Raw genomic sequence first — 144,179 nt, 5'->3', positions numbered from 1 at the left:
GGGCAATATGGTAGAGTTGTACAAAGTGGACTGAATAAATAGGCCACAGGCACATCAGTGGCAGATATCGAATATAGGAGCAAAGAGGGTCCTTCTGCAGTTGTACAGAGCCCTAGTGAGACCACACCTGGAGTATTGTGTGCAGTTTTGGTCCCCTAATTTGAGGAAGGATATTTTTGCTATTGAGGGAGTGCAGCGTAGGTTTACAAGGTTAATTCCCGGGATGGCGGGACTGTCATATGCTGAGAGAATGGAGCGGCTGGGCTTGTACACTCTGGAGTTTAGAAGGATGAGAGGGTATCTCATTGAAACGTATAAGATTGTTAAGGCTTTGGACACACTAGAGGTAGGAAACATGTTCCCGATGTTGGGGGAGTCCAGAACCAGGGGCCACAGTTTAAGAATAAGGAGTAAGCCATTTAGAATGGAGACGAGGAAACACTTTTTCTCACAGAGAGTGGTGAGTCTGTAGAATTCTCTGCCTCAGAGGGTGGTGGAGGCAGGTTCTCTGGATGCTTTCAAGAGAGAGCTAGATAGGGCTCTTAAAAATAGCGGAGTCAGGGGATATGGGGAGAAGGCAGGAACGGGGTACTGATTGGGGATGATCAGCCATGATCACATTGAATGGCGGTGCTGGCTCGAAGGGCCGAATGGCCTACTCCTGCACCTATTGTCCACTGTCTATTGTCTATATTTAATCAGCTAGTTCATAACATTCAACAGACATTTATCGACATTACAAAGAACGATTGCATGAAAAAGATGAACACAACACAAAGTGCTGGAGGACCTTCGTAGGACAGCCAGTATCTCTGAAGGGAAATGGACAGACGATATTTCAAGTCTGAAATCATCTGTAAGACCGAGGGATTTAAAATCTGGTTGTCTTGTGGCAAACCAGAAGAGGGTGCTGGTGTACAGGCAATGGAATCCCTGGCACTACTGGATGAATGAAAATGAACTCCAGGGAATGTTTCCAAATCACAAAGCATTGAGTAGAGAGAGAGCCATTGACTAAAGTGACTGAAATTGACAATCACTCTCCCACAGACCTCAATACAGTGCAAGGAAGTATGGGCTGAGAGCTTGAGGAACCTTAAGCGGCTACAAAAAAGACACAAAGTGCTAGAGCAACTCAACGGGTCAGGGAGCATCTCTGGAGAACATGGATAGTTGACGTTTCTAGTCAGGACCCTTCCTCAGACTCGCAACCCAAAGGTCACCTGTCATGTTCTCTGGGGATGCTGCCTGACCACTGAGTTACTCCAACACTTTATGTATTATTTTTGTAGATTGGCATCTGCAGTTCCTTGTATCCACTTATTTGAATGAATGAATGAATGAATGAATGAATGAATGAATGAATGAATGAATGAATGAATGAATGAATGAATAAGTTTTTAAGAAGGAACCGCAGATGCTGGAAAATCGAATGTACACAAAAATGCTGGAGAAACTCAGCGGGTGCAGCAGCATTTATGGAGCGAAGGAAATAGGCAACGTTTTGGGCCGAAACCCTTCTTCAGACTGATGGGGATAAGTTTATTGGCCAAGTATGTACACATACAAGTAATTTGCCTTGGTGCTCCGCTCGCAAGTAACACACGACATACAATAAACAATTAAGAATAAAACATTATAGTTTAAACTTGTGAATGAAATAAAATACCAGAGCAAAAGGAGGCTTCAGACTTTTGGTTATTGAGTAGAGCTACTGTTCGTGGGGGAAAAGCTGTTTCTATGTCTGGCTGTGACGGCTTTGACAGTCCGGAGTCGCCTTCCAGAGGGAAGTGCTTCAAAGAGTTCGTGGCCAGGGTGAGAGGGGTCAGAGATGATCTTACCCGCTCACTTCCTGGCCCTTGCAGTGTACAGTTCATCAATGGGAGGAAGGTTGCAGCCAACAACCTTCTCAACTGAATTTTACTCAGCTGCCACAGGAAGTACATCCTCTGTTGGGCCTTTTTGACTGTGGAATCGATGATGCCCCCCCACCCCCCCCTATTTAAGGTCTTTGGAATTGATGGTTCCAAGGAACTTAAAAAACTCCACAGATGTGACTGTGGTGTTGTTGATGGTGAGTGGGGGGAGCTCTCCTAAACTCTACTATCAATTCCATTGTCTTAAGAGCATTGAGCTCCAGGTTGTTACGAAGGCACCAGGACATCAGCTGTGTCACTTCCTGTCTGTAGGCAGATTCCTCCCCATCCTGGATCAGTCCAATCAGGGTTGTGTCATCCACTTGAGAAGCTGTGGAGGTGCAGTTGTTGGTGTAGAGAGAATAAAAGAGAGGGGAGAGTACGCAGCCTTGCGGTGCTCCGATGCTGAGGGTATGTTGGTCCGAGACGTGCTTTACCAGCCTCACATGCTGCTTCCTGTCCGTCATTAAGATGGTGATCCACTGACAGAGGGGTTCAGGCACAGTCAACTGGGAGAGTTTTTAAAGTGGAGTAGCTCTGGCACAATGGTGTTGAATGCAGAGCTAAAATCCACAAACAAAATCCTCGCATAGGTCCCCTGGTGGTCTAGGTGCTGGAGGATGAAGTGCAGGCTTAGGTTGACTGCATCATCCACTGACCCATTGATCCAGAATGCAAACTGCAGAGTGTCCAGCAGGGGGTTTGTGATATTTTTTAGCTGGGCCAGCACGTCTTTCAAGGGTCTTCATGACTACAGAGGTCAGTGTGACAGGCCTGTAGTCATTAAGACCAATAATCCCTGTCTTTTTGGGTCCAGGGACAATAGTGGAGACTTTGAAGCAGGTAGGGACAGTTTGCAGGAACTGGTTGAAAATGTCTGTGTAGACGGGTGCCATTTGTTCGGCACAGAGCTTGAGGGTAGAGGAGGAAACATTGTCCGGACCTGAAGATTTTTGGCTTTTCTGTCATCTGAATAGCCTCTCCACCTCCTCAATTTCTATTGTTGGTATGCAAGAAGTGGCCAGACTGATGTTGGGCAGCAAGGAGGGGGTGGGTAGTGGACGAGGGCCCTGTCTTTGCAGACTGGAGTCAGGCTGTAAGTAGGTGTGAAGTGGTGATTGGAGAGGAGTGGGTGGGGAAGGGTCCAGTCTTTGCAGACTGCAGTGTTCAAAAGGGAACTGCAGATGCTGGAATATCGAAGGTACACAAAATTGCTGGGGAAACTCAGCGGGTGCAGCAGCATCTATGGAGCGAAGGAAATAGGCGACGTTTCGGGCCGAAACCCTTCTTCAGACTGATGGGGGGTGGGGAAAGAAAGAAGGAAAAAGGGAGGAGGAGGAGCCCGAGGGCGGGCGGATGGGAGGGTGGGAGGAGACAGCTAGAGGGTGAAGGAAGGGGAGGGGACAGCACAGGCTAGCCAAATTGGGGGAATTCAATGTTGATGCCATAAGGGCGCAAGGACCCCAGACGGAATATGAGGTGCTGTTCCTCCAATTTCCGCTGTTGCTCACTCTGGCAATGGAGGAGACCCAGGACAGAGAGGTCGGATTGGGAATGGGAGGGGGAGTTGAAGTGCTGAGCCACCGGGAGGTCAGGTAGGTTAAGGCGGACTGAGCGGAGGTGTTCGGCGAAACGGTCGCCCAACCTACGCTTGGTCTCACCGATGTAAATTAGCTGACATCTAGAGCAGCGGATGCAGTAGATGAGGTTGGAGGAGATACAGGTGAACCTTTGTCGCACCTGGAACGACTGCTTGGGACCTTGAATGGAGTCGAGGGGGGAGGTGAAGGGACAGGTGTTGCATTTCTTGCGGTTGCAACGGAAAGTGCCCAGGGAGGGGGTGGTGCGGGAGGGAAGGGAAGAATTGTCGAGGGAGTTGCGGAGGGAGCGGTCTTTGCGGAAGGCAGACATGGGGGGAGATGGGAAGATGTGGCGAGTGGTGGGGTCACGTTGGAGGTGGCGGAAATGGCGGAGGATTATGTGTTGTATTTGCCGGCTGGTGGGGTGAAAGGTGAGGACCAGAGGGACTCTGCCCTTGTTGCGTGTGCGGGGATGGGGAGAGAGAGCAGTGTTGCGGGGTATGGATGAGACCCTGGTGTGAGCCTCATCTATGGTGGCGGGGATTCCCCTCCGCCACCATAGATGAGGCTCACACCAGGGTCTCATCCATACCCCGCAACACTGCCCCTACCCCTCTGTCCCTCTTCCACCACTCGTTTTCAATGTCCTCGCTTGACCACATTTTCATTGTTCTGACCACAGACTTGGCAGATATTAGTTTTTGCCTGTAGGTTGTAATAAGGTGAACTAAACAATGATCAGAGAGACCCAGAGCCGCCCGGGGGACAGAGTGATGTGCGTTCTTGTTTGAAGTGTAACAGTGATCGAGTGTTCTCTCCCATCTGGTGGGGCAGGTAACATGAAGTCTGTACTTTGGAAGCTCTCGGCTGAGGTTAGCCTTGTTAAAGTCCCCCAAAACAATGGCCATGGAGTCCGGGAAGTCACGCGCTACGCTCATTACCTGGTCAGCGAGTTTCGTTTGTGCCTCGCGTACGTGGGCTTGGGAGGGGGATGTAAACTCCAGCATAAAAGAGGTAAATTCACTCGGGGAATAAAAGGGTTTGCAATTTATAAAGAAAGATTCTAGATTGGGGGAACAGAAGTTAGACAGTACCGTGATGTCGCTGCACCAGTCCAGTCGCTGCCTCTGCTTCGCCGTCCGCTCCATGTAGTTGAAAGCCATCCAGTTGTAGCGCATTGTCCAGGGTCGACTCACACAGCCAGGTCTCGGTGAAGCACAGGGCAGCGACTCGAGACAAGTCCTTTTTTGTCTGGCGCAGGAGTTGCAGTTTGCCCAGTCCATCATCGGCTCTGACCTTCCTTCCATCGAGGGGATTTATCGCAGTCGCTGCCTCAAAAAGGCTGGCAGTATCATCAAAGACCCACACCATCCTGGCCACATACTCATCTCCCTGCTACCTTCAGGTAGAAGGTACAGGAGCCTGAAGACTGCAACAACCAGGTTCAGGAATAGCTACTTCCCCACAGCCATCAGCCTATTAAACCTGGCTCGGACAAAACTCTGATTATTAATAACCCATTATCTGTTATTTACACTTTATCAGTTTATTTATTCATGTGTGTATATATTTATATTATGGTACCTGTATATGGACACACTGATCTGTTTTGTAGTAAATGCCTACTATGTTCTGTGTGCTGAAGCAAAGCCCGAATTTCATTGTCCTATACAGGGACACATGACAATAAACTAATTTGAACTTGAACTTGTCCACTTTGTTGTTGAGAGAACGTAGATTTCCAAGGAATATACTCGGGAGAGGTGGGCGTAATCCTCGTCGCCGGAGTCGGGTGAGCGCTCCAGAGCGCTTCCCACGGGTCCTCCTCCATCTCAAGAACTCGAACACAGCCACAGCCCCGCCAACGATTATGTCCAAATAATCCAGCGAGTGAGAGAAATCCGGAATGATGTTTGGAGGTACCGTATGTCTGATGTCAATGAGTACCACTCTCATGAAAGTGATCTTTATGGGATTTTCACAGACGACACAAACGAACAAACACATACAAAACAGCAAGGAGCAGTACAACGTGGCAGCCATCGTCAGCGCCAGCAGGAAGTAGGCAGTTTCTGCTATATAAGTATCGTGCCTCAAACTACTGGAAACTAAACAAAAAAAACATGCAGACGAGGCAAGTAATTAGTTAGGTTAATAAAGTGTTGACCTTTTTATAAGTGGTTTGGAAAATGAAAAATAAAAGTAGAGTAGTTATATTGTAATGTTATGGGTGATATCACAGGGAGAACCGTGTATATTTTTGGCATCTGGATTATAGAAAGGGTAGACTTGCATTGCAGAGAAGTTTGTCTCGGTTGAAAATAGAAGATGCTGGAAACATTCAGAAGCTCAGGCAGAGTCTGATCCATGGTGGGTATATATAGACTTGGAAGGCATAAGAGCCTGAAAACTGTAATGTCCAGGTTCAGAAGCAGCTTCTTCTCAACAACCACCAGGTTATTGAGCTCTACATAGAAACATAGAAACATAGAAAATAGGTGCAGGAGTAGGCCATTCGGCCCTTCGAGCCTGCACCGCCATTCAATATGATCAATGCTGATCATCCAACTCAGTATCCTGTACCTGCCTTCTCTCCATACCCCCTGATCCCTTTAGCCACAAGGGCCACATCTAACTCCCTCTTAAATATAGCAAACAAACTCTACAAACTCTAACAAACACCAATCTGTCTTAACTTGGGACTTGGTGCTTTGTTTTTTGTCTTTGCACTATGTTGTTTTTTAATATATATACTAGACCAAGTGCAGACCCGTTGGGTCTGCTCCCCCAACGCAGCCATTCCCTACCCGTAGCCCCCACGGGAGACGTGGCCCTCCAACTCAAGCGGCTCAGAAATCAGCAGTGCGGCTGTTTTTAAATAGCGTCTTTGAGGCGAGATGCGGGCGCCAGCAGCCATTATGGTCGCTGGCCAGCTGGAGGCAACAAAATGAGTGAGTGGGGGGGGGGGGGGGGGAGAAGGATTTGATTAAAAATGTGTACATAAACACGACGAAAGTTAATGAGGAGTGGATACTAGGAATGAAAAGTGAAATCTCTACCGAAATGGAAAAAATCAGGGCGTTTGTGGGTCGGGTGTTGTCGTGGCAACGAATCAAAGGCTGGCAGCCACAAGTCAGAAACACACACAGACACACACAGAGTTTTAATATTATACTAGACCAAGTGCAGACCCGTTGGGTCTGTTTCCCCAACGGCGTTTGCGGGGTGGGGGGGGGGCGGTGAGAAGAGTGGAGGGAGGGGAGAGGAGGAGGAGGAGGAGGAAACGGGATAGATTTGGGAGGGAAAGGAGAGCGGGGTAGGGGGTGAGAGATGGGGAGAGAGATGTGGGGGAGGGGGGATAGGGAAGATGGGGAGAAGGGAGGGAGGGGGAGAGGGGTGGAGGAGAGAGGGGAAAGAGTGGGGAGGGAGAGTGGAGGGGAAGGGGGAGAGAAGTGGAAGAGTGGGGAGGGAGGAGGAGAGGGGTAGGGGGAAGGGGGTGGGGGGGAGAGGGAAGGGTAGAGAGGGAAGGGGGGTGGGGGAGAGAGGGATGGGAGAGGGAGAGGGGTGAGGAGAGGGAGAGGGGGAGGGGGAGGAGAGAAGGGGAGAGAAGTGGAAGAGTGGGGAGGGAGGGAGGGGTAGAGGGGTAGCGGGAGTGGAGGAAGAGAGATGGGGGAGTGGTGGAAGAGGGACAGAGGGGTAGGGGAAGGGTTGGGGGAGAGGGGGGAAGGGAGGGGAAGAGAGAGGGGTGGAGGTGAGAGAGGCGTGGGGTAAGGGGATAGAAGTGGAAGAGTGGGGAGGAAGGGGTAGGGGAAGTGGTGAAAGAGGGACAGAGGGGTAGGGGGAAGGGGGTGGTGGTAGAGAGGGAAGGGGGTGGGGGAGAGAGGGATGGGTGGGAGAGGGAGAGGGGTGATGAGAGGGAAACATAGAAGCATAGAAATTAAGTGCAGGAGTAGGCCATTCGGCCCTTCGACCCTGTACCACCATTCAATATGATCATGGCTGATCATCCAACTCAGTATCCTGTACCTGCCTTCTCTCCATACCCCCTGATCCCTTTAGCCACAGGGGCTACATCTAACTCCCTCTTAAATATAGTCAATGAACTGGCCTCAACTACTTTCTGTGGCAGAGAGTTCCAGAGACTCACCACTATCTGTGTGAAAAATGTTTTCCTCATCTCAGTACTAAAGGAATTCCCCTTTATCCTTAAACTGTGACCTGCTTGTCCTGGACTTCCCCAACATCGGGAACAATCTTCCTGCATCAGACAAATGCAATTCAGGACTTTTCACTTCACAAGCAAAGTCAGAATGACGGTTAGTGAAGAATTTGAATAATCGCTGAGCGTTCAGATGCTGCTCGCGCCTCCTGCACCAAAGGGGGGGGGGGGGGGGGGGGGGCGTGTGTCGTCACACACAAAGATCTTGTAGCAGAGAGCTCCGCTATAAGATCTTTGGTCACATACTAAGCACGCGCCTCCACATACTAAGCAAGCGCCTCCACAAACAGATGAGCGTCTTCTTGAATGGAGAGCGCGTGGCCGCCTCCACAAACAGTCACACACACTGAGGACCCGCCCCCACAAAAAATATTTTGCGAGGAAGGGGAGGAGGAGGGTGGAGAGGGAGAGGGGAGGGGGGGGAAGAAGAGGATGGGGGAGAGAGGTGAAGGGTGGGGGAGGGGTTGGAGCGGGCGTGCATGAGTCGAGAGAAGAGAAAAGGGCAGAGAGAGAGAGAGGCTGGTACAACAACAAAAAAGCTGGATAAACTCAGCGGGTGCAGCAGCATCTATGGACCGAAGGAAAAGGGCAACGTTTTTGGCCGAAACACTTCTTCCGGGTTTCGGCCAAAAACGTTGACCATTCAATTCGCTCCATAAATGCTGCCGCACCCGCTGAGTTTCTCCAGCTTTTTTTATGTCTGCCTTCGATTTTCCAGCATCTGTAGTTCCTTCTTAAAGACAGAGACTGTGCACGGTAAGGGAATGAAGAGGGAGAGGGGGAAGAGTGTGGAGGGAGGGGGAGAGTGGGATTGGAGGGGGAGAGGGGTGGGGGGAGAGAGAAGTGGAAGAGAGGGGAGGGAGGGAGGGAGGGGGAGAGAGGTAGCAGGAGTGGTTGAAGAGGGACAGGGGGAGTGGTGGAAGAGGGACAGAGGGGTAGGGGAAGGGGTTGGGGAGAGAGGGAAGGGGGTGGGGTAGAGAGGGAAGGGGTGGGGGAGAGAGGGATGGAAGAGGGGTGAGGAGAGGGAGAGGGGGAGGAGAGAAGGGGGAGAGAAGTGGCAGAGTGGGGAGGGAGGGAGGGGTAGCGGGAGTGGTGGAAGAGGGACGGGGGAGTGGTGGCAGAGGGACAGAGGGGATGGGGAAGGGGTGGGACAGGGAGGGGAAGAGAGAGGGGTGAGGGAGGGAGAGGGGTGGGGTAAGGGGAGAGAAGTGGAAGAGTGGAGAGGGAGGGGTAGAGGGACTGGTGGAACAGGGACAGAGGGGTAGGGGAAGGGGGCGGGGGGAGAGAGGGAAGGGGGTGGGGTAGAGAGGGAAGGGGGTGGGGAGAGAGTGATGGGTGGGAGAGGGAGAGGGTTGAGGAGAGGGAAACATAGAAATTAAGTGCAGGAGTAGGCCATTCGGCCCTTCTAGCCTGCACCACCATTCAATATGATCATGGCTGATCATCCAACTCAGTATCCTGTACCTGCCTTCTCTCCATACACAAGGGCCACATCTAACTCCCTCTTAAATATAGCCAATGAACTGACCTCAACTACCTTCTGTGGCAGAGAATTCCAGAGATTCACCACTCTCTGTGTGAAAAATGTTTTTCTCATCTCTGTCCTAAAGGATTTCCCCCTTATCCTTAAAGTGTGACCCCTTGTTCTGGTCTTCCCCAACATCCGGAACAATCTTCCTGCATCTAGCCTGTCCAACCCCTTAAGAATGTTATACGTTTCTATAAGATACCCCCTCAATCTTCTAAAATCTAGCGAGTACAAGGCGTGTCTATCCAGTTTTTCTTCATTTGAAAATCCTGACATTCCAGGAATAAGTCTGGTGAACCTTCTCTGTACTCCCTCTATGGCAACAATGTATTTGAGCATTGGGCATTGTGACGTCACACGATGGAACGTTCACCGTGGGCTGGGGCTCCTGCAAAGGCATATGTAAATGAATGCATTCCGATTGGACATATGTGAGCATTGGGCATTGTGACATCACATAATGGAACGTACATCAGGGGCTGGGGCTGGTGCTGATTCTATGGGTGAGAAGCCAGTTTATTTTTGTAATATTTTTTGGGGGGGGGGGGAAGGATTTGATTAAAAACGTGTACTTAAACACGACGAAATGTAATGAGGAGCGGATACTTAGAAAGAAAAGTGAAATCTCTACCGAAATGGAAAAGATGTCGGCGATTCTGTGTCTGGTTTCGGAGTTGCAGGGAATCAAAGGAAGAACGGCGGTCGGAAGCCGTACATGTACATGGATCCATTCCGATTGGACATCTGCGAGCATCGGGCATTGCGATTGGACATCTGCGAGCAATGGGCATTGTGACATCACACGATGGGAACGAATCGAAAGGCAGACAGGCAGCCGGACGGACGGCAGGCGACAGGCACACAGTTTTAAATATAACTAGACCAAGTGCAGACCCGTTGGGTCTGTTTCCCCAACGGCGTTTTGCGGGGGGGGGGAGGGGGGGCTGCGGCATCAAACTCATATTAACCAACCCCCAAACACACAGGTGGGGGGAGGGGGGGGGGATGTGAAGAGGGGAGGGAGGGGAGAGGAGGGGGAGGAAATGGGACAGATTTGGGAGGGAAAGGAGAGCAGGGTAGGGGGTGAGAGAGGGGGATGGGAAGAGAGATGTGGGGGAGGGGGAGGATGGGGAGGTAGGGGAGGAGGGAGGGAGGGGGAGAGGGGTGGTGAGAGAGGGGAAAGAGTGGGGAGGGAGAGTGGAGGGGGAAGGGGGAGAGGTGGAAGAGTGGGGAGGGAGGTGGGGAGGGGTAGGGGGAGTGATGGAAGAGGGACAGAGGGGTAGGAGGAAGGGGGTGGCGTAGAGAGGGCAGGGGGGTGGGGGAGAGAGGGATGGGTGGGAGAGGGGTGCGTAGAGGGAAACATAGAACCATTGAAATTAAGTGCAGGAGTAGGCCATTCGGCCCTTCGAGCCTGCACCACCATTCAATATGATCGTGGCTGATCATCCAACTCAGTATCCTGTACCTGCCTTCTCTCCATACCCCCTGATCCCTTTAGCCACAAGGACCACATCTAACTCCCTCTTAAATACAGCCAATGAACAGGCCTCAACTACCTTCTGTGCCAGTGAATTCCAGAGATTCGCCACTCTCTGTGTGAAAAATGTTTTTCTCATCTCGGACCTAAAAGATTTACCTCTTATCCTTAAACTGTGACCCCTTGTTGTGGACTTCCCCAACATCTGGAACAATCTTCCTGCATCTAGCCTGTCCAACCCCTTAAGAATTTTGTAAGTTTCTATAAGATACCCCCTCAATCTTTTAAATTCTAGCATGTACAAGCCGAGTCTATCCAGTCTTTCGTCATATGAAAGTCCTGACATCCCTGGAATCAGTCTGGTGAACCTTCTCTGTACTCCCTCTATGGCAACAATGTATTTGAACATTGGGCATTGTGACATCACACAATGGAACGTTCACCAAGTGCTTGTGCTCCTGCAAAGGCATATGTAAATGGATCCATTCCGATTGGACATCTGTGAGCATCGGGCATTGTGACATCACACGATGGAACGTTCACCAGGGGCTGGGGCTGGTGCTGCTTCTGTGGGTGAGAAGTCAGTTTATTTTTGAAATATTGGGGGGGGGGGGTTGAAGGATTTGATTAAAAATGTGTACTTAAACACGACGACCAATGGCAAACCCGTTGGGTCTGATCCCCCAACGCAGCCGTACCCTACCCGTAGCCCCCACTGGGGGGGGGGGGGGCGGCATCACACACACTAACCACCCCCACACACAGAGTTGGAAAAGTGTATAAAGACCGTTCCCTACCTGTAGCCCCCAGGGGAGACGTGGTCGTCGAAGTCGGGTTCCGGCCGTCTTAAAATAGCGTATCTTGAAGTCGTCGAAGTCGGGTCCGTCTCGGCAACGCGGGGGGGGGGGGGGGTGGCGGGGCGGTATCACACACAGAGCCTTAAAAGTGTAATGCCCCAATGCAGCCGTTGCCTACCCGCAGCCCCCACGGGAGACGTGGTCCTCGAAGTAGAGCCGTTCCCGAAAGGCCGTTTTTAAATGAGTGAGGGGGGGGGGGGGGTGGAGGAGAAGGATTTAATGTAAAAAATGGACATAAACATAACGAAATGTAATGAGGAGTGGACAGCTGGAAGGGAAAGTGAAATGTCTACCGAAATGGCTGCTTGTATGGGTGAGAAGCCAGTTTTTATTTGAAAAACTGTGGGGGGGGGGGGGGGGGGGGAGGAGGCATTACACTTTTGCGTTGGGGCATTACACTTTTAAGTGGTGAAAGTTCTGACATAACAGGAATCAGCCTGGTGAACCTTCTCTGTACTCCCTCTCTATGGCAACGATGTCTTTGAGCATTGGGCATTGTGACATCACACGATGGAACGTTCACCATTGGCTTGGGCTCCTGCATAGGCATATGTAAATGGATCCATTCCGATTGGACATATGTGAAGATTGGGCATTGTGACATCACACGATGGAACGTTCAGCAGGGGCTGGGGCTGGTGAAGGTTCTGTGGGTGTGAAGCCAGTTTAGTTTTGAAATATTGGGGGGGGGGGGGGAAAGGATTTGATTAAAAACGTGTACTTAAACACGACGGAATGTAATGAGGAGCGGATACTTAGAAAGAAAAGTGAAATCTCTACCGAAATGGAAAAGATGTCGGCGATTCTGCGTCCAGTTTCGGAGTTGCAGGGAATCAATGGAAGAAATGTGACAGCCGGACGGAGTTCCGTTTCGGAATTTTGGGCGAGAGTTTTATATATTAATAGATAGATAGATAGATAGATATAGACCTTCTTTTTGTTGTTTATCATGGTGTCTACTGGGTATCACATGTACCTATCTGTTGTGCTGCTGAAAGTAAGAAGTTCATTGTTCCGTTTTGGGACATATTATATTAGAACACTCTTGGCATTCTTGACACAAGGAACTGCAGATGCTGGTTTACTAAAACAGGCACAAAGTACTGGAGTAATAGCGGGTCAGGGAGTATCTCTGAAGAACATGGATTTGTGATGAGACACAAATGTTGGAGTAACTCAGCGGGACTGGCAGCATCTCTGGAGAGAAGGAATGGGTGACGTTTCGAGTCGAGACCCTTCTTCAATGTCGACCCAAAACGTCACCCATTCCTTCTCTCAGGAGATGCTGCCTGTTTCCCTGGTTACTCCACCATTTTGTGCCATTCTTCAGTTTAAACTAGCATCTGCAGTTCTTTTCTACACATGGATAGGTGATGTTTTGGGTCAGGGCCCTTCTTCAGACCCTTCTTGGTGAGAATGTGTTGGTGTTGAAGACTACTTTGAGGATATTTTGATAAGATCCAAACTACAGACATTTGAGGAAGTAGCTGTTTTGCACAAATGTCATATCTCAGCTCAGCCATCAGAGGGAGCAACGTACTCAAAGGATATGCAATGATTATTCTGGCGACAACCGGCTCAGCAACTTTCAGAAGGAAAATTCTCGGAGTGGTTGCTTTATTAATCACGAAAATACCAAAGAAGTGATGGGGAGAAAGAGGCCATTGAGAGAGATGGGTCATTGGAACATGTGATCCAATGACCCATCACATTGAGCACATTGGTCATGTGATCCAACCACCATGAAAGTGTCCAAAGTGGTGTCACACTCTACCCGAGCTGCAACCTCTCTCCATTAATGCAACCCTGTGGTGCATGACACATCTTTCCATATCAAGTGAGAATATCTGAGAGTGAATAAAAGCTGCACCATGTGATAACCAGACAAAGTGGAAATGGTAGCTACTGGTACTGGTATCTATATTACTAAACTCTGATCTTGACCACTTCCTGGCGTTCTGTATATTGACTTTAGAACAAACGCTGCCACTTACGGCTGTGATTTTTGGCCATCTTACTCAGAGTCCCCCTCTGCTGCGCAGGACAAGAGGATTTTTCCCATCAATGAAAAATAAAAGAGTTATTATTGTTTAAAAAATGTTGAGATTCTCTCTCCTAAAGGCCACGCCCCTTCCGGAGGGACTATAAAATCCGGAAGTGTTAAGTGCCTCAGTCAGTCTCTGCAAGATGGGGGAGCGAGAGGGTCACGTCTCTCAGTCTGAGCTGTGACTAACACTGAACACGTCTACTAAACTGTGAGTGGTTTTATGGACCTGTCAGTGCCCTTAATGTGGTTTGAAAATATTGTTTGGAAATGCTAAAGCTGTGTTGTCTTTGGTTTGGAAATGCTAAAGCTGTGTTGTCTTTGGTTTGGAAATGCTAAAGCTGTGTTGCCTTGGTTTGGAAATGTTAAAGCTGTGTTGCCTTTGGTTTGGAAATCCTAAAGCTGTGTTGCCTAATTAAAGTTGCCTTGCCTAATTAAAGTTGCCTTGCCTTCTATATAATTAAAAGTCTAATCTTGACCACTTTCTGTTTGCACTTTATATTGATTTTAGAAAACATGCTACCACATACGTCTATGATTTTTGGCCATCTTACTCAGAGTCCCCCTCCGCTCACCAGGTGCCGAGGATTTTTCCCATCGATGAAAAATAAAAGACTTATTAGTGTTTAAAAAATGTTGAGATTCTCTCTCTTGTCAATCACACCATGAAGGCCACGCCCCTTCTGGTGGGAGGGGGGGGGGGGGGTGGGGACTATAAAACCCAGAAGTGTGGGCGTGGCAGTCTCTGCAAGATGGAGGAGGGAGTTGACTCACGGCTATTCCTTGAAATTCCATTTCAAGCAGGGTGCAAGTCCACCAAATTCAAGTGCATTTTCTTACCACTTCAAGCAGGGTGCAAGGCCACCAAATTCAAGTGCAGTTTGATACCATTTCAAGCAGGGTGCAAGGCCACTAAAGATAGCGAGTCGTGACCTCTCCCTCCTCCATCTTGCAGAGACTGAGCCACGCCCACACTTCTGGGCTTTATAGGTCCCCCCCTCCCACCAGAAGGGGCGTGTCCTTCATGGTGTGATTGACAGGAGAGGGAATCTCAACATATTTTATGCAGCTCTCCATGTTTTTGTCCCAAGTTGAGTAAGTAAAAAAAACATTTGTGAATTTTATTTAGTTGTACCCACCTTTTCATTTTCATTCCCTCTGTGTAGGGTTCAGTAGGGTTTAATTACCAGCCCGATGACCCAGTTGCCTTGCTAAACAATCCGAAGACTTGCATTCAAGCTCACTGTGGGTTTTATAAAATTTTAATCCAGTCAATAATCTAGATTTGTTTTAAAAGAGCAGATATAGCTGCAGGTCTGAAGAAGGGTTTCGGCCCGAAACGTCGCCTATTTCCTTCGCTCCGTAGATGCTGCTGCACCCGCTGAGTTTCCCCAGCAATTTTGTGTACCTTAGCTGCAGGAATAATGTTCACAAAACCACTCATTGTAAAATCATATGAGGTTCACAAAAAAGAAAGCCCCATGACTGGTCTACACAGTAGTGCCTCGCACTTCTTTCCAGATTCAAGTGGGAATCTCCGGCAATGAACAAAGGCAGCATCAAAGATCCTCTATCGGAGCGCTCCGCTAGAGGATCTTTGGGCAGCACCTCATGATAACACTGTCACCAGACCAAGTGGAGATGTCTGGTCTATTTTATGTCTCCAAACCCCCTGATGTGGTTGACTCTGAAAGGCCATCAAAAATTGACCTGGTGTCCTTGAGACTCTTGAAAGGCGCCCATAAATAAAATTTATTATTATTATTATTATACGTTTACTGCAACTCTCATGGAAGTGAAATTTAAAACCACATAATTCATGCATTTTCTCACATGCAAATCTTTTTTGTTGATCAGCCATCTACATTCCATAAAATCTGAAACATTTGAACTGTGGTCTGTTCTGCATGCCACTAATAATCCCAATTTCTGATGTGTGTGTCATTCAGATGTCCAAATTACAATTATCTCCTTAACAAATTTAGCTCCATTACAAAACTATCAAAGGTTTTGCCCTAATCCTGGTGGCTAGCAAGGAACCAATGGCCAAATAGGCCAATCATTTCATTTCCAGGTGGGATGCAATGTTTTACTAAGGCATCAAATGTTTTCTCCTGGTTCTTACTTGAGGGATTTATGTTATGGTACAATTTTCCTCCCTAGGGCAGCACAGTGGCACAACGGTAGAGTTGCTGCCCTACAGCGCAAGAGACCCAGGTTTGATCCTGACTACGGGTGCCATCTGTACAGAGTTTGTATGTCTCCCGATGACTGCGTGGGTTTTCTTGGTTTCCTCCCACACTCCAAGGATGTACAGGTTTGCAGGTTAATTGGCTTCGGTAAAATAAATTGTGTTGTCCCTACTGTGGAGGTTAGTAGGATAGTGCTAATGTATGAGGTGATCGCTGGTCAGCGCGGACTTGGTGGACTGAAGGGCCTGTTTCCGCGCTGTATTTCTAAAGTCTAAAGTGACCAATGTGTATACAAAATATACTTCCTTTCCTCCTTTCCATTTTATTGGCCTTTGCCATTGAGTATCATCTCTTCATTCTACTCTCTACATTCTCAGGACAGGTTACCTATCCGGAAATCCAGCAGCTCAGCAATTTGTGACATGGTCCACCTTTCCCACCATGGTTGTTTGATCATGCAGTTGAATGGTCTCAGTATGTGACTGCACGGTTGCTGCCTAGTGTTAAGTATTCTAATTCAAGCTCAGCCTCGAAATTTCATTTCGATAATATATCTCTGTAATCTACTCATCTACTCTAAATTTAAATTTTTTTTTTAATTCAACTTCCTCATGAAACAGACCCAGCCGCATCTTGGAGATGTTTTTCCTTTCCAGCAGTCACCTTCTTGAATATTCTACCACCATATACTGTTATAATACGGGGATTTATTTGGTCACATGAAATATTAAAGGGGTTGAGACATTAAAGGATCAATTATTATTCTCGTATCATATTACAAACAACATATATGTTACAGTTTCCTTTATTGTGGTATGACTCTATGGGTGTGGGTGTGTGTGAGAGACAGAAAGAATGAAAGAGGTGTGTTGTGGGTGGATGTGGTTGCTCTATACTTCCCAACCCCAGCCCCTGCCATGTGTTTTGTTAACCTCTTACAATTTCCAAATTCCTTTTTGGGTTTTTTTAACCTCAAGATGCCAATGGTCATCCCTTCCATGTTCTCCAGTATTATACAGTCTTGCATCACAGCGAATCTGCACTGTAAATGCAGCAGGCATTTGACACAGTGGAACGATCATTCACATCCGCTTCAGTGTGGCTAATGCTTGTTCCAGTTCCTATACCTTCAGAGGATGCAGTGAGTAAAAACGAGCAGTACACTCATATCCAGTGCTGTGCGAGTCATAGCAAATTCTGAGACACAAATGTCAAAATCAAATTATACAATCTCCATAACCCATCAGTCGGTCTCATTTCCTGCAAGCAAACTATCGCCAAACTTTTTGTCTTCCGTATCCTCTATCCATTTCCCTTGGTGCTCTTATTTTTCTTCTGCAGGTGTGGGGTGTGGAAAGACATGAAGTAGGTATATCCCTTTTCTTTTCTGTTCTGTTTTCTCTCTTTTTTTTTCTCGCCTTTTTTTAATCTTTACATATTTCTTTTTTTTGCTCTTTCTTTCTGTGCTTCTCTTTTTTTCTTCATCTCTATGGGCTCTTTCTCTCTATCTATCCACAAATTACCAATTGTTAACTTTTGGGGCCTACACATCACAACTTTCCCTAATCTCTTCTTCTTTCTTCTTTTCTTGTGTCTATTAGTTTTATATTGTTAAATTTAAAACAAGAAGTTGTACACAAAATGTATTATGTTATATTCCATGGTTTATACGACTGTACATTGCTTCCAATAAAAATTTTAATTTTTTTTTTTAAATCTTCTGCACTAACACCAGCACAATTCATCCTAATGTGTCCTACTGCGATTCATACCTAAAGCTGGGAAACTCCTCTCCACACTTTGAATGTTTTCCTCCTCCATCCTCCTTCTTATGGGTAATCAATTCCAAGCTTGGCATCATTTTGTCTGAAGAAGGATTCCGACCCAAAACGTCATCTGTCCATATCCTCCACGATGTAGTGCTGAGTTCTTCCAGTGGTTTATATTTTTGCTCAAGATTCCAACATCTGTGTCATTATTTAGTCTTTGTTTGGTTCCATCTCTTCTCCTCCTCTTGCCCATCCCATGGATTTCAAGCCATTAGGGTTATCTTATACCCCTGCCCTCCCCTATCACCAAAATCTTCATCTCTCTTATACTCAAAAGTGCATGTCAGGTAAATGTACTTTCAAATTTTAAGACCTTTAGGTATACAATTCAGGGTTGTCTAATGGTTTAGCTCAGACTTTGTGAATGGTGTAAAGTGTTTTATTTCCCAAGCATCAATTCCAACAATTTGCAGTTATTTAGCAGCTTCAATGCAATAAAAACAATTCAAGCAGCATTACCAGTAAACCTTGAAACCTTTACTCTTCCCTCCTTGATTGTTGCATGCAACCCCCAAAAATCGCCAGAGCCAGTCGCTGATGAGGTCAAATTAATTGCAGTAGGTGTGGATCTGCACAATTTTCTTTTCCTATTTTGCTACCAAAGTAAAGAATCAAACATTTCTCCAAATTATGCCCCATCTACCATCTTGATTCTAGATTCCTTATCAGGCCCTGCATTTATTGCCCATACCTAATTGCCCATGAGTAGGAAATGGACGGCTCTATCTGTGCCCCTTTGGAATGTTTTTGCATCCTCACAGCGCATATTTCCAACTATCGTATCATCAGGAGAAGATTGCAGCCTGTCCCATCATCTATAATGTGAATTGTAATGAAGCAGAAAGCCGGCACTGGCCCTGTGCCATTCTGATGGTAAGTTTGTCAACCAGACAATGAGCTGTTTATTTCCACTCACTGCCTTTTATCCTTTAACCAATCCTCTATCCATGCATATTCACCACTTCCCTCTCCATGAGCTCTTTGAATAATAAACCTATTGTGTAGCACATTATCTTTGCATTTTGACTATTCAGGTGTGCTGTTTTCAAGGTTACCGCTTATCTACTAGTTATTTCATCAACTTTAATTAAAATTCATTAAATTTCATTAAAATTCAAGGAGGACTCTCTGTAACTTCTACAGGTGCACAGTAGAGAGCATGCTGACCGGTTGCATCATGGCTTGGTTCGGCAACTTGGGCGCCCTGGAGAGGAAAAGACTACAAAAAGTAGTAAACACTGCCCAGTCCATCATCGGCTCTGACCTTCCTTCCATCGAGGGGATTTATTGCAGTCGCTGCCTCAAAAAGGCTGGCAGTATCATCAAAGACCCACATCGTCCTGGCCACACACTCATCTCCCTGCTACCTTCAGGTAGAAGGTACAGGAGCCTGAAGACTGCAACGACCAGGTTCAGGAATAGCTACTTCCCCACAGCCATCAGGCTATTAAACCTGGCTCAAACAAAACTCTGATCATTAATAACCCACTATCTGTTATTTGCACTTTATCAGTTTATTTAATCATGTGTGTATATATTTATATAATGGTATATGGACACACTGATGTGTTTTGTAGTAAATGCCTACTATGTTCTGTGTGCTGAAGCAAAGCAAGAATTTCATAGTCCTATCAGGGACACATGACAATAAACTCACTTGAACTTGAAAATTCGTAAACATACCAACTCCACCTTCTCATTAAATTTTCTAATTGCCCTGTTACAAATTCCTTTATTAAGGATTCTAATATTTTCACAATATCTGACATCCCTGTAATGAATTACTCTCCTGCTGTATCTCCATTCTTGGATAACATTACTATATTTTCCATCTTCCAATCCACTGGATAGTTCCGAACTATAAAGAACTAGTTCAGGTTGATAATATTAAGTTCAATTTCTCTGGAGCCAACTCTTTTAAAGAAACAGACTAGACACTGAGGTACAGAGGGTTTATCAGTTTTTAGTCTCATTATTTTTTTCTGATCCTTTTTATTTGGTATTATCGACAACGTTGAATATTTTACTTATTGGATACTAATTAGCCGCACTCCACAATTCCTGGTCTATTATTTATGTCATATGCAAAATATTTGGTGATGAATTTCCTCATCCCTTATTAAATCTCCCCTGTCAGTGTCCCCTGACTATCCCTCTAGCTCCTCAAACTCCATTAAGTTTGCTTTCATAGAGGCATAGAGTGATACAGCGTGGAAACTGGGTCTTCGGACCAACTTCACCACACCGGCCAACATGTCATGAACATGTCACTCTCCAAATCCACAGCCTCTTTGCAAATTATGAGATACTTCTGTCAAAGAGTCATCGAACTGATACATAACCTTGTTTCTCTTCCCAAAGATGCAGCCTGACTTGCTAAGTATTTCCAGCATTTTCTGTTTTTATTTTAGATTTCCTGCACACAGTTTTGTTTTGTTTTATTTTCACGGAAGTTAACTACTTACTTGAGGTCTCAATGAAATGTTCTAATTGTTGAGACTTTGGAATTTTTTTAAATATTTGTGTCGATAATCATATCTTTATATAAAATTTTCAAGGTACCTCGGCAAACTCTGCTCCCTTATCTATTTAACTGTTTAACTGCATTTATAACTATAAGAATGTAAGCAATAATTCTAAGAGTATAAGGTGGTCAAAACTCACTTGGGCCTGTTCCACAATGAATTATCTTGTCTGATCCTGTCCTTTGACTATTTTCCTGTTTGGTCCACAAATCCTCTGCTTCCAAATATCTTTGATCATACTCGGTGAATGAGGATGCAGAGCATCTGAGATAAAGAATGTTCAAACATTTATCATCCTCTTCATTAAGAAATGTCTCATCTCATTTCCAATTTGCCAATTATTTATCTAAAAAATATATCTCATGGTTCCAGACAAGAGAAAACAACTCTCAGCATCAACCATATCAGTCTCTCTCAGATTTTGTCCTTACTCAATATCAAATAACGCAAAATATCCAGTTTCCTTTATTGTCATGTGTACAGAGGTACAGTGAAATACTTTTGTGGCATGCTATCCAGTCAATGGAAAGATAATCCAGGTCCCAGCCTTAATTAGCACAAACCTGAAAAGACAATTGAATCAAATCCTCGTGCTATGTGTCTATATATCTATTTAATTACCGCCCCCCCCCCCCCCCCCTCCTCCCCTCCCCCCTCTCCCACACACATATCAGAGTGTAGATAACCCTGCACAGAGTGATGGACAGCTTTAAAGGACCTCTTACTGGGAATTTACTCATTCTCCAATGGGCAGCTCTTCAAATGCCAAAGGTTTTCCCATGGCCGATGCTTTTCATTATTACTTCAGGTGTTCCAGTCCCTGGACACTGTGTTCACTTCACTGTCAAATTAACGAGCCTTTGTTCTTGATGCAAAACTTCTAGTCATTCTTCATCTAATTGGATCTATTCAGAGCATTATTCCCCAACTACCAGAGCTGAACCAGTCAAGGGGTCATGATTTCATTTTCAGTGGCTTCTCATCAGAAACACTTTAAAGAACAAACTGTTTGTGTCCTTGTGTTTCTTTGATGGTGTGAGATGTTTATGTAATGAGTGGAAAATCTGTGGAACAGAGACTTGGCTCAGTGATCAGTGCGAGTTTGTGGACTGGGTTCAATGCCTGTGGAGGTTAGAGGAGAGTTTTAAATACCTTTATTAACTTAGATGTTTTTATTTCTTTTCCCCATCACTGAAGTGAACAAATAAGGTGGGTGGATGAAGGACCATGCTATGATGCTCTGACTATCACTAGTAGCTGTTCGTACTTCACCCTTTTTAAAATTTTGTCGAAAAGTTTAGTTTTTTAGTTTTGCCTTTTAGTCTTTTTATGTGGGGGATGGGGGGGGGGGGGGGGAGGGGGAAGCCATTTTTTTCCAGTCCCTACTCGGTCGAGGATGCGTCCTTCCTCTGACTTTGCCCCTTTCTCGTGGCCTACTATCTGGTTTGGCGCGGCCTTTTCTGTCAGAGATCGGCCAGGGCTTCAAACTTCAGCGGCGGCGCAGCACTGAGGTACCATCACGGAGTGAGTGATGCCTTACCCGTGTCGCCGTGTTGGAGCTCCGGAGTGCTGGGACTGCCGACTTCAACATCGTGGAGCTGTGGTCTGCGGAGCTTTCAGCCGCTGTGGCGTTGACTTTATCACCGTGGAGCCTGGGATCTTTTCCCGAGGTTGCCAATGTTGGAGCTCCGCCCAGCGCGGCCTGTGGACTTCAGGAGCCGCGGTCTCCGGTAGGAAGCAGCCGTTTCGGAACTCCAAGCTGCTGAGAGTGTTCTACCGATGCCAGAGTTCCATCATTCAGGAGAGAGCTTGAAATATCGGGCTGCTGTGGCAGCGACTGCAGAGGCCTCAATAGGCCCCGACCACAGGTGAACAATGAGGAAGAGGACTGAACTTTGTTGCCTTCCCTCACAGTGGGAAACATTGATCCCGCTGTGGGGGGATGTGTTTTTTATGTTTAATGTTAAATTCTATAGTGTTGTGTTTATCTTATTTGTGTGCTGTATGGTAACTCAAATTTCACTGCACCAATTGGTGTATGTAATAATAAATGTCCTTTGTCCTTTGATTTCTGTATCAGAAGGACGAGGATTACAGATCCAGCTAGCCTTGTGGGAGGGCTAGAGAGGTCTGATCTCTCTCGCAAAGGATTAGGTACATGTGCTGAGTTCTCCTTAGCCCCCATATCCAGCCATCACATCATCTGGCCTAGCATAGGACTGTGTCAGCCTGTTTACCTGTACACATCCAGAGAGTCGGTGATTCATTCCAAGCATAGACACAATGACACAACGGTAGAGTTGATGTCTTACAGAGCCAGAGAACCGGGTTTGATCCTGACCACGGGTATTGTCTGTACGGAGTTTGTACTTTTTCCCTGTGACAATGTGGGTTCTCTCTGGGTGCTCCGATTTCCTCCCAAACTCCAAAGACGTACAGGTTTGTGGATTAATTGGCTTCTGTAAATTGTCCCTAGTGTGCAGGACAGATCTAGTGTGCACGGGGTGATTGCTGGTCGGCATGGACTCAGTGAGCTGAAGGGCCTGTTTCCATGTCGTATCTCTAAAGTCTTAAGTAAAATAACAAACTGTTAACAATTGCACAATAGAAGAACCATGAGCAAAAAAACAAAGTGCTGAAGGAATTCGTGGGTCAGACAGTAAAAGAAGTGTCCTTTTTCAACCCAATGTCCAATGTTTCAATCCAAAACATTGCCTATCCATATCCTCCAGAGATGTTGCCTGCCCCGCTGAGTTACTCCAGGACTTTGTATTTTTTGCTCAATATTCCAGCATCTGCAATTCCTTGTGTGACGTAAAAGAACAATAATAATAATAATAATAATGGATGGGATTTATATAGCGCCTTTCTAATACTCAAGGCGCTTTACATCGCATTATTAATTCACTCCTCAGTCACACTCGGTGGTGGTAAGCTACTTCTGTAGCCACAGCTGCCCTGGGGCAGACTGACGGAAGCGTGGCTGCCATTCTGCGCCTACGGCCCCTCCGACCACCACCAATCACTCACACACATTCACACACATTCACACACAGGCAAAGGTGGGTGAAGTGTCTTGCCCAAGGACACAACGACAGTATGCACTCCAAGCGGGATTCGAACCGGCCACCTTCCGGTCGCCAGCCGAACACTTAGCCCATTGTGCCATCTGTCGTTCCATGTCAAGTTCCAATTCAACCCACAAATGATGATGGAACTTTGGAATTCTCTCCCTGAAAAACTTCCCAAGGATGAAGAATAATTGAAAATGTAAAAACTAAGACATATAGATTTTGGGGAATAAGGGGATTTAGGTTTATGAAACAAAAATAGATATAGGAAAATGAAGGCATACATTTAATAGTTCCTTTTCACCATGACCCAGGGGGCTTAACACTCAAAGAAAATCCTTTAAAATCTTCTTGGAAAAAAAAAACAGCTGGAGGAACTCAGCACATCATGCAGTATCTGCGGTTGGATATGGACAGACGATGTTTCGGGTCAAGATCCTTCTTCAAGAATGTTATCTCTGCTACAACGTAGGAACAAATATATGCAGCACACACAGAGAACAGCCAAGCTCACAAGCTCTCTTCACCATGTCAGGTATCGTTAGGCAAGGAGGGAGATTGAGTTGCAAAGTCAATTGCCAAGGCAGCCCGAGTTTCACTCAAAGTTTTCATCTCGGATCCACATCTTTGGTTCTCCAAGGATTTGATATCAATCAGGGCGTCTGTGTGATGACCGCATGAATGCCTGTTATGGTTTATCCCAACATTTGAAGCAGTTGATGACCCTACACTGGAAAATGATCAGAATTACGAAATTTAAAAAAACAGAAAATGCCAGAAATTGTGACTAACATTGTGGCTGATACACTGTTTCTCTCTTTCTACACTGATGCTGCCTGACCTATTGAGCATTTCCCGTTTTTATTTCAGATTTCCAATAGTTTTGACATTGGATCAGAATTATGAGCTTTGACCTGCCTGATGATTTTCCATCTCTCCCATAGGCTGTTAAAGCTGATGGTGGTCACTGCTTCCTCCTCAGCTGACGGAAGCCAAACCAACCAGGAACCGAACCTGGCAGCCTGTGGTCCAGGCTCACATTGTGCTGTGCACTCTTCCTTAAAACCAAACACAGAATAGAGACACTAGAGACGGCAGCTATTGGATTAGCTATTACAAGATTAGTGTATGGGAATGCCACAACCCGCAGTTTCTCCTACAGGCTACACATCATCGAGAATTGATTTCCTCATCATCGCTGGGTCTAAATCTTGGAACCTCTCCACATGGAAGCATCTTCACCAGAAGGATTGCATTGGTTCAAGATGAAGGCTCACGACCACCTTCTGCAAGGCCGTTAGGGGTGACCAGTGAATGCTGGCTATGACGCGATGCTTAGATGCTGTAAAAATACACATCAGAATCAAGGAATAGAGAATTAAAGTAAAGTAAAAGCAGAGGAGTGGAGGAAATTTGAATCCGATCAGAACAATGAATGGCCCATTGTTCTTTACAAATTGTTGAAGTAGACATTCCTTCCACAGACGCTGTCTGACCCACAAAATTTCTCCAGTACAGTATGTTCAAGATTCCAGCATCTGCAGTACCTTATGTCGGGGTGGAAGATTGCAACCTTCACGTGGTCCGCCCTGTTTCGACTAATGCAATCAACTTGATGTGCACAAACGGAAGATCAAATAGAACAAGGCCAGGATTCCCCTCTTCCATACCAGGGCATCGGAAATGTCCTCGTTCTTCAGGGAACGGGGATTCCCCTCCGCCACCATAGATGAGGCTCACACCAGGGTCTCATCCATACCCCGTAACACTGCTCTCTCTCCCCATCCCCGCACTCGCAACAAGGGCAGAGTCCCTCTGGTCCTCACCTTTCACCCCACCAGCCGGCAAATACAACACATAATCCTCCGCCATTTCCGCCACCTCCAACGTGACCCCACCACTCGCCACATCTTCCCATCTCCCCCCATGTCTGCCTTCCGCAAAGACCGCTCCCTCCGCAACTCCCTCGTCAATTCTTCCCTTCCCTCCGGCACCACCCCCTCCCCGGGCACTTTCCGTTGCAACCGCAAGAAATGCAACACCTGTCCCTTCACCTCCCCCCTCGACTCCATTCAAGGACCCAAGCAGTCGTTCCAGGTGCGACAAAGGTTCACCTGTATCTCCTCCAACCTCATCTACTGCATCCGCTGCTCTAGATGTCAGCTGATTTACATCGGGGAGACCAAGCGTAGGTTGGGCGATCGTTTCGCCGAACACCTCCGCTCAGTCCGCAATAACCTACCTGAACTCCCGGTGGCTCAGCACTTCAACTCCCCCTCCCATTCCCAATCCGACCTCTCTGTCCTGGGTCTCCTCCATTGCCAGAGTGAGCAACAGCGGAAATTGGAGGAACAGCACCTCATATTCCGTCTGGGGACCTTGCGTCCGTCAGGCATTAACATTGAATTCTCCCAATTTTGCTAGCCCTTGCTGTCTCCTCCCCTTCCTTAACCCTCTAGCTGTCTCCTCCCACCCTCCCATCCGCCCGCCCTCGGGCTCCTCCTCCTCCTCCCCTTTTCCTTCTTTCTCCCCCCCCCCACCCCCCATCAATCTGAAGAAGGGTTTCGGCCCGAAACGTCGCCTATTTCCTTCGCTCCATAGATGCTGCTGCACCCGCTGAGTTTCCCCAGCAATTTTGTGTACCATCAAATAGAACAAGTTGTCCAACAACTTTAGGCTGTGCACACCACACGAAAGAAGAAGTACCTTATGTCTACAAAGGTTTTTAACCCATTTGTTGATTGTGAGGCTTTGCTGGTCAAAACATTGTAGAAACATGTAACTGCAGGTGCTGTTTTACATAAAAACACACCAAGTGCTGGAGTAACTTAGTGTGCAATTCACAAACGACGCCGGCAACTCAGCGGTATGGGTGTCTGGAAATCTGCCCAAAAATGTGGTCCCTCGCCATTCACGAACTGCGTTTTAAAAAATCAAAACATTGCCTGTCTTGCCTCCCAACTTCAGTCTGAATAAAGGCCCTGGCCAGAAACATCACTTATCCATGTCCTCCAGAGATGCTGCCTGACCTATTGAGTTATTCCAGCTAATCTATGTTTTGTTTTGTTTAGTGTACTTTAGTTTGGTTTATTGTCACGTGTCGTGAGGTACAGTGAAAAGCATTTTGGTGTGTGCTATCCAGTCAGCGGAACGACTATACGTGAATACAGTCATAAACCAGCGTCTGCAGTTCCCTGTGTCTCACAACAAAGGAAGCGACTGTTTGAAGTCTGCTTTGAAACACTCGGGACTTTGTGAGGGAATATGGAAATACAAGTTCAGCCTCTGTGTCTGCCTGAGGCTTCAACCAGAATTGATTAATTCAAAAGCTATTTACAGGGGCAAGAAAAATAGAGCAACTGGGTTATGAAACCTGCTATTTGCTGGGTTAAATATAAAAACTGTGATTAATTAAAATGCGCGTGAGGGTCCTGGATCTTGCACTATAATCATCATCACAACATTAGAGACTCCTTTCATCATGGCGATTTAAATCACCAAATTAGGAATCAACTAGTTTGTTCCACTGGAGGTGCAGCTGGTGAGCTTGCCGTCAATAGGAGGGCTGATGGTGCACTGGCCAATCCCAGCAGACATTACATCACCACCTATCTATGTTAACCATTCTCTGCCAGACCACTTGGCCCCACCTTGCCACATACAGAGACCACAGCAGACATCTTTGCAGTAAACTGCAATTAAATAAAAGCGCCACATCAACTATACAAATAGTGATTATAGACACAAAAAGCCAGAGTAACTCAGCGGGACAGGCAGCATCTCTGGAGAGGATGGTGACGTTTCGGGTCAAGACCCTTCTTCAGACTCCTGATGTGGGAGGAGTCGATGGAGAAGTGGTTGAAGCGGAGGAGAGTGTTGGTAGAGGGAAATTCGCTGGGTCTGCAGTCGAGGAAAAACTGGAAGGCTTTAATGCATTCCTGGTGGGGGATGGGGATGTAGAGTGACTGAACGTCCATTTTGTCTCGACCCGAAATGTCACCCATTCCTTCTCTCCAGAGATGCTGCCTGTCCCGCTGAGTTACTCCAGCATTTTGTGTCTTATCTTTGGTGTAAGCCAGCATCTCCAGTTTCTTCCAACACAACTATACAAACACTATTCATCTTGCACACATTTTTTATTCTCTTTCCTCGCTCTGTATGACAATGTTTTGCAGCCATGTGTGCTGCAGAGCAAATATACCTGCAAATCAGTAAAATCCAAATAGGAGAAAAATGCCAGTTTTTCCTTGGGACAAGACTGTGATGTTGGGCAGAAAAGCCACCTCTTTCTTCTCTATTCTTCTGTGATACAAAGACTCACATTCTAAGGCGGGGGTACTGTCCAGTTGGGTATGGCTGCCCTGCCCGCAGCTGTCCGTCCTTTCACTCCTTTTTTTAATTTTTAGTATGCAAAAAGTTTCGTTTGGAGGTCTAATCTTTTTTATGTGGAGGGTGGGAGGTGGGGTAAGAGGGAAACTGCATTTCTCAGTCCCTACCTGGTCGGAGAGGCGGCTTTTCTCCGAGCCGCATCTTCGCCCCGTCCTCGCGGCCTACCATCGGGACTGGAGCGGCGTTTCCTGTCGGGACCGGCCAGAACATCGGCTTCGGCGGCGGCACAGCGCTGCAGCGCCATCGCGGAGCGGGCGATGCCTTGCCCGGGTCGCCGTGCTGGAGCTCCGGAATGCTGAGTCCACCGATTGAAACATCGCGGAGCTGTGGGGTCTGTGGAGCAGCCAGCCGCGGGCGGCGGCGCTAAGTTTAAACACCGCGGAGCCTGGGATCTCTCGCCGAGATCGCCAGTGTTGGAGCTCAGACCAGCACGGCCTGTTGGCTTCGGGAGCCGCGGTCTCCGGTAAGGAAGCGGCCGTTCCAGGTATTCCAAGCCGCTGAGAGGGTTCTCCCAACGCCAGAGCACTATCATCTGGCGAGAGGGCCTGAAACATCGAGCCGCCATAGCGGCGACTGCGGAGGCCTCAATGGGCCCGACTATGGGTGAACAAGAGGAAGAGGACTGGACTTTGTGCCTTCTCACACTGGGAACCATTGTGGGGGGGATGTTTTTATGTTTAATGTTAAATTCTTCTTTAATGTTGTGTTGTATTCTTATTAGTGTGCTGCAATGGCAACTCGAATTTCACTACACCAATTGGTGTATGTGACAATAAATGAACCTTTGAACCTTCGACTAGAAAGAAATGAGATAATGTTAACCTGCCTGCCATGCAGATTCTGAAGAAGAGTCTCGACCCGAAACGTCATCTATTCCTTCTCTCCAGAAATGCTGCCTGTCCCGCTGAGTTACTCCAGCTTTTTGTGTCTACCTTCGTGCCATACAGAATACTTGGTATTCCTTCGTTAAATTTCAGAACTTTGTTATAGCTGAAATTAGCTTTTTATTCCCAGATGATCATAATCAGGTTCATCTCACACAATTTTAGTTATCAAAATTATGTTTTTTTCTCAATTAATCTGCAGATGCTGGAAATCTGAAACAAAGAGCTACACAAGAGACTGCAGATGCTGGAATCTTGAGCACAAAACACTCTGCTGGAAGAGTCCTGACCCAAAATGTTACCTATCCAGTGGTGGACTGGCCAGGGTGTCAGCTTGCCCGATGGCAAGTGGGCCCCTGATGAAGTGGGCCCCCTATATCAAGTGGGCCCCTGATGAAGTGGGCCCCCTTTGTCTCCTGGCAACCAATATTTTTAGACCCAGTCCGCCACTGCCTATCCATGTTCTCCAGTGATGCTACCTCAACCGCTGAGTTACTCCAACACTTTGTGTCTTTTAAAAAAAAAAAAACAGCATCTGCAGTCTGCAGTCTGCCAGAGGAACTCACATCAGGTAGCATCTGTGGAAGGGAATGAACAATTGACGATTTGGGGCGACTCAGCCTGAAACTGCGATTGTCCATTTCCTTTCACAGTAGCAGGTCAGCAGGGCAAGTGGGCAGAGCTCCGGATATCCAAGGTCCTCTCCATGTGAGGTATGAGCTGATGGTGGGACAGGAAAAAAGCAGGATTGCTTGTCAGAACCCGGTAAACACTCAGCCTTTTCCGCTACACTGCAATGCCAGTCTGACAGTCACGCAGTTCACACGGATAGTACATCCCACAATCATCTTATGTGCAATGCAGCATCACCAAAGCAAGCAACTAAAGACATGTGGAATCAGGGGGGTGAGGGATGGTTGGGGGGGGGGGGGGGGGGAGGAATCCTTTCTCTGTCACCATATTGTGAATTTAATGGACAAACACTCCCCGCATTTCTCTAGGTTAAATTAAGGAATTTTCAATTTAATAAATGGGTTAATCATTTAAAAAAACAAAATGGCCAACGGTACAGAAAATAGGGACGATACATTTCTGCCAGTTTAAGATAATAATGTTGCTATCACATAGTATATTCTGCTTTATTTGTGCTAAAATGGAATCTGGATACTATTTATAGCATTTTGCAAAATAAGGGGGCTGAAATATCTGGTGCAGGCAGGGTTTTATCCTGGTTTAATTCTCCCAGGGGCTGGGCTGATTGCTCAGTGAACAAGCCGCCAGTCCTTGGCGGATGAAACCGGATTGATCCAGTCTCAGCCAGCTGGCTCTACACAAATTCCTCACGGGCTGCATGCAAAATCCGGACCGGAGTACAGCAACTTCCTCATTGCACCATAAACACGCATCTGCCTGCAAAAGCGACCCATCCCCCACCCTTCCCTACCCATCCCCCACCGCTGCACCAAGCTCAGCGACTGACTTGCGTAAACATAGAGTTCTTGTGCAACTGTTGTGCAGTTCACCATTTTAATATGTGCCACATGGAATTTCACACTGTTTTAACAAGCTACAGCCAACAGCCAAAGACATAGAGATAACCAAACGCCTGTGTATACTTATAGTCTTTAACAAGAACAAATACACAAATGAACAATGAGAAGAATTGTCACAGTGACTGTTTTATTTTTGGTTTTGCTTGTGTTGGCATCTGTAGAGTTTTATCTGCAGGACTGAATTGTGTTTATACACTTTTATAAACAGGTTTAACCAGTGTAGTTAGTTCCAATATCCCTGACAAATCACTAACACTCCACCCTTTCTTTCACACCCCTACTTTATTCACAAAATGTTATGTATACAGTCAATAACTGTAATTGCAGAGGGTGTTATACGGAGAATAGGCTGCATTAATCTGGGATATGAGTAACTCTGCCAAAGAGATATTTCTGCTTTCTCTGATACAAAGGGTACCTTTGTACTGCAACAAAGAAAGATTCTGTTGAGGTGGTGGGGATATTGAGCTGGGCTCAGGAATTAACAGCTCAGCAAAGCTCTGAGATAAGGCAGCAGAGGATCCAGAAAGAGCTCGCTCTGATCTGAGAACAAAAGAGCAGCCACAGTTGCTGTCTCATCTCCATTTTATTCCTAATAATTCCGGAACCACCGAAAGCCATGATGCATACACGAAGAACTCCTGTCACCAACTATTTATTGCCGACACCTCAGCTGCCATCTTAACCAGTGAGTTATTACCGTGTGCTGCGGATTTCGGAGATGTGACTGGAATTTGTGGCAAAGGTCAGATAATCTGTTCAATGGCTGCAGTTTCTGGTTCCTGCGAGTCTGTCAGATTGGCCTGCATATTATCCCACTGTCAGCCCAGAGCAATAAAGGCAAGCTGGAAGCACTTCTGTCCTGACTTTAAATTGCTGATTATCCTGCAGGATTGCAGCAATGCTATTAGCGTATGATACACAGAACATTTTACCCTATCACATACATGCAATGGTGTTACTGTATAATGAATCAAGCCATGCGATACATTATTTCACAGCAATATCATTACTGAATGACAGATTTTTAACTATTTTACATATAGCAGTAGTAATACATATAATACAAGACGCCATGTAATTACCACTAAATATACAAATACTATTGTATAACAGTATTTATGCCATATATGTGGAATTATTACCACTTAAATTTTCATAGCAGTCTTACTTTGTACACATTGCAATTTAACATTTTCTAGAATATAGACCAGAGTAAATACTACTAAAAGACACAATATTATATTGCTGCATAACATACTGAATGGTATAATCGCTATATTGTGATACACAGCAATACTATTCGTTAATATCTTACTTCTTTAATCACACAGCATTTTATAATATGGTAATATATAAAATAAACTATATTATAATACAATATCCTTTCCATGGAAAATATTGTTCTAAAACATCAAGCATTATCTTTGTTAAAATATTTATAGAAGAATATCAATAGACAATAGAGAGTATGTGCAGGGTAGGCCAATCGGCCCTTCAAGCCAGCACCGCCATTCAATGTGGCTGATCATCCCCAATCTGTACCCCGTTCCTGCCTTCTCCCCATATCCCCTGACTCCGCTATCTTTAAGAGCCCTTCTGCATAACTTAACTTATGTATAGAGAGCAGTGCCAGTTATCTCATCTCATTAGTTTTGGTGAGTTGATGCTTTATAATCTCCCTGACAAGTCCTGCCTTACTTCTAACAAAAGTTGTCCCTTATGTTATTTTCATACTGGCCCCTTTTCTCCAGTGTAAAACTTGTTTTATTACTAACTTTCCACAGCTGTGATCAAAGATCAGAAAGGCAACAGTAACAGACATTTGTGACAGCCTTCGAAAAAGAACAGAGGCAGGTCTCATGTCCACTTTCAAACTTGCTCGCCATAACTCCCACTGTTTAAAAATCTATTCAATGTTCACTTTGAATACATTAAATGACTCCTCCAGGATAGATTCACATTCATCTGAGAGAAGAACTTCATCTTCATCTTCTCCTTCAATGGGCAATACCTTTTTCTGAAAAAGTCTCAAAGTGGTGGAGTAATTCAACGGGTCTTCTTCTTCTTTTCGAGTCCACACACATGATTTGTTGTTCAGCCAGAGCTGAACACACTTATCAGCATCTGCATACAATGGTGTCTGTCTTGTCGCTTCTTGTGCGTGGTGGTAGAAAGATTGGTGGAAACAGGGCCGCGACGTGAACGCTCTTGTAGTTTAGCATTTAGTATCATTTTTCGTAATCCAGCATCTATAGTTGCTTGCTTCTACCTTTTTCTGAAGTTGTGCTCGGTCTGTGGTGTAGAACCCCACGCAAGGTCAAAGTCCTGTCAGTTGCTACCCTGTTATTCAGTGTGCTGCACTGGGCTCCATCATTCAAGTAAGAAATTAAATTGATTGTTACTGCCTGATCTTCAAAATCATCAGAAAGCAAAATAAAAGAGATTTTGAAAGAGAGACAATAGACAATATGTGCAGGATTAGGCCATTCGGCCCTTCGAGTCAGCACCGCCATTCAATGTGATCATGGCTGATCATCCCCAATCAGTACCCCGTTCCTGCCTTCTCCCCATATCCCCTGACTGCTATCTTTAAGCGCCCTATCTGGCTCTCTCTTCAAAGCATCCAGAGAACCTGCCTCCACCGCCCTCTGAGGCAGAGAATTCCACAGACTCACAACTCTCTGCGAGAAAAAGTGTTTCCTCGTCTCCGTTCTAAATGGCTTACCCTTTATTCTTAAACTGTGGCCCCTGGTTCTGGACTCCCCCAACATCGGGAACATGTTTCCTGCCTCTAGCGTGTCCAAACCCTTAACAACCGTATATGTTTCAATAAGAACCCCTCTCATCCTTCTAAACTCCAGAGTGTACAAGCCCAGCTGCTCCATTCTCTCAGCATATGACAGTCCCGCCATTCCAGGAATTAACCTTGTAAACCTACATTGCACTCCCTCAATAGCAAGAATGTCCTTCCTCAAATTAGGCGACCAAAACTGCACACAATATTCCAGGTGTGGTCTCACTAGGGCTCTGTACAACTGCAGAAGGACCTCTTTGCTCCTATATTCGACTCCTCTTGTTATGAAGGCCAGCATGCCATTCGCTTTCTTCACTGCCTGCTGTACCTACATGCATACTTTCATAGACTGATGAACAAGGGCCCCCAGATCCCGTTGTACTTCCCCTTTTCCCAACTTGACGCCATTTAGATAATAATCTGCCTTCCTGTTTTTGGTACCAAAGTGGGTAACCTCACATTTATCCGCATTAAACTTCATCTGCCATGCATCTGCCCACTCCCCCAACCTGTCCAAGTCACCCTGCAATCTCATAGCATCCTCCTCACAGTTCACACTGCCACCCAGCTTTGTGTCATCTGCAAATTTGCTAATGATACTTTGAATCCCTTCATCCAAATCATTGATGTATATTGTAAATAGCTGCGGACCAAGCACCGAGCCTTGCGGTACCCCACTAGTCACTGCCTACCATTCTGAAAGGGACCCGTTAATCCCTACTCTTTGTTTCCTGTTTGCCAACCAATTTTCTATTCATGTCAGCACTCTACCCCCAATACCATGTGCCTTATTTCTGCCCACTAATCTCCTATGTGGGACCTTATCAAATGCTTTCTGAAAGTCCAGGTACACTACATCCACTGGCTCTCCCTTGTCCATTTTCCTAGTTACATCTTCAAAAAATTCCAGAAGATTAGGCAAGCATGATTTCCCCTTCGTAAATCCATGCTGACTCGGACCGATCCTGTTACTGCTATCCAAATGTGCGACTATTTCATCTTTTAGAGAGAGAAATAAAAACCAAAAAAATCACTGAAGTTCCTCAATAGGTCGGACATTGTAGTATAAAGAGAGAAACATATCACTGACCTAAAATGGGGAGCAGTTTGAAAATTGGTCACACGACCTAACTCTGTCGTTTTCTTATCTTCTTAGACTATCATCTTCGATTATATAAAGTCCATTACTGTTGCCTTTCTGATCTGTGATCACAACTGGGGAATGTAACCTAAAATATTATTCTGTTTCTGTCACCACAGATGCTGGCTAAGCTGCTGAGTAGTTCCATCATTTTCTGATTTTATCACCTGATTTATATTCTCTTTTAGTTTGCTTATTCATGGATCATGAACATCTCTCGGTAGATCTTTTGTTTTGATCTGTCCCCAATACTGCCTTACTAAGCAGTTTGCTTGTCTATTTTAGAGTAATCTATTTTGGTGCAGGCCTGGAGTAGCAAACAGGCCTGATGGGGTAAGGTTGGCAGATTTTCATCGCTCCAGGACATCGGTGAACCAGTTGGGGTATTAACAACAATCAAGCTGATCCATGGTCTCCATTGCTGAGACTCATTTTTAATTACAGATTTAAATTTAAGTTCCACGCCTGCTGAGTCCTTGAGCACTGTTTCAAGGCTGATGAACAGCCTTTGCTTAAAAAGCCTATACTCAAAAAGAACTGTTGGGGAGAGACTAAGATGGAGCCACGTGGAACCTAGGATCATGCCAGCAAGAGTTCATGAAACAGTGACCTGGTAGAGTTTTATATAGAGATGGGGGAAGTCAAAAAAGTCAGTGGGTGGGGGAAACCAGCAGAGGGATGTGATTTTCAGAGGGTGTGGATCCCCCTGAAATAATGTAGATGATTAATTAAATGAATGGAAACTTTTTTGCGTTTGGTTCCCAGACACTACGTCACACTTGAATCGGGGACTGTCCCTTTATGTTGTGTCTATGCCGATGAAGCAGTTCTATAAAAGCATGGTTATTCAGGGAGTGCCCAACCACAGCCAGTTGGGAACTCGAAAGAAAAGCACCAGGCACTGCGAAAGTTGACAAATATGGAAATCCCCCCCCCCACGGAATCTGGTAAATGAAAAAAACTGCAGATGCAGGAAATCTAAATTAGAAACAGAAGATGCTCAGCGGGTCAGGCTGCATCTGTGGGAGAAATAGCTAACATTTCAGATTGAGGACCAAATAATTTATTTTCAAAGTTGGTAAATGGTTGACTGTTTATTCAGTGAGATAATGTCACGTGGACTGTGTCCACTGTGTTGGTTGCTGAAACAAAAAGGTTGTAAAAATACAAACAAAAACTAGTAATTCAAATAGCAATGGAACAGACCTTTATGGTCATTAAAATTCACTGCTTCGCTTATTAATTTTTTTCATTTTGCACTAAAAGATTTTGAGAATTTTTCTGTACAAATGATAAAATCAATGGACATTCTTTGGCATGCCTATAGAATTTCCAAAGTGCACAAAAAAAATTGAGGTGGTGAATATATTGGACATCGAGACACAAATTATGTCTAATTATTTTAGCTCTTTCTTCCGGAGCTCACATTTCCCTTAAACCTACTCTTGTTTCTAAATGTAAAACTATTGCTGGTATTGGTATTTTATTTGCATGTATTTTCCCTTTGTGTGCCTTAATTTTAGTATTTTTGTTGACTTGTCTCTTCCCCAGTTTGTGGAATTATTTTTAGAAAGCATATTTTAGTGTAATGTGAATTTTATCTAATTGAATTTTATCAGATATATATTTGAAAATCTGCCCTTTTATAAAATGTATCCTTTTGGTTGCTTGATATTATTAATAAAAACATGATTTTCATTGCCTGCTAGAGTACAACGATGTTAAATAACAATTTTGCACAACATTTTTTTCAAGTTTTATTTGCAGTCTACAATTTATTTTTGTAAATTAGTTTACTTTAACAAAGCTCCCGAAAATGCCGAAATAAAATTCTAACGTCCATGCTTAAAGTTGTTTTGAAATGTGGATAAAATTGCATGTTAAGTCAGCGAGGCGGGCGAAAGGCAACTTTGCGCAGGAACTGTTCTTTGCCACGTGTCTCCCATTCGTTCTACCGCAAGTTCTGCAGCCACTCGACGTTCATGTTGTGCTCAGCAGCGACACTGGTGGCCGCCCACAGAAATGCGTGGGACTGTTGGAAAAATGCAAGCATTCGATGCTGTCGGCAACAGCCGATGCAAATATTTAGCCCAGTGAGTTTTGAATTTAGCATCTCAATGCAGTGTTTTGGGGGAGCAATCAAGTAATTTGAATTTGCAAAATTTCTTAATCAAATGCATAATTTTCACTATGCAAAATAAAATTAATGCAACGTGAACTTTATTATTAGAGTAATGAAAGGCGTGGAAAACCACGCATCCGCTTCGCTGCAAAACAGCCAACGCCGACAATTACACCGAGCAGGTTGCTGCAAAGATCTTTGGTTGCTGTGCAAATAATGCGTAGGAAGGAACTGCAGATCAGGAGAGAGGGCGGGGGCGAAGGAGGAGAGGAGGGAATAAGGGGTGGAGAGAGGAGGGAATATGGGTAGAGGAGGGGATGAGGAAATATGGGGAGAGGAGGGAATAAGGGGAGAGGAACGAATGAGGGAATATGGGGAGAGGAGGGAATAAGGGGAGAGGAAGGAATAAGGGGAGAGGAAGGAATGAGGGAATAAGGGGAGAGGAGGGAATAAGGGGAGAGGAAGGAATAAGGGGAGAGGAAGGAATGAGGGAATATGGGGAGAGGAGGGAATATGGGGAGAGGAGGGAATATGGGGAGAAGAGGGAATGAGGGAATATGGAGAGGAGGGGGTGAGGAGAGAAGTGAAGGGAACGAGGGGGTGGGGAACGAGGGATAGGAGAGAATTAAAAAAGCCCTGTCCCGTTGATAATAAAGACATAACCATCGTTGTTTTAGTTAATACATTTGTGGGGAATCTGGACGAAATGTTAATGTGTAGGAAGGAACTTCAGATGCTGGTTTACGCCGAAGATAGACACATATCTCAGGCAGTCCCTTCTTCTCCCCAGAGATGTTGCCCGTCCCGCTGCGTTCCTCCGGCATTTTTTTTTTGTTTGTTTTTTTTTTTTGCGCGTCCAACTTCGTGAGAAATATATGTTTAAATATAGTCTTATGGTGAGGGGGGGGGGGGGGGGTATCGGTCTAATTTGCATACTTCCCCCCCCCACCACCACCACCACCACACACACACACACGCTGCCATCTTTGTTGTGAGGGGGGCGGACGGCGGAGGCTGCAATAGAGCAAAAGGCGGGTAGTTCTTGAGGGAGGAGGGTTTATATATATATATATTAAAAAAACACAGAAATCGATGAGCCGACGCTTTAACTCGACGCGAAGGTAAGCGAGTCTTACATTTGTCGTGCGAAGGAAAGTTTCCAAGTCGTTGACGGGGTTTTTTTTTTCTCGTTGTCGTTGTTTTTCTCTTCGATTGTGTGAGGTGAGGGGAGTTTGTGTGTTTTTTTTTGTTTTGTTTTTCTCTCCCTCCTCCCCCTCCTCCTCCTCCTCCCTCCGGCTGTTTTTTTTTGGCGCCGAGCGATTGCTGCCCCTGCAGGGCGGCCCCGCGCGCGCTGTCGCTGCAGCTGCAGCCGCTGCACTGGAGCCGCTGCACGGGGGCGCCAGTGCGACTGCGCGCGGCGCGGCCGGCCCCACAAACCGCCGCTCACGCACACACACACACACTCACATTCACACAATCTCTATGACTGCCGTCCTGGTGAGTTTTCATTGTCCTATAACTCGTTTTATTTTTCTCCTACCTAGCCCACAGCTAGCAATGATCATCATTACTTTTTTTTCCTCTTGGGGCTTATCTTTCATTCATTTTTTTTCCTATATCACTCATTCCGAAGTCTGAAGAAGGGTCTCGAACCCGAAACGTCGCCCATTTCTTCTCTCCAGGGATGCTGCCTGTCCCGCTGAGTTACTCCAGCATTTTGTGTCTATCTTGCATATTTTGACTCCGGTGGTTGCAGGATTTTTTTACCCCCCTCCTTCCCCAATTGCAGCGAGTGGCAATTTCGCTGGATGCTTCACGTCAAGGTAGGTCTTAAAGTCAATGTTTTTAGTTTTAAGGATCCAAAAGACACAGCATTGACTGTTTCCTCCTTTTAATTGTGCAGATACATTTTCCCTGATGAAGTTTGCACAATTCTGATTTTTTTTAACGTGTGCAAACTTCTCATCGGGCGGGGGGTGAAGATGACAACAAATGAACTCGTGCAGCGCTGCACTTGACTTGCCGTGCTGCTGCATTGTTGTAGCTGCAATCGTTTAGAATCCAGAGAATTCCTGATTGCCTCCTCCCTCGTATACCTGTGAACAACACGCATTCACAATGAGTCCATGCTGAGGTCACATCGACATAATGGATGAGTGCTGTTTTTTGGTTAATAAGCACAATTTTTTGATGTTAAAATGCAAGCTCATTGTCAATGCCCATGCAACACATGTCCTGGAGGAATACTTACCTGATTTTTGGTTATCCTTCACTCAGTAGTTCATCTGCGAATCATATGATTCTATGTAACAGAGTAACAAAAAATAATATGTTTTTGGTTTTAAGTTGTTTGATCAGTTTCAGTAGGTTTTAGATCTAGCAAATCTTAATCACTTTTTTTTATATTGCATTAATCCAAACATCTTGGGTGACAAATGAACACATTTGCCTTATTCCACCAGATCTAATGTATTTATCGAAGCTTTTCATTTTCTTAAAGGTGTATCACTGACATTTCTTTGGGGAGGGGGAAGCGATGGCTCTGTCTACTGTTAACCTGTAATTAGCAGCTTTGGGAAATTAACTATCTATCATAGTACTATGCCACTTTTTTGTTTTTATGCCATGTAATACAATACTTTTCAAATATTGCTAAAAATGCTATAAATCGGAAACAAAATCAAAATGGGTGCTGGGAATATGGGAATTTTTTTCAATGATCTGTCTAATGGGAATTCAACCCTCAGATGCAATCTTCTATTTTTTACAGATACGAGCGGAATCAGTGCTATATTTGTCACATATTCAAAATCATTGCTTGATGGGGTAGGTGTATACACATTTTGTTTTGATCTATTTAAGACTAGCATTGGACCACAAAGAAAAGTTATGAAAATGAATTCACTAAATCTAAATAAAATGTGGGTTTGGCATCACAGATTTTGACTAGAAAAAAGACCTAAAGGCTGCTGAATTGCAGTAACATTTTCTCGTGAATGTTGTTCAAGGTGGAAATTAGCTCCCTTTTCTGTAGTTTTCTCTTAAGGTGTTTGTAATACATTTATATTCTTCACGCTAGTGAAGAAGGTAAGCAAAGGAGTCTCAAAAGATGGACAATTAATATTGCCTTGTTGCTGATACCAATATCTCAAGAACAATGTTAGCAAATAATTTGTATAAGTGTCTTTTTACAATACTGGAGAGATTTTGAGGAGCAAGATTATTATTCAGTTTTTTACACCAATACACTGTTCTTAAAAAAAATCTACTCATCACGTAAAACTTTATAAATACATATAAGTTAGATAACCTCAAGACCGAAAGTCAAAAACTGTTTTCATGCCAGACAAATCTTCGTTTTACTACCAATTTGGACAACAAAAATGTGTCATTAAAAACTCTGCCACATTTAGTCATGAATATTTAATTTATAAATAAACTTCATATAGCCCCTCATACATATATGTTTTGATAATGATCTAGGGAAATATCTTCATCGATACCAGGAGAAAAATACAGTAACATAAAGATAATACAGTAAAGAACCCGTAACGGTCGTTGTGCTTGGTGTCCATTGTCACCGTTATCAGAGTCGGTACCTCCGTAAGTTAAATCACGGAGGCTCCAAACCTCTTAATGCTTTTCAAAATCACATGAGGTATCTGACGGTAGTAGCGATTTTTGGGTGAGCTAATTATTTTTTCTTATTTTCCAATTTAATATATCAAAAACATCGTGGTGTCAAAAATGCAACGGCCGTTTACGATATTTTCTGACTTTAAAATGAATTAAAAAAATTGGGGGCATAAATTGGTCATCAAAACTAAGAAACTGAGCCAATCTTCAATTTGGCAACACACTGTCTCTTGTTTACCTTTTGTACGGACCAAGTCGCCAACTTCATTCCTTCGTGTCAACTTCGGGAAGCTCCGCAACGACTGTTACGGAGACATTTTACTTACTAAAAAATCAGTCCAAATCAAACGTTCTGACGAATCATCGGCTATCGATATAGCTCAAATCCATAAGGTAATGTACTGTTTAGATCACATTGGTGAAAATGTTTGGTTTTCGCTACTAATGTAAGGTTTGTTTTCTGGGACACCAAACCTTTTAATGTCCACCGCAACGTACGTTTGTGTGTATGATGTGTAACGCGCGTTGCAGTGTCCACTCGGATGGATGCAGTATTCTACATTAGGTGTCGGCAACCTTGTTCTGCATAGTGGCCAGGATGCATGTCTGTGAGCGGATGGTGGGCCACACCTATCACGTGTACACATGGATCCTGCCCCGGATGGTAGGCATCAAATCGCGTGTTCACATAGATGCCGCCCCTTCGAGGACGCCACCCGGAGCACTGGCCCCTCGTTTCGGGCGCTTACGAACATGGCGTACCTACGGACCATTGCCTTGGCTCTGTCCTGAAGGCGGTGGCTCAAATATCACACTCGCTCATCCCCGGCTTATTGACAACCCCGATCCCGACAGCGAGGCCCAGACACAGAAGGTGCGCAGCCGTGTCGGCGGCTTTGCGCAGGATGCGGTACAGCCGGAGCTCGGCGGCTCCGCCATTGCGGCTGCCAGCGCAGGATTCCTTGCGTCACCGCGTCTGGCCAGCGTGGCCTCGGGCAAAGGAGAAGGAGCCTGGTCTCACGCAGGCCGATGGGCAGCAGGATTGAATACGTCTTTTTCACAGTGTTTCACTTGACCCTCAGTCCGAAAATCATCTTCCATGTACCGGAGATGACGGATAACTGCGGGCCGGATGATTACGGGGAAAAAAATACGCCTGCGGGCCGGATGATTTTGGGTTACGGGCCACATTCGGCCCAAGGGCCGTAGGTTGCCGACCCCTGTACTACGTGGTCAGGTGAATAAAGTGGAAACGGTAGTTGCATTTTTATTGTTCCATGTATTCATAAACATAGAAAGGAATAAGAAATACGTGCACTTAATGTGCCAACCAGGTCACTGGTGGACACCATGCGACAACCATTAAGCAAAATGTAATTGTGTATCCTGATGCCATTTTTGGAAACTCGCCATCAGTATGCTATATTTTCTTATATTTTTTGTTGATACTATGTTGGTCATGAACTCAATAAAGTGCTTGTCAACCTTTTTGAAGGAATTTGAAATTTGACCCCCTTTGTCACATTTTTGTGTGCAGTATTGTAAAAAAAAAGAGGTTTACTGGATCGCATAGTAAATTCTAATAAATCTAAAACTGCTTAATATGTCTAGAGATACTTTGTATTGGAAGAAATAAGGGCCAATTTGCTCTAATCTGTTAATGTGAATCATCTTGCACCTGTTTACATTATCAGTAGAACCTTCTTTGCGATTATCAAAAAGGTGTAGTTGTTGATTAATGCGTCTCAGTGTTGTCTGCTGGGACTGTACTGATGGTTTATTGAGTCTGCTGGATTAATTGGCTGGATTTCCAGAAGAGCAATCAAGGTCTTCCATCGTCTGAGAACGAAGAATGGTTGTTCGCTGTCTCGATGAGAGACTTCGAAGAAAACTCCAGGTTTTTTACTGAGAAGAACCCCATATGAACAGGAAATCTACAGGCATAATAATGAGCCTGCTTATTTTAGTTGTAACGTTGGGGCAAAAACACAGAAAAATAATGTTGTCCAAACCCAGGACCTGAATGATATTAAGCTCCTGGAAATCATTAAATAAGAGATAAAATTGAATTCTCTGTCCTTTTTTTTTTGTAAGTTTTGTTTTTTATGGACTGGACATTGGTGATGTTTCAAGTACATAAGCTCATTGTAATTCCTCCTAAATTTGTCTGGGTGAAAAGGCTGCTGTGCCAGTTGAAGAATACATTTAAAAATAGTGCTTGCCCAGAAGTTCTGGAATTGTTTTACTCTACATTTTTCTTTTGTAATGTTTCCTAAAATCTTAACTCCTTGCCAAGCTTTTTTGTTGTCCATTTAAAACCGCCAAGGTTCAGTGTAAATTTTTCATTCTCTTCAATGCAGCATCTGGCACAACCTACCATGTCAGCGTAAAAAGAAATACAAGAAGGAATAGACCATGTGGTAGTTTAAACTTTATATTATTCTATATCCTGGCTGATTCTTTATCTGAAGTATCCTTCATGCCTCTTTGTTTCCTTTGGAATCCAAAAACCCATTGAAATCCATATCAATATAGTTGATCCAGAATCAACTCGGTGGGAAATTCCAAAGATTTTTGTGCCTCTGAAGAAATGTTTCATTTCAGTCCTGTAATTAAGCTTACTATTTTGAGGCAAGGCAAATGGCCACCATGCTCTCCCTCTTTTTTTTAGAAAATAGACTTTTAGAAGATTACCTTTCATTCTTTGAAGTTCCTTTTGAGTGTGTGCCCATCATCCTCAAAGGATAACTGGCTCACCAAGAATAAACCTAATCATCCTTTTGTTGCAACATTCTTTGAAATGGAAGCTAAAATGATGCATAGTTCTCAAGCATGGTCTGACAGGTGATATCCTATACAGGTGAAACAATACATCTGTATTTGTGTCCATATTACTTTTGAGATGTACAAAGACAGCAGGCTACCTTTGAACATATAGATTCCCACAACTTTATTCTTCTGCAACAGATTTTTTTGAATCTCCTATTTTGCATCTTTAGACTCCACCTTTTTCATTTACCTATTCTGCCTATATCCCTTTTGCAGACTTTGCACTTCCTCACAACATCTTTTCTGATATTTAATTTGAGCAAATATGGCGACATGGGATACTTGTGATGTTATTTGATATCAGATTTGGACTGTTCTCCAGTGTGAGAATTTTCAACTTTTTGTGCTTTAAGAATACTTCTCGGATATGTCTTTTAATGGAATCCCTTTTTTTCATTTTTTAACGCAGACTTCCGAATTTCACTTGATGGAAATGTCTTCTCATTTCACGCAGCTTATCCAAACCTTTCAGGCCTCACTCTTACGCCTGCTTTTTCATCATAGTTTGATGATATTTGTTCTTATTTTGGATGAAGGATTGCGAGTAAACTCTACTCTTGGTAACGCAATGGGGATATTTTTCAGACAGAGATAGGTATATTCTTGATTAGTACAGGTGTCAGATGTTGTGGGGAGAAGACAGGAGAATGGGGTTAGGAGGGAGAGATCGATCAGCCATGATTGAATGGCAGAGGACTTGATGGGCCGAATGGCCTAATTCTACTACTATTCCATATGACCTTATATGAGCACATGACTGCCCAGGGTGCAGATGGCCTTTAAGGCTACTGTTCCTAGGCATTCTTGCAATGTCTTGCAAGGTGGACGCCAGTATTCCTCAAAGAATGAGCGCTGCTGCCTTGGGTAGGTATCGAACATTCTACATACCTTTGCTGGGAATTCCATTAACTTGGTGTAAACAGTGGTGGTGTATGTATTTCATGCTGATAGGATCTGATGAATTAAAGCATTAATTGTCCCTTTGGTATGCTTCTTTCATGTGGCGTGCACAGCCTAAAGGTGTTGGACAACTTGTTCTATTTGATCTTCCGTTTGTGCACGTCGAGTTGATTGCATTAGTCGAAACAGGGCGGACCACGTGAAGGTTGCAATCTTCAACCCCTTTGGTATGCTTGAAGTACATTTCTCTTTTATCCGGATTACTGGAGAATCAGCGCCTTACTGATATTATTTTCTCTATAAAGAGCATTACAATGCTTGAAGCTGCTTGCAAATATTGTTCAACAATGTTAACATCCAAGCAGATACTGCATTTAAGCCAATATTCTATTTGGATATGCATACTGTTACCATTGCTGGAGAAACCACCATTATAATGTTGCTTGTAATGATTAAAATCTTATTCCAGTTAATCCAAATGCACATGACCATAATTTCTTAAATTGTATTGGATGTTTTTGTTAATCATATAAGAATTTCAGAGTTCATCTCTTTTTAATAGAGATTCTCGTAACAATTAATTGTTACAGAATTTTGGAGAGTGAAAAACGCTTTTCCAGCCTCCTTCAAGATGGTCTTTAGACCTAATTCCTGGACAACTTGCTAACATTGTCCATCTTCACCTTTTTAAAGTTTGCTTTTTTCCTCTCTGTCCTCATAGATTCACTTGCTGAGAATCTTTATAATGCATCATATGCGATAGTGCAGTGTTTGACTGAAGGTGGTGTAAAATCACCCTGTTGCTCTGAAGAATATCTGTGAAGAATTTCAAAATAAAGTTTATCTTTTAGTTGAAACATTCAATAGTTTTAGGGTTTCTTAGATGCCTTGGGCTTCCTGAAGCTAATATGAATTGCACTTGGCATTTACAACGGATTCCTTTGCGGCTAACATGTTTGATCAATATTCTAACCTTAAATGGAATCTGGCACAGTAAAACCAATGCAAATATTGTCATAATTTTTAGAAGCTGCCTGTAAGCAGTTTACAAGAGTTTCATAAAATATTCTTTCTTTTTGAGCTGTATTTGTCAAATTGTTAGAATTCATTTTTCGACTCTTTTGCATTCAGCAATTATGAAGTTGAGTTTGAGGTTCAAAAAAACAGTTGTATCACATGTATGGAGAAACAAGCAACTCCAGATGCTGGTTTACAAAACAACACACCGTGCTGGAGTAATCCAGCAGAACAAGCAACATCTCTGCCAAGCTTGTTGAGTTACTCCAGCACTTTGTGTCTTTTTTTTGTGTCCCATGTATATATGGTGTGATCTTGGTTGATTGAATATTTTAACTTCCGGTGTTAACTGGCTATCAGAAAATATATGTAGATTCTAAAATTAAGGGAAAATGTATAAATAACACATGGATTAAAATGATTACAATCATTAATGTTTTGAAAGTGAATAATTTAATGGAATGTGGTTTGCAATTCTTGGCACCAGATAGATTTGCTTTCACTAACTTCTAATTGAGGCCAATTCTGTGCAAAGCATGGTCTCCAGAGTCATTATCATGAGACCATACATCATGTTTTCAGCATCAGTGGGTAATGTATCGACCCTCAATAAATATACTAATCTTACTGTATCTCTGGTAGTCATCGCATTTTCTTGATGTGGTGTTTAGATTTAACTTTATTATTGTCATGTGTACCAAGGTACATTGAAAAGCTTTCTTTTGCATGATATCTAATCAAATCAGATAATACTATAGATAAATACAATCAAGCAAAACTTAGGAATAATAGATAAAGCAAAGGGAAAGATACAGTGTGCTGAATACAGTTCCTGGAAATTGTGCTAGGTTTACAGGTAGAATAGACATAGGAGTGAGTGAATCGGGTGATAGTAGATGCCCTGGGACAAACATGCGAAGAGTCACCACACTCCGCCATCTTAATGCTTTTGAGAGGTGATCATATATCATTTGAACAAGTATACTATTTCTCCGTAGTGCATTCTTCCATGTACAACTCTGATTTCTTTCTAGTGTTGAGAAAATTTCAGTACTTGTAAGTTTGCATGAACAAATTCTTGCACCTTGTATGCGAAAAATTGGGCAATATGGTTTGAACAATCTGTTGCAGCCGCGTGTGTCGGATGAAGGGAGACATCTATTATTATATAAAACTCTGGCTGCCGCCTGCCGTCCGGCTGCCTTTCTGCCTTTCGATTCGTTCCATCGTGTGATGTCACAATGCCCAATACTCGCAGATGTCCAATCGGGATGGCCGATGCTCGCAGATGTCCAATCGGAATGGATCCATTTACATGTACGGCTGCCGGCTGCATTTCTTCCTTTGATTCCTTGCCACGCCGAATCCAGACGCACAATCGCCGAGATCTTTTCCATTTCGGTAGAGATTTCACTTTTCTTTCTAAGTATCCGCTCCTCATTACATTTCGCCGTGTTTAAGTACACCTTTTTAATCAAATCCTTCTCCCCCCCCCCCACCCCCCAATATTTCAAAAATAAACTGGCTTCTCACCCATAGAAGCAGCCATTTCGGTAGACATTTCACTTTTCATTCCAACTATCCACTCATTAGATTTCGTTATGTTTATGTCCACATTTTTCATTAAATCCTTCTCCCCCCCCCCCCCCCACTCACTCATTTTGTCGCCTCCTGCTGGCCAGCAACCATAACGGCTGCTGGCGCCCGCATCTCGCCTCAAAGACGCTATTTAAAACCAGCCGAACTGCTCATTCCTGAGCCGCTTGAGTTGGAGGACCACGTCTCCCGTGGGGGCTACGGGTAGGGAACGGCTGCGTTGGGGGAGTCTGCCCTTGGTCTAGTTTTCTTTAAAACAGTCCCAGATGGTCCATCTGAATTGGGCTTCTTTAGGTTGCTGGTCAGTCAGCCTGATGCCCATGATGATCCCAGAGCAAGTGTTACCCAGTTTGGACCTATAATACCACCACAGGTGGTTGCAAATGTGGTGTCGATTGACTTTGTTGTCATATGGAATCTTCCAAGTGACCTCAGGCATGTCACTGGTCATAGGGTCTATTATGGTGTCTTCTGTCAACTGTTTCCCCTCTGATCAGTAGGCTCTATAAATGTTTGGTAGCAGTATTCCAGGGAAGCTAATTATGTTGTTAACTTTGGTTGATTTAAGGCAGATACAGTGCCCTCCCTAATGTTTGAGACAAAGACCCATCATTTATTTATTTGCCTCTGTACTCCACAATTTGAGATTTGCAATAGAAAAAAAAATCACATGTGGTTAAAGTGCACATTGTCAGATTTTAATAAAGGGCATTTTTATACATTTTGGTTTCACCATGTAGAAATTACACCAGTGTTTATACATAGCCCATCCCCCACCGCCCCCCCCCCCCCCCCCCCATTTCAGGGCACTATAATGTTTGGGACACAGCAATGTCGTGTAAATGAAAGTAGTCATGTTTAGTATTTTGTTGCATATCCTTTGCATGCAATGACTGCTTCAAGTCTGCGATTCTGCAATAAAGGTTTCCACCGGTGATGGAAAGACTAGGTGCTGAGAGCTCCCTTATATTTGCATAAAGGACATTTTGCGGTTGGACAATCATACCGCTGGGGTGTAAACTACCCAAGCGAAAAATGAGGTGCAAATTGGAGGAGCAGCACCTCGTATTTCACTTGGGCAGTTTACACCCGAGTGGTATGAACATTGACTTCTCCAATTTCAGGTAGTCCTTGCTTTCTCCCTCCTTCCCCTCCCCTTCCCAGCTCTCCCACAGCCTACTGTCTCCGCATCTTCCTTTCTTTCTTCCCCCCCCCCCCCCCCCATTAGTCTGAAGAAGGGTCTCGACCTGAAACATCGCCTATTCCTTTGCTTCATAGATGCTGCCTCACCCGCTGAGTTTGACCACATGTGATTTTTTTTTTCCTATTACAAATCTTAAATTGTGGATTACAGCAGCAAATAAACAAATGACGGGCCTTTGTCCCAAACATTATGGAGGGCACTGTAGCTGCAGTACAGACAAGGCAGCCATTTTGTGCACTCTGCAGGGACTCGACTTCCTCCATTATACAACGAGCTTAGCTGCTGGAATCACGTGATGCATATACTAGAATCTTGGATGCTTCCTTTCTCTACTTGTTTCCTTAATCTAGTCTGTTTCTCACACATGAAGAAATGTGTGCAAGAAAACCCCTCTAGTTCTATAATTAGAGCATCTATCTTTCAGGAAAGCTATTAAATACATAACGCATAAATTGTGGGATATATAGTGATAGTAAAGGACAGTGTCGCTTGTAGTATTTGTGATTTATTTTGACCATTTAACATCTGCATGTTTTTCATGGTTAGGTTGAATAAAGGTAGATTTTACTTTCCACCTACTTAAAATTCCTGATCATATGGATAAATTTTGCTTGTGGGGTAGGTAGGCAGCCATACTTTGCGTAGGATTTTAGACCTGAAATTTGGAATGCTTTTCTTTGGTTTACACTCTTAGGATGCAACAAATTTAAAAACATGTCTAAAATAAATTTTCATTTTGTGTGTTTCTGTGCATCTATCAGTTTCACCACACCCGTAGAAAAGCTCGCTATTCAGCTTGACGTTTATTTCAGATTTTTATCTATTGACTATCTGCAGAAATTCTGCAGCATGACTGGTAATTAAAATATCATAAATATTTAAGCATAGTTTTCTCATATCGGCGACAAGTCCGTGAGTGTTTTCACCAATGTCTTTCAATTGACCTTGCAACTTTCCAAAAGTGTACCCTGTATGTTTTTCTCCTTTTGTGTAGTATTACCTATACTTGTTTGTCTCCAATTTTGCAAAGAAATTTTAGATTTCCTATATTGTCTGATACAATAATAAATCTGCCGCTGTCAATTTTTTTTGATTTTTTTTGAGGTGTAATGAGACATGATTGAACTAACATTAAAAAAAAAAAAAAATGCACAAATATATTTTATCAACATTTTAAAGAATGACGCATATAGAGAGCACATGTGCATGTGCAGAGGATAATGCATACCGACTACAGTCTGCTCTTTATTTCACAATTGTGGAGATGTTATAACTGTCGGGTGCTGTGAGCGTGAGTCATCTAGATCTTTCTCGCCAGTGAAATCCAGTGAAATGAAAAGCAGATTGTGCTGCTGGCTGTGTGCTTAATATAGTAAGGAGGAAATGGAATACAGGAAGGAGGGAATATAATAGTTTGAACTAATTTTAATATTTTAATAATGATCATTGTACTCATAATGAAACTGGGGAGATAAAATTTGAGGTGGTAGGATATAATTTGTTATAATAATTGAATCTCTAAATACCTTATGACGGTATAACGTTTTTTCCCAGTATGTCAGAGGGTTTTTTTGGAATATTTTATTTTTAAATAACTAGAAAATGCCAAGATTAGAGATTTGATATCATTGGGAACCAGGAAAGAAAAAAACACATTTATTTTTATATTAAATGTTAATGTAATTCATAAATGTTGAAGAAAGAGTGATTTGGAAAAGATAGGAGTTATCTATGTATTGTGTTGTATGATATATTCAAATAATGGGTTCAAGGGCACAGGGAAATCTTGCATTCTGGCAATATCCTCCTGTATGTTCTTGAAGTGGGGCTTCTTTTGTTTTTTCCCCCCTCCCTCTGGTGCCTGGTGGTTCTAATAGCCGTCTGGCTCGCTCTGGTGTTTTGTAATCTCTGGCCTGGATTTCTAGGAAGCAGCAAGTAAACTTGCACTGTAGAATCCTGCTTGCTAATTGCCTAGTGTGACTGACAGGCAGTTGACGTCAGTGAGGGGCCGCCTCCAGACACATCTGCTATGCTGTAGTTGCACACCCAACAATCAGAGCTTGCTGTCTGCTGGTAAGTCCTGTTGTTGTTATGTGGTTGTGTACTTGCAGCTATCTGACTGTAGCAGGCAAAGAATATTGTGCAACATACACACACGCCCCAACATTCACACCCACACCAAAACTAAAATGAATGAATCATTGAAGGGAGATGATGCAGGGTAGGAAACCATTTTGTAACAAGTCTCTGTAGAGAAGTAGCTGTTTATATATAAAAGTGAGGAGGAGGATGATGCTACAGTATCCTCAGCTGTCTGTGTCTCGGCAAACTCAAAATGGCTGACATTTGTTATGCCTGTTTCCCCCTCATGCAAAAATGCCTTTAACAAGTTCCTGTGGTTTATTTAAGGAAGTGCAAATATCACATATCAACTTTTATAATCAGGTAAGCAATATTAGATATCTATTGCTTTTATCTCTTACCAACAAAAGCCAGTTTTTCTCTCGTTTCGTTCAATGTTCGTTTTTATTTTTAGTTTTTAATGCTCAATTCAGATGTAAAATCTTAAATTAATTGTGTAGTTTTGTCCTGCTGCACGTATATCATTAAATATTCTGCAATGTTTCGTGCCAAACTGTTATGAATTTTGTCCACTGGAACCCTTCAGAAGGACCAAAATGGCTGCTAATTGGAGGTTCAGAGCCTACTTAACCAAAATTCTAGGATTTTCAATTATGAAAATGGCTGCTAAAGTCAATGTGACATTCATAGGACTTAACCCATTCCCAAGTGGTACAAATATGCACCTTTTTATTACTTCTCCCTGGTAAGTAATAATGCTGGCCATTTTCAGATTTGATTTTGGAAGGATGTAAGGGGATTGGTAAATATTGTTTTACACACAATCAATTCCCTGACAAAGAGCCAAGCTGGATTATTTTTGCGGTGGTTGGTGGGAGAATGGGTTGTTCAGTAGTTAATTTGTGGTTTATTTTGAAAAGGAATTTTCTGAAAATGTTGAAATCTGGGCGACCCCAGAACAAATAATACTATAAATTTAATGGCAGGATGCTTTGTCTTTGGAATAGATAAACCATACTTTACTCAAAATATTAGTTTTACAGCTGTCATAGAATTTTGGAGGAGGGGGGTGGGGATTGTGGGAATATGATGGGCAAGTGCTAATTTATTGCGTTAAGTCTTCTTAGATTATGCTAGTTACATTTTAACCTGTTACTATATCTTGCTGCCAATAAAATCTTGTATTCAAATATTAGACCAGAGGTCTAATGTTTGACTACGGTAGTATTTTAGTCAGTAATTCTCTTAAACTTCCTTTGCCAGTTGACCAAACACTCACTTTTCCTCTTGCATAATGTTACTGCTGGTGCCAGATCCTCAACAGTCTTCAGTGCTTCAGTCTTACTCAAGCCTCCAGGATCTTCTAATTTGAGTCTTCCCATGTGGTAATTTTTCATCATGCTTTGCACACACCTGTCATTTGGCTCCATGATACAAAGGGAAAATCGCCTGTTAAATTCGAAATGTTGCTTTTGAATGTTTATTGTCGATTCAATCTTTTGGCTTGTGTCCTTTCATTTGCCTCTGATTTGAATATTTTGGGAGAATTCTTTGTCATACCTTCTGCTTTATCCAATGTTTTGTAGTCCAGCCAAGCCCAATTTTAAAAATAATTTGTATAGATGCTACAGAGTTTTCTTCCTAACTCAAAGGGAAAAAATAAGCCATTTATAATATAACTGCATTTAAGAATCTTCTAGAATGATTTGTCATTCCAATTAGTACATCTTTTGTTATTTAGAAACCTGGAAATTTCGGCATGATAAGTGTATTTATTTACTGGTAACTTAACTATTCATCTTTCACTGATTATAACCTCTACAGTACCATTTCATATTCACAGCCATGTTGACACATTCTTGATCATACTTCAATGACCAATGCAGAAAGCATCTGTAATGTTTGGATTATATTTATCCAAAAACACTAAACAAGAGCTACATTTTTTTTGTCGTTATTCATAAATGTGTTTTTGATACCTATTTGGCATTTTGATAGCTATCCAAATAAATACATAAGGCCAACATGAAATATCAATGAGCCAGTTCTGTCTATGTTTTAAATCTTTGATGCTTTCATTGTTATTAATGCTGTTATGGCATTTCATTTCATTTTACCCAGGTTATTAAATGTGTAATACTTCTGTGAATGATTTAGGTTCCCGTAGTTTTAAAATTAATTGCATTTGTGAAGAAAATAAAAATACATTGCTTTTGTACTATCAGGTAAAATTGTAATTAAAGATTCTTGTTAACATTATTACTGATGTAGGATACTTTTTTTTGTTAGATGATTTAGGCTTTCATTTTAATAGGATGTTTCAATTTAAAATAAATTCCATAATAACAATTACATTTAATTTTGCAAACCGCAGTTCAAATCTAAAGCTGTAGCATCACTGGATGATGTTGTTAAAGGACTATGCAATTTAATCTTTGTACCAATGTCATTGAAAGCTAACCCCAGTATCCACTTGAGAGACATTATATATTATGATTGTAGCACTTCCAGGTGTTAACAATCAATGTTTTAGCATCTCAATCACATTTAAATAAATCTACAAAATTGGTTAATTGGTGATATTTTCTAGGAATCATTATTGACCAAACAAGTGAGATAGAAGTACTTCATTAGTTGTCATTGGCAATCTGATATCCTTGGATGATTCTATTCAAATGCAAACTTATTTGTTTAAAAATAGATGTTTTAGGAATGCTGCAAAAGTTATTACTCTATTTGAATTTTCCCATAACTTACTTAAATAGCATACCTTGCTATTGAACATTGTAACACAAAATGAACTTTATATTCTGATTTGCCTTTTGCTAAAGTGTTTATCTGAAATATTAACATGCCTCGCTTGTACTCAACTGCACACGTTATGAATTAAAGAATTTTAAGCACTGATATTAACAACCTGGTATAACATCTAGTTTGAATTATGACTTAAAGTTTCAAGTGTTGATTTTTGCCTACAGGAGTAAAACGTCCTGCATCATAAATCTCAATTGACTTTCCCAAGCCAAATCACCCAATGATTAGTTAATTCAGCTCTGGAAGGTTTATAGATGAACAATCAGGTTTTGAATCAGCCATATGCACATTAGCAGCAGGTTTTGTAAATAATCTAATGAGCATAGTTCATGTTCATTTATCTTCTAGAAATTATAATTTCTACATTTTCGGCACGAGATGCATATAGAATACAGCAAAGGGAAATGTTTTGTTTCTTGCCTTCTGTGTGCCCAGGAGCAAAAGAGAGGTTAAGTGAGTGTCCAGATTACCATCTCATGAGCCAGTTTATGCGCAATAAAACTGGAATTTCTTGATGTGGGTAATGAGGTTTCTGTAGTGATTAGCGCAGAGGAAGAAGGGAAAATAAAATGTTTGGAAATAGATTCTAATAAACTGATAAGTCCAACTCTGCTGATATATCGTATCATGTAATGCTCCCACGGCATTATTACAATAAATATAAAAATACACTGTTCAACATTTGAATTATTTGTGTGTGTGTGTGTGCGCGCGCACACATACATAGAACTTCCAATTAATTGATAATTTTGTTACTGTGTTAAAGCTTTGACTACTAGAAATTCCGCAGCTTACATTTTTTTGCTCGAATTCTCCAAACTTTCTACAAATTTAAGATGGTCGCTCAGTGAGAATTCTAAAAGAATGCATGTCGTAACAAGCATGTTTAGTGTGTGGTTTTGCTACATTAAGAGCTGAGGAAAAGAATAAATCATATTCTTATGACATCAGTGTGCTTGCTTTTTGTGTCTTGCATATCTTATTTTATATGATGCTTTCATCCTAAATGGTATGCTCAAATTACAAGTTAAACATTTCCAATTTAATCAGCATTGTGCAGTAATGCTTGCAGGTAAGGAAGAATAAAGTCATTAAATATTCATAATTCTTGTATTTAACTTGTTTTCGTGAAATTAATAACTGTTGGTGAAATTAATCTATCTGTTCTACAATGTGGGGGGGGGGGGGAAATACTTTATTGCAATTTTAGATTAAGGTGTTGCCTTTATTTTTCTCGTGTAAAAAATAATGAAATGTGTTCAAAACATTAAACAACTTTAAAATCTTAAACTTGCATCAGGAGATTGATTCATAATTTTAAGCAATGCGATTATGATGCTCTGTTTTTGAATTATGAAGCAAGATATTTTAGAGAAAATTGTCAGGACCATTTGGGGTAGTGGAATTGAATTTCATTTTCTTTCTTGGAGAGATTGAACCCAAACAGTATTTCTTTTCTTAAAACAAATTTATGTTCATTTGTCTGGTTATCCTTGTATTGTAAATAGAACCAGGTGCCCAATAATGTTCTACAGGTGCACAACCTTTTATCCGAAAGCCTTGGGACCAGACACTTCTCGGATTTCGGGATTTTTCGGTTTTCCGAACGGAAGGTTTTTAGCGTAAATTTTAACATGTGGCTCAGTGGTAGAGTCTCGATCCCGGCAGTTACCCGGTCAGGGCCGGCCTTTAGCCGATAGGACCTATTTCTCCCAATTGGGCCCCGCGGGGGCCCCGCGCTAGAATAATCAAATCAATTGGAGCAAAGATCTTAAAGCGCGCAAGATGGTCCACTCCTGCGAAATACAATGAACTGACGCGTAGTCCGCACCGGAGCGTAACCTCCGTCATTTCAGTAACCCCGACCCGACTTCAGTTATGCCTCTCGCAGCGTTGCGGGGGAACAGTTTAGGTGTTGTTAAATGTTTTTTATCGCTTTTTAAACGGCACATGCCTTGTACTTTTTAAACGGCACATACTGCAGATGCTGATTAAACCGAAGACAGACACAAAAGGCTGGAGTAAATCAGCGGATCAGGCTGCATCTCTGGTGAGGAATACGTGATAATAGGAGGAAATAGGTGATATTTCGGGTCGACTTTCAACAGCTGCCATGAGGGGAGAAGCGCCGGCACCAATAGCGAGCGAAAGCGTGGACAGACGGACGAAAGCAACGTTCATAGAGCGGCATTGGTAGACATTTCGGGTCGAGACCCTTCTTCAGACTGATGGTAAAGGGAAACGGGAGATATCGGCATATCTTCCATTCACTTGTCCTTAGTACCGTCCATAGCTCTTGCTCCTCTTTCCCCTGAGTCAGTCAGAAGAGGGGTCTCGACCCGAAATGTCACCTACAAAGATCTTTGGTCACCTATTCCGACCTATAATCGTTGCTTTTGTCCGTTCTGTCCGCGCGTTAGCTCGCTCTTGGTGCCGGTGTTTCTCCCCTCAGACTCCGCCAAACACACACACACACACACACACACACACACACACACCATGTCCGGCAGATCACTGCGGGCCGAGAGAGAGTAGAGAGGTAGAGGGGGAAGAAAGGGGTAGATGGGGAGGGGGGTGTGAGGGGGAATGGAGAAGGGGGAGGTGCCCTCACGCTCCCGGGGCAGCTCTCCCGTCCCTCTAGTCGCCGTGCTTCACGCACACAGCCCCGGCTCCCGCCCTCCCCCCTCTCTCCAGGAAGACGCGGTGAACAATACACGGAGGGCCGGGCCGGGGGTTGCAGCAACGTTTACAAACCTCGGCCTCAGCTCACGCCCGGACCCAGGCATCCGTTCCCGCCGCTGGACCTCTCCCTCCCTTCCTTCCCTCCCTTCCCTTCTTCTCTCCCATCTCTCCTTCTCTCCCATCTCTCCTTCTCCCCTCAGACTCCGCCAAACAAACACACACACACACACACACAGCATGTCCGGCAGATCCTTCCTCTCTCTTCCCTTCTCTCCCCTCCCTTTGCCGAAACCCTTCCTCAGACTGATAGGGCAGTCTGAGGAAGGGTTTTGGCCCGAAGCGTTACCTATTTCCTTCGCTCCATAGATGCTGCTGCACCCGCGGAGTTTCTCCAGCATTTTTTGTGAATCCCTAGACCTAGTTCAGTGAGCGTCCACCGAGGGTCACCCGGAGAGGTGACCGCGGAACCTCTCCGGGCGACCCTCGGTGGACGCTCACTGTACTAGGTCTAGGGATTCCTACTCTCCCGGGCAATATACCCTCCCTTTTTTCCAGGACCGAAAATGTCCGATTTTCGGAGCTTTTTGGTTTCCGGAATTTCGGATAAAAGGTTGTGCACCTGTATTACTAAACTGAAAAGAAAAGTTTGGCATGTTGACATGTTTTTGAAAATCCTGAATATTTTATGACTGAAAAGTATTCAAAACTAATCATGTGGATTAAGGATAGCAGTCACCTAGCCCGCTGAGTTCCTCCAGCTTTTTGTAGTAGTAGTAGTAATAATAATAATAATAATATCTGTCTATCTGTATAATAATACTATCTGTCTGACAATAATTGTACATCTATAGCAGTTATATTGATATTTAGAAGTTTGAACTTCTAATTGTATCAATATTTTTCCATTAATATTGGAGAATATTTCTAACCTTATATATGAAGCACCTGCAGTTCTGCACTTTGTTTTTAAAGTGTCCAGCTTGTATTGATTCTGCTCCTTAGCTGCTCCCCAGCATTAGAACTGATATTCTTGAGATATTGTGAACCAGTGCTTCAATTACATGACTGACATGTAGCAAAATATGAGAAATGTTATATGGTCCATTCTTTCTTTGTCTACGACTCAGTAGCCAATTACTCTTTGCTGCCTGAATGATAAAGTATAGAGTTGTATTCTAAGATGCATGCTCTGGAAACTTGGCAGTGAAAGATAGAATGTTTAAGGAGGAACTGCAGATTTGTCCCTCGGGTAAATCTATGCCCCTTGGTTCTCAATTTCCCTTGGAAAAAAATAGTGCATTTACCCCATCTACTCCTCATGATTTTACATCTCTAAAAGGTCAACTCTCAGCCTCCTGTGCACCCAAGGTAAATAATAATAATAATAATAATGGATGGGATTTATATAGCGCTTTTCTAATACTCAAGGCGTTTTACATCGTATTATTCATTCACTCCTCAGTCACACTCGGTGGTGGTAAGCTACTTCTGTAGCCACAGCTGCCCTGGGGCAGACTGACGGAAGCGTGGCTGCCAATCTGCGCCTACGGCCCCTCCGACCACCACCAATCACTCACACACAGGCAAAGGTGGGTGAAGTGTCTTGCCCAAGGACACAACGACAGTATGCACTCCAAGCGGGATTCGAACCGGCTACCTTCCGGTTGCCAGCCGAACACTTAGCCCATTGTGCCATCTGTCGTCCCACAAATGCACGTCCCAGCCTGCCCAATCTCTCCCTATAGCTCAGACCGAGTCCTGCCAACATCCTCGTAAATCTTCGCTGCACGCTTTCCAGCTCAATAGAATCTTTCCAACATCATAGATTACCAAAACTGAACACAATACTCCAAAAGTCACCTCATCAGCATCCTGTACAAGTGTAACATAACATCCCAGCTTCTATACTCACTCGACCGACTAATGAAAGCCAGTGTGCCAAAAGACTTCTTCACTATCCTAGCTACCTACAGCACCATTTTCAGGAACTTTGTATTTATTATCCTATATCCATCTGCTCTACACTCACTGCACTGGCACTCACTCTTCATCGGTTTAAAAAAAAAAGTGACCAATATTAAATATTCTACAGAAATTAATCACTGAATTAGATTTTAGATCTCCAATTGAACTTCTGTCTGAGATGTAGATATCTGACAGTCTGAGGAAGGGTCTCGACCCGAAACGTCACCTATTCCTTCGCTCCTTTGATGCTGCCTCACCCGCTGAGTTTCTCCAGCATTTTTGCCTACCGTTAATATATAAGATTAATCTTTTTCACTTCCAATGGTGTCATCCTTAACACTACATTTGTCAGCAGTGAGGATTTCAGAACTTAAGATTCCATAACTTCCATCACTGTTTCCTTCACATCATCAAGACTACTGGGGAACAAAGTAATTTGCTTAACATAGTGCAGACCAATCAAAATGTAGGAGGATGTAGAAGATATAGGCAAAACAGTCTGGCTTTGTTAAGGAAGAAGGTCAGGAAAAAATTACATCCGCCCCAAAATCCTGGACAGATATTACTTCGAATCACATTGTGTCCTTCTATGCTGGAATTTCTTAATTCAACTTCAATATCCGGAAGTGGCGGCGCTGCCTGGCAGCAGCGGCTCGCCTGCAGTCCGTCTGTTTTTTTTGGGGGTTTTTTTGTTTGCTTTCTTCTTTTCTGTTTTAGTTAAAGTTAGTTACGTTTAGTTTTATTAGGTTGTGTATGTGTGGGGGAGTGGGAGAAACATGGTTTTAGTCTCTTCTTTCGAGGGGGATGCGACATTTCTTGTATCCTCCGTCTGCGCTGAGGCCTAATGGAGGAACTGGCGGCCTCGGAGCTGTGGCGGCGTTCCGGCGGCGGCCCGACTTGGAGCTGTGGCAGCGGACCCGACTTCGGAGGCTCAGCCGCGGGCACAGTGGACGACATCGTCGGGAGCTTGCAGGTCACAGGTTGGTGACCTGTTTTTCTGGAGCTCCCGCAACAACAGCTTCGTCCGCTGGACTGGAGGGCGGCAGCTTCGACCACCCCGGGCCGCGGGGTTTTTAACCGGCCCGTTCACGGAGCACGGTTGAGCCGCGGGACTGACTTACCATCACCTGGCCTGGATCGCCTCAGCGCAGAGGGAGAACAAGGAGGGATGAGACAAAGACTTTAAGACTTTTGCCTTCCATCACAGTGAGCAGGTGCCTGGTTAACTCACTGTGGTGGATGATAAATTTGTGTTTATTGTGTGTTTTTGGTATTTTTATTATATGTATGACTGCAAGGCAACGAAATTTCGTTCAGACCAAAAGGTCCGAATGACAATAAAGGATACTTTGACTTTGACTTAATACAACTCGTTGGATTTTAAATGAACTTAATTTGTGCTTCTGCATAACCATGTATTTGTTTATCAAGCAAAATCAATACTCATTTGAAAATATCTTACTAGACTTGTTTGGAAGGACTGTAAATTACTTCGTCCACTCAGCTGAGCTACAATTCTAATCACTATTTGAATGAGCAAGAGATCTGTTGAACAAAAAAACAAAGTGCCTGGCCTTCCAGGCAGCATCTGCGAGTCATCGTTGTCACGACCTGAAACATCAGCTGTCCTTTTCCATTCTTGGCCTGCTTAGTTCATCCAGCATTTTGTTTTTTGCTCAAGATTCCAACATCTGCAGCCTCTTGCATCTCTAGATATCGGAGTGTTTTCATTTATTTTTAATTTAGGAATTTATAATACTTGGTCTGACGATGAGGGGCGGTAAAATGCTGCTCACCTGTCATGGTATATGAAGCACATGGTTTGCTGTGTTCCTCATAAAAGCAGAGTTAAATCTATTCTTGTTTTGAAGATGATTGGAACTTTGATTTTGGCAGAACAGTTTACGGTCAAACAGCAATGGGCAGTGGAGGCTGTAACTCGTGATATTTCAAGTATTTGGTGTGTGGAACCAAGTAATAGTTACTCAGATTTATAATATAACCAGTGAGGAGGTATTTTCCTGGTCCTGAATATTAAAATTAGATAAATTAGCAAAAAGACATCAAACTTGTCTGGTATTCCAGAAGCATATTTTCTTGTTCCCTTTATTGGGATTGTTGTATGGTAGCAAAGACGACTATTTTAGGATGGTCTATTCCATGATGATCACAACTAATAGGGTGAATATGGGGATGATGTTTCACATGATTGAGGAGTCTTGAACATAGAGGTTGCAGTCTTCAAATAGGACTGAGATGAGGATGATTTTTGTTTAAGCAGTGGCTGGTGAATCTTTGGGATTTTCTGCCCTTAAGGATTTGGAAACTTAAATCATTGAATTCATTCAAAACTTTGATTTCTTGATATGAAGGGATATGGGGATAGTTCAGCGATATGGTGCTACGGCGATGATCGGCTATTACTACAAGGGTCAGAGGGCCTACTGTGCTCCTACTTTCCCTGTTCAAATTGTCACATTTGCAGACTACCTGGTGAATCAACTTGGAGTCTATATCAAGCGTTATTTCTATAAAATCAACCTTCCATCTTCCCATCAAGGCTTGGATTTAGGTTTATTATCGTCACATGTACTGAGGTACAGTGAAAAACATAGTTTTGCATGCTTTCCAAATAGATCAGAGAATACAATACATGAGTACAATCAAGTCAAACTCAAGCACAATAGGCAATGCAAAGGGGAAGATACAAAGTACAGAATATAGTTCTTGGCATTGTGGCGCAACAGTTTCTTAGACAAAGTCCAATGTCTACTATGGGGTAGAGGTGAATCAGACAGTATTCTAGCTTATGGAAGCTGATGACACAGATGAAGAAGCTGTTTCTGAGTTTGGTGGGATGTGCTTTGAAGCTTCTATACCTTTAGCGAAGAAGGAACGATAGGGGTTGGGCAAGACTGTTCGAAGCATTGTGTAGTACAGATGGCGTAGATCATGGGGATTCTACACTGTGATGCACTAGGCTACACCTACAACTCTGCAATATCTTCCTGTTAATTTCTTGGGCTGAGTTGTTCCCAAACCCAGTTGTGATGCAACCTTACAGTATGCTTTCTACAGTGGATCTGTAGAATTTTGTAACAGTCATTGGAGGCATGTCGTATTTCCTCAATCACCTACAGAAGTAGAGGCATTGCTGTGCCTTCTTGACTGTTGCATTAATATGGATGGTCCATGACAGATCATTGGTAATTTTAACACCAACAAACTTGAAGTTCTGAAACATTTCCTCATCGATGCAATTAATGCTAATTGGGGCATATATTCCACCAGGCTTCTTCAAAGATATTTTGCACTTATTTCTTCCTCATATTTTGCTTCTCAATCCTGTGTCCCTTGTTCACTTCTTAGGCTGTCCCTCAGGGTTGAGAATCGCACCTACTGAGGTGGCTGACCTCTTGTTGACTGTCACGACATGGGCACGCATGTGGATAGTTTGAGAATGGGTACACTTCATCATTTACATTTGACCTTTGCGAGTTTCCAAGAAATGGACTCGAAGTTCTCCATGCCATGCTTGTTCACCATTCTGAGTTATTTATCAGTGACTCTCACAAATCAGAAGTGGTTACATTTTCTTAGAGGCTCTGAGAAGATCTCTCTGACCTCAACCACAACAGGAAATTAAATGGGGTCCAAATACATGTCTGATTTGGTTGCCTGGTATCAGGCATGTGAACTACATGGTTTTCTCACGGGAGTGAATTACAACCTCAACAGTGGAGATCTTGGCTTGGGAGAGGATGCTAACACTGGTTCACTTATTCTGCCAATGGATTTGGAAAACTGAATTTATTCTGTTTAATACTGGCATTCTGCCCAACTGTTTTAGCCTACTTTGAGCTAATTATTAGTCTGGTTGCTCAGCAACTGTCAGCCGTCTCCTGGAAGCGAAAGGAACTAATGCCTGGGGCAGCAGAAGTGCAGCTGAGCTGGGCGTGAGAAATGGCAACTGGAGTTGCAGCACATGCTGCGGAATTGAGCAATGTCTGTGGGTGCATGATCATTTACGTACAACTCAACAATCGGATGATGATTAGCATCTCTTGTATTTGTCCTGCCCTTTTGCTTAGTACTTAGTGCTAAAATGAGTCAAGGCTATGAGCAAGTAAGGAGGAATTACTATTGTTGTATAAAAGTGCATGATGTTCCGATACTGCACAGCAGAATTTGCAATGCTCTTAAAATGAACTTTTGGTGATAGATGATTCTGTAATTATCTTCGTAGGTACTAAAAAAAATTCAACTTGGGCATTCAAGTTACTGAGGTAAAGCAATTATCTTGCACAAATTTATTGCTGTGCTTTTTTTAAAGTGGTATTTATACCTATACCTTTTGATAGGGAAGTTAATAATGTTTCAACGCAGAAGTGTTATTCCAAGGCTCCCATCCAAAGTAATTAGGAGGGAAAAAAATCTTTGATAAGTTAAATCTCGAAGCCAAACAGGTATTCACATACCTTTGGCAAAGGATGGTACAAAGTATACGTAAAATGAAATATAGAATTATTAGCAACTAATAGAAATGTATCCAATTTTGACAAAATAAAGATCAGATAGAAGCATATAAAGTTATGAGAGGCATTGAAGAAGTTCTCTGATGGGTGTTCTGTGAAACTCTCCCTCACTGCTCCCCCTCCGTGATCTCTGCTCAGTCTGAATAAGGATCCTGACCCGAAATGTCACCTATCCATGTTCTCCAGAGATGTATTGTCCTATGAGGAAAGGTTGGACAGGCTAGGTTTGTCATCTGTTGAGTTTGGAAGAGTAATGGGGACATAAAAGATCCTAAGAAGTTTTGATAAGATGGATGTAGTGAGTAATTTTTTTTCATGTGAGGAAACCTGTTATATGACATGGATAAGGCTAAATTATCTCAATAGTTGTGAGGTTTTTTTTTTAACTCTCTTCCCCATGACAGTGCACAGTCAGAACATTTTTAAGGTGCAGGTAGGTACTTGAAAAGCAAGGCAATGAAAGGTTCTTGCTGTAAATTGAATTGTGTAGTGTACTATGCAGTTAGGTGAACCATGATTTCATTCAATGGTGAGGAGGCTCGAGAAGTCGGGTGGCTAAAAACTGCTGGTTCATAGGTTCTCCTCCAGTTATGTCTGAAGCAGAAAATTTGGACATGCAATGAGCATTAATTGTGTTCCTTTTGGGTCATTTTTAACAAGAGACTTTAATTTAAATGTATCTGTATTTTTTATCAGGTTTGATCATTTGACGAGTAAAATAAAGAATTTATCTCAGAATAACTAATTAACTATTTAGGACTTTAAGGGAAATATTCTTGCCTAAGAATTGTAAATCTTCATGAATTGAAGTCATGTTCATTGAAGATGGGTCAATAGATTTTTGGTTACTCAGGGAATTGAATGATTATTCAACCATCCCCATACTGTCTTTGGAGAGTATTGTTATAGACTATAGAGCATTTAACATGCTCCTTTTCCTTAGAATATCCCTTGATATTGAGGAAGACTTCTATTCCAGTTCCATGGGTTCTGAGTTATTTGAGGAGTACCATGTGTGAACAACTAACTCTTTCACAGAGGAAGCAAGGGTTGCAAGATGGGCAAGTGGATAGTTTGTAAAGTAGTATACTTTCCGTCATTTACATGGTATTTCTGAGTATGGCCTACATATTGGTCATTCGGGGTACTCGGTGCCACTCCAAATGCTCCTTATCTCTTTGAACAGTTCTAGATCAAGAAGTCTTCTCATGAGTCATAGATTGATGCTTTTTATTTGCAAGGTTTGAAAATATCCTTGAATTTATTCCGAGTGCTTGGTAATCTATTTTCTGTGCCAGTTGGGAATAATGTATTTGTTTTGTGATGTCAAGGACACAAACTGCATAGTCTGCTCGATAGAGCCAACTGAGTGTGATTATGCTCAAGGCCGGGAATTTGACCTTGGATGATATTTTCCACAACCTTCCAGTGAATTTGAAGGATATGTTTCTGTGGAGACTATGACAGTGCTTTGAATTACATGCTGTAGGTAGTTCAAGTCTCTGAGGTACATTAGAGGGCAAGGAGCACTGATACGTAGTAAAATTATTTTTGTGCCATGATTGAAGTCTTGATTTTTGTTTTTAAGGACCTTTCTCTCAGTCAACCAAATGTTGTGCTGAAACACTGAAGATAGTGGTGTATTTCATCACTGATGCCAACCTTCGCCGAAATGTGGCTCCAGAGAATGTTCAAGGTATTTTATTGTCACGTGTACCAATTGAGGTACAGTGATATGCGATTTACCATACAGCCATACTAAAAAAAGCAACAAGACACACGACTACATAAAAGTTAACATAAACATCCACCACAGCAGATTCTACATTCCTCACTGATAGAAGGCAATAAAGTCTAATCTTCCCTCTTCATTCTTCCGCGATCGGGGCAGTTGAACCATCGCAGTAGGGGCGATCGAAGCTCCCACAACTGGCGAATGAAGCCCCCAAGTCGGGGCGGTTGGAGCTCCCATGATCGGGGTGGTCGAAGCTCCTGCGGCCTGGAGCTCCCGGTTGGACCGTAACCAAGGATGATGAGCTCACGATGGTGGAGCTTCGCAGGCTCCCATGGTTGGAGCTTCTGAGGTCGATTCCCGACAGGCATCACCATGTTAAGTCCTGCAGGCTCCTGTGGTTGGAGCTCCCAAAGTCGGTCCCCAGCAAGAGTCCGCCAACTTCTACATGGTGAAAGCAAAACGTATAAACATGGCCTTTATTAAAATCTGACAATGTGCACTTTAACCGCGTGTGATTTTTCCTATTACAAATCTAAACATTGTGGAGTCCAGAGGCAAATAAGTAAATGATGGGCCTTTGTCCCAAACATTATGAAGGGCACTGTACATTTGGAGACAGAACTCCAGGTCACAATTGACTTATTCAATTGAGGCATAGTAATTAACAGGCCTTGCATTTGACATCAGCAATAAAATGTAGAGAACAGATCAGAACCGGCATCGATGACCCAGGAAAGGTCAATTTTTGGTTGTGGACGGGTTGAAAATAAAGTGATACGAACAATGAAATTAGCTGGATGACAAATTCCTACACAGACGAAGGAGGAAGTCTGGCCCTTAAGCTAAAGGGAGACAAACTGATCTTCCTGGATAACTTCAGCATGAAGATGCAATTTTCTGATCAGCAAAATGTTTGGAGCACAATATTGTCACAACCACTGCCTTATTTCATTAGAAAGATGAGAATATTATCTCTTGATAATAGCTTTGTCCTGACACTGGCACCTGTTAGCTTGCATCATTGAGTAAAGGACCATAAGGATCTCTGCATCACTTGTACAATGACAGGTGGACTGATCACTCCCTCATCTCTTCTGTCATCTCCATCAACATATCTCCAAAATGCTGCCATGAGAAAAATGGAGAAAGCCAATAGGAACCGCACAGTATCCACAACCAACGCACTTCCCAGAGGGCAACCATGATCGACACCTGTGAAATAACTGGTTTTGTTTGAAAATAACCAGAGGTTCCAGGAGCTAAATAACTGCATATGTAATACATTGCTAAAGTTGAAGGTACTGTGCCTCACGGTGAATAAAACAGATCTGCAGACACCGGAAGATGGAGAAAATCCAGCAAAAATCCAAAGATCTAGAGAACAGATGGTGGAGGAAGACGAACAGATGGTGTACGAGATTAGCAACTCTGATATCCATGATGTGCACATGTTCTTCACTGCTGTCAAGGCCATCTATGCCCCAAAATCAGGGCCATAGATGGCCATGTGGACATTGAAGAACATGTGCATGTTATGGATATCAGAATTTCGAATTCCAGAATATCAAGGCATCACTCCCTGAATGCATCACTCTCAATTACCATTCATATTGTTCTGCTGAACCTGCTGTTCTTTACTATTGTGCTAATTGAGCCAATGGTCCTGTCAAGCAAGCAGATTTGAGCAGATTAAATATCTGGACGTTTCTCACGCATTGGCAGATACTGACAGTGTTCTAGCTGGATACAGTCAGCATTGTGGTTGAATAATCCTCTCGTATAGACTTGCCAGTTCCCGCATTAGTATTTTAAAGTGTGCTGTACAGGTCATTGGAATATTTAAATAGGGAGATGAATCGGTATGTTTTTCTAAACTGGCTAAAAGTAACAATATGATTCTGATTTGCATATGCATTGGATTGGCTGATATGGGTTTGTATTAAGCCTAAAAATTTGCAATTTCCCCGGTGTGTTGTGTTTTGCATTGTATACTAATGCTGTATAAGTATTCAAAGATATGAATGTTTTAAAGATGAATGTGCACATGGTAATGTCATATTGACAATTAGAAAAGGAATTACTTGCAGATTCAAGATGGATGATTTTTTTTTGGTCGGAGGGGGGAAGGTTATCTTCATCAGTGATGCCATGATGAATTGATGTATGTAAGAAATAATCGTTCTGAAAAGCAGGCATTGAAAAAAGACCATCTCTGATCGGGATAGTGATCTTTCTCCCGAGTCAGTTGAGGACATAAAATAAATTAGATTAGTTCCCGGCGAGTAGCCCGTCCGGGAATGTTCCTGGTGTAGACGTCGGACCCGCCTGGTAGACCCAGCTCGCCAAGGAATAATCATTGTTGGGACCCGTGAGAGTGACGAGAGACCCTCTCAACCGCCAAGAGTGAGGTGGGCCGACGAGGAGTGAGGAGGGCCGCTGGGGCTGTGAGGAATGCCATCGAAAGCTCCCTGTGAGCGCCACTAAGCTATCCAAGAGAGGACCGGGTGGCGGGCAGCTGAGGACGGGCTCACGGTGACTGCCAGAGGTCGGACGGGGCTGCGGTGGATACCGGAGGTTGCATGGGTCTGCAATGGGTGCCAGATGTCTGTCGAGGATGTGCCACTAAGAACAAAGTGGGACCAGCACGTGTGCTGCTGAGAACAAAGAGGCCATTGAGGACTGAATAATGAAATATAATTAATACTTTGTAACTTTGTCAATACCCTATGCGTGGCGACTCTGCATACCATGTGTATGGTCTGCAAAACAGAATTTTCACTGACATGTCACATGATAATGAAGTATCAATCAATCAATTTGTTTATTGTCACGTGTACCGAGGTACAGTGAAAAGCTCTTTGTTGCATACTATCCAGTCAGCAGAAGACTATACATGATTGCAATCAAGCCGTCCACAGTTTACAGATACACAATAAAGTTTGGTGCAAGATAAAGTCCGATTAAAGATAGTCCAAGGCTCTCCAATGAGGTAGATGGTAGGTTAGGACCGCTTTCCAGTTGGTAATAGAATGGTTCAATTGTCAACAGCTGGGAAGAACCTGTCCCTGAATATGGAGGTATGCACTTTCTTACTTCTGTACCTCTTGCCTGGAAGGGGAGAAGAGGGAGACACCAATTATACTAGTGACCTTGCCGAGGTTGTGTCACGTGTCGATGGAGGTTGGTTTGCATGATGGTCTGAGCTGTGTCTACAATTCTCTGCAATTTTTTGCGATCTTGGATGGACTTCGTCTCAAACCATGCTGTGGCGCATTGCCATAAAATGCTTTCTGCAGCCCATCTGAAGACATAGTAAGCACGTTTATTGGCCAAGTGTTCACATACAAGGAATTTGCCTTGGTGCTCCGCCCACAAGTAACAACATGATATACAGTGACAGTAACGAATGACTCAGAAAACACTAAACATTAATAATAAAATATTAATGATAAAACACCATTGATCAAGCATGTGAAGCAACAAAATACCAGATCAAAGGGAGGCTACAGATTTTTGGCTGTTGAGTAGAGCAACTTCTCGTGGATAAAAACTTTTTATGTCTGGCTGTGGCAGCTTTGACAGTCCGGAGTCGCCTTCCAGAGGGAAGTGATTCAAGGAGCTTGTGGCCAGGGTGAGAGGGGTCGGAGATGATCTTGCCCGCTCCCTTCCTGGCCCTTTCAGTGAAGGGAAGGTTGCAGCCAATAACCTTCAGGTGTCGTGCTTGGTGGCTGAGCCGAACCAGACCATGATGGAGAAGGTGAGAACAGACTCTACGATGGCCGTGTAGAATTGGACCATCATCAACTCGGATAGGTGAGAGTTGTTGGGAGTGTGCCGAACCTCCTAAGCCTTCTTAGGAAGAAGAGGTGTTGGTGTGCATTTTTGGCCATTGCTTCAGTATGCCTGGTCCAGGACAAGTTGCTGGTGATATTTAATCCTAAGAACTTGAAGATATTAACCATGTCTACTTTGGCACCACTTCACTTCCTGAAGTCGATCACAAACTTCTTTGTCTTGCTGACATTGAGGGAAATGTTCTCGTCTTGGCACCAGGTTACGAGTTTCTTAAACTTCTTCTTGTACTCCGTCTCATCATTATCTGATATCCGGCCCACTATGGTGGTGTCGTTGCGAATTTGTAAATTAAGTTGGAGTCGGTGATAATGTGAAGCAATCGGGTTGGGACCAACCAGTTAGCGAGTTCGGTATTCTGAAAAACGCAAGGAATCGAAGGTCATATGCCATAAAGAAAAAGTGAACGAAGCGCTGGCTGAAGAAACTGTGTATAAGTTCTTATTTTTATTCATAATTAATGTGTAAAAATATATTTAATCTGAGGAACGGGGGTGCCAGATAGCGGGAGAGCGGGGTGTAACAACGAGAGAGAGGGGGCAGATGCGAGTGGGAGGAGCAAGCACACAGACCCGCACCTCATCCGCAGCCAGGATCGAACCTCGACACCTCCGGCCGCCTCCGGACAGGGATAGGACGCCCGGGAGGGGACGTTGACGGCCCAGCAGCAACTCAACAGCGCCTGCAGCGTCGGAGACCCGACACCGACCCCACGGAGCAGCACGAAGCATAAAGCACTCACCGAAGCATTAAACGACAAAATCATCGTAGCTTTATACAAAGGAACAATAAATACAACTAGGTTGAAAGCAGTATTTTCTTACCTAGAAAAATCAAAGCTGGAAAATACGAATGAAACGAAGGTCTGATAACACAGCAGATCCGCTAACGACAATGAGTATGATGAGTGACCTATGACCTGGGCATGCGCAGTCGGAATACCGAACTCGCTTATTGATAAATGTGAGAAACTTTATTTTGCAACATATCTTTTGTTCAGTCCTTGAAATTTTGAAATATTCGTATTTCAGCCGACTTTCCTTCATTGTAATATTTGTGGCCACAGAAAATAATTACATTAATTATTTCACAGCTTTAAGTGTTTATTCAGATTCTGGGGGAAATTGTAATCTTTCAACTTGTACAATGTCCATTGAATTATTTTAAGAAAAGGGAAGTTTGTGTATTACAGTGCTTCTATATCATGTTCAGGAGTTATCGGGAGAAGGCAGGAGAATGGGGTTCGGAGGGCGAGATGATTGAATGGCGGAGCAGACTTGATGGGGCAAATTACCTAATTCTGCTCCTATCACTGAGCTTACAAACACCTGATTTATGTGCTCTGGAGTGAAACTTGAGGCTATGTAATCTCAGTTGGGCAAGAACCTCACTCTTAAAACAATTATTTCAACTTCTATGTAAAGTCAAATCGATCCATAGTGATAGGTGTATTAAAGTGTATTGAATGCATTTTGCTCATATAAAATGAGTCATTCAACTAAATTGGATTTTTTTTTTTTTGCTGCATTTGCTCTCCAATTTTGATATATTTCTGACTCCGTTGACTAATTTGCTGGGTTATATTTCCAAGGATTCAAGTCTTTAAGACCATGTGGTTTCTGTTAATTCAAGTCAATATTGGCAGCTGTTGGAACCACTGGTGACATCCAAGATACCCACATTGGGAAATATATACTTCCAGGTGGTTAACAATTAGCAGTAGAAAAACCATAAGGCATTTTTCGGGGGGGGGGGGGTTCCTGACTCTGAAGCAAACTACATGCGTTCTACTTCTACAGTCTGATTAGATATCAAGCATTATAGACACGCATCTGAGACGTGTAAAGGACATTTAACCATTGTCTTACTTAATTCTTTAAAATACCCTGAAGGTACTCGGGAGTGGAGAGAGTGTTCTTACAGGTATGATCAATACAGTGAAATCTCTAAAATTAATCCTGAGATTTGTAGCAACGATATATCATTAATTGCTCTAATCTATCAAAGTTTAGACAAATTGTGTAAACTCACATTCTTACTGTCCAAATTTTTGTCCAAATACTTTACAGGTGATTTGTAGTTAAATAATTAAATTCACTTGCTATGATGAAAGTTTACAACTGAAAATTCTTCACAACAGACAGGACAAAACAGTCACTAATAATTTAAGTTATGTATAGTTGTTGCGCAATATTGAGCAACACAATTTGAAAGGCCAGATTTTATAAATTTACAAGTGAAAACAAAAACACTGGAGTTACTCAGCAGGTCTGGCTACATTTGTGGAGAGAGGGAAATACAGTTCAGGATCTGAAACATTAACTCTTGTTTCCCTCTCCGCACGTGCTGCCTGACTTACTTTCAGTATTTTTTGTTTTAATTTTAAACTTCTAGCAGCCTTCTGTATTTTGCTGTTTGTTTTTGGAATCCCGTCAGTATACTTGGTGAAACTTTATATTCTCAACACTCTGTAATAACAGTTAGTGGGTTGAATAAAATTCAACTATATTCTTGACACTGATGTGTTAATAAGATGTGTCTGTTGCATGTTTATTCTCTGTTGAACATTGCTTATTAAAATGCTTTGTTAGAGTCTAAAGTTATTTCCTAATTTCTTTCAGGACGGACCAAAGTGTAACACTGAATGGTCTGCTTGAAATAAACCAAAAGGTACGGTAGTATTTCTATGTTTATGTTAGCAAACAAAATTTGCTATTGCATAAGCGTGTCATGTTTTTCTCTCAGGATGACACAAAGGAGCTGCTCAAATTATGCATACCTGTGCCCTTTTTCATGCCCCCGTTCAACTGGCATTTGTGTGAGCCCAGATAAGAGCATCATTTCTGAGCCTCTTCCTGTTCTTGTCCCACGAATTCACTTTTCAGCATGGATTACTGGGTGGTCAGAAGTAGCAATTCTAAATGACATTTGCCAGTACTTTATACATTGCATTTATTTGCTGAGCCAGTGCAGAACCACCATATTCAATTGAATAAGATGTGCTCTGAAGTTAATCTTAACTTGCGAAAGGCTGGGGAAGTTTCAATTGCAATATCTTGAGCGCAATTGTTTTTTTGTGCTCTTTTGCATGTGAACTCTTGAGGACTTTTTTTCAGCAACTGGATTGGTAGTGTCAATGTATGTACCCAGTTATTATTGTTGGAAGGAAGCATATGATATATAAGGAAAATGAAATTCAAAATCTTCTTGGTGGATGAAGTTTGGTTCTTAACATGCAGGTATGGGTGATGTGCAATGGAAACTTTACTGATCAGTAATCTGAAATTACTTTGTAGGAGCCACTGGTGGAATGAATCGTAGACCACCTTCTGACTTGTGTTATATCCAAACTGAACTCGGATGTCCATTCCACTTTGACGCATTTGCTATCTGAAATCAAAACGGTATTTTACAAAGATGTGAAAGGAAAAAGCAAAAAAGGCATTGTTTTTTAAATAATAATTTGAGTGTTGTGGGACAAGCAAACAATTGAACTACTCTCCATACTTGAATCTCGCAGTGTATGTAAGAATCCTACAGACATTAAAATTACGTTAATCAGATGTTTTACTGAATTGATGGAAAAATTAATACATGCAAATATTGGGTTCAAGTTGAGACTCCTGTATTTTCTTTCCTTTTCAAATGACTCGTATTGACATTCAAAATGGCTCCTTGTCCAAATTGGGGAAAACATTTTGAGATCATCATTAAATAAAATCAATGCTTTTGTGTCATTGCAACAGAATTTTGCATCCATGTCATAAGACTAGTTTAAAATATATTTCTTGATCAGGTGTGTGTGGTTGATGGGGTGATGAACGTCATTAGCAGCAAAAGCAAGAGTATTTCATTGGATACATTTAATTATTTTTTGAACCACCATGCACAAAGTGGCACAAAGTCTAAAGCGTATAACTTTAATGTGAAAGGAGCAAACTTTAAAGGAGATGTGCAGCGCAGATCTTTACAGGGAGGGTGATGGGTGCCTGGAAAGTGCTGCCAGGGTGGTGGAGGAGGCAGATATGAAAGTGGCATTTGAGATGATTTTTTTTGTAGTTGCATGGATATGCAGGGAGTGATATGGATCACTTAGTCAGATGCAATTAGTTCAGCGAGATCGTGTTTGACATGGTTAGCACTTTATGAGCCAAAAGGCCTATTCTTGTGCTGTACTTTTCTACATTCTAAGCCTTTTATCATAATGGAGTATATCTCAGCATGTGCCAGTACACTATAAAATAAATATCTCCATTCTGATCTTTCATGAAAGTGGCCTGGCACCTTGACACATGGAATGCATCTGCATGCCCATATTTTAAAGTGTAAACATATCTATAAAATCCGCTTTCTGGATGCTGTTACACTAATTTAATTATGAAGCATTGGTTAAATGGCAAAATCAAGGATGTCACATGTTTAATTCCTGATCTATTCTGACTTAATATAATTTCAGCCAATGTATTTATCTTCATCTCTGTGGACATGAATTCTACAGAAAAATAGTTACGCTCATTGGCCTGGAACTTAACCTGCTTTGGTAAGATTTTCTCAAACATTCTGCTGACTTTTGTCTAGACTTATCGAGGAATAATAAATGCATATCTGGAAAGGAGGAAGAAAATTCTAGCGTCGGATAGAGGGCATATGAATTTCACTTGGGCACCTTTCTATTTTGTGTGTGAATTTGCCATTTAAGTGAATCAGATTTTGTAACCTGAAACGTGCCCTTTTTCCACTTTATCCCATTAGCAAAAGAGCAAGAAACATAAGGTAGCTTCAAATTGCACACTAAATGGACGGTTACATTCACTGCACCAGTATCCCTTAATTTTCCAGCATGATTATACTGTAGGAACATGGTCATCACAAAAATGGCACCATTACTGTTCTTCCAGTGAGCACCAAGTACTAAACGCACAGAACGATAAAATCATGCTTTCGTGCTCCAGTAAACTTGGCCGCATCTACTATTTCAAACAGAATTTATGGTTTTGAATTAAACACCAATCATTCTTTTTGGATGGATAGAACACATCTACAACCCTTGACCTTGGACTATTAAACTGAACAGTGCTGGAAATACACAGCAAGACAGACAGTGTCTGTGGAGAGAGAAATAGAATGTTGAAAGGGTATTAACTTGAAACATTAACTCTGTTTTTCTCTCCACAGATGCTGCCAGACCTGAGTATTTCTGGTCTTTTCTGCTTTTATTTGAAATTCATCTGCAAAATTTGCTTTTTGGGATTAAACCATCCTCTATCATATTTTGTTCCTGATCTCTCTTCACAGCTGTGTTTCTCATTAACTGCCATTATTAGTGCTGACTTGTACAGCTCTCAACAAAATACTAAATTGTTTTTATGCTTCCTGCATCTGTATTAGGTTTGTACAGAATCTCCCAATTTGTTTTATTTCTCCAATTTGAGCTTAGGGGTGGGGTGGAATGGGGCTGATATTTATATTGGATAACCTAAAAAAAAAATTTAAACATGCAAGTAGATCACTGCTGATGTGCTGGAGAGGTTCAAATTTTGGCAGTATTCATCAAAGATATGCAGTAACATTTTTTGAGGAAAATACAGTCTTAAGAGCCTGTACCAAATGAAAATCCAAATATAGCAAATGAAACAGTTTAAATAGTTCTGTTCCTTAAGTGAGCACCATACAACAGGTAGCATTCATTCTTTTGATTCAGCCTTGTTTCCTATTCTCAACACTTGCAATGTAAGAAGAAATGAGTGCAGAACCTGTATCTTGCTGATCGTGGAAGACTGTTTCCCTTCTGCTTTTCTATTTGTTTTTTCCTAATTCACCTTGCCTTCTATCATATTTTATTTCGCTGACATATTCTTCAGCAAACTTGATTGGGTATTGACTTTACAAATCATAACATTACTTGATGTCCTTAATTATTTGCCTTTCTTATGCTGTTTAATATTATTCTAAATTTAATTTGGGTTGGAAGGTAAGCTTTTCACATGCCTCCAATTGCCTTGCTCTTTTCCTTTGTTTAAACATCTCTGCATTTGCTGCTGCAGTGAGAAACCAAAGACCTGCCCAGGTTGACAGAATTTTGATACTCTCCAATCTTGCAATTCGCGGATGATTTTTGTCTTTGGTTTCAGAAAATCTTCTTTTGACAGTCAAAGGCAATGAGCCCAAATATTGATGCCCACTGATCGTCACACCTCATGGGCATGGGGTGGGGAGGGGAGAATAGCACTGCTGCTTTACAACTTGGATGGACCTGGCTGATCTTGATCGTGGGCGCCCTGTGTGGAATTTGCACGTAATCCTGTGACTGGATCCAGTTTCTGCTGAATGGTCAACATCACAAAGATACATTGGTGGATTAATTGGCAAACTATCCATTCATGTAGTAAGTATTAAAATCAATGGTGATTTGATGGGAATTTGAGGGAATAAAAGTAATCAACAACCTCCCAGACAGCCATGATCCATTGCAATTCACCTACTGCTGCAACAAGTACACGACAGATGCATCTCCTTGCCTCTACATTCATCCCTGGAACATCCAGGTAACAATAACAGTTGTGTCAGACTACAGTTCTGCGTTTATTGACTACATTTCTGCCTTCAATACCATAATGCCAGCCAAACTCGTCTCCCAATTCCTGGTCCTAGGAGTCAGCAGCTAGATCCTTAACTTCCTGACACATAGACCACAATCGATGAGGATAGGGGACAAAAGAAAATTATCGGCGATAATTCGCAACACCCTGCAAGGATTGACCATTTTTTAGCTTTGGAAAAATTCCTTTGTTGTTTTAGCAGTATGTTTAGGACCATTGTCTTGCTGTAGAAAGAACTGCCGGCTAATGAGTTTTGAGGCATTTGTTTGAACTTGAGCTGATAGGATGTGTCTATGGACATCAGGATTCATTATGCTACTACCATCAGCAGTTATATCATCAATGAAGATAGGTGAACCAGTACCTTCAGCAGCCATACATGCCCAGGCTATAACACCCCCACCACCGTGTTTTACAGATGAGGTGAATGCTTTGGATCTTGGGCAGCTCCTTCTCTGCTCCATACTTTGCTCTTGCCATCACTCTGATATGTTAATCTTCGCCTCATCCATCCACAAGACCTTTGTCCAGAACTAGTTGCTCCTTTAAGTACTTCTTGGCAAACTAACCTGGCCATCCTATTTTTGTGGCTAACCAGTAGATTCATCTTGCAGTGTAGCCTCTGTATTTCTTCTGTGGACAGTAGTCAGTGACAAATTGATACCTGACTCCCGAAGAGTGTTTCTGATCTGTCTGTCAGGTGTTTGGGGATTTTTCTTTATTATAGAGAGAAATTCTTCTGTCATCAGCTGTGGAGGTCTTCCTTGGCTTGCCAGTCCCTTTGCGATTAGTAAGCTCACCAGTGTTCTCTTTCTTCTTAATGATGTTCCAAACAGTTAATTTTGGTAAGCCTGAGGTTTGGCTGATGTCTCAACAGTTTTATTCTTGTTTCTCAGTCTCATAAAGGCTTATTTAACTTTAATTGGTACAACTTTGGTCCTCATGTTGATAAACAGCATTAAAAGTTTCCAACGGTAAAGGAAAGACTGGAGGAAAGACTAGGCGCTGAGAGCTCTCTTATACTTGCATTAAAGAGGCAATTAAACACACCTGAGCAATTACAAACAGGTGTGAAGCCATGTGTCGCAAACATGATGTCCTGAAATGGGGAGACTATGTATAAACACAGCTGTAATTTCGACATGGTGAAACCAAAATGTATAAAAATAACCTTGAATGAAATCTGACCATGTTCACTTTAACTAATTTTTTTCTATTACAAATCTCAAACTGTGGAGTACAGAGGCAAATAAATAACTGATGGGTCTTTGTTTCAAACCTTATGGGGGGAACCTACTCTGCATTCACAACTCTGCAGCCAAATTCTACTCTATCTCCATTTACAATGACATTACTACAATGGGCCGGATCTCAAAAAATTTTGAGATGAAATACAGGAAGGAGACAGGAAGCAGAGTAACACGATGTCATGACACCTCTGTCTCTCTCAAGGTCAGAAAAAAGGAACTAGTTGTCGACTTCAGGAAGCTGAGTGGTGTATACACTACAGCCTGTATCAATGGTGCCGAAGTAGAGATTGTTGAGAGCTTCAAGTTTCCAGGTGTAAATATCATTCACAATTTGGTCTGATCCAACCACATTGATGTGCGGCCAAGAAACCACCCATGCTTCTTACTACTTCCTCGGAAGGCTAAGAAGATTTAACATGTCTCAATTAACTCTTACCAATTTCTACATATGCACCATAGAAAACATCCTAAGTAGATGCATCACAGCTTGGTATGGCAACTTCTCTGCCCTAAACTGCAAGAAATTACAGAATTGTGAATGCAGTCCACCATGCAAACTAGTCTAACCTTTGGCTTAATTGATTCCAATGATACAATGCTGCCTCTGAAAAGTAGCCTGCATAATCAAGGATCATTCACACCTCGGTTATTCTCTCTTCGCATCTCCTGTTTGGGCAGAAGATACATAAGCACGAAAGCTACCAGATTTAAAATCAGCTTCTTAGCTGGTGTTATAAGATTCTAGCACGGACCTCTATGCTAAGAATGAATTCCAATCTATCTGGTTGTGGCTCTTGCAGTTTTTTTTAATCTGTACTTTTCTTTGTAGGTGTAATACTATATCCTACAGTCTGTTTATTTTATCTTTTGCACTACCTATGTACTTGTGTATACCGGGACAGCTTGGAAATCGAAAGTTTCAATTGTATCTTGGTGCATGTGACAATAATAAAATGTTGGGGCTACAAGAAAATAAGTTGGTAAAATGCAATTGGTAGAATTGTAGAAAATAATCACTTGTGCTCTTTCCCAGGGCAAACATTGCTTTAATCATCATAATTACATTGATTTCAGTTTCCATTATTTAAGTTGCAGTTGTAGCCCTTTTCACCCTTTCACATCATATCTGGCCAGCCCTTTGTCTTTAATGTGCTGTTATGCCAGTTGTACTACTATGATAGTTGGGAAGGCCATATTATTAAGGACTAAAATGCAGACAGGGATTATTGAGAGTATCTTTTATTCTTTATTGTTTTACTTGTAAAGCCAATGAACCTCATATACAGTGGCTTGCAAAAGTTTTCATACCCTTGAACTTTTCCACATTTTGTCACGTTACAACCACAAACGTAAATGTATTTTATTGGGATTTTATGTGATAGACCAACACAAAGTGGTGCATAATTGTGAAGTGGAAGGAAAATGATACATGGTTTTCAAATTTTTTTACAAATAAAAAACTGAAAAGTGTGGCGTGCAAAAGTATTCAGCCCCCCTGAGTCAATACTTTGTAGAACCACCTTTCGCTGCAATTACAGCTGCAAGGGTATTGGGGTATGTCTCTACCAGCTTTGCACATCTAGAGACTGAAATTTTTGCCCATTCTTCTTTGCAAAATAGCTCAAGCTCAGTCAGATTGGATGGAGAGCGTCTGTGAACAGCAATTTTCAAGTCTTGCCAGAGATTCTCAAATGGATTTAGGTCTGGACTTTGACTGGGCCATTCTAACACATGAATATGCTTTGATCTAAACCATTCCATTGTAACTCTGGCTGTATGTTTAGGATCGTTGTCCTGCTGGAAGGTGAACCTCCGCCCCAGTCTCAAGTCTTTTGCAGACTCTAACAGGTATTCTTCCAAGATTGCCCTGTATTTGGCTCCATCCATCTTCCCATCAACTCTGACCATCTTCCCTGTCCTTGCTGAAGAAAAGCATCCCCACAGCATGATGCTGCCACCACCATGTTTCACAGTGGGGATGGTATGTTCAGGGTGATGTGCAGTGTTAGTTTTCCGCCACACATAGCGTTTTGCATTTAGGCCAAAAACTTCAATTTTGGTCTCATCTGACCAGAGCGCCTTCCTCCACATGTTTGCTGTGTCCCCCACATGGCTTGTGGCAAACTGCAAACGGGACTTATTATGGCTTTTTTTTTTCAACAATGGCTTTCTTCTTGCCACTCTTCCATAAAGGCCCGATTTGTGGAGTGCACGACTAATAGTTGTCCTGTGGACAGATTCTCCCACCTGAGCTGTGGATCTCTGCAGCTCCTCCAGAGTTACCATGGGCCTCTTGGCTGCTTCTCTGATCAATGCTCTCCTTGCCCGGCCTGTCAGTTTAGGTGGACGGCCATGTCTTGGTAGGTTTGCAGTTGTGCCATACTCTTTCCATTTTCGGATGATGGATTGAACAGTGCTCCGTGAGATGTTCAAAGCTTGGGATATTTTTTTATAACCTAACCCTGCTTTAAACATCTCCACAACTTTATCCCTGACCTGTCTGGTGTGTTCCTTGGGCTTCATGATGCTGTTTGTTCACTAATGTTCTCTAACAAACCTCTGAGGCCTTCACAGAACAGCTGTATTTATACTGAGATTAGATTACACACAAGTGGACTCTATTTACTAATTAGGTGACTTCTGAAGGCAATTGGTTGCACTGGATTTTATTTAGGGGTATCAGAGTAAAGGGGGCTGAATACTTTTGCACGCCACACTTTTCAGTTTTTTATTTGTAAAAAAATTTGAAAACCAAGTATCATTTTCCTTCCACTTCACAATTATGCGCCACTTTGTGTTGGTCTATCACATAAAATCCCAATAAAATACATTTACGTTTGTGGTTGTAACGTTACAAAATGTGGAAAAGTTCAAGGGGTATGAATACTTTTGCAAGCCACTGTACATACGTGCATGCGATATGGTACCTTTTAATGTTTAACTGAAATGGCATTATCCTTTAATTTGACTACACTGTACGGTTAACAGCACATGTCATTGCAGCCAGACATACACTGTATCAAACACACACGCAAGTGATTTTTAAAGTAGTTTTTAGCTAATTGGTATTCCAATGAAATGTCACTGAAATTCAACAATGCAACGGAGAACTTGATGGTTCTGTGTAGTTAGTTCATAAATTCTGGGAGAAGAATATGGCCATCTGGCCTATCAGGTCTACTCCGCCATTCAATCATGGCTGATCTATTTTTCCCTCAACCCCATTCTCCTGCTTTTGCCCCATAACTTCTGACACCCTTACTAATCAATTGTAGTAATCCACTAAATTGATCCTGAGATTTTGGGTTGTTTGTATTTTGTTTGTAAATATGCTTTATTTTACCTGATGATCTGAATACTATTGTAATTATTTGACACCGAAGTGAATGCTTCAACACACATTATTTTGCCATAAATACTTGTTTAAAAACAAAAATCAACAAAGCTATAACAGTACAACTTCTTTAAATTTCTCTTTCTATAAGATTTAAATGTTTGCATTAAGAACTCAAAGTGGACAGTGTGTCCTGTGGTTTGTGTAGAAGCAGGCCTTCTGCTTGTTAAAAGTAGATCAGTAATTAAGTTGCATGTTTTGCTTAAAAAGTGGCATGAAAATGGATTTTCACAGAATAAATTAGTTGTAATGAAAAAGCTGTTACACTAAAATGATATGCATCAGGGGTTGGCTGGCCTTCATGTTTGCTTTTTGTTGATTTATTAGATAATTAACCTTATGACATTAACGTGTAGCACTTGAATACTAACTGGTTGCGTGTTGAACTAATTAAATTGAACATGTAGTTTAATAAGACTTGAATGCATTTTGTAACCGTTCTATAGTCATTGTTTTCAATATTGACTAGATAAGCTACCTGATGCCCTCTGTGCTTTGTACCATAACCTTCAATATCGAGGTAAAAAAAACAAATAAAACAGTAAAGGAGCATGCAGTTCAAAATTCAATTAGGTGAGGAAATAGGTTCCTTCTAAAAGGTGTTAAACAACAATAATGCCATCTTTTGGATCAACTGTTTTGAATAATTATTTTAGGAGAGCGAGTAATAAAACAAAATCATATTTTTCCCAATTATTGGTTTGTGGTATGAGTTTTTATCTGAAAGTTCTAGCACCACCATGTTTCAGTAAATCCTGGATACATCTTAAAAGTAATAGGAATACCAACCTGCCAAACTTGTTTTGAGTTTTATTAAGGAATAAAACAATATCTTGAAGTCATTGTTCTCATCTTTCTCATTCCTTCAAGGGTGAATTGTTTCCTCTCCGATCCATGATTTTTAAAATTGAGATGGTTAATGAGGCTTATGTTGGATCTACAAACTCTGCTACAGGAGATGTTTGTAGTGAAGGGATGGTAGAGGAAATGGTGTACTCTTTTGCAGCTTCCACTAATCCTTGTACTTTTGATATGGAGACTAGATTTTCAGTTACCATGATGCACCTCTGTCTTGGTTTTTGGATGAGGATTTCCATGAGTCATTAAGGATGCAATATTTTTTCTAAGGAAGCTTTGCGAATAAGCTTGAGGCATTTCCTCTTGGCTCCTGATAATCTCTTGCCATGCCAGAATTTATTATGGCTGTTTTGAGAGCCTGCAAGCATATGTCCCTCTCATCGATCGCTGAGCATAATGAGAGCCTCAGTCCTGGGTTGTTATTCTGAGAAAGAACTCTTAATGTTAGCTCATGTTTCTGTCAATGAATTTGGAAGACTTTGCAGGTTCCCCTGACGATTTGAGATGCTATATATAGTCTGTTTTTGAAGTTGGGGGGGGTCAGAATACCATGTACTTGGTGTCTGATTGAGGATAGCTGCCTACACTTTCATTTGGGCATTTTCAGGCAATGCAGGCCCACTGGAGACAGTAGTGAATTTCATCATCGATGTCCACCCTCACAAAGTAGTAATCATTAGGATATTAGTTTAGTTTGGATATACAGCATGGAAACGGACCCATTGGCTCACCAAGACCGCGTCGACCAGTCATCACCCGTGCACACAGTAGGTAATTCTACGCAATAGGGACAATTTAACCAACAAACCTGCACGTCTTTGGAATGTGGAAGGAAACCGGAGCACCCGGAGGAAACCCATGCAGTCACAGGGAGAATGTACAACTCCGTACAGACAGCATCCGTGGTCAAGATCGAACAGATGTTTATGGCATTGTAGCAGTAGCTATACTGCTTTGTCACTGCCCCGCGGCATATGGAAGCTTGGAAAATATGATATTTTCAGATCTTGTCATGGACTTGCTGTTAGTGAGGTGTCATATTGTACAGAATCTGAAGATATTTACAAGTTACAGTGCTGCAGTGATAAAGTTGGAGTGTTGAAATGATGACGGCTTTGAACATGTTCTGCACTAGGATTGTATTTGCGGTGAATCTATCAGTTCGAATTGCTGTTTCCGTGCTATTATGTAGATGACGTAGAATGGAAATGAATTGGAGAAGAGTCAAATTATAGAAGGATTCTTCAGTCATTGTTTAATATTCAGGGTTTTGAAAGGTTGAGAAAGACTATGTTGTTGATACTGCAGCCTGTGTTTCTCAAAGTCATTTTGAGGCATAATGAAGTTAATGTATCTCATGTTAACAAAATCCACATTGTGGTTTAGAGAGCACTTCTCAGGCCACCAGGAGAAAGCAATTAAGGAAGAAGACCCTGATGATGACTTAACTGGTAGCTGTTGTTGACTTGTGCCAGGCATACATGCTTGCAAACTCTTTCTCTCCAGGCCTTTCCTGCTGCCAATGCATGGTGCTGCAGAGTATTTGCCTTGTCAAGAATGTAATGGATTATACAAGAGGGCAGACCTGATCAACATTTACCGGTGTTCCTCAGTTTGTTTTGATTATTGTGAAATCATTCAAATTTATATCTGTGCACTTAATCACATGATGAACACTGCCCTTGTTGAAGTTGAATCCTGCAGGAAGACTGGTTGGAGTGTTAAAACACAACATAGCTCACCTTGTTTGCTAATCTACTTAATTAAAATGTACTTTACTAAAAATTCCTGTTTGTTAGAAAATGTATCATAATCGTAGCAGCAATACTTAATGCCTACAATTCTGAAACTATAAAGTGAAGATTCAATCTAAGGTGCATGAAACAACTTTGTAGATGTGTCTTTTTACAATCATGGAGATTTTGAGGAACAAGATTATTATTCAGTTTTTTACACCAATACACTGTTCTTAACAAAAATCTACCCATCATGTGAAACCTTATAAATAACAGATATAAATTAGGTAACTTCAAGACCAAAAGTCAAAAACTTATTTCATGCCAGACAAATCTTCATCGTTTTACCACCAATTCGGACACCAAAAATGTGACATTAAAAATTCTGCCACATTTAGCATGAATATTTAATTCCTCGAACGGCTTCTCTTGGTCCGGCTCGATCCAAACGTCGACCCCCAACTATCCTCTGAACAAGCCTGATTTCATCGTTGACTGCACCACGATAGTGTGGCACCAGGGCCTGATCTTGAAGCTCCTCCGCACCATTCCTGACCGTCACTTAGTGTGATTGCTTGCCAACCGCAGTTTTGTACTCAAGACCAGCTCCGAACCAGTGCTCTTGCACTCGTGTACAGTGTCGCTGAGTACACCACTCCAGCATGGTGCCGCAGTGCTCATACTAGCAAGCTGGACACCATCCTCAACGACAACATGCGGATCATCACCGGCTGCCTACGCCGACGGTGCTCGCAGGTATCGCACCCGCCAAGCTTCGCAGAGAGTACTTCACTCAGAGGCTGGTGTGCAAGGCCCATCAGATGCCAAACATCCTTTGCACCATCTCCCAGGACTCACAGCAACTGGGACCTCAACGCATGTCATCATCGCCCCTTCTCCCGTCACGCAGCGACCCTCTGTGGCTCCGTTTTCTACACACTAGGAGCATGGAGAACCAGCTGGGAACAGACATCGCGACCTCCTCAATTCACTGTTGCACCGAATACCACAGCCCCACCCGGCTCGGACCTACCCCGCAAAGAGTGGGTCGCCCTGAACTGGCTCCGTACAGAGGTCGGCCCGTTCAATGCCAACATGCATCGCTGGGGGCTGCATTCATCAGCAGCCTGCTTGTGTGGAGCAGACCAGCAAACAGCACAGCACGTCTTTTTCGACTGCTGTTGTCCTCCGCCCTCCCTATTTGAGAGAGGAAAATTTGAGTTGCAGTTAGCTTTGTAGTTCTTTGGTCAGAATACATTCATCGAATCAGACCGAGAACACGACTGATTGTCGTCCTGGAACTGCAGTAATTAATGCCATCAGATATCTTTTTTACACCATTAACATGTACAATGTAGCATTTTGTTCGCTCGTGTGTCAGACGACATTCTGCCATCACTTTGCCACAGCCAGTGCCATATCTGTGCCTCTGCGGAGATCGTCCGCAGTGCATGCTTCTCCGCCGCAAGTTAGTAGGTGGTTTACAATGTCATATGCTGCGGACAAGTCTACAAATACTGCACCTTTGATCAGCTTTCAGTCAAAGCCATCTTCAATGTGTTGAGTGAGGTTCAGCAGTGGTCCTGTTGTTGACTTTCCGTGGCGGAGCCCACCCAGTTCAGGTATCAAGACATCGTCTACATCCAGCGTGATGCAGTTCAGTATGCATGTTTCCATCAGTTTGTATGGGTGGCACAGCAGGGGTATAGGCCGGTAGCTGCTGGGAAGATTGGCATCTTTGCCTGGTTTTGGTAAACAACCATGGATTTCCGCCAGACTCGTGGAATGGAGCTGGTTGCTATGCAGATGTTAAACATTTCCAGCAGCCATTCTGGTGCTCTGGGACCCAGATGTTGCAACATCTCAGTTCTGATGTTGTCTAAGCCAGCTGCCTTGTTAGGTTTCATCACATTCAGGGCTTTGTTGAGTTCATCCATGGTGAAAGGTTGGATGTACCATTCGTCGTTTCGGTTGTTGCTATCAACAACCTTTGGGGGTGGAGGTTTCTTAACACTACTCTAGATGTTTGGCAACAACTGGTGAGCAACCTGGTTAGCAGTCATATTTCCACGTGGTTTACTGTGGGTGGGGTCATTACCGAGACATCCCAATGTCCCCATGCCTTCCTGCTGCTATGTCGTAAGTCTGTTTCTATTAGCTCCTACCATTGTCTGCATTTTGCCTCATTGAATCCATCTGTGAGCTGTTTCCCAATCTCAGCTGTTTTGTCTGCGAATGGATCTTCATCGAAAAGTTCTTCGTACATAAAGTCAGCAGTTTTAGCATCCACGTCTGTAATGTAGCATTGATTTGAGGGGACATATCCATAATATATACAATGCAGAAAAATGCAGAGATATGCATTCTTGTGATGGAAAATACTGTATGAGAGAAACTCCATGGAACGGCTCCATTTGGGCTCGTGAAGCTGCAGAACAAAAGAAATGTTTAGATTTCTGTGTTGGATTTATTTTCATTTGTGGTTGGTATTGCCACAATGCAGAAGTAATGCAAGGAGTTGGATACACAAGGAGATTAATATGAAAGAAGTGCATGGTTATGTAACCAAAGGATTTCAGTTGCTCATCTTCCTGTGTTTCCATCTACAGCCAAATTGTTCTCTCATAAGTTAAGTCCTTCAAGGTGAATTTCCCTGTAATTTTAAAACAACACTCAACGGCTTATCTGCATGAAGATATTGAATGTCTTTGTATTATATTGCAAACACGAAAGCCATTATGAAAAGTAGATTGTGAAATCCTTCAGATTCCAATTTGGTTTAATTTTTCATGAATATTCAGCTTCTACTTTGAAACTGCAGACTAGGCTCGGTCTCGTATGACAAGGGAAATATTTTTATTTGTGAGTATGCTGTTGACATGGACAAATCACCCTAAAATTGTAAAGTTGTTTTACTGACATCACTGACAAGAAGAACAAGGACAGGAGTGACAGAACACTATCAACCTTCAAGTTTCCCTACATACTGGCATCAAAATCTATTGCCCGTCCATCTGTGGGGTCTAAATCTTGGAACTCCCTCCCCGGCTGCATTGTGGGAGCACCTTCACCAAATGGTTGGGCGATTCAGGAAGTCTGTTCACACCACCTCAAGTGCAATTAGGAACAGTCAATAAAAGATGGCCTAGGCATCGATGCCCACAATCTGAAAATCATTCAAAATAAACAAATAGTTTATCCAAATTAATTTGGAAACAGACCTTATCAATTCGATACGATCTGATAAAATTACAGAAAATCTTGCTCTCAATGTTACCAAGTCCAAGGACCTGATTAGTTGGCGTCAGGAAGGGAAAGCCAGCTTCAAGCAAGCTACTCCAGACATCTGGGAAAGGGGGAATGAAGCACCAGTGCTGCTGTTGATTTTGTAGCCATTCTTTACCCTTCCCAGCCAGAAGGAAAGCTTGATAACTAGATGTTCAACCTGCATGTGCTGGATGTGCATGTTCTCGCCTCCTTTGTGTGTTAATAATAATAATAATGGATGGGATTTATATAGCGCCTTTCTAATACTCAAGGCGCTTTACATTGCATTATTCATTCACTCCTCAGTCACACTCGGTGGTGGTAAGCTACTTCTGTAGCCACAGCTGCCCTGGGGCAGACTGACTGAAGCGTGGCTGCCAATCTGCGCCTACGGCCCTTCTGACCACCACCAATCACTCACACACACATTCACACACAGGCAAAGGTGGGTGAAGTGTCTTGCCCAAGGACACAACGACAGTATGCAGACAGTTAGGACGAAGGAACTGGAGGCTGTGTTGATATAAATGGCATTTGGAGAGTAGAGCAGCCCTGACGTACACCTGTGTTAATGGTCAGGGAGGAGGAGATGTTAGATTGACAGGGCAGTGGTAGAGAGAGTCAACAGCTTCAGATTTCTGGGGAAAATAAATCTGATCTGTCTTGGACCTCGCATGTTGATGTAATCATGAAGGAAGCTCGTTAAAAGTTTGAAGCGATTCGGCATGTTGCTGGATACACTATTGAATGTCAACATACTGGTTGTACCATAGTGGAGAACATACTGGTTGTACCATAGCACGGTTGCTGCAGAAAGTGGTGGCTATTGCCCGGTCCAACACGGATACTGACCGCCCCACGATTTAGAGAAGGAATCTATAGAGAGCATGGCCTCGAGAAACTAATATCATCAAAGACCCACACTCCCCTAGCCACGTCATGACACTGTGCGTGTTGGATTTCTGCAGACACGCATCTTTCAGAAGGAGAAGGAAGACGACGATGTCGTCTTGTGGGCAAGGGGCTGCCCGAGGAGAGCTTAATCTGATGAAGCAGAGTTGGATCTATGCTAATTGGGGGAGCCAATCTAACCCCCTTCCAGCACACAAAAAAATGTTATAACCTGCTCCTTCAGGATGACTGCAGTCTCACTTCAGGAGACGAGGGGTTCGCAACATGGTCAGAGTGACAATGAGAGATCTCAGTGAAAGGAAACCTCTTCCCCATGGAACTTTTCATCAAGAAGGTTCTACTCGAAAGTTGCAAATTTGAGGCTAAGGATGTCTACCACCTCGGAGCTTCCCAGACAATGGATACTTCAAGCAAGCTGCTCCAGGACATCTGGAAGAAGGGGAATTAAACTACGGTGCTGCTGCTGGACTTGCAGCCACACTTCTCCATTTCCAGCCAGAAGGAAAGCTTGATAACTGCGTACATGTTCAACCCATGTGTGCTGGATGTGCATGTTCTTGCCTCCCTGGTGTGTTAGGTCAAAGGAGCTGAAAGCTTGGTTGACATAAGTGACTTGAGAGTTGAGCAGGGAACTAAGCATGCAGCCTTGACGTACAGCAGTGGTGATGGTCAGGGAGGAGGAAATGTTACCAATCTACACAGAGGTCTGCCAGTGGGGAAGTCAAAGATCCAGTTGTACAGGGAGGCACAAATCTGGGAGCTTGGTGATGAATTCTAAGAGGATGATATTATTGAACACCAAGCTGTGTTCGATGATCAACAGGCTGAATAATGTGTTTCTGTTACCTAGATGTTCCATTGCAGAATGGAGAGCCGTGAGGTAGCATCTGCTGACCTGTTGTGGCAATTGACAAATTGAAGTGGATCCAGTCCATTTCTAAGGCAGGTGTTGATTTGAGCAACATCTCAAAGCATTTCATTACGATTGCTGTAAGTGCTACTGGATGGTGTTCATTGAGTTAGGTCACTGCTTTTGGGCACCGGTCCGCTGAATAACCTTTTGAAGCAGTAGGAAGCTCGGACCATGGAAACGAGAGGTCAAAGATGTCATTGAAAACCCCAGTCATTTGATCTGCACACATTTTTAGTACTCGGCACATTGGGCTGGATACTTTTAATTGATTTATTACTTCCTTGTATGATGCTCTGACATTGATCTCAGGGTCGTTAATGGCTACGGGGACTTGTGTAGGTGTGTCATTTTCTTTCCCTTTCAAAGCATGCATGAAGGTGTTGAACTTATCTGGAAGTGATGTGTCACTGTCGCTTCTGCAGTGTGGTTTTGCCTTGTGTGAGGCGATGGCATAAAATCCTTGTCACTGCTGCCAGCGTGCGTCTGTCTCCAGCTTAGCATGAAATAGTCCCTTGGTGACTTTCAGGAAGTCATACCTGGATTTGCCTGAAAATGGATCACCAGCCTTAAATGCCACAAGTCTAGCCCTCAGCAGATTGAGTTTCCTGATTGGCTTCTGGTTGGGGTGACTGGGAATATTTTTGTGGGTACAAATTTGTCTAAAAATTTATTTATGATGTTGGGTGACAATTGTGACATCTTCATTCAGGTCCGTTGATGAATCCTTGAATGTGGCCCAATCTACAGACTCAAAGCTGTCCCCAACTATTTCTCTGTCTCCCCTGACAAGCACTTCTTCGTCCTCTTAGCCCCATGCCACGCTCTTCAATCTCTGTCTGGACAGGAAGAAGCATGAACAGGTCTTGAGATTTTCCTCAGTGAAGGCAATGAATGGAGCGATAGACATTTCTGATAGTGGTATAGCAGTGTGTCGTGTGTTGGGTCTGCTGGTGTTGTTGGTTTGGCAGGTAGCCTGGTTGTAGTCTCCCAGTGATGACTTGAAAGGCACCTGGATACACCATTTAATGCTTGTTGATCATGGCACTCAATTCCTCAAGTGCTAGCGTGATGTCGGATGAGACGGGATGTAAACTGTCAGTTGGTATGACTGATGAGAACTCGATAGGTAGAATAGTCATTACAATCAGTTGTTCCAGGGCAAGGGAACAGGAATGGGTTATGACTGCCATTTCCGAACACAGTGACGGATTTTTTATGAAGCATACGCCATCGCCTCTTCCTTCAAAAGATGCCGTCATCCAGCCCATGTGGATAAGAAAATCCGGAGTGTCTGTAGAGTTGGGGGTGAGCTATTTCTCTGCGAAACAGAGTACACAGCAGTCCCGCGTATGAATCCGATACAGCAGTCTTGCTCTCAGGTCTTCTACCTTGTTCTCTCCAGTGACTGAACATTGACCAGAAGGATGCTAGGGAAGGGGGAAGGACCTTGACACTTCAGTCTTACCTGAAGTCCTTCCCAGTATCCAAGTTTTCTTGCACAAAGGAAGTCTACCCCATGCTTCCACTTGCTGAGTCGGTTGGGCCCATCAGGCGATCTTAAATCGCTAATGCAGTTAGATGGCTTAAAAGCCTTTACTTGAACATCTCATTACTTGATTAAGAAATTCATTCTCAACAGATTTCAGTTACTGATTTTGTATCATTAGCTGGTGTCGGGTTGAAGCTTTCTAATTTGCGGTAAACAAATCATTTTCTATAAGGTACACAAAATTGCTGGGGAAACTCAGCGGGTGCAGCAGCATCTATGGAGCGAAGGAAATAGGCGACGTTTCGGGCCGAAACCCTTCTTCAGACCAGTTCCCTTTTGAACAAATCATTTTCTATGCCTTTTTGGCTTGTTGCCTGTTTGTGCACTGAAACAGGTTAGCTGCATTGAAACGTAGTCTGCATTTGAGGACCCACCAACCTTAAATCGCAACTGATGAATGCACTCTGCAGCTTCTCTTAGTGTACCTATGAATGGGTTCACATTTAGATTGATTAATCTTATGTTATGTCACCACCTGAATGGTTATGAAGGAGGATTATAAATAATTAATGGAGCCAGGTCGAGGCCTAGTGAGGCCTTGATAGCTCTGCATATTAACCTAAATAGGTGCATAAGTAGTTGTTATTTATCATCAATTTGTGAATAGATGCACAAGGCTGTCAGAGTGCCAAGAGAGACTTCCAAAATAAGCTGGAAGCTCTACTTAATCTAGTGGATGCCAAGTGATTCTGACTGGGACTGAACACTATCATGTGCTACAAGCCAAAGTTGGGTCAGTTTGACAAAGATGCATCTCTACTCGATGAGCTTATATGTCTGACTTTGAGCAGGCAATCAAAGCTCCACTTAAACGTGTACCCTCGTCATCTGCTGGCTCAGTCCCATATATCTTGGTGGCATATCTGCTTTCGTGAGGGTAAACTCTTGGAAGGAGGCTGGTCTGGATGGAGTAACTGGACATTTCTGAAATTGTGTGCCGATCAACTGGCCACAGTCTTGGCCAATATCTTCAACTTTGCTTCACGGTGAGACCAAGCGGAGGCTGGGCGATTGCTTCGCCGAACACCTCCGCTCGGTCCGCAATAACCAAGCTGACCTCCCGGTGGTTCAGCACTTCAACTCCCCCTCCCATTCCCCATCCGACCTCTCTGTCCTGGGTCTCCTCCATGGCCAGAGCGAGCAACACCGGAAATTGGAGGAACAGCACCTCATATTCCGCTTGGGGAGTCTGCATCCTGCGGGCATGAACATTGAATTCTCCCAATTTTGTTAGCCCTTGCTGTCTCCTCCCCTTCCCCAGCCCTCGGGCTGTCTCCTCCCATCCCTCAGCCCTCGGGCTCCTCCTCCTTTTTCCTTTCTTCTCCCCGCCACCCCCCATCAGTCTGAAGAAGGGTTTCGGCCCAAAACATTGCCTATTTCCTTCACTGCACCCGCTGAGTTTCTCCAGCATTTTTGTGTATCTTTGCTTTTAAACTGTTTGCTGACCCCATCTGCTTCAAGGAAACTCCAATATTCCAAGTTCACAAACTCAATAATTACTACTCAGTACTTTTAGCATCAACATGAATTGCTTTGAATGAATTGTAATAGCCTACATCTGAGCCAGTCATCACTCTTGCTCTACATTCACCCCTGGATCACCTGGGCAATACAAACACCATGTCAGGATGCTATTAATTGAATACAGCTTGAACTTCAACACCACAACACGGAATAACATCCTCCTTAAACTTCTGGACCAAAGCCTTGTAGCCACGATCAGCAATTGATTTTTGTTTTTTCTGACCAGCCGGACCTCTGTTGATTAGAACTAGCCATAACATTTCCTCCATCCTGATCCTCAACACTGGTCTCCCTCAAGATTGTGCTTGGCCTCTTGCTCTACTCCCTTCGACATCCATGACAGTGTGGCCAAGTATAAAGCCAACTTGATTTTTAAGTTTGCTGATGATGCCGCTGTTGTCAGCTGGATTAATCGGTAGCCTTGTATCATGGTAGCATGGATGCGTTCAGAATGATGTCAGGACAACGACCTAGCCCTTAATATCGTCAGCAAGACAAAAGAATTGGATGCCGACCTAAGGAAGCGGATGAGGACACAACCGTGTCCTCGTCTACAAAGCTGCCATAGATTTGGGCAATTTTCTAGATCGCGTCTGTGTTAAGGGGCAAAGTTACTTGGATGCATAGGAACTTGGACTTTTCTAGATTTAGAAAGTGCCTCAGCATGTTTACTTTCTTGGGCGTCTGAGACAATTCAGCACGTCTATGAGGATTCTCTCAAACTTCTATTGCTGCGCTATAAAAAGTATTCTGACAGGATACATCGCAGCCTGGTCTGCTCTTGACCACTTGAACCTGAAGAGAGTGGTGAACACAATCCAGGCCATCACAGGCCTTCTACCTAATCCATCTTCAGGGTGCGCTGCATCAGGAAGGCTGGAAGTATCGACAAATATGTCGGCCACTTGGCCATTCCATTTTCTTTTCTGCCTCCGGGAGAAGATACGGGACATTGAAAATTTGGAGGTCCGGTCTTAAAAAATTGGTTATTCCCCACTGCGCTCAGACTTGTGAACCAATCACCTTTCACACCCCTTTTCCAGAGGTGCTGCCATGTTCTCTTTTTCCTAACTATCTCATTTGTTACTGGACTTTAATCTTTAATTTGCACTACAGCCTTTGCACCCTTCTGCTCTTTTGCATTCGTCATTGTATTTGTTGTATGTATCAACAATACATTTACTGTTTACTCTGTGAGCTTAGTGTGAACAAGCAATTTAATTGCACCTTGATATTTAAGACAAACTAATTTTAATCTTGAATTTCAGTGCACTTCGTCCAGAAATTATAAAAAGTCAGAGAGAGCTATTTGATTTTGTTTTTTGGCTGCCTGATATTTTAATACTTTTGCGTATCTAGTTAATTGGTAAGAAGGAACTGCAGATGCTAGTTTACAATGAAGATAGTCTGAAGAAGGGTCTTGACCCGAAACGCTACCTGTTCCTTTTCTCCAGGGATGTTGCCTATCCCGCTGAGTTGTTCCAGCATCTTGTATCTACTAGTTAATTAGATAGTTTCCATAAATATTGGCTTATGTTTTCAGAACAGCCTGCCTTTCCTTGATACTCCAAAAAAAAACAAATGTCACGAGAATTATAACAAGCACACTCACTTATGGGCCTGTCCCACTGTACGAAGTAATTCAAGAGTTGTCCCGAGTTTCCCCAGATTTAAACTCGGAGCATTACGGTAATAGCCGTTCGTAGGTACTCGGGGCTCTCGTGGACATTTTTCAACATGTTGAAAAAGCATCATGAGTTTACCGCGTTTTCCGACTACCTGCCGTTAGCGTTACGAGCCGCTAAGAGACATCCCGAGCTCCGACGTGCCCGCTACGTACATTCTACGTACTTGCCACGTGTTTGATTTTTTAAACTCGGGAGAGCTCTGGGTAAACTCGTATAGTGGGCCAGGACCTTTAATTTAGTAACCTTATTTCAGGAATTTTTAATGTAGGGACTGACCAATGCATTAACTTTGTCTTTATGTGCAGAAGAATGCTTATCGCCTTTTGATAGCTGCATATTGAGTGACTTGAAGCACCCAAATAAAGAGTGAATGCCTTTTAAAAATTGTTCTGATTTTGACCGTCTTTTATTTTGAAGGAGGGTTACGGGTGGTTGCTATATTATCATAATTTAATTTGTTATATGATGCTACCCTCTTTTTCTCTTTCCAGCCCCATGCACGAATAGAGAACCATAATCTTTAACGTATTTGTGGGTGGCAATGAGAAGAGGCTGTGTATTTGAGGCAGATGTGTTTTGAATTGCATCCTGCATTCATTCAGCTGTATAATCACGATGATACTGTGTAACCCTGATGCAATATCAGCTGCAGCCTCTGCAAATACGGTCTGCCTTGTGTCATGTTTAAAGACCCTAAAGTTGTTACTTGTGGGAAGATTTTAATGTAGTGTGAGAGTTGTCACATACAGTACGAGTACCCATGCATAGATATGCAGTTCTTCCCCGCATAAAGATAATTGATTAATGAAGCATTTTCTACTGCAGTGGACAAAAGCGCATTCATGTAAACCTTTTAAGAGGACAGGAAGGTGTTTTTTTTTTTATCATCCTCATTTGTGTATATTTAAAACAGTCAATTTGCATAATTTACAGAAGCTCATTGTGTTCTGATAATTGCCTTTACTTTTCAGCTATCTGCTTTTCCCCACTCCTTTCAATTATTGCCATACAATCACCTCCCTTGCCCCCCCTCCCCCCATCTGTTGCCGGGTGGAATTTACAGTGCTGGCTGCTGATTGCTCAGCTGCTCTGAGCAGCTCTTTATTGGTAGTTCTGGATCTGATTATACAAGCCTATCGGGCTGAAGCTATTTCACCCTTCCCCCCCCTCTCGCCCATCCCCCACTCCCCTCCCAGTGCTCTGACTTCAAGGAAGGTGAAGTATTTTTTCTGCCGTTGCTGAGACTGGGTTACAAAATGGCTGCAAGGGCTGCCTCATGGGTATGTCCAGTATATTTTTACACTTGTTTTCTGTATTGCAGAAATTAAAAAAAATAATTAATGACAATTATTTTTGCAGGTTTATTTGAAAGATTATGTACACAATCAGGAATTCTTGACATACCAGAATTTTCCAAGCTTAATAATAAAGCCGTGTTTGGTTACATTGGACAAGTTGTCTGAAGACGAGTCTCGACCCGAAACGTCACCTATTCCTTTTCTCCAAAGATGCTGCCTGACCCGCTGAGTTACTCCAGCTTTTTGTGTCACTTTTTTGAATAATTAACAGTTTATTATCAAATGCAACAAAGGATTGGGGCAGTAATTGTTTATCCATTGAACCATGTTTCAGTGCAGCTGCAGGTCTGAAAGTGGAGCACTCACGATGCTTTATGGGATGGGCAAATCAGATTGGATTGGAATCAAATGTTGGTTGCATTTTTCATTAATATTGAATAGGCGGAACAATGTTGCAAACTGCGAAAACAGGATATTGCCTAACAATGTGATCATTTGATAAATCTTGCGGGAGATTAGCAGCATGATTACATGCAGCCAATGTCCCTGGAGTTATCCCACTTCTGCAAACAGGTGGGGGTTTTCTTCAAAACTATCGTTCCACTTTAATTACGTTTCCTGATTCGTTATTTACTGAGTGACGCAGGTTTTAAAAAAGAACTGATTCAAATGCGTTGCATTAACATTTTACTTTTGAGCATTTGATCGGTAACCAGTGAATGAAGAATCTTATTTTGTCTGAATTTTGTAATCTAAAACTGAAAAAATAAAATGATATGTAAATTTGATCCAACAACATAGATTTAAATCCCAGTGGAAATTCTCCCACCCATCTCTGTCGATTAAAATTCTCTACAATGAATTTACATGAAAACACATTAAATTTCCAGTGCCCCTGATATTTTGCTGTTGGGCCACAAGGTAAATTGCATTTATTGCTGTTGATTGCTGCATTATTACTGTAAACAGGCCAGACGATAGATCTTGTCTACTGTGGCAAGGCCACACCTGTGCTTATGGACAAATTAGACGATCACTGCTAAATGTTTCCATTCCCACTACTAATCACAAGGTCAGGATGACAGAATACATGTGGCAACTAGTTCAAAGCTAAGGAAATATTTGTTTTCAGTGCAACAAGACCTGAATGAAAGGAATGTTAATGTTATGGAAATGACTGATGGAGGATGTCATTGGATCTCTGCAAGGACAAAATGGAGTTTGTATTCTGTTTGCTCAAGTACCAAGCAAATGCAAATGCGTGTCCATATTATCTACTTAACAAGACAATACTTCTATTGATACAGCATTAGTTCAATATTTAAGGTTTCAAAAAGGTGGCAGTCACTAATGCTATGGCACTCATCCTGAAAGAGCTGTTGTAAGTCCTGCAATGTTGCACCACTCATTACCAAGAAAGATTTGCGATTGTAGTCTACCAAATAGAATACACAAGCACATTTTATAATATGGCTTTCAATGGATGAAAATGCACCTTTTAAAAGGTTTTAACATGCTGATTGAATGAGTTCTCTTAGTAGAATTGATTCTACCAAGTGTAGGGATGAGTTTATTTGAAATAAGCAGTTCGAAGCGACAAGTAATGTTACATTTTAAAAGTATATGTGTGCTAGCTGTTGTTGCAAGGAGGTGATTTGTTTATTGAATTAAACGTCAAATATGTGCATTGAAACATGATTGTTGCCTACCTAAAATGTCCCCAGCTATTTTGAAAAATGAAATTAGCTCCACACTCTTGCTTGCATTCTCTTTGTTAAACAACTGTTTATTGAAGGGGGAGCAAGAGTGCCCTCTGCTGTCATAATGAGGGGTGGATCTTAAAATAATGTAAGGACTACAGGGTTTGTGCACACTTGTAAAGGGAAAATGACCTGATTTTCAAAATAGAATTTGGTTGTAGTTTTCACAGCATATATTCCAGTTTCCTTTTAATAGCTTAGACCTATTGTGAATTTTCTTTTCATCCCCGAATTGCAGCTTATGTGGCTCAGCTGAATTTTGGGATCACTTTAATGTTGAAATCAAATATTCACTCTCCTACCACAATCCCTTATCTACGCTCTCTCAGCAAGGTAATAATATACCCAGAAAGCAACAATTTTAGTATAACATAAGTGAGGCTCCATGTGTTAAATGGGATTTCAGTCAAGAAAGGCCTCTGCTGAACTCTAAAGCAGCTCCATCCTTTGTACATTATTTTGCTCAGTTATTCAAAATTATTTTATTTAAAGTTTATTAGCAATTTATTTGAATGTTTCAGCTGTTAGGAAAAAAATGGATCCAAAACGGAACACTGAATGCATTATACCCGTGAGAAATAAAGTGGATGGAATTCCATCCATCTGTTGTTTCTCTCATGAGAGACTAGAGGACGGATTAAGTTGTTTGTAGGATGTTGAGCAGTTTAAGTGTACAAAGTTTATAGTAGGAATAGAATAAATATTTAATCCAGGGCAGTTCAGGCATGAGGTCTTGGAGTGACCAGCAATCAAATTCAATGTTGAGCAATTTGTGAATTTATCAATCTGAAATTGTTAAGTGAGTTGTGGGGATTAAGGGAAGAAATCTAGACATTTATTTGTTACAACTAATTATTTGATCCTAAATCATGGCATTTAAACTGAGGAGTCGGTATTTTCCTAACGAAGATATACCTCTTTGAGAAATCACTCAAATTAAAACCCCTTTTGGAATTTTGCTTGTTGCAAAATGGTGAAATTGATCAGTGATTTTTTTTTTTTTGAATTTGTCCAGCATGCAAAGAGACTACAAACATTTAAAAATACATTTAAAATCATTGCCTATTTTTACTTTTTACATTGGGGTGAACAGCCATTTTGCAGCATTTTTTCTGATGTCCAGATCTCACACAACTGGTGACCACGACAAAATAAATTTACCAGATTCACTATGATTTCTGCCATTATAACACAAGAGAAAGGAGAGCCATGGATCACGAGATTGGCACACGAGAAGCCTCTGATACTACCTTTTTTCATAACATTATTTCCCATATCCTTGGTGCATATTTAAAATGTATAATAACGATATACCTCTTCCCATTAATACATTCTAAACTTTTTTGATTGTGAGAGAAAATATAATTTTAGGAGTCAATATCTCACTCTAGATTAAAATGTATGTTTTTAATGTCTGTTTAATTAACAGCAAATTAAAAAGCTCTCAAGGCTTTCATAGAAACATAGACATAGAAAGTAGGTGCGAGAGTAGACCACCAGGTCCGTCGAGCCCGCACCGCCATTCGCTCATGGCTGAACACTAAACAGACACACTTACCCACAAACAGTAGACACAAGACACAGAACACAAGACACTACCCTCCCCTTTATACCACTATCACCCCTCTCCACCCCAAAAACCTCGTGATCTCCTGGGGGAGGCAAAAAACCGGATAAAAACCCAGGTCCAATTCGGGAAAAAAATCCGGGAAATTCCTCTCCGACCCCAATCCAGGCGATCGACACTTGTCCAGGAGATCACTCAGGTCTTACTATACTAACCATACCTAGGTCCATATCCCTGCCCTCTCCCCGTAGCCCCTTATCCCCTTGGCAGCTAAAAAAACATCTATTTTAGTCTTAAATATATTTAAAGTTTCTGCTTCCACTGCTCCCTGGGGCAGTGAATTCCATAAATTAACCACCCTCTGGGTGGTTTGTATTACATGTCTGGTGATTTGTGAAACAGGAACCGTTGCCCAAGTGATATTTTAAAAAGACAATTGAACTTTTGATTATATGTCATCTCTTTGTTTCCTTATAATCAAAAGTTACCAAATACTCAGCAGTCACTGACTTTATAGTAAGGCTGGTTGAGTCAACAAGTCACTACTGACAGTTTCTTCTTTCCTTCTCAGGCATTCTGAGATGGATACCAGTGAAGAGCTTCCAAGAAAAGTTTTTAAGGCCAGAAAAACCATGCGCACAAGTGACCGTCAGCAGTTAGAAGTCGTCTATAAAAGCAAAGAGGAGCTTTTAAAATCAAATGACGAAAACAAAACTAAATTGTGTAATGGTAGACATGAAAATGGAGATTCTGACAGCAAAATATCTCTAAATACCAACTGCATGGATGATACAGACATTGATAGCATAAATGATGTGAGGCTGGGTCCAGAAGAACTACAGGGCAACTCCATTGATGAACTTGGTGTTGCACAAACACCTGAACCGAGTCCTGCTGAAAAATGTCCAAATGATGATAAGGATTTGAGACCCCAAGATGAAAAAAATGACTCAACCCCCCCGGCTGCTGAAGATGAACAAACGTCTACTGAGAATGCAGAAAACCAAAATTTGATGGATAATGAGAGCACAGGAGATGTTGCAGTGAATTCAGAGATTGTTGTGTTGAAGGAGGATTCTCTAATTGCAGTTAAATCATGTACTGAACCCCAGAGCCTTTTAGAAGAAGGGAAACCACCTTCTATGGACGAAAACAGGGATCACGATGATGTACCAGATGAAAATAGCCTTAAGTTAAAGTCTCCTTCTTCCTCTGTGAGAGAAAAGGAAGACCATGAAAGTTCAATGGATATTAGTGAAGAGGCAATATCAAGTAGCATAGAATCTGTGCAGGAGAAAAATGATTGTGAAAGCTCTAAGATGGAGTGTGCAGAGACAGAAAATGAAAATGCAGTAAAAGACACAGCAGGTGAGTGCAGATCATTTGGGAATTGCATACTGGAAATCGAAGAAATAATTCCTATTTTGGAGAAATTGGCCCCAGAGAAGGAAAGCGAATTATCCAACAAGCAAGAAGTTGTTCCTGAAGTGGAATCCCCAACACCAAAGGACATTCCAGTGCAAGAAGAACAAATGGACACTTTTCTCAGTAGTTCTCCAACAAAAGAGGAATGTAATGGCAGCTTGCCGGAAGAGGCATTTCTTGTCTTATCAGATGAGGATGAGCCAGTAATTGAGATGCAAAGAGAAAGTGAAGAGCTGGTACCAAAAAATGATAGTCCTCCAGGTATGACTTATTATTGTCATTATTATCTTGTGCAGTCTTGCTCAATAAATTTTGGGTACAGTTTGAAGTTTTAAGAGGCTTAGTTACACTTTCATCTAGTGCCTGTCCCACTTGCCGATTTTTTTTCGGCGACTGCCGGTGTCATATCAGTGTCTTCAAAAGATTTTGACCATTTCAAAATCCAGCGGCACAAAAAAAATGTTGCGACACTTAAAAAAACACCGCACGTCATACGTCGTCACAGCCGCATCACGCCGCAAATTTTCCGGTGACCTGATATGCCAGTCAATGATGCCGGCAGTCGACAAACGAATTGCCAAGTTGGACACATTTACTACTTACCACTTGCTCAACGTGTATACAGGTCGACCACTGATTTTTCCGGCACCCTTGGTTCCAGAACCTTTCTGAATTATCTGTTTTGCTGAACCAAAAGAGGTCCCCTGAAAGGAGTCCAACGGAACCGGAATGGTCCGTCTAGGCTGCGAAGGGGCGCAGATATCGGCCTGCAGCCTCACTTAGGGGAATGGATTTTCCGGCTCCGGCCAGGCTGCTGTTCCAGAGCCCTGGCTGCAGGGGACAAATACAACCAGCCGATCAGCTGTGGAAGTCGGCTATAGGGGTGGATCTGCCTGCTCTAACCTGGCTGGAGTTCCAGAACACTGGCAACGGGGGCAAATTTGACCCACTGAACGATGTGGCAGTCCCGATGAGGTCGAGATCGATCTGCTCACCCGGCTTAGGAGCCACATTTTCGGGGGTACTTCTGGGGTGGACCACCAATTGCCGACCACCAGCTTCCAGAAAATCAGTGATCGACCTGTATAGTTTTTTAAAGTATGATTTTTGTTCTTTCTCCTAATGGGTGTGACTCATCATAATTTGTCTGTAACGATATAAACGTGGGAAATTCAGGGTTTTGTATCGTGATGGTATAGATTGTTAGGACAGAGATTGTTATAAACTCTTGCCTTCGAGCTTGTTGCTGAAGTTCAACAAAAAGAACTTGCTACTTGCCCAATGTGTAAACATTCTGTATAATATGTATAGTCTTCCTTTTGAAGGGTTCAAAACATTTTCACGTAAGATACCAAATTATGACTGTATTGATAATGGACATGGACATGAAAAAAACCCTGTAGCATAAATGAGGATTAAAAAAATGGACTGAGAAATGAAATAATTGTGAAGGTGTTGTGAAAGCATTTGTATAAACCCTTTAAATATTGTAAGGAAATCTGAAGGTGCTTCAAAAGAATGTAATCAGATTTTGAAAAAATTGATTTTAACCAGAGGATTTGGTGAGTAGGTCAAAAACTTGGCCAGAGAGCTGTTATTTAGGGAGGGTTTGGTCAATTAGGTTCTTTTGGCCCCCTAGAATGTAACCCAGATAGCTGAAGACAGACCTTCAATTCTTCTGTGTAGCTGGGATAGGCAATGGAAAATAAGTTACAGGTTAATTAAAGTTGAAGGCTATTTTGTTCTGATATTAATTGATGGTATCGGAGCCAACAAAGTGAGTTGTTTAAGACCATTTGAGTTTGTTATTGGAATGTGGGTGCATCTGGAGAAAACCCACGCAGTTTACAGGGAGAACGTCCAAACTCCCAGTAATGGCTAATTTGAACCATGAGGGTGAAAACAGCAATATTTCAATTAAATGCTTGTGGCACATAATTAATCCCTGGCTCATTTGGTGCTTTGACATTTTGCTTCGTAGATATAGTCCACAAAGAGGAAGCAGTTGACACGATACAAAAGCAGCAAGAACCAAGTAAGTGCTTTTTAAATTCAATGAATTCGATTATTGAAGATAACATCATATCTTTGGTTTCACAATTATATTGCATTTTCCAGATTTTTCCCTCATTAAAGTATCCCTAATCATAACTTCAGGTAGTCCATTGGACAACAGTTCAGCCTGCTGTGCTCTGTAACTGTAGCCCATTTGAAGCATGTACAAAACAATCTTTTCATTAAAGTTCCCATTTGGTCATAAGTATTGTTGCTGTAGTCAGTAGCACTAATTCTACTCCTCCACATCTGCCTTTTGCTGAAATGAAAGTTACTGCGATTTTGACAAGTGTAGCACACATTTGGTAGCCTAGAAATGTCACAATTAGAGGAAGAGTACAGTACATGGTGAGGTACAGTATTAGGCAATTGTGGACTCTTCATATCGCAAGGACAATTTTTTTTTCAGAGCTTGTGCTGAATAGTCAAATAGAAAACAAATGGTGGTCAATGCTTTCCGTTAAAAGCACCATGTTTCTGTAGGAACTATGGGGACAGGATGGTGGTGAAACGGCGGACATTACTATTTTTTTCAATTTGTTGCTCATTAGGGTGTAACATGACAGTATTGTTGTATGGAACAACTCTTAGCAACCGGCGTATATTTAGTGATACCCTGTCCATAAATACCTTCTGCCATGATTAGTTTCTGCATAGTATCCCTCGCCATACAAGGTCAAAACTTCCATTTGCTGTTCTCTTTATTTAATGATTACCAAAAGCCAAAAGCTGCTTAAGTGATGAAGCACAAGTGCATCTTGTGCCACCCGTCTATGGCTTTTATCTGTGACTTCCCTAGCTTCGTTCGTTTAACATAAACTTTTCGGGAAGCTATCATTTTTCCTCTGCCAGCTTGCTGATGATTTGAGCTTAAGTTCTAGTACTTCTGAAAGTACTTCCATGAAATACAAGTTTTCTATTAATGATCTCTCGCATGAAATGGAAGGGATATGTGCTGAAATAAGAGGCAATGATTAGAAAATATCACGAAGTGAGTAAACTCAATTTGTTTCCAAAAAGTGCTGCACTGAATTCTTAGAGGGCTGTTACGGTTGCAAATTAAGTGGGTTTTTACATTAGAAAATAAAATAGTTGGTTGCAGAATCAGAAGAGAAAAGTAGAACAGTGACATATATGCAGTGTACAGTTCTGCAGATTGGTCATGTGACTTGCCAGCCTTTCCTACCAACTTTACCATAATCGCAGATCTGGAAAAGAGTAATATTGTGAGTGATATTCCTTTTATTCTTCACCGTATTGACCATAACTATCTGATCACTGATTGTGAAAAATGTCCACGTGTTGTTTACGGCTTACAAATAAAATATAATTTTGATAGACTGAATGGTGTTACTTAAAATAGAAAACTCCTTGTCCGTCATTGCAGATGTAGTAGTGCCACGAAAAAGGTCCAGGTCTGAAGACATGGACAGTAGTATATCGAAGCGGTGTCGATATTCTGGAGATGAATATGAAGCAGCCTTAAAAGTGAAGATCACTGCTCGAGGCGAGATTCGCGAGACACTGGAGAAGGTATATGACCAATACTATTGTATCTATACCACATCATTGGCAAACAATGGCTCATTCTTTACACCATGTCATTGTTCAATACGAACTCTGCTTTGGAGGAAGTGCTGGAGGAACTCAGTAAGTCAGGCAGCATTTGGGGAGGGAAAAGACTCTTCTGGACCTTTTAGAGTAATTGGAATAGGATATAAAAGGTGCAAAAGAGGTGAGGGCAGGACACAGCCTGTCAAGTGCTCGGTGCATATAGGTATGGGGAGTTTGATTGACAGATGGCTGGAATAAATGACAGTGGTCAAAAGGAGAGAAAATATGTTGGTTAAGACGAGGACAGGAGGAGGAGTAAAATTTAAAGTTGGAGAGAGGGGTGTGGGATGAAGGGGATCTGGGATGGGAATGACGAGAGTGGGAGCGATAGAAAAAGGGAAGTGGTGGACTTGGAGATAGATGAAGTGTATAGGATGGAGGGGAAGAAGCAGGGTAACTCGAGGAGAGTGGATGGGAGTTAGGAAAAGAATGCGCACACTGAGGTGGCGATCAATGACACAGGAAAGAAACGGGGCGGGGGGTATTACTTGAAGTTGGAGAATTTACTGTTCATACTGTTAGGTTGTAAACTATCTAAGTGGAATATGAGGCCCTGTTCCTCCAGTTTCTATGAAGCCTTACTGCAGGCATTGATGGACAGCATGCAAGTGTTCAGTGAATTATCTTCCTTCAACAGCTTGATCTCATGCAGAAGCCAATGTTGCCACCTCCAATTTCTGTAATAGCTTGGTCTCCACTACTTCCTCTGCTGCATTTGCCATTTTTGTTTTTGCACAGATGAAAGTCTTTCCTGTTACTTGATTTAGAATAGTTAAGTCGTACAGCATGGAAACAGGCCTTTCGTTCTAACTCATTCATGTCGAACAAGGTGCCCCATCTAGGCTAGTCCCATTTGCTTTGTGTTTGGCCCTTCTACTTCTAAACCTTTCCAACCCATGTACATGTCCTAGTGTCACAGTACTTATCCCAACTACCTCCTCTGACAGTTCATTCCATATCCCCTGAGTGATAAAATTGCCGCTCAGGTTCTTATTAAATCTTGCCCCACTCACCTTAAATCTATACCCTCTAGTTTTTGATTTCTGTGCCCTGGGTAAAAGGCTGTGCATTCACCCTATCTATTCCCCTTATGATTTTATACATCTCTACAACAACATCCCTCAGTATTCTGCACTCCAAAGAATATAGTCTTAGTCTGCCTAACCTCTCCCTACAGGTCAGCCTCTCTAGTAACACCCTTGTAAATCTTCTCTGCACTCTTTCCATCTTAATGACAATTGATAAGTTTCACATTTTAATTCTTGGACTAAAATGGACAGACTCCATCCAAGCCTTCCTGGGTGCATTTCTTTTCATTTTCTTAGAATCTCATTTTCTCTACAGGTCTTTTTTTGGTCATGCCAATCTGATATTGCTATTAGATTCATGGTTGGCAGATCTCTATATTCGCAATTCCAGAGATTCAGTTATTTCCTGAACCAGGTCTGGAAAATAAATGCACATTCTTATCAACTAGGCGAAGGTCACCCTTTTAAGGTGCTCAGCCATTCAGTGTTGAGACTGAATTTGCACTTTGTCCATGCACCCCCACTACTCCCACCCCCCACACAGATATACCACCCACCAGCCTCAATGCTGTGTTATTAACCATCCAAAAATCTATCTATCAGCCTTACGTTTACTTAACTCTCACATGGGAGATCTGCAGTGTCTAAATGATGACCATGTTGGTCTGTGCATGTGCTACAACAAGCATCCTCTGAGTAATGTGGTCCAAGTTCCTGTACAATACATCAGAAAGTGTGCTATATGTAGAATGACACCATCTGTGCTCTTTTTCAGAAATCACAATGGTGAATTACAACTGTAAACACTGAACTAACATTTCCAGTTGAAGCTGATTAATGGGAATGGGAGCATTATTTTTATTAATGGTAAGCAAATCTTTTTTTTCTTATTTTTGCACAGATCGTTCAGCAAATTATTGAAGAGCGGATAAGCTCCATGCAAAGTGGTGTTTTCGACAAGAAACTGGCAGAGCTGAAAAACAGAGTAGAAAAGATAGAATGCAACACAAGGCATGAATCTTTAATCAATGGCTTACAGGTAAGTTCGAGCAGCTATGGCCACTTCCAGCATAAAATGTGGAAGTAATTTGGAAAATCAAGTAAAGATGACTAGAGGCACTCTATTCCTTAATGCCTTGTTTCTCGGAATGGTAATCTTTTGAAATGGTTGCTGTGGAACACCCCAGTGTTTATGAACTCCCTCAAATGAACTATCTCATATTAGCTGTCAGGAGCAACGTTAGGGAATTGGGTTCTGGGTTCCACATAAAAACAGGTTCACTTGCAGTTGGAGTCCCTCTATACCAGTATAAATAGTTGAAAACACTAATGTTCAAGTGAAAATTAAATGGTGTGCCTTTGTCCTATTACTTAGAAATCTAATTATTTGATTTTATGGCTGTGTGTCCATTAACGTTTTGAAAGAGCAATTTTTTAATTCATTTTTTGAAATCTGGGCATCACTGGCAAGACCATCATTTATTGACCTTCAGAAGTTGATGAGCCACTGCCTTGAACCGCAGCAATACTTCAGGTGAAGATACTCACACAGTGCCTTTGGATAGGGAATTTCAGGACTTCATGAAGGATCGCCATTATATTTTCAACTCTGTATGATGTCGAGTGGTGGCGCCATCGAGTGAGGCAGCCTCGCCAGCTGCTGTCCTTTCATCCTTTTTGTTATTTTTAGTTTGTCTAAAAGTTTTGTTTTGGAGGTCTTGTAGTCTTTTTTATGTTGGGGGGGAGGGGGAAACCGTTTTTTCTCAGTCACTACTTGGTCGAGGATGCGTCTTTTCTCCGAGTCGCACCTCCGCCCCCCTCCTCGCGGCTTACCAACTGGATTGGCCTTTCCTGCCGAAGTCCAGCCAGTGCTTCAGCAGCGACGCAGCACTGAAGTGCCATCGCGGAGCGGGCGATGCCTTACCGGGATTGCCGTGTTGGGACTGCCGACTTGAACATCGTGGAGCTGTGGTTTGCGACGCTTCCAGCCGCAGGCGGCACTGACTTTAACATCGTGGCGACCTGGGATCTTTCGCTGAGGATCGCCAGTGTTGGAGCTCCACCCAGCTCGGCCTGTTGTCTTCGGAAGCCGCGGTCTCGGGTAGGAAGCGGCCGTTTCGGTAACTCCAAGCTGCTGAGCGTGTTCTCCGTTCCGACGTAGAAGTTTCATCATCCCAGCAAGAGGGCCTGAAACATCAGGCCACCGTTGCGGCAAATGTGGAGGCCTTAAAGGCCCCGACCACGGGTGAACAAGAGGAAGAGGACTGAACTTTGTTGCCTTCCCTCACAGTGGGAAACATTGATTCCGCTGTGGGGGGTATTTTTATGTCTTATGTTAAATTCTATAGTGTTGTGCTTATCTTATTTGTGTGCTGCATGGTAACTCAAATTTCACTGCACCAATTGATGTATGTGACAATATATAATAATAATAATAATAAATTTTATTTAATGGGCGCCTTTCAGACATCTCAAGGACACCTTACATAGTAATCGGAATAACATATAATCGGAATATAACAAGTAATAAAGACATCACAGAGACACAAATTAAAAACAGAATTAAATCCAAAAACAGAAAATCAAAAACACAGTGTGAAGAGAGAGCAGCGGCAGCCAAAGCGCGCCAGCGTCCACTCTCTCTTCACGGCAGCCATCTTGGACACAGACCCACAGGACTACAATTAGACAAAAAAATCATCCCCCCACAGTGGATAGCACTGTGGAGGAAGGCACAATGTCCAGTCCCCACCCCATGTTCACCCCAAAGTCAGGCCTATTGAGGCCACCGCAATATGTCCTTTGTGAAGTAATGGAGAACTACAGATGCTGGAATCTTGTACAGACCACAAAGTGCTGGTGTTTCTCAGCGGGTCATCAACATCTGTGGAGGATAGATGACATTTTGGGAATGGAGCTCTTCTTCAGTCTGATTGTAATGGGGGAGAACACTGATGTCAAGGTTAAGGCAACAACCTTTCCTTCCCAGTCATTCCTCCATGTCCCCTCCCTTATCGGGTGGAAGACACAAAAGTTTGAAAGCACTTGCCATCAGAATCTGATACCATCTCTTTCCCATGGTACTCGGACTACTGACTAATCCTCTCATAAGCGAGGTTAAAGTCCCAATTTTCCAACCTACCTCATTGCATCTCTTCTCTCTGCACTTTCTCTACGGCAGTAATGCTGTACCACTTTAATTTGCATTCTGGTATTTTTATCTTTGCACTATCGTATGGACTTGTATATTGCTTGGTTTTACTCATGTATAGTATGATTTGACCAGATAGCCCACCGTATTTCACTATATCATGGTACACATGACAATAATAAACTGACATCCAATGTAGCTCAGTCCCCTAGTTATAAATATTCATCACAGTAGACAGATGCAAAAGATATACAGCTCACATCGCAATTGGGGGGATGTGTTGCAAATATGTTTGGCTACCAAGAGGATGCAAGAGCAATTTAACCTTTTGCTGCATTTCCCTGTCTTCATTCATTTGTTCATAGAATTCATCATTGTGCTTTGAGTTTGCTGACCTCCTTTGAAGCTGTTGCACAGAACTTGCCTCAGAGCCTGCGAATAGAATCTTTTTATTAATATCTTGAAAACCAAGATAATAAGCATGTCTAAAAATATCCACATTAAAATTCTGATGTTGGTTTCCATTCGTTTGCTGTGATATGAGCATCTTTAGATCAGCGTAAATTAACTGGATGAAGACCGCCATCAGACTAATTGGCTAATTTGAGTCCTGAAGTAAAACGTGACAGAAGCTTCTCGCATTGTAAATATGCATCTTTCTGGTTTTTTTCTCCAGTATGTAATTTGCACATACCACTGACTGCAGTGAAATAAATGAACAAGTAATCTGTTTGGACAAACCTGGTTGCACTTGACACCCTTTATTTCTGACGCCAACTATCTTGTCCTTTTTCCGTTTTCTCTGTTTGGTTTTAAAGAGTAAATGTTTACAGTTTTGTAACTTTAATGTTCAGTCAGCCAAGAATTGTATTTGAAGATCAGGCCTGGGTGGATATGCATCTGGACTAAATTTTTGGATTTATTCTTTTAAATAATTGTGCTCTTGTATTTGCTGCAGGCAAAGCTAATGCAGATAGAGAAAAGGCTGGGGTCAGCAAATCAAGCTCGAAATGATTCCATCCTGAAAAAGGCACAAGAGGTAAGTACCAAATATGTCTACGTTAGTAACCTTGGGGAGAGGGAAATAAGGTGCTTGGATCATTAAGATAAGAAATAATATACAATTGAGAGAGTACACTTTTGCACACAGTGAAGAGTAAATTGTAGTAATCTTTAGACCACCTGTCTTTTGTACCATATCTCTTCCCATTTTTTACAAAATATTGTGATATTAACTCTGACGAACAGTACCATTTAATACAATTATTGCTTGAAACATCCATATTTGCATGTGCACACGGTTATCAACTGAACTTTAAATATCTGATATATACAAACAAATCAAGTTTCCTAATTACAGAGATAGGATCGACCTTATTATTTTAACAGTTGCCATTAAAACACTTCCAATGAGAAGAATGTTTCCCTTAACCTTGTGCCTTCTCTTGCTGTGCATGTCTGCTAAGGAATGTTAAGTAAGTCAAGGTATTCCAATTTATACTACATGAGAAAATAAGTTAGATTCAATAATTTCAAGTTTGAGGGTGGTGTGAATATGAGAAGGGGAGAATAAAGCTTGGATGGTGTGAATATGAGAAGGGGAGAAAGTGGGACAGGGTATTGAGCTAAGTGATCTGCTATGATATTGAATGTTGGATCAAACATGAAGGGCCACATGACAAACTTCTATGTTATAAACATGGCTTGGAAATAACATGGGGTTAAAACAAAACAGTAGGTTGAAGCTGGTAGTTCCAGTACGGAATGTAACCTATAAATTACTTGAGATCCATTATTAACCATTTTAGAAACCATGTTCAGTAGTTCTTTGCTGATTCCAATATTGTGGAAGTTCTATCCATTTATCAATGTCCAAGTGGCAATTATAAATAAATTTGAATAATAAAGATGTCATCACAAAATGCATAGAGAGATAAACTTCTTCAAAAATGTCAGAGGTCTAAGTTGCCATTAATAGTCTTGGAATTAAAAGTAAAGTTTGCACATGAAGGAGCAGGCATTCAGGAGAAACACACTGTCATCAGTTGCAACACAGCTACAGAGTGGCACAATCCTGGTTATCAATTTATGGCCATTTGTTGCACATCCTGCCCTATTTATAATGGCTGAGCAAGCACCGCAGATGGCAAGACAATTTGAATTTGTTCACTCTCCTCAGTAGAGGATTTTTGAACAATAATCTTATGGGAGTTAATTACTTTCAAAATGTGTTATTTTAACGAGTGTCATTATGTAAGGGAAATTTATAAGGGTTATTTTAGCAAATTACTCGTTTAAATTGAGTTTGGGGATTGTTCACCATTATTGTACACATATAAAGGCTATCACAAATAAAACAGTAAAAGTCGATCCTATGACTTTGTTTGACCACACGAATAAAACAATATATGGTTTAAAAAAAAACCCAATGTGTTACTAATGGTGATTGTCCCAATAAAATAATCTACTGACATTCCTTTGGCTGGTCAAGGATTAATTTTTTGGAAGGGGGGACGGTTGGAAGTTGTGAAGTTCAAACTGGCTCTATCCAGGACCACAAAGAGATAACATTTGATTGAAGTCGGGTATCAGAATAATTCTTCTGTGACGCATTTTTGTTAATAATGTATCTTTCTAACTCTGCTCCACTTTTCAAACTTCATGAAAATGTGCACTTCCACACAGAGTTTTTGCCATTCACTACCGATGCATATGAAACCTACGAGTGAGCAAAATCACTCAATAAAAGAATATTTTGTGGATAATTTTCATTGGAGATGGTGAAGAAGTTAATACCTAATTGCAGCTTTGTGGGATCTGACAGTTATAGTTACATATTAGAGATTGTGAAGAAGTTAATTTATAATTGCTGCTGTGAAATCTGCCAATTATAATTGTTGATAAAGTTGCATATTAACACTTCAGTGCTAAGATAGAAGTGTGTCTTTTTTTATCATGATTCACTAAAATCTCTAGACTTAATTATGTTAATCATGAGCTTATGAGAGGTCTACCAGGACTGAAGTTGTTTTGCAGCTGGTAAAGTGTTTGAAGGTAGACAAAAATGCTGGAGAAACTCAGCGGATGAGGCAGCATCTATGGAGCGAAGGAAATAGGCAACGTTTTGAGTTTCGACCCAAAACGTTGCCTATTTTCTTCACTCCATAGATGCTGCCTCACCCGCTGAGTTTCTCCAGCATTTTTGTCTACCTTCGATTTTTCAGCACCTGCAGTTCCTTCTTAAACGGTAAAGTGTTTGCCTTCACTTGATAAGCATGAATATTCATAATGAATTACTTAGTGCTGTAGGAAGTATTGCTTGGTGTGGAGATTCTATATCTGTTGAAAAGGTCCGATTGCACAGCTTTTGCACATTTTTATATTGTTTCTATCATTTCAAAATGTGGAAATGTTTATTGAATAACAGCGAATTATGTTATTGCAGAGATCTGAGATGGAGTATTTTTGCATTAGGCTAATTGAAATATTAATCATGCATTTATTGTGAAAAGTCTGAATAGCAGTAGACGTACACATAGATTCCAAATGTAAAGGATTTGTAAGGATTCAAATTACTTTTTCAGCAAACCATGTATTTTTTTAATTTAAAAATAACTGAAACATCTACTACTGTACAAATTGTATACCAGAATGCAAAAGATTTTTTTCCATGGCGACCTTTTTTTACTCGTGGGCATTTTTCAGCATTTTGAAAAATACACCGCGACCTAGCTGAGGCCTCGAGTACGTGGGGACTACTCTCGAGCATGAAGGAGAGTTACAAAGACCTCCTAGGACCTCGTGTCGACCATGCTGCGAGTATGATTCGAGGGCAAACTCTTCTGAACTCGTGGATTAGGTCGCTGCAGTGGGACAGCTCCTTAAAGCATAATTAAGCAAATTTGTTATGAGTTGATAACAGTTGATCCATCATTACTTACAGCTAGTAGAACTGCTGCCTCACAGTGTCAACAATCTGGGTTCAATCATAATCTTTACAGTTCATGTGGTGTTTGCACATTTTGCATATAACCTGGTGAGTTTCACCAAGGTTCTTGGTTTCGTCATGCCTACCAAAAATATGGAAATTGTCGCGTATGTGGTAAATGGCAGGATCTGGGGTAGTTGATGGAAATGTGAAGAATATAGGACAAACTAGTGGAAAATGGGCATTGTGATGGGCTTTGCTAAGGCATCCAAACAACATTTTATTTGGAGCCTACAAGAGTGCACGTAAGGGGAAGCTGGTTACCACATGAGGGAGGAAGGAAGAGAATGTATTGATGAGAGGTGAAGGAAATAAGAGGATTGTATGGAGCATGCATTATACTGGTTGAATGTCAGAGTCTGTTTCTTATGAGTTCAATTTTTAGTAGATTTGGTCGTTGCTGCAACATGGTAAAAGATATGAGTGAATTGTTCTTACACAAGATATACTGAATGGATGTGGTTCTGAAACTTCACCAGTCAGCTGCCATCAAAGTATGACATTTAGGTTGCCATGATAGGTTACAAAACCATCTAGGTTACAAAATTATATGATGAGAGGATTTTGTTTTGGAACTTTTAATGTTTTGAAAATGTATAACTGTTACTAATTTTGTAGGCATTACAGTTTTGTAGACATGACTTCTCCAGGGAAAGGAAGTTGAAATATATAAATGTTATGTGACTGCAGAGTCTACCATGTAATTTACATTCTTAAAAAAATACTCTGACTTCTCGAGAAATTGATTAAATATTTAAAGCTAACCAATTCTTTCAGGATTATGGAGTGAGAATTTGGGGGAGGGAGAGGAATGAGAATGTCCAGGTTGTTCTACAAAGCCAGCAGAGACTATGGCATAGTTATACAGCGTGGAAACAGGCCCTTCGGCCCAATTTGCCCACATCATCCAACATGTCCCAGCTACACCAATCGCACCTGCCTGCGTTTGGTCCATATCCTTCCAAACCTGTCCTATCCATGTGGATGTAAAAACTTCCCTGCTGCAATCCTTCCATGAACAGTAGTTGAGATCTTTACTCTTTCTTGGAATTGTAACAATCAGTGCCTGACTGGACAGAACTTCTCATCTGTAGTCATATTGAATTCCGCAAGGTGGTGCTGTTGATTTTGGAGGCATTACTCTTGTTGGTGCCATCTTCAGGCACCTGTGAGTTATTACTGCGGTGTACTTGAAGATGGGTTTCTTGTTATTTTACAGTCCATTAATTTCAAGCTTTGCAATATTTTAATGGATGAAATGAAAATAATTGTGGAGACCGAAGAGAAGTGCACACTTCATTATTCTCCTCCTCTGCGGACATCATTTATACACTTTGCAAACGCTTGGGGGGGGGGTGGGGGATGAAGAATTGTAGTTCTCCAAGTGATTCCTGTTTGAATCTTGTTGAGCACATAGTAGATTATGTTAATTATAGGAAAGTATATTTGTGAGTGATCCATAATTGCAGTTAAGGTTCATTTGTGTTGACTTGGACTCTGGGAACAAAATCGGCACATCGCTGTAAACAATGCGACAAGAATACAATAATAAATACTGCGAGTGAAAACTAAAAGACTGATGCAAAGATAGTGGTGCAATCTGAAACAGTGCAAAGCTATGCCAAAGTGCAAATTGCATTAACAGTAGAATTAAGAGTTAGAATATATGGCAGGCGTCTGCACATTGGCCATTCCCTTTTGTATCTATCTTTTGGAAGAATATGCAGTACCGTGAAAGCCCAGGCATCGAGACCAATAAAAGCTTCTTCCCCTCTACTATCAGATCACATTCTGCAGAATAAAACATTAGACATGGAATTGATACACTTGCCCTTGCTTTCATTGCAGTTTGTCACTGACATTTGTATCCTTCTAAAAGTTTTTTTTCTCAGTTTAGCCTGATGGATGTTTATGTTAACTTTTGTGTGGTTGTGTGTCTTGTTGCTTTTCACTTAGTATGGTTGTATGGTAACTCAAATTTCACTCTTATCTTAATTGGTACACGTGACAATAAACTGACCTTGAACCTTGAAAATTATTTAAAATAAAGCTGATAGATAAAAGATGCACAAATAATCACCGCCAGCTGTTGATGATTGGGGGAATAATAAAATAATGGAAGTTTCAAAAATATGTAGCAGATTTAGATTAAGTAAATAGAAGCTGTACCCATCAGTGTAAGATGATAACTAGGAGAACAAATTCCAAGAGCAGAAGATTCGATATTTATGCAGGGTGATTATGATCAGAATCTCCGTCAATAAATGCAGTCAAAGCACAGACGATCAAGTCTTTCTAAGGAAACTTAAATTGAAATTAGAGAGAAAATAACTTGGTTATGACAAAAGAATGACTAAGTAAATGGTACCACAATGTGCCAATACGGATTCAATTTGAATGGATGCCTCTTGCACTGTACTGAATTGATGTTTCTATTATGTTTATTAAAGATCAGAACAGCAGACGCAGAAAAGGGCAGATTATTGAAGATCGACGTACTAAATTGGTTTTCTTTAAAAGCATCTGTTGGTAGAGTCTGTTTCAGGACCAATAGAGTACATTTGCTTTAATTGAGTCTTTTGATGTCCCATAAGCTGCTGTGATATATTCTTGTCTTGAGCAAATGAAATAATAATGATAGCAATTGCATTATTATTATTTTCTGTTTTTTCAGAATATTTCCGTCTCCATACCTCAACAATCATCTGGAGCCCAGACTACGCAACCCAATTCTCCCAGCAAATCCTGCAACCCCCCTGTTAGTGTTTCTAGCACCGTGCAGTGTCGTAGGTAAGTCGCCTTTTTCATCTGATTCAGCCTGTCACTTTGTTTAAAGTTATGTAATCACTTATTCAAATTGTGCAATATACAAAGGGAGGAAAAATAAATTCTGACAAATGAGACAACCACTGGTAAACACTACTGATGACGAAGTGGCTTTTAATGAAAGATCATTCATACAGGTGGAGCCAGAATATTTCTGCCTCCTATTGTCATGTGTCTCTGTAATATAAATTGTCCCACATGAGCTAAGCAACCATACATACAGTGCATCCCACATCCTACCACTTGTAGACTTATTTTGCAAGACTTGAGAAGATGAGTTTTGAGAAGGTTTTAGTAAAGATGCATCAATGATCTTGTCAGAGGCAGGAAGTATTGAAATATAAATTATAATCAGTCTGAGACAAAAATTCATAGGGCAGAGATTGAATGGCTAATATATTGGCAGCTGTAATGTGAATAGATGAAGCAGCATTCAACTGTTGAGAATGGGCAAGGAAACTGGCAGTAAGCATTAAATTCGCCTTTTCTTGGAGGCTTTATTATAACATAAGTTAAATTGCAAGTTTTTTAATGACATATTTTATTAAATTTACTTTTCAGTGCTGATTTTCAGAAAGAAAATAAACTTATATATGATTAAACTATTATATTTTATATATATTATTATTATTATTATTATTTATTTATTTTGTTCCTTTCCAATATATTTTATATATATATAGGAAAGGAACAAATTTTTTTTTGGAATATTTTGTTTTATTTATATATAATATATATACAAAATATTCATTTTTTTGTTCAATTCCTCGATATATTTTAGCTGCCTGTAGATAATAGATTATTGTAGGAGATCTAGCCACCCAGTGATCCTGGCTTCACTATCAGAATTTTCAACTCTTTGCGATTCATAATTTTGCATTCTTTATGTATAATTTACCAACCGCGGCACAGCGGTGTAGCGAAAGAGCTGCGCCAGAGACCCGGGTTCGATCCTGACTATGGGTGCTGTCTGTACAGCATCTCTATGTTCACCCCGTAACGTGCATGGGTGTTCTCCGAGATCTTCGGTTTCCTCCCACACTCCAAAGATTTGCAGGTTCATTGGCTTGGTATAAATGTAAACAAATTATCCCTAATGTGCGGTGATCGCTGGTCGGTGCGGATTCGGGAAGGCCGAACGGCATGTTTCCGTGCTGTATCTCTAAACTAATAATGATCCACTCAAGCTTCGGTGAGCATCAAATGTCCCTTCTCTGGTTCTTTAGTCTATATCTAATTGTCATTAAGATTATTTCAATTCAAATTGCATTTCTCTTGTTAATTTTGAATCATAATATGTATTAACTTCTGATCCGCACCTCCAAACTAATCTTCCCTACGCCTTATCTATAATGATTTCGGTTTCAATTTCAGGGGTATTTCCAGGTCCATTGTTTTATTCTGCATTCAGCTGAAGTCATGCTTCTTTGTGTCATAAACTTCACGTTAAAAAAATCAACAAGTTAAGTAGCAAGAATGATAACAATTTTAGGAAATGATATTTCTTACTATTGGTTCTAGTATACAATTTTGGTTTCCATTTTCTATTTTCAGTGGAACAGTAAGGCAGATGTTGGATTTAAGAAGAAATATAGCTGATAGCACAGTATCAGGCCAGCCGTCTGCAAACACAAATAATACAGGTACTTGTAAACTATTTATTGCAACATTCAGTGCTGTTCTGTGGTATCTTGTGACTGTACTAAGAGCACATCATTTACTCTATTCCCCCTTTCATCTAACCCCAACAAGACCTACCATGCTTGCCAAGTATGTTAGTTACAGTAAAACTCTTAATAGTCCACTTTCTAATTATTTGGAAATCCCAGTGGTTCAGCATCTACCTCACAGAGGCCCAGTGCATCGTGCTCCCTTGGAAGCACACAAAGGCCCACCCCACCTAAAGCGTACAGGGGCCCACTGCCAAGAATCTCACAAGAGCCCACTCACTGCAGTCTCGTGAATCAGAATAATATTATTTTAAGCCCTTAAATTGCAAAAATTTTTAATGCTTAATTTGGGGATATAATTGCAAGTTTTGTAATTTATATTATTTTCTATTCCAACTAACACATTTGCATTCTATTTTGCCATCCAAATAAGAGAATAAGATGTTGCAAACCTGTAAAAACTTAATTTGTGGGAACTTATAGATGTCTGTCAGAAATGACTTTTAAAATGGCATCTTGTTAACTGTATTCCAGTTATGTGCCGCTATTGTTGTGTTTTTGGCTCTAAAGACATAGAATAATGACCTGCTTTAATGTCTACTGTGAAAGCACCAGCGTGAGTTGGGTCTTGGTGTGTTGCCATGTCATTAAATCTGCCCCATTTTGCTGTGCAATGGGGATCCAAAGGGTTGTATAATAGATCTGAATTGGCACTGATGTTTTGCTTTCCGTAGGATCAGTCATACTGAAGGCCATCACTTTTTTCTCGTTTACTATACTGTTTGCGGAGTACTATGTTTACATATTCTGTCATGCTGCTGCAAGTAAGAATTTCATTGTTCTATCTGGGATATATGACAATAAAACACTTGATTCTTGTTGCCTGCACACCAGACTTGTGCAGTCCCATGGGCGAAGGCCATTAGGGTGCATGAATAGAACCTTCGGAAGAAAGTGGACTGGGAAGTATATCTATATTTATAGATTCTAATTGAAGGCTGTTCTATTGTTATAGGTATTGTCACAAACCTCACACCACCTCAGGTAGTTGGCGGACAAACGAAACCTCAGAATACAGGGTCATCTGGTGCTGTGGTTACTCCTGTGCTCCCAGCAACTGCAGCGGTGGTAGGAACCAATCAGTCGGTGCCAGCCTCTGGCAGTAACCAGCCTATTCCAGTATCTCTACAGTCAGTGCCAGTATTACTTACGGTTCCGGTGGCAATGTCTTCCCAACCTCAGCTTCTGCAGGCCTCAACAAACAACTTGATGACCAACCAGCAACCCGGACTTGAGTTTCTATCTGTTCAATCCCAACCTACGCTTAACATCCTCCCAAAACCACTTGCACCACAAATGCTGAATGTAACAAAAGCAAATGGTGCTAGTACTTCTTTGCCAAGCCCAGGAGTGCAGAGGAAGTCTCCTGCAACTATGGGATCAATGCAGATAAGTAATGCTATTTCCAATCAGACTGCTTCTGTGATTAGTTCCCAGACTGTTCTTTCACCGGTTTCACAAATTTCCCGGACGTCACAGCAATCTTTGAATTCTCCAGGTCATTTTAGCCCTTCAAATACTACTAGGCCTGGATTACCACCAAGGCCATCACAGACTTACGGCCAAGGACTAGTTTCTGTGTCATCAGGTCAACCATTAACATCCAGCTCAGATGCCACCAATATAGGACCATCCAGAACAGGTAAAATAAATCACATGTTAAGATTGAAATATTGTTAGTTCGTCTATGTGTTTTGTATATATATTTAAGTAACATATTTACTGTGTTTTATTGAGCTGCCTTTCACTGTCATTCCATTTATATATGTTTTTAATTCATGAAAAGCCATTTGATCCATAATTAAATTATTGAAGCCCACAGTCTTATTTCAAAAATGATAATGCTGTCATTGCTAATGTACAATTGTGTCCCAATTAAGGACATTAACAGAGCCACAATAAGTCTAAATACCAGTTTATAGAATAGTTACAAGAAACAAAAATGAGGAAATTAAATTTGGTTTTAGCGGTGGATTGATATTTATTCATGTTCATTTTAGAACATTGGTAGTGCATTGCATTGCTTGGAATATGAGATGCATTATTTAATCTGAGACAAAAGGATAACTTTGCCTTAAAAGATAAATTGTAATTTAACATATCGGAAATCCTTACATAGGTTTAAAGGATGATCTATAGTTGCTTGCCCATGGAGCTCATTTCATTTTACCTGCAACAGGCCCTCAGGGCCAGTCTTCCTCTGGGGAAACGGATCCCACCCAGAATAAAGAAGTCCAGCATAACAAAATCATGCCTTATTGACTGCAACTGATTTGTTCTTTCACCCACCAACTCCTTCATCAACTAACAAACCTGAAGCTGAAATTGATATTGGTGAATAACTTTGGTTTTACAAATTCTAATATTGAGATATTATTAAAAATAAAACACTATTATACATTTTAACTTGCTAATTAAAACCCATTTAAACATAAATATAATCAAATAATTTTACTTACATAAAAAATTGCCATTCTTATCAGAATTTTTTTTTCTCTTTGAAATTAATGGTCATGCTGATGTGGAGATGTTGACATTTAATCCTTGAGCAGAGTGAGTTAAAAGTTACTTGAACGCACAAGAGGTTTTGATAGAATAGTTGGACAATATACCATGGTACGCCAGATTTTCCGCTCCTAATAATTTATGGCCTCTGTCTAATTTAAATGCTGATTCGGTGATAAGCTCAGTGAGGAGGATAGAAAATTACTTTGGGAAGACTTTGACAGAGTGATGAAATGAACAAATATTGGGTATATGAAAGCAGAATACAGAAGCAAGGGAGCTACTCGAAACCATGTATGTCACAGTTTAGACCTCAACTGGAGCATTGTGTCCAATTCGGAAATAGCATCTTAGCAGAAATGTCAACACTTGTAAAATAGTTTTAGAGGCATATGGGCCAAATGCAGGCAGCTGGGACTAATGTAGACGGGACATGTTGGTTGGTGTGCAATTTGGGCCGATGGGCCTGTTTCCATGCTGTATGACTGACTAAGAGTGTTATTAGGAATGAAGAGCTTTGGTGGTGTGAAGTCTTGATTTCTAAGGGTTGTTCTCCTTTGAGCAAGGAAAGTTAAAGGGAGACTTACACAGGTGTGCAAAGTCATAGTCACTAGAGATCGCAAGTTTAAGTTAATTGGAGTTCTAATTGAGAATGGCAAGAGAGGGGAAATTAGGGAAAAAATGTATGTTCCAGCAAGCGTGGCCTGAAAGGAGAGTGGAAGGTAATTATAGAAGCAACTTTAAAACGTAGTATACATTAAAAGGAGAAATTTGCAGAGCTACATGAAATAGTTAGAAAGTGAGAGTAGTCAGCTAATTGAGTTGCTGCATCACAGTTCCAGCAACCAAGCTTCAATTCTGACTTCTAGTGCCATCTATATGCTGTTTGCACATTCTCCCTGTGATTGTGTGTGTTTCCTCTGGTTGCAATGGTTTTTCACACATCACAAAATAGTGTGCAGGTTGGTAGGTTAATTGGTCACTCTAGCTTGTCTGGTGTGTGTAGATTAGTGATAGAATCTGGAGGAAGCTAATGGGAATGTAGAGAGAATAAAATGTTTAAAGATAGGATTAATGTAATTAGGTGCTTGATGGCCAGCATGGACTCTGGACTGAAGGGCCTGTCTCCGTTCAGCATTCCTTGTAGCTCTATGGTTCTATTAACTAGTTGTTTCAAGGAACTGGCATAAAAACAATTGCCAACCTCATGAGCTTTATGATTCCTGGATGCATAAGTTATCAGAAACTTGTAGAAGTTTGTCTGAGTGATGTTACAATTGTATGCGGTCTAAATTTGTTGCCTTTATTTTTATGAAATGGATTCTATGCACCTCTGCCTCCAACTCCCACTGAGTGGATTGAATTCTGGTTTATTCAAAACTGATGGCCTGAACTGGTTTTGAAACTCATTAGCCGTTTAAAATTGACAGTTTGGGAATGAAAGGATGAAGACACAGCAATTATAGCTAACACTTAACTTTGCTTATGTGAACTTTTCAATTGAGGTGCACTAGTTTTGGCTGTATAACGACCTATTATTAGAATGTCAGTAAAGTGGGTTACAATGTACATGAGATCTTTGGAATTAAACAAAAAAATAGAAAATGCTAAAAATGTACTGTTCGTTGCCAGGAAATCAGAAAGGAAACAATGCTTTCATGATGTACCAGTTATATAGCTTCTGCATCCAGAAGTAGATCAAATTAGAAACTGCATATATATATATATATATATATATATATAAGTATATAACTTAGAAGGTGTGCAGAAGATATATAACAATATTATGTAATTGTTTTCTAATGCACCCTTTTGGTTGTGTTTTCATGAGAGCTGTAAGAAAAACATCTATTCAAGTTGTTGGAGCTCATTTTAAAACTAGAATTGCTTTTATGCTAAGTGAAAAGATTAATATTGCAGCAGTAGTTGGAACAAAGAACCTTTGAAAGGAAACACTTAAAAAAACTTGTCTCTGACATTCTTGTGTTAAGCTGAAACATTAATGAATTGCTTTTACCCCATTAACAGAAAGTAGCCTCAGTCAGGGCACCCAGAGACTTTCTACAGCAGTTCCTGGAGAATCGCCAGCCATTAAGAAAACTTCTCCTAGTGGCAACCAGGTGGGTACAGCACATTTATCATAGCACTTAATAACTTCAATTATAGCCCACTGATGGGAAACTGCCGACTAGCTCTAAAGATGTGGCTAGAAAGATAGTAGAATTATACCTTTTGGGTTGAATTTGGTTGTTGTTTGTAAAGGAATATGATCAACCAGAATCGTCATATCATTCCATTCTCAGGTTGGTTGGACATGCATCTGCTTGCAATTCTGGGCCACTAGAGCTTTAAGGAGTGACATGCTCTTCATGATAACCTCTCCACTAACAGTGGATTATAATATAGCCTTTCTTTGATAAATTTCCATTTTTGCCAAATGCACAGGGGATCTAATCAGAAAAATATGCCACTTTTGTTCATTAGTATAATGGATGTTAAAATTATGGATCATTCAGTATAAAGATTTACGATGGTAGATGGTGGAAGACTTCCACAAGCACCCAAAGAGAATAAACTGTGGGGAGGGCAGATGGCTTATCTGCATTATGTTATGCATTTATAACTTTCCCGTGTCAGAAAGAAGACAGATCTGCAAACCATTTGGTTGAAATATAACACAGAAAGAGTGAGAGGGGAAGTCTTGTGCATTCTCTAAATAAACTGGAAAGATTATCTAAATGAAACCAGAGCCTATTAGCAGAATATGACTGCATTCCTCATTCATTCTTCAAAAAGTAGGCTGCTCAAAGTTTTCCAAATGCTTCAGTGTGGTGGAGTATCCTGATGTGATTCTCATTGCTGCTCTGCCTCTTACGAAAACCTTGTCCTGCATCTGGGTAACTCGCCGCTGAAGCCGATCAGAGTGCTGGCACAGAGGTTCAGTCAGCCAAGGTTTGTCAGAAAATGTAAGCCTTTTCCTATTTCTATTACAGATTCTCTTCAGTGCAACAATAAAGTTTTTCCAGTTCTTCTAGAGAATACATGCATGAATAGGATGTATTATTCTCCATTTGGATTCATAGTTTCTCAGCAGTTGAAAGATCATGTAGCTATGCAGGAGATTTAGCATTCTTTTGGGTTTTTTTCCCCAAACTCAACCGTAATTTGTCTTTCCACTATTTCTGTGACAACATGTAATGCCATGGTTTGCAATGTGTGAAAGTGAGTGGTTAATAGGGTGTGCACTGTTGAGTATTGAGATACTTTTGCCTAATGAACGTCACCTGCTGGATAATTTTTCTTTGTTTTTAATTTAATAAATTTTTTTAAAGCATTGTATCAAAAAATTACGTATTACTCCGCAATTCACAGCTGTCCGACAAAACAGCGTCTCACTCCCCACTCTACACCTTTGGCATTTTCGATGGCAACACTCTGCTCAGTTTTGAGGACCAAATGACAGATGAACACGTTGCCAGTGACGAGCTTTTAGACGGCGCTAGACGGCATGTTAGTGTGACAGAAGATGATCCTATTGGGCTCGAGGAGGAACGCAACGAGAAGAACACACGCAAGCAGACAGATTGGGCAGTGAATATCCTAAAACAGTGGCTTATTGAAAAGGGCAAAGATGATCAATTTGAAAGTATATCAGTTGAAGAACTTAATGGTATTTTGAGAGAGTTTTACGGCACTGTGAGGAATCATGATGGTAACACTTATAGTATTTCCAGTTATAAATCGATCCGAGCTGGTTTAAACAGGCACCTTAAGATGCCTCCTCATAGCCAGCAGATCTGCCTGATGCAGGATAAGGAATTCAGCAATGCCAATAGTGTGTTTCTGGGAGTGCTTAAAATACTAAGAAACCAAGGGAAGGATGAGACAAATCATCACCCCCCAATCAATGCAGACGACCATCGAAAGATCAGAACATCTGGGGTTCTGGGACTTCATACACCCCTTGCACTCGTGAATAAAGTCTGGTTTGACCTGCAGTTGCACTTTGCCAAGCGTGGACGGGAAATCCTTCGGGACCTCCCTCCGGATGCTTTCGTTATTAAGCGAGATCCCAATGGAAGACGCTATGCAGTGCTGAAGTACACAGGAAAACGTAGGAGCCGCGAGGACCCGTTGAAACTGGGGCGGATGTACGATATGCCAGGAGATGCAAACTGTCCGGTCATCTCACTTGAGCTTTATATATCTAAGCTGCCACCTGAACCTCCTGCCTTTTACCTTCATCCTCTAAAATTAACACCAGAACAGTTATGTGAACAACCTGTCTGGTATAAGCGAGAGCCGATGGGGGTTAATTATCTGGGAAGCATGATGCCTAGAATCAGTATTGCTGCCAGACTGTCCCAGAGGTACACCAACCATTCACTCAGAACTACGACAGTCCGTCTCCTGTGCGATGCAGGCCTCGGAGCAAGAGAGATCATGGCACTTACAGGACATCGTTCAGAATCCAGCATTAGAAACTACTGGGGAGCTGCTGAATTTCAGTACCGGGCCTGGTCCGACGTATTAGACAATGTGGGATTCAACTACATTTACACAGCTCCAAGTTCTGCAGTACATGAACAACAACCAGGAACTTCAGCATCCACAGGAAACATAGTGACTTTGAATCCCAATGTTATTTCTGCGAAAACTAGTCGGATCGTCTTGCAGAACTGTGTCATAAAGCAGGAACCGCTCACATGAACTGAGTGGCACAGTGAATGAAATTCAATAACTGCACAGAAAAATATTTTAAACTAGCATATATATATATAGTTCTGAAATAAACAGCCGTAAAAGTATAATAGTTTGAAATTTCGGTGTTGTATTTAACATGACTCTGACTGAGTCAATGAAACTACTAGTTCTTTAAATTGAGCTTTTGATCAATAGAGGTTGGCTATTTTATAAAATATAATTCTAAGCTGCGGCAATAATTCCCAACTCAGTTGGCATTACTCCTAAAGTATATTTTATCTGTTATTACATCTCTGATTATAAAGGGACAGCAAAAATGTTGAAGCTGGGAATCTGCACAGGCGTTAAAATTGGGTGTACTGTGGGTCCAAAAGTATGCAATGAGGAGACCACAGGCTTGATGTAGATATCTGGCAAAGCTGCACCAAGACTTAGCTGCTTCACCAGAGGGTCTGAAATGCTGGGCCTTTGTTATAGCACTGATTACAATGCAGGAAGCCTGAGGATACCAATTCAGAATGGTACTTTAATTATAAAACTCAAGAAATACTAAATCAGAAGTCAATCTTATGCCAATAAAATGTACAAAATACAGCTCCAATTTGTATTAGATGAAATCTGACATCAAAAACTGGTTCCTTTGTAGTGCTAGTGTCCAGTAATAGTTACAAATGTCCATACTACATATGGATTTCCATCATAACCTTTAATCAGATTATCCAGGATCTGGAGTTAAACTATTATCCTTGTTGGATATTAGACACTTAACCTCATATGGGTCTATGCAGGAGACATTTCTGGAATGTTATTGTAGCAGTAGAATAGCATGTCTCTATGGCAGATTGAGGAGATGTTTTTAGCTAATGGGTTTGAGAGATAGAATCCCTTTCAATCAGTGGACATTGAACGTATAAAATATTTAAGTAGTATGTTTTTTCCTTTAACCTCTGTGAATGTTGCTGAAATAGAGGTGTTCTCAGTTGAACAAGAAAGATGGAATTTTTATTGAAAAAATAATTTCCCTTTTTTCATTAAATAAATCCATATAATTTTATCTATAAATTTATATAAAACTAAAACAAACTAAAGAGTACAATTTTAAAGAGGTATGAGTTCACATAGGAGTGGGTTGGGATGCAAAAGCAGGTTGGATACTCGGCTTTTTACATTGAGGTGTAGAGTACAAAAGCACAAAATATGCAAACAGTTTTGCAAATTACTGGTTAAGCCACGGCTGAAGAATTGTATCCCGTTTATGTGGCATCTGATTTTAGAGACAAAATCAGTGGCGTATACTAAATTATGTAGTGGCGTAGTAACTGACTAGAATTATACCAAGGATAAAAGATTGAAGAAATTAGGATTATTCTTGTTGAAGCAGAAATAGTTAAAATAATATTTGTGCTCATAGTCATGCAGCCAGGGGAGGAGATGAGAAGATTTGGCCAGTGGTGGCATCCCGTTGGAGGTGGCGAAAATGTCGGAGGCATATTTGTTGTATGTGACGGCTGGTAGGGTGGAAGGTGAGGACAAGGGGGATTCTGTCCTTGTTCCGAGTTGGGGGATGGGGAGTAAGAGCAGAGTTATGGGGTATAGAAGAGACCCTGGTGAGAGCCTCATCTATAGTAGAAGAGGGGAACCCCCGTTCCCTGAAGAATGAGTGCATCTCCGATGCCCTGGTGTGGAACACCTCATCCTGGGTGCAGATGCGGCATAGACGGAGGAATTGGGAGTAGGGGATGGAGTCCTTACAGGAAGCAGGGTGGGAAGAAGTGTAGTTCAGATAGCCATGGGAGTCAGTGGGTTTATAGGAGATGTCGGGCAGTAGTCAATCACCTGCGATGGAGATGGTGAGGTCTAGAAATGGTAGGGAAATGTTGGTAAAGGTCCAGTTGTATTTGAGTGCTGGATGGAAGTTAGTGGTGAAATAGATGAAGTCAGTGAGTTGTGTATGGGTGCAGGAGGCAGCACCAATGCAATCGTCGATGTAGCAGAGGTAGAGTTCGGGGATAGGGCCATGGTACGCCTCGAACAATGATTGTTCGACGTACCCTACAAAGAGGCAGGCATAGCTTGGGCCCATGCACTTGACCGTAACTACGCCTTGTATTTGGAGGAAATGGGAGGTGTCAAACGAAAAGTTGTAGGCGGAGGAGAGTATCAGTAGATGGGGATTGGTTGGTTCTGTGGTCGAGGAAGAAAGGGAGGGCTTTAAGACTAAGGAATACTTAGTGCTCAGGTTACATAGTGGAAGTTATTCCTTCTGTTAGTGACTTACCATTGAACTCATGAGATGTGACTAAACGACACACTTGCAATTTTAGCTGGGATCAAATTGCAACACAGAGACACATGTACCAATGTAGCCCATTTAATGGGCATCTTATGTTCAACCTAATCTAATGGGCGTCTTGTGTTCAGCCAATCTTGTGCTGGGATCTTCTGTTTTTTTGTAACTTTGCCATTACATTGGATTGCGGAGTAGACTTGATGGGCCGAATGGCTTAATTCTGCTCCTATATCTGATGAAATTATTGTTTCCACGGACGAGGCCTTTTTGTATTTATAAAGGTAAATTGACAAATGTAATTAAACTAGAGAAGGTGTAAAAGATTCACATGAATATTACCTGAACTGGTGGTCTTTAGTTATAAGGGGAGGTTGGATAGACTGGGACATTTTTTCCTGAGAGAAGGAGGCTGAGGTTAAAATTATGAGGGGCATAGATAAGGTAGAAAGTCACATTCTATTTCCCAGAGCAGCATGGGCTAATAGCTAGAGGACAAAGATTCAAAGGAAATCTGAGGGACTTATTTTTCACACAGATAGTAGATGTAGGGAATGGGCTGCCAGAGGAGGAAGTAGAGGCAAGTGCAATGATGATGCTACAATGATTTTTGGACAGGTTCATGGCTAGGAAAGGCCAGGAGGGATATAGGCTAAATACAGGCAGATGGGCAGCTTGATCGCCATGGATGACTTGGGCCAAAAGGTCTGTTTCCATGCTGTATAAGTCGGTGAATCTGTGACTAAATCCTTCATGTCAAGCTTCCAGTTGCATTACCCCTAATTTAACAAGTTGCTGCTTCAGTAAAGAGTATGATTGATATTTATTTGCCACCATCTGTCAGCATAATAAAATAAAATATAGGAAGAAAGTGGCTTTTAGAAACATGTTTTAGCTCTTCTAAATCGATAGCCATAATTATATAAAATGTAAATTTAGAAATCTGTTCAAATTAATATACGTAAGAATTTTTAAAAAAGATTCTTGTAAAAGGGTTTTAGAGAAGCTATTGCAAAGTTATCTGTGTAGAAGTAGTGTTAGAATTAATTACTGTGTAGAGTAATGAAGACAAAAATTAACCCACAATATTCAGTTTGCTATAATAGGATTTGAATATGCAAGTTGTGTTTCTGTGAGCCAAAACGTACTTAGCCATTTGTTTACATTGCACTTTTGATCCAGGGTTGTTGTTCCAGTCCCCAATTACTTAAAAAGTTGGAGCCATTTAGTTTTCAAGTATTAAGATCGAGCATTAATCAAAACATTTTGGATGCGTTCAACAGATTGGAACGCATCTGTGAAGAGAGCAGATATGTTGACGTTGCAATACAATATTACTGTATTTTGTGACAAAGTTTAAGAAATCTGGGCATCTTATATTGCGTCATTATAAATAAAGGAATTGCGCAATATGAATATTGTTTTCCTGACCATTACTGAGGTGGTGGTGGCTAGTTGAGCTAGTTCAGTTGGCTATATAGATTCATTTCTACTGATACTTGCCTCCACGCCTAAATGCAGGTTTAAATAAAATGAATTTTATTAGTCTTGGGCAAAGCTACCTCAGTCATCAAAAGCTCCAAATAAGTAACATTTTGAAGTTAACATTGTAAAAGGTTTTGCATTATTTTTTTAATTCTGATGTGCTTTAATTACTTGCTGCCATTTTAAAAAATGCAATCCAAAAATATGTGATATTATGATATTTTTCATTCGAAATAATAATGAGTAAGAAGGTTCCAGTCATCCTAGTAAATAATGCACTGGCCCATCAAATCTTATCGGTCATTTCCCTGTCTCCCGTACAGGGTCATTTGTGGTTTAATCTTGGGCAAGAAGAAGGTTAATGATGTGAACAAAACAGCTGTGCCTTAAAATAGTTTGAGTGGAAGGAAATTGATTTCAATATTATCTTATCCAAAACAAAAATTGATACTCAAACAAAAACTTGTACATGTTAGTGTAGGAACTCTAGAAGAGTAAAGCGGCCTTTTAAAATGTGTGTTTCTATGTTTTAGAAATAATCATAGTGGCAAACATCAGCATGTTACTAGACCAATTTCACAAAACCCAATGCAATGCTGTACAAATTTTCCAAAAGGAAACTTAATATTACTTGTATTTTAGCCTAAAGTTGAATTTTTTTTTAAATAATAGACTGAGCTAAGACTGTCAGAAGTAAATCTGTTGAGACACATGGCTGAGCGAATACCCATATCATTCATTAAATTCTCAAGTAATTGGAACTATTTCCCTTCCGTACAAGTAGCAGTAAAGTTTTAAAAAGTTAAGTAAAAACTAATAAACAATTGGATTATACTAAATAATCTGTTTCTAATATGCTTATCCTATTTTGCACAATACAATAAAACCATATTGGTTTGTTTTAAATGCATGGCACCTTATATAGTGTTATAAACAAGGCTGTTCCTTTCAGGGGAGGTTTTCTGTTAGAGTCATGCGTCAAGATATTGTATAAAATGTTATGATTTGACGATTGTGATTGGCTTCTATTTACTAAGTATGGTTGTTCTGTAACTGGATTTAGCACTAGTTTTAGAGTCCGACCTCTGCTTTGGAGCAGGCTTCATGTTTGAGGCAAAACAATTCTGCACTTTCAGCTACCATGACAAATTGATGCTGTTTTTATGGATAAAGTGAGGAGCAAGTGACTTTTACTACAGGAGAGGTTGTAATCCTAGATCTGCCTTTATCCAAAAGTATTAACTTAGAATTGATGGGGTGGGGGGGGGTTGTTATAGATTATACTGATTAGGGAGTGATAATGGTGTCTAAACTACTGGGGTTCTATTGTCTTCCATGCCCAAGAGGGTAAAATACTACAACATTGATATCTGAGTGATGGTGACCATTTTAGTTTTATATTTATATTGGAATCCCTAGCGGAAAGGATGCAATGAATGCATACCCAAAGTGTATACAATAATATACACCTTCCAGTTCATTATTGCTATTATATAACGCCTAGCAGCATCTGTTGTAGTTTTGTTCTCGTTATCCGCACACTTTACATGAGAATTTTCATTCACTCTGTGGTGATGTGGCAATGAACTAGGTAAAGACTGCTAATAATCATTTTGTAATGTCTTGTTAATGCTAATTTACCACAGTTTAATGTATTTTAAAAACATATTTGTACGTTTGAATTGTATCAGAATGATTAACTTATTGTTTTGGGGTTATCGGTGGATAACTCAGAATGTTGTGGACCTGGAATACTGGCAGCGCCAGTTGAGAACCACTGTGGGTTTATTGTAAACTCTTCTTTTTCTATCTTTTGGTACATTGTCTACTGAACTGAACTCAGCAGGTGGCGCTCATTTTTAAACTTAAGTAGAACAGTGCATTGTCTTGAATAATGCACGAGTTCTAACCATTCATATTTTTGCACCATGGCGTTATATAATAAAAATGGTGATTTTATTTTGTTGTCAATTCTATACTCTTTATAAACACGATCATAACGTTTTGAGAAGTGATGGGTTCATTATGTATGAAAACCAAAAAGAAATTGACAATGCAAATGTTTCATAGTGAAATAGGAGTTGCAATATAATTCCATTATTTACAGTGAAACCTGGCCTATCAAGCCAATTGTGAGCCTCATCAATATATCTAGAAGGCTTTAACTCTCCCTTTTGGATTGGAAGAAAACTCGTCGCCAGTCAGTAACATACAATCTGCTCGGTAACATTAAGGTTATAAGGTCATGTGATAGGAGCAGAATTAGACCATTCGGCCCATCAAGTCTACTCCGCCATTCAACCATGGCTGATCTATTACTCCCTCCTAACCCCATTCTTCTGCCTTCTCCCCATAACCCTTGACACCCGTACTAATCAAGAATCTATCTCTGCCTTAAAAATATCCATTGACCTGACCTCCACAGCCTTCTGTGGCAAATAATTCCACAGATTCACCACCCTCCCACTACAGAAATCCCTCCTCATCTCCTTCTTAAAGGAGTCCTTTAATTCTGAGGCTATGACCTCTGGTCCTTGACTCTCCCACGAGTGGAAACATCCTCTCCACAAGCACTCTATCCAAGCCTTTCACTATTCGGTAAATTTCAATGAGGACCCCACCTCATCCTTCTGAACTCCAGCGTCTAGAGGCCCAGTGCCGTCAAACGCTCATCGTATATTAATCCACTCAATCCTGGGATCATTTTAGTAAACCTGCTCTGGACCCTCTCCAGAGCCAGCATATCCTTCATCAGAAATGGTGCCTAAAATTGCTCACAATACTCCAAATTAATTACGGACGGGCAGAATCAGTTGACGGATTAGAATGCAAGGCTTTCAGTTGGCTGACCTGAGTTGTTTACTTCCTCTTGGGCACTGACATTTTGTCCCAAAAAAATCAAAGACATTTCAGCTGGAATGTATCTTAAATGCCTTTTAAATCTAAATAGCCAACAGCAAATGGTTGAATAACTCTATAGAATAAACTTGGGACCAAGTTGGTTGCCAGCTCAGTTTTCATCAGTATTGTTCCTCTAGTCTGTAGATGTAATTGTATACTACAGCTTTAATGTGAATGCTATATATATATTGGATGCCAGTTTGTGCCTCCGTCAGCTGTTTTGTCTTCTATTCTAGATGATAAAATTGCTTCTGCGAGGTCATTACCACGAGTCATTAGAGAATCCCAAATTCTGGTTCTATTTTTCCAGCTATTAGTAGAGTTCATTTGTTCAAATCATTGATGAGATATTTACTGGCATGATACAAAAGATAGAAAATTGGGACGATAATATTAAGTTGAAAATATGAAATGTTTCCGAATAAGATGGTCCCACAACATTTCTATCTCTGCACTACCCAGCTTTCAAGCAAGATAATAGACGACTTAATCTTTGGTAACATGTATATTCTAAATATTAAATTTAACATAAGGATGTTTTGTAGTTACCAGAATCGAATGTTACATTATACTGATAGATCAATATAACTATATGATCTTGTTGACTATTTTGGCTTATTACTTGCAGTTTAATCTGACCCAGTCAGACGCTGCAGTTCCTTCTCAATCCTCAAATCCCCAGCTAGCTGAATTACTTGTGGTCGTTGTTTCTACTTTGATCTGCTCTGTCCTTGAACAATCTATCTCATGTCTTGTTTCCACAAGTCTGTGTCACTGTCCCCTTTTTTTTACCGTAAGTTGTTTATATCTATGATGATTTCTGAATGTGATGTGCAATGTATTACTTTACACTGTCATGTTATAATGCACTCTAGCCCCTCTCTATTAATTGTATTTTACTGTCCACTACGTAGACCCAGACTGTTGAGGCTTTTTTTATTGAGCTCTCTTGAGCCTCTGCAATCTTTCATGTGCACTATTCCCATAGTGAATGGCAATGATACAGCCAAGTGAGTTACAGGATTTTTTAGAGCTTAATTAAGAGTTAGCCACATTACTGTGGGTTTTGAATCCATGTAGAACATACTAAGGACACTTCCCAACAGGACATTGGGAACCAGGCGGGTTTTTAACAACAATCCAATTGCTTTCTTTTTCTCCAAAAAAAAAATTAAGTATACATTGCCACAGTAGGGGTTGAACTTGTCTTTGGAGTATTTGTCCAGGGGTCAATGTTAGTCTAGTAACATAATCACAATGCTAGTATATCTCTAAACAATGTACTACAATGCTCAGCTGTCGTCTCTTCAGTAATCCCCATTCCATTATAAATCCAGTCAGTCGCTGTAGCCTCTTTGCAACAATGGTGGAATTACAGAATATCTCTCTGTTCGCAGCATCTTCTAAATAAATGAAGTTACAACCCTTTTTGGATTTTAAACTACTTATTTTAAGAGATGGTAGATGTTCAATGCTCTGTCAGTTGATATTCAGATGTGCTTAATTGTCAAAATAATACCCGCAGCTGGGTTTATATGGAGCATTAATGTAGCAAAATGTTTCAAAGTATTATAAATATGAGTTTGGGCTGTACTAAGTTATGAGGGCAGATTATTAGAAGTTTGGACATAACTTTAAAGTGTTAACTTGGATGCAGGAGTGAAACAAGTTTCAAGAGGAAATTCCTAGCAAGGGTCTTTAGCCACATAACCAGTAGTGTGGTGTGTGGGTGATTGAGGAAAGGATCAACAGTTTGCAACTGAATGAGAAATATATCAGAGGGTTGAGCATTGAGTGAGGTTGTAGCCAAGAGAGCAGTTGGGACTATGAAGAGCTTGGAAAAAACAAGGATGAGAATTGTTGAAGTGCCCTGAAAAGGAGGGGATGATGTATAAACACAGATGTAATTTCGACATGGTGAAACCAAAATGTGTAAAAATACCCTTTAATAAAATCTGACAATGTGCACTTTAACCACATGTGATTTTTTTTCTATTACAAATCTCAAATTGTGGAGTACAGAGGCAAATAAATAAATGATGGGTGTTGGTCCCAAACATTATGGAGGGCACTGTTGCTATTTTGCGTTTCAGAAGTATGATAGCCTGTTTCTTGGAAATTCTGCCCTTTGGGTAATTGGACTAAGCTATTCAGATTATGATAGAACCAAGCGTGGGTGTTAGAACATCTCCCTGTTCTATTTCACAAATGTGACAACATCTTCAAAGTGCATTGTTCTACTTCTGACCTAATGTCGAAATTGGATTACTGGTTTGTATAACCATCATGGTTAATTCACAGTTGAACAATGAGGAAATGGACCCAAAAGTGGGTCCTCACTAGGACTTGCCCATATTGATTCCCATATGCTGCTCTTCTTTAGATTTGAATAACTGCCAAAGTTCAGAGTCTTGGTACTTGCTATAATCTAGTTCCCTGAAGACTGTTATGGAACAATCTGACTAATTACTAATAGTGAAGTTAGAAACAAAATGCTGGAGTGACTCAGCGGGACAGGCAGCATCTCTGAAGAGAAGGAATGGGTGAAGTTTCGGGTCGAGGCCCTTCTTCAGACTTCGTTCCATGGCAGCCTGAGTAGCTATAAAACCGCAAGAATGAGAAACCGTGCCCATTTTAAGTTGCAGAGAAGGAAGGGAGGTGACAAAGCATACCTGTGATATGCGGAGTTCATTTAATATTATTTTGCTTTTGTGCAGTGTAACAGAAGAAAACACATTTTTGTTAATCACACCTGATATATCTGGAGGAGTAAGACATATAAATGAGAGTAATAGAAACAAGAGAAATGCATACTGAAACAAAGATGTAGTTCACAGGAGTTCTGGAAATCTGAAGTCAGAGATGCTGGAAATACTGTGTTCAAAAGGGAACTGCAGATGCTGGAATATCGAAGGTACACAAAATTGCTGGGGAAACTCAGCGGGTGCAGCAGCATCTATGGAGCGAAGGAAATAGGCGACGTTTCGGGCCGAAACCCTTCTTCAGACTGATGGGGGGTGGGGAAAGAAAGAAGGAAAAAGGGAGGAGGAGGAGGAGCCCGAGGGCGGGCGGATGGGAGGGTGGGAGGAGACAGCTAGAGGGTGAAGGAAGGGGAGGAGACAGCACGGGCTAGCCAAATTGGGAGAATTCTGGAATGCTGGAAATACTGACCAGATTAGTTAGTTTCTGGGAAGAAAAAACTAAATGTGTGCTATGGGTGGCTGAATTAGGCAGTTCTGACTCAAAAACTAGTTGCTTAGAATTTTTGATCACTGAACCTCAAGCCAAAGAGAAAATATGCTGAATAAACAGGATATAGATATGTTAAATGTGTACTTTTTATAGGTGGGAAAAGAGAATACCATTGATATGAGAGAACCAGAGAAACAATACGGAAGATACTTTTTAAAATTATTAATCGGGGGGGGAAATGGAATGAAGTCCATGGATAAATCAAGTATCCACATTTTCAGGGTCCAATAGTTACCAGCCTGAATAGAGAGCGAATTGAGTAGTAACAGATGAATTGGTCAGATTTTTCCCAATAACTCCAGATTTTGCAGATTGAATTGAAAAATGTTCAAAGTGCAAGAACCATCCCTGCCAGATTAACAACTGTTGTGAGAAAACTACAGAAATGTTAATAGATATAGAGCTAATTTTTATTTTAAAAAGTTAGTATGCAGTCCTAAATTAAGAGGTTGTTAACAACTAGATAATCAATATTAAATCAAATTGGGAGTTAGATCAACTTATTTTAAATAGCAATGAGATTGTGGAAAATACTGCAATGAGACGTAGTTAAACCAAATAAAATAGATCCATTTATTAGATTAATAGGTTAATTACAAAATATCTGCTGCAAAATTGATATAAAAATCAGGCCATATCTAACCATCTACTTTAAAAACAGGAAATTACTCATGAGTTTGGTTATAAAAACATCTGTCGTAGAGACCAATAGAATAGTCAGTCTGAAAAAAAGGTCCAAACCCGAAACATCACCTGTCTGTTTTCTCCAGAGATGCTTCCTGACCATCCCTCCTCTCCCATCAGGCAAACGGTATAGAAGTATGAAAACACACACCTCCAGATTCAGGGACAGTTTCTTCCCAGCTGTTATCAGGCAACTGAATCATCCTACCACAACTAGAGAGCAGTGCTGAACTACTATCTACCTCATTGGTGACCCTCGGACTGTCATTGATCAGACTTTACTGGCTTTACCTTGCACAAAACGTTATTCCCTTATCGTGTATCCATACACTGTAAATGGCTCAATTGTAATCATGTATTTTCTTTCCACTAACTAGTTAGCACACAAGAAAGGCTTTTCACTGTACCTCGGTACACGTGACAAGAAACTAAACTAAACCCGCTGAATTACTCCAGCACTTTGTGTCCATCTTCAGAGTAACTTTCAATGTTGCCGAAGAGAATTGGGGGAATCCGGATCAGTTCAGGATACCATCATTGTGATAGAAGATCAGCAATGGCTATATTGAAGTAAGATGCTGGCACAAGCAAGAATATCCTATTCCTTGTATTATATTACATTGTCTTATATTGACTATAGAATTGGAAAGCATGCAACAAAAAGCTTTTCGCTGTACCTCGACACACATAACATTAAACTATACTAACTTTAATATTTCCATCGTCTACTGCTTAGCGAGAAAGACTGAGGTTCCCCATGGATGTGACGGTTGGCAATTTGATCCTCCCCTCACCCCCACTGTAAATGAAAGGCAGAAGCTACAAAGATAATGGGAGGAAGTTGGTGAAGGAAGATTTGGTGCCTCTCAAATGACATGGACACGGTAGAGATTGTATCTCATGACTCTTTGGGAAGAGTTTCTTAAGATCAAAAGTGAAAGGAGTAGAATTAGGCCATATGGCGCATCAAGTCTACTCCGCCATTCATTCATGGCTGATCTATCTCTCCCTCCAAACCCCATTCTCCTGCCTTCTCCCCATAACCTCAGATACCCGCTTCCTCGTTGGAAATCGGAGCGTGACTTAGATCTTTCGGCTAAAACTTTGAGGATCAAGAGGGAAATTGGTTTAACATGTAGGAAAATGTTTACCATCTTTTAGCCACAAATATGCCTGACCTGCATCATTCTTTAAGTCTCAATGACGTTCAATGGGTAAGACGCACAATTATCAACGCTGTCAATGGATAGTGTTGATTATTTTTATGATTTATAACAACAGACTTTGTGTTAAAATTTATGGAGAATGATCGTTTATCAACAATTAAGTGAAGCCAGAGAAGACGGTGAGCAGCCACAACACAGTTCACACCTGACTGGTCTCTATGTAGTGACGTGAGCAGATTTTGATGTATAGTCCATCGAGGAATCCCATGGCAAAACAGCAATTTTTTCTTTCAGAATGGAAAGACAGGAGGAAGTGACACGGGAGCCGTCATTGACCTGACAGGTGATGATGAAGATGAAATGTCTGCACAAGGTATGACCTCTTCCACCATATTTCTTGTGCAGCTCCCTGTATTTGGTGATGCATAACTCTCCACTGAAATCTACCAACGTCTGCTGTAGCTTTTTACAAAATTCCAGCTGACTTATCTGATTCTGAGTGTGTAGGAAGGAACGGCGGGTGCTGGTTTATACCGACGATAGATACAAAATGCTGGAGTGGGTCAGGCAGCATCTCTGGAGGAAAGGAATAGGCGATGTTTTGGGTCGGAACCCTTCTTCAGACTGCTTGCAGATGGCAGTCTGAAGAACGGTTCCACCTCAAAACTTCACCTATTCCTTTCCTCCAGAGATGCAGCCTGACCCGCTGTGTTATTCCAACGTTTTGTGTCGATCTTGCCTGACTTTGATGCAGAATAACTGCTTGGCCCAATTTACAGTGGGTTTATCCGATGTAATTTTATTGTCAATTTCTGGGATCAGTAAAAATTCCTTTGGAGACCACATTATGAGGTTCCATCTTAGCCGGCACTTTTTTAAAAGTACATCAGGCAAACGTTTATTAGTTTAGTTTAGAGACACACTGTGCAGAAACGGGCCCTTTGGCCCACTGAGTCCACATGCCTACCAGCGATCCCTACACACTAGGACTATCCTACACACACGACGGACATTTTACAATTTTTACCAAGCCAATTAGCCTACAAGTGTGGGTGAAAACTGGAGATCCCGGAGAAAACCCATGCAGGTCATGGGGAGAACGTACAAATTCTGTACAGACAGCACCTGTATGTGGATCGAACCCGGGTTTCTAGCGCTGTAAGGCAGCCACTCTACCTCTGTGCCACCGAGTAAAAGAAAATAACATTGCAGCAGTAAAACTTAGTATTTTTTGTCAATTAGCCGTGTTAATATTTACATCAGAGAAATTGGCCATTCAACCTAATGGGTCCAAACAAAAAATAACTAGAAAATAATTTCTTGATCATTCAAGGCAAGTTGAACATTTAAAATGACTGTGGCAATCTTCATGTCAAACAAAATAAAACAGATCAGAAATTCTATGAGTGGTACATAGGGGCTATTTAGAGAGTAGACTAAATGAGATCAATTTGGCTATAAAGACCAGATGCTCATTTTTACAAATTAACGCATGTGAACTTGCATCAGGGTACTGTTAATAAATGGATAATGCTCACAAAATGTTCCAATTCTTTGTCTGAGAGTTGTTATACAATATGCTTGCATTAGTTTGACAATTTCTTTTCTTGACCAGGTTCCAAGAAACAAAATCAGCCTGTAAGCCAAGCAACGAGCCAGATTCTGGTATCCTCACCCACCATCCAGACCCAGGTTCGACCTCCTGCAGCCCCCCAGGGGATGTCTCCACAGCAGACCACCACACAGTCCCACTTACCGACAACCCAGACCAGCCCCAGTACGATCGCGTTAACTGTGCAGACGGCCAGTGTGCAAAGCATGTCTGCAGGTAGAGTATTGACAGGTATTGCATCCAATATTGAACATCACTTTACTAACGATCATGTCATCAAGATACTGCCACATTATTTTGTATGAGAATCTACCAAGCAATTCTAGTGCATCCTAATGACCTTGGGAGCAAGGTGCTAAACAGCTACTTTATACGTGGCCTCTTTCGTCCTGCCCTATGCCACTGCAAAATTCAGTTGCATGGTTCCAAGATGGAAGCCTGATGGAGGTTTAAGTGAGAGGAGTGGACATCAATAAATGAAGGCAAATCGAAGAGAAATTCAAGATACTGACAGTTTTGGATGGTTGGGTAGGTGGGATATTGAAAGAGATTTGGATGGTCAGGAGTGGAGACATTTGTTGCAGTCGATTGGGACCTATAAGTGTGGTGATAACCCTTACTAATCGTGACACTCTTATTAATCAAGAATCTGTCAATTTCCGCCTTAAAAATATCCATTGACATGGCCTCCACAGCCGTCTGTGGCAATGAATTTCACTGATTCAGCACACTCTGGCTAAAGGAATTCCTCCTCATCTCCTTTCTAAAAGTACAGCCTTTATTCTGAGGTGATGGCCTCTGATCCTAGACTCTCCCACGTGGAAACATCCTCTCCACACCCACTGTATCCACAATGTGGTGCGGGATGGAGATGAGGGGTAATGGGAGCGGGTTATGGTTGTAAGTGTCAGGGATGTAGAGATGTACAAGGTGTAGACAACATGGCTGGTTTTGCGGTCTACCTTTCCCTCTGATAAGATCCTGCTGCTCTTCAATGCTGCAAAAAGAATGTTGCATGAGGAATGATCTCCAACCTCTGCACTACTGCAGGGGATGGCAAGAATTGCAAGCAAAGCAAGAATTTCATCACGTGGAAATCTTGAGGGGCGCATGGGTGACTCATCACAGAAGTGTCCTGGTAAATTTCCAAGAAATGCAATGCAGGAGTTTGTAATTACTTTTCATTCCAAAAATAATCAATTTTAATCGTCTAATACTTAAAAACAAAAAAAGTGTTTATCAGTTTAATTTCTAAATAATTAATCCCTGTGTGGACATTAAATAATCCCATCATGTGAAGAAAAACATTTTTTTTTCTTCTTAAACATATATTCCTTCAAGAATTGATTTGGCCCATGTCACATTTGTAGGAGCTTGCATAGGAATTCACTGCATTTCTGTATTGCAATGATGTCTTTACTGCTGAATAAGGTTGTGAAACATCCCAAGCCTATTTAAGTATTTGTTCTGTCCTTTCTTTAGTTCTGTTGAAAAGAGTAACTTGAGTACAATACATTCCATGGATAGGACAGGGTTAGAGGGATGTATTCCCTCAATTTCAGCAGCAACTTTACATTTCAGTAAAGTACTGAGTTGGCTGTAAGACGTTAAGACATTTTGAGATCATGATAGATGTAATATACAGGTAAGTCTTTAAGTGTAGGAAGGAACTGCAGATGTTGGTTTACACTGAAGATAGCCACAAAATGCTGGAGTAATGCAGTGGGACAGGCAGCATCTCTGGATAACAGGAATGGGTGATGTTTCGGGTCGAGATCCTCCTTTCTCAGTCTAAAGAAGGGTCTCGTCCCAAAACGTCACCCATTCTTTTTATTATCCAGAGATGCTGCCTGTCCCGCTGAGTTACTCCAGCAGTTTGTGTCTACCTTCAGATAAGCCTTTCGTTAATAAGGCTTAAAAATTAATGTCTTATTAAGATTATTGAGCAGATTTGCCATAACATTTAATGTGTTCCATTCACAGGGCAAACGAGTGTTAACATATTGCAGCTTCAACGTCCTCAGATGCCGCCACCCCCTTCACAGAATCCGGTCAGACTGCCACTTCCTGCTCTCCAAAGAGGAAGCACCAATCCAGCGGTTTACACAGCGCCCCCCGCATACCCAAGTCATACTGCAGTGCGTGCAGTGACAACGCAGAGCCAAGCAATGCGCCAGCCCAGTCCTCAGCCCCCTGTCACTGGTAAGATTCACTGCCGTGCATTTTGATTCATTATTTTTTTAGAGGGATGTATTCAATAGTCATTAAGAAAACCTAACATGTTTGACTCCATGCTTCTCTTACCATGGATGTTTCCTGTTTTCATGTAAGCAAGCCTGTGATATTTCTCAAGTTCCTTTAGAAGCAAGCTGTTGAATGCCTTGAGTGTGAGATTTTGGAAACCCCAGTTTAAGATTCTGAAGAAACTCAAGTGCTGACCAAATCCCAGATAAAAACAACCAATGGTTTGGCAAACTTGAATAGGAATTGTTGACATAGCTTTTTTTGTTGTTGTTGCTCATAATACTTCTACACAATCGCATTTGTAAGTTAAATACTTGTCCATTTCGCCACCGATTAACTGCTCCCTGCCACCTCTCCTCTTAATCACCCACTAACCTGCCAGTGTTGTTGTTAAAGCTCACTCTGTTCTCCAAAGTAAAGTCTTTCCTTCTCTCAGCAGGAATGTCAATTCGGCTGCCTCAAACCTCGTACATTGTCAACAATGTGATCTCCATCCCAATGATGCCGAATATGCCTCAGTTCACGGTACATCACCGCCCTTCACAGGTAAGGCATTTGCGAGTGTGCGTCTGAACACATTGTGCCATCACTTATACAGTATATCCAGTGATAGGGATTTGTTGAGTTAATCAATAAAGGTCTAATTAAAATGTTGCTTTTCTGCTAATTTGTGGGGGCGGGGAAATTGTGTCATGTCAATTTGAAAATGTGGACACGACACGGAGTTCTGGAGTAACTCAGTGGGTCAGGCAGCGTCTGGAGGGAATGGATAGACGACATTTTTGTACAGGACCCTTTTTAGACTAAACAGGACCCTTTCTAGACATCGGGAACATTTGTCCTGCATCTAAGCCTGTCCAATAAGATCCCCTCTGATCCTTCTAAATTCCAGTGAATACAAGCCCAGTCGACCCATTCTTTCACCATTTGTCAGTCACACAATCCCGGAAATTAACCTGGTGAACCTACGCTGCACTCCCTCAATAGCAAGGTAGGAGGTCAGAGGAAGCTGGATAAGAAAAATTGAGAAGGACAAAGCCTGGAAACGGGTGATTGATACTCAGCGTGGACTTGGGCCGAAGGGCCTGTTTCCATGGTCTATCTTTCAATCAATAGTCCATTTAAGAAGTTCCAGATTTTCACCTGTTTGTACGTGTGATGCAAAATTATCTTCCATAAGAAGCTCACCATCCACGCTGTCCATTGACCATCCGTTAACATTAGTTCTAGAAAGTTATCCCACTATCTGCTCTATTCCGTACACACCAGGGACAAAAGAGGTCAATTAACCTACAAACCTACATCTGGAATGTGAATAGAAACCAGAGCAGCTGAAAGGAAACCCACATGGCCGCAGGGAGAACGTGCAAACTCCCCACCGACAGTACCCAAGAAAAAAAGAAGGAAAAAAGGTGCCGGAGTAGGCCATTCGATCATTCAAGCCAGCACCGCCATTCAATATGATAATGGTTGATCATCTAAATCAGTACCCCGTTCCTGTCTTCTCCCCATATCCCTTGATTCCTTTAACCCCAAGAGCTAAATCTAACTCTCTCTTACTGCAGTGTATGCAGTGACAACGCAGAGCCAAGCAGTGAATTGGCCTCCACTGCCTTCTGTGGCAGAGAATTCTACAGATTCACAACTCTGGGTGAAAACGTTTTTCCTCACCTCAGTCCTAAATGGCCGACCCCTTATTCTTAAACTGTGACCCCCTTGTTCTGGAATCCTCCAACATCGGGAACATTTGTCCTGCATCTAGCCTGTCCAATAAGATCCCCTCTGATCCTTCTAAATTCCAGTGAATACAAGCCCAGTCGACCCATTCTTTCATCATATGTCAGTCACACAATCCCGGAAATTAACCTGGTGAACCTACGCTGCACTCCCTCAATAGCAATAATGTCCTTCCTCAAATTAAGACACCAAAATTGCACACAATACTGCGGTCTCACCAGGGCCCTGTACAACTGCAGTTGGATCTCCTTGCTCCTAAACTCAAATCCTCTCGCAAGGTATAAATAGTAGATGTGGAGACGATGTTTCCACTAGTGGGAGAATCTAGGACCAGAGGCCATAGCTGCAGATTAAAAGGATGTACCTTTAGAAAGGAGATGAGGAATTTCTTTAGTCAGCGGCTGGTAATCTGTGGAATTAGTACGGGTGTCGGGTTATGGGGAGAAGGCTGGAGAATGGGGTTGAGAGGGAGAGATAGATCAGCCATGATTGAATGGTGGAGTGGACTTGATGGGCTGAATGGCCTAATTCTGCTCCTACATCTTATGAAAGAATGGATGGGGATTCTCCACCCTTTGAAGAGTTTGAGAATGATTCCGTCTCCTTTGTTTTGTAGCAGGAGCCACCACGACCCATCCACCCGGCGCCGCTCCCTGAAGCCCAGGCACCACAGCGGCTACCTCCCGAGGCAGCCAACACCTCCCCGCCCCAGAAGCCCCAACTGAAGTTGGCCCGTGTCCAGAGCCAAAACGGAATTGTCTTGTCCTGGAGTGTCTCTGAAGTGGACCGCACTTGCGTGCCTGTGGACAGTTATCATCTCTATGCCTACCACGAAGACCCTGCCGCCACCACCACGCCATCTCAGTGGAAGAAAATCGGAGAAGTGAAGGCGCTGCCCCTTCCCATGGCCTGCACTCTCACTCAGTTTGTGTCAGGAAGCAAGTATTACTTCGCAGTCCGAGCGAAGGACATTTACGGCCGATATGGACCTTTTTGTGACCCACAGTCGACTGATGTGATGTCGACTCAGGGTAATTAATACATAAAAAATCAAAACGGACAAAAAAATCCCAAGATATTTTTTCATTTCTTTTCTTACATCATGCATGACGTGTTGTAGTTTTTCTATAGATGTCTCAGACTCAGTTAGTACCTGTGTACACTACACTGTATATATATATAAGAGGGTCATGATATAAATGAGGCAGCACAATAAATACAGGATATTGCGTCGAAATGTGCTGCTTACCTCCGCAAAGAAAAGTTGCATTTCTTTTCACGGCAGACTCACTGTGACTGAAGATGTTGGACTCTAAGAGTAATTACTGAGGCAGCAGCAACAATGGGATATTCTGCTTATTCTATGATTCTTAATCGGTCGAAGAAAATTTAAAGAGAAACATTCCTAAATGTGACATGATGCGGACTGTTAAAGTGATAACCCATACTTGTATTAACTCTGTTCTTTTTATTTTTATAATTATTTTCACTGCAGTTCCAACAATCGTTTGGAAAAGCAGTGAAAATTGATCAGCAGTGACCATAGGATAATTGGATTTATTGCATTGTCTGAAATACTCCCAAAATAAATACAACTTGCAATAGACTGCATACTTGATTTTTCAAGGCATTGTGACTGACTGAGCCTCAACAAAGTCAGACCTATCCCCATTCTTAATTTTTCCAGTAAAATAATTGAAACAGTGTAAAACTTTGATCTGTGTTGCTTCACTCTGTTTTGGTGGGAAGGGTTTTGGCACGACAGGGTGGTGAATAAAAGCAGATTCTATGTTTTTTTGCCAAATGCCTGTGTTAGAAGTGTTTTCAGAGCAATCTGTTAGTTCAGAAGATGCAGATAAGATTCTCGAATATATTTTTAATCAGTGTGAAAAAAGTACTTATGTGTTCACTGGATGGTGAGTCTTTGAGAGAACCTTTTTTTCATCAGTACCACTTTTCTGGTCTAATGAATTTTTTAAAAAGATATAAATATATATATATGTATATGTCAATCTCAAACCCGCTCTCCCATTAAAGCCACTATGTTGTATATATTCTTCCTTGCAAGCATCAGATCTTTCCTTCCTAACTTGACTAAATCGGCAAGCACAAATTTTAAAAGTCCTGCCGTCCCTGGAAGAGTTACAATGTCCTATGATGGGGCAGTGCAGACTAAGTAGTGTGAGCAAGGAAATGGTGCTTATGTCAGCGATTTTTGTTTTTTTCCAAATTCTTACCAGATACCTTTCTTCCCATTTACTGGTAACTCATTGAAGCAGTATCCATCCCATCAGTTTTGATGAATTTCCTGCCTTGCTGCTGAGTTTGTGCCTTTTTTTTGTTGTTTAAACCTGCCCATACCATTTAACCCCCCTCCCTACAATTCACAAGCACTGTGACACATGGCAAAGAGAACTGTTAAAGACTTGTCAGCCCAACTCCATCAGTGAAGTATGGTCTCTTGTATGGTGACGTTCACTGGTATAATGCAAGCAGGCTTGCTTGATTTCTGGGTTATGCAAGAGATCAGCCATGTAATTCACAATACAGTACCCAACAAAGATGCACTGCATTGGAAAGTGATTATTGTAAGTCATTAATTAATAATGTTAAATATTTTGCATTCATTTCGTAGCAGCAAGATTCTTTGAATTGAAAATCATAGCTGATAATTTGAGCCGTCTCATAGCTACCCTCTCCTTAGAAAACAAGTGTCCGGCCAATGGTATCATCTGAAAAATTGCTGCTGTTTGTGTGTGTGTGTGTGTATGTGGAAACGATGTACTCCAATCAGTGTTTTTTAACTATGCCTCTGAATGTGATCAGAACCTAATATGCACCCTGACAGTTTTTTTTGCAACACACGAAAAGGAATCTTCAAAATGCCAAATAGGTTGTCGCGACATGTACCATATACAAAAATAGATGACATCATGCACAAAATAATGACTTATTTTGAGGGCTGTACTATTTCATTCGAATATCATGAGAACAGCAAATAGCAAGGCCACTCATCCATTCTCCTGGTGACACATTGAGTATTGATTGAGGAAAATATTCCCCAGATTTGGAGGTGATTGGAGCAAGTTATAGTTTGCCGTGTAGTGTCCAGGTGGACAAGGAGTTGTGGTAGTTGGGGAAAGGTCTTCCAACAAGTGGCGGAATGGCAGGAGTTGTCCATTCAGGCGTAAGGCATCTTCTTTGAAGGAGCGCTGCAAGGTGCAGTATTATTAATTGACGAACCCAAGAGTCTTTGGCATTGTATCTCATTCTCCACTTTGTTAACAGATTATCATGGTGGCGCATCGGTAGAGCTGCTGCCTCACAGCGCCAGAGACCCCAGTTCGATCCTGGTTATGGATGCAGCCTGGGTGGAGTTTGCACGTTCTCCCTGTGACCGCGTGGGTTTCCTACGGGTGCTCCGGTTTCCTCCCACATTCCAAAGATATGCAGTTTTTGCACGTAAATTTGCAGTAGGTTAATTGGCTTCTGTAAATTGCCCATATTGTGTAGGATGCAAAAGTGGGATAACACAGAACTAGTGTACGGGTGATCGACAGTCGTTTCGGACTTTGGGACAAAGGGGCCTGCTTCTACGTTGTATCTCTAAGCTAAATTAAATGCAGCATCAGAGATGCTGAGATTAGCCTTTATTCCGAGGTCCAGGAAAGAAATATCGGGGGGGGGGGGGGGGGGGGGGTGCGAAGGAGGAAAATGGAGCTATCCCATGACCTCCCCATTAGTTTTGGATGCGTGCACGTGTCCTGTGGGGATGTGTTGAATGAGGATTTCTCCCAGTTATATACAATGACCGCGTCACAGGGGATGATACCCACGAATCTTCCACAAATTTGGAAAGGAATGAAGCAAAATGGAGCATTCTTCCAGAGTAAAGTTTTCTGTTTTGTCTGACTGGATTTTTACCTGAATTGGATTTTATGAATACACATGTAGTTTCCCTAATCAAACTACTGAAACCTGCTTGTGACGTTGCAGTTGCAAGACTAATACTCCTTTCTACCTTGCATGCTGAATATGTAATGGGTATTGGCATACTTGAAGACCAAATTATACATTCTATTCTCAATAGATTTGTCCCAGAATACTTCAATCCCAGCCAGTGTGTGCACATTGTCTAAGTACATTTCATTGTTTTAATTGTAAATTACAGGTCCAGACTTTAAATATATCTTTTGACTTTGAAATCTCTGGAAATTAATAAATTCTGTGTGAGGTTCCTAGTGGTAGTAATTGTTGTGGAATAGTACCAGCACTTTTAATGTGCTGCTGCTGATGGCTTAATTCATTCATATGCTGTCAAGGAAGATGTATCTTGTAGATTAGAGTTGCACAATTGTGCTATTTCCCTCAATGACTAAACCCAGAGACAACAGAACTGCCATTGATTTAATGCACCAGATTTCTTACCAAGGATGGCTGTAGGGTTTTCTAATCTTCGGTACTAAAGGGAGAGTGGAACGGCATGACCCATATCCCTGTAGACATTACTGGACTGTAATATTGAATATTTGAAGGGATATTAGTTTTTAATTGATCGTTCCCATTGCATATTTGCATGTGCCAAACCCAAGAATTGCAGTAAAATGTTATGGATGCATTGTACTTCAAAGCCAGAGGAACAAGGCTGAAGTCTCCACAACTTGAACAATAGAATATGGCTATAACCTAGCCGCCTTTTAGCATCCTTCTAGAATCAATAGCAAATTTATTTTTGATCTCTGTGAACTTGCAGAGTGCCTCTCCAGAGGAACTGGCTGAACCTCATGGCTGGCTCACACATTAAGTCTAGAGTGTGTTTCAGAGCCAGCCCATTTTTACCCATAGGTTCTTGTATTACTACGGTGCTGAACCAGAGGTCCATACTTCATGTTACACGTTTCATTCCTGTGGGTCGGACACATCACTAACTGCACCTCTCATTTCCCAACATGGAAAATGCCTGGCTCCTAAGTGCTGATGTAGCAAGGATGGAATATACTAAAGAGTTGCAAATTAGGTTGCAAATGTTTTGTTAATTCAGAATATTGTAAATTAAGTGGTCTGTACTTTTCTTATTCTACTTTATAATCAGCATTGGAAATTGCTGAATCTTTTTGCAAATGTTATGTGAAGTGTATTTAAAATGCAAAAGATATTAAAATACTCAAAAGGGTTAAATACTAATTGCACTTCCTGATTCTTCTGAGTGTGTGAATGGGGGAACCATGTGAACCATGTGGTGCACAGTTTCCAATGATCAATAAGACCACGTGTGGGTACTTAAGTCATTAAATAGCTATAGACCAAAAGCACTTTGGACACAGGGAGGGATATGGAAATCTAGCTGGTAAGTGGATGGTGTGTTTTAAAGTTTGAGCAGAGTGCTGGATAGAGTGGATGTGGAGAGGTTGTTTCAACAAGTGGGAGAGCCGAAAACCAGAGGTCATAGCCTCAGAATAAAAGAATGTTCCTTTGGTAAGGAGATGAGGAGGAATTTCTTTAGAGGGTGGTGAATCTGGAATTTATTGCCACAGAAGGCTGTGGAGGCCAAGTCAATGGATTAGTATGGGTGTCTGGGGTTATGGGAGAAACAGATCAGCCAAACAACAGGCATTCAATCAGTAAAATTAATCAGGACAGTGAAACAAGTCGGATAACTAGGATAGGAGAGGTGACATCTATGTAAAGTCATGGGAGAACAATTTGTAAGCTTTATCATGGTCATTATGTTCCACAATGAAGGTTAACATCAGACACGTCCAGTGTTGCTTGGGTGAGCTGAAGCCCTGCTGTTTCAGTGGGATGTTTTCCGGCTTGCTTGTGTCTCTTGTGTGCAATAAAACTTGAGTTTTACTTCACCTGAGAAACATGTAGAATAGGAGGAGAATCAGGATAAATTAATGACTCCTCTTATTCCCAGTGCCCACTGTGCAGTTGATCCCGAGTAACTAATTACTAGAGAAACTTCCCAATTTACCTAATATAACTAACTTTATTATATACTTATTTATGCTGGTGAATTTAATGTGCCGGTCGGTATAACTGCAACAAGGATGAATTTCACTGTTCTAGCCCACATGACAAGTAAATACTCTTAACCATAATATTATCAGTCCTTGAAATCACTCCATATAAACTCAAAACTCAAAACCGCCACTTTAAATATTTAAACTAGTTGTGGTAATTAATTAAAAACATCCAAACCGTGCTTTTAGCAGCTGGCAAGCAGACCTGCAATGGAATAGTGCAGTGCATCTTTTGAGATTAAGACATTTCTTTAAAGAAATTGAGCACCCATTTACATTAACAGCTATTAAATAATTTGAAGGCCAGTACTGTATCAATTCCATGTCAGAAAAGAATAATCATAGCAGCAAATACAGTGAGGATTCCACAATGAAAGGGCAGGTATTTTATTGCCTAATGTCACCACAAACTCTCCAGGATCACCTTAATGTAAGGCACGTATTCACACCTGTACTTGAAAGCTCTTTAGCTG

At 41.7% G+C, this 144,179-nt stretch overlaps 1 protein-coding gene across 18 annotated transcripts; it reads left to right on the top strand.

The window, feature by feature from the left end:
- The first annotated feature begins 37,108 nt into the window (after positions 1-37,108).
- Positions 37,109-139,734, top strand: LOC116967094 (activating transcription factor 7-interacting protein 1-like). Of its 18 annotated transcripts, none has more exons than XM_033013578.1 (19): positions 37,109-37,245; positions 38,895-38,950; positions 69,593-69,641; positions 70,268-70,375; positions 71,428-71,511; positions 95,858-96,972; positions 98,693-98,746; positions 100,154-100,299; positions 102,310-102,447; positions 105,518-105,598; positions 111,222-111,337; positions 112,928-113,016; positions 114,059-114,745; positions 117,637-117,728; positions 132,382-132,460; positions 133,703-133,930; positions 135,683-135,901; positions 136,380-136,489; positions 138,297-139,734. In XM_033013578.1, the coding sequence occupies exons 6-19, from the start codon at positions 95,868-95,870 to the stop codon at positions 138,717-138,719; spliced, it is 3,567 nt and encodes a 1,188-aa protein (XP_032869469.1). In that variant the 5' UTR covers positions 37,109-37,245; positions 38,895-38,950; positions 69,593-69,641; positions 70,268-70,375; positions 71,428-71,511; positions 95,858-95,867; the 3' UTR covers positions 138,720-139,734. The 18 variants fall into 18 exon arrangements, with proteins under 18 accessions (XP_032869469.1, XP_032869474.1, XP_032869473.1 ...); XM_033013579.1 differs by lacking the exon at positions 37,109-37,245 and adding an exon at positions 37,553-37,621; XM_033013580.1 differs by lacking the exon at positions 37,109-37,245 and adding an exon at positions 37,758-37,947.
- Positions 139,735-144,179: the final 4,445 nt, after the last annotated feature.

The sequence above is a fragment of the Amblyraja radiata genome, chromosome 38 (genome assembly GCF_010909765.2).
Source record: "Amblyraja radiata isolate CabotCenter1 chromosome 38, sAmbRad1.1.pri, whole genome shotgun sequence".
NCBI lineage: Eukaryota > Metazoa > Chordata > Chondrichthyes > Rajiformes > Rajidae > Amblyraja > Amblyraja radiata.
Note: the sequence above shows the minus strand (reverse complement) of the source record. Positions and strands in the feature narration are given on the sequence as shown.

Excerpts from the sequence above, each read along its gene's own strand:
- LOC116967094 (XM_033013570.1), top strand. Across the intron at positions 96,973-98,692 it reads AAAAAATGATAGTCCTCCAG|ATATAGTCCACAAAGAGGAA; the intron begins GTATGACTTATT and ends TTTGCTTCGTAG. Across the intron at positions 136,490-138,296 it reads TACATCACCGCCCTTCACAG|CAGGAGCCACCACGACCCAT; the intron begins GTAAGGCATTTG and ends TTTGTTTTGTAG.